The sequence below is a fragment of the Camarhynchus parvulus genome, chromosome Z, assembly GCF_901933205.1.
Source record: "Camarhynchus parvulus chromosome Z, STF_HiC, whole genome shotgun sequence".
In the NCBI taxonomy this organism is placed as follows: Eukaryota; Metazoa; Chordata; class Aves; order Passeriformes; family Thraupidae; genus Camarhynchus; species Camarhynchus parvulus.
Genome location: NC_044601.1, coordinates 54,069,591 through 54,213,769, shown reverse-complemented (window position 1 = coordinate 54,213,769; position 144,179 = coordinate 54,069,591). Strand labels below are relative to the sequence as shown.

The window sequence follows — 144,179 nt, the reverse complement described above, 5'->3', positions numbered from 1 at the left end:
TGAGTTATTTTCTCTGAGTTTAAGCATCTATATTAGATTTTACCTTTCCAAAATGTGTCAACACAGGCAACTGTATGTTTTCCGTAGTATAGTTAGGACTTTTCAACGCTTGTGTTAGTAAATTTTACTTCTGCTGAAAACTAAAACAATTTAATTTTGCAGTTGGCATTTACATTGTCTAAATTATATTTATGACACATTTGCAGTTGGTGCTTCACTGCAGTCTAAAAAGAAAAAATATTCCCAGCGTTTGCAGGGTTTTTACATTTACCTATATTTAAAAAATTGCCACAATGCATAATTTTGTGCTGCTTTGAATAATCAAGAATAATCGAATATCCCTAATAGTGCATTTTTCACTTTTTTTCTACTCCTTTATATATTGTTACTAGGTCAAAATAAAGTGCCATTTTGTAGTTATTGATATAAAGAGCAAACACAAATTGTGTTTCAAAGCACCGTGTTCCAATACTTCTTTTAAAATTAAACTGTAACATGCATGCAAATATCATATAAAACACACTGGATGAACACTGGCTGTGGTAAGGGCGAGCCACATGAGAATAGTGATTCTCTTTTTCATAGAATAGTGATTCTCTTTTTCATAGATAGGCTGCTAAAAAGCACCAGTGTCTGATCACAGATCTATGCACCACTAAAACCTGGTATAAAATCTCACTTTGTCTCCACTGTCAATACATTTGTCGCTTATAATTTCATAAATATAAAGCAAATATTAAATTATAAGATAATTGGAATATTTCATTCTTCAAATTAAGACAATAAGAAATAATGGATGGCTTACAGTGCCTGAACACTCTGCATCATATTGCTTATAAATATGGTCTGTGAGATTTGGAAAACTCTAATCTAAAAATAAAAGTAGGTTTGTTTTTTTTTAATTAAGGAAATCTTTATAAAATGCTTATAAACAGAGGAATGCAAGTAAATGACATGGGACAATAATTCTCTTTTTTCCAAATTATATTTTAGAATATACAAGTTTGTTTCTTATTTAGTTATGTCCATGCATAAAAATAAACCTATCAAGGCTGGAAAAAGGGATCAGTCTGCAGAAGTCTCTGTTTATGGCATGGTTGTTTTTTTTTTATCTTCTCATGTTAACGAGAGTACCTAATATCTTGATCCTAATTAGCTCTCAGAAAACTGTAACCGCTTCATGAAGACTTTCTTTATTTTCTCAAAATTGCTTGTATTGTATAGGTGTCCTTTGGGGATTTAATGATCATTATGAAGAGTCAGGACATATGGCACTTAATTTTTTCTGTGAGTACTGACCTAATTTCCTCTTATTAGGAACTCCTTATCAGATTGAGATGGAGTCTAACCCCACCACTGAAAAACACCTGTAAGATGATTTGGAGTCATATTACTAATAAAACAGCAGACAAAGATTTCCTCCCTAGAAAATTAGCATTTCCATCCGTCTCTGAATGAAATGACAGGAGGTAACTCCTCTGCATATCAGATATGTCAAATAGAAAAATCCTATTGCAGTAAAACTAGGGAGTCACCACTGGGCTAATTGAATCAGGACTGATATGATTGTAAGAGATAAAAACACATTAAACAAATTAGGATATTTTTACAATACAGTATATGATTTAAAATTCACATTTTCCCAACAGAAGGTGATCCATGATGCCTAAACATGGATGTTATGTTACTAACAAAGTTTTAGATTTCAAAGTGCAATTAAACTAAGAGGAAACTGCTTTTGAACAAGTTATGAAAAAAATAGCTTTGAAATTTTATGCATCTTTCATGTTCCTTTTCTTTCCACTCTTTAAAATTTTTATTATTAAATCAATCTTAAGGATGAAAAAAACTTTGGCCTACACTCCTGGAAAATTACAATTTTTCTGATCATTGAAGGCTGAAATTTCCATCCCATTTTCCCTTATTCTTGCACTAACCAGTTTCAATTTTTTCTTTTTTTTTTGGTCACATTTGCATCAGAATGTATCTTTATCACTCTTCTTTTTCTTTCATTGCTATCAAACATTTTATTGTTTGGCTTTTAGTGTTGTGGTCCATACTGGCCTTTGATAAAACTCATATCATGCTGTTTAAGGTCCCCAGCCATCTGCTGCACTGAATGTTCTGAGTAAACTCATGACACAAGGAAAATGCAAGCACACAGAAGATGGCTCTTTCTGGTAATAGAGAGAGACATCTGAGAAAATGAAAAAATGAAGATTCCTTTCCCATCAATCAAGAAGCCCAATGCTCCTCTGGATCATCATAGTTTTGACTGTTTCATTTCAAAGTGAGAATCATCACTGGAAGACAGACAATGTGTCAGCAGGAGCCTAATTATAGGGAATTGTAGGAAATATCTTCAAACATCTACAATATTCACACAGGCTGTCCTCAGTTTCATTGTCTCAGCACACTGGTATTTCCTTTTGGTAGCTAGCCCTGCACAGATTATAAGCATGAGGGCAAAATGGGAAATTATTTGGCTATAGTCGTGTTTCTCTGAAAGCATCAGACTAGAGATATCTGGTTCCTTTATAGAGGTTAAGTTTTAGGTGCTCCTTCTCTGCTTGGAGAGGGTTTGGCTGTGTGTGGTAGGATGAGGAACTTTTTTTTCTTCTAAGCAAATATATTTTCTATTATATATACACTTATTGCTGAAGAGTTAGGATGCAAAAACTACTGAGAATTAAACTTATAGTTCCAGGTGGTTGATGCATCCTAGTTTTATATGCTTTCATGTTAAATTCAGGAAGAGGCTACAGATTCACAAATATTTTCACATTTCATTCTGTGCTTAAGAGTCAGCAAAGACTGAGGCAGAATTCTGACTTCCTTATTTCTTATGTTGTAAGTTGCTTATACATGTTAGCTGGCTGTGGCAGCTACAGAACAAATATAATTTCTATATGTTCCTAAAAGTTGAACTCAAGGACAAAAATATATGGTAAAATAACAATAAAATGTCATTTTTCTTGGCCTAAAAAGCATAATAGAATTTATTTTCAGAGATAAGAACAGCAGCTGAGGAAATAATAAAAAAACTGTCACCAAAGCGAAAGATTGCCTTCCCTTGTGGCTACTTCAATCGGGAATAGTAAAATTAGAACAATCAGGAAAAAATAGGAATAATATTTTGATTATAAAGTACCATAATGTTAGGTGGCAAGAGTAATTCCAGTTAGCATTTGTTTTCTGCTTATCTTTATGTGAATGAAGAATAATGAAAAAATACAAAAATAATAAAAGAACCATTCTGAAATGGGTGGTTACATGATAATGGGCATCAATGGAAAATACTCATCCTTCTGAGTCTTATTCCCAAGTTCTATTCTTATGATATTACAATTTCCAGTTCTGTGCCGGCAATTTTAGTCTAGTGAGTAGAAGAATTCAGTTCATTCAGTGATGTATGGCACAATTCATATGCATTTTATTTGCTCTGTATTTGTTCAAAAATGTAAAGGATTTAACATTAAATCATTGTGTAATGATCCAGGAAAGAAAGTAACCAAGAGAAGGCTAATATCACTGATATCTCCAGTATGGCCTAGATCAGAGCTCAAAACTTCTCAGGAAACAAATTTTTGGAAGTTAATGATCACAAGTTCTCTTGGCAAGCTGCCTGAAGCACTCAACTTGGAATCTGAGAAGCCCCATTTCAAAGAGCAATCCATTTCCTAAAAACTGTAAATTTATAGAACCTAAAGCTTTGCATAATCTCCAAAGGTGATGACTCTCAATTGTCATATCTGCAGACACACACAAACAGTGGCATTTATCCACACTTACAAATTTTTATGCTAGAGAAGTATAGATGTCAAGACTGTGTCAGGACCATGTGTCTAGTTTTGCTCATGTTTGAATAAAGCTCAGACTGTCCTGGTGCATGTGACAAATAGGTATGTATCAGCAGAGGAAAAGGAAGGATGTTCAGAACTAATGATGCAGCAGATTAAATACTACTATTTTCCTCAAGTTAGATGGTGTAGTTTCTTTAGTGTCCATCCAAGAAGCTATAAAAAAAATGTAACCCATATATATTTCCTTTTACTCTTTTGCACTTTGTTCTTGCATTAGCATCTCGGGTCATATAGTCGGAACATTTTTGAGATCTCTACGTGAGTAGATTGGGCAGAAAGTATTTTACTGCAACTTTGCATGCATTTTGAAAAAAATGGTACATTGTGAACACACTGCAATATTTTCCATACACTTCAAATAAAAAGCAGTACGAGCAAAAAAAGGCATACATTCCCTGATGCAGAAGTCCAAAAACACACACAGAGAGCACAAGCATCTGAGAAATAGGAAGGAAACTGAAAGTGAAAGGGAAAACAATCAACTGAGGTTTCCTTTCCAGGAAAAACAACGAAAAAAACTGCAGCTAAGACAGATGACAAGCAAAACAGACTTTCCCACATCCTCTCCTGCCCCAACTCTTTCTAAGAGCCTTATGTACACAAGTGTAAACAGAAGCAATCACGTGCAAATTGGCTGAATATCACTGATCTGATCCACCTGAGCCCAAGAACATGGTCTTTTTACTCTTCATTCATATTCCAGCATCGCAATGAAGACTAAACTACATTATAACAAAAAATGGGCTGACATAGATTTAGAAACATAGAAAAGAAAATAATTTTAGAGCCCACTGCCTCCTCCATCACTAAATAAACCAGCTGTGCCCTAGCTGCCTCAATGGTCCTAAAGGTGATGCAGAAAAAACATTTTTAGAAATAGTAATGAGTCATTTCCAGTTAGTCTAAGCTATAATATTCCATTATTTTCTTCACCAATTTAAAATAAACTACTATGTTTAAACTTTGGATTATAATGGTATACAAATTTCTGGATAAAAGTATAGACCTGTGCTCTTAAAACCTTTACTGACTGCCCTTTCTCATGTACTCAGGTGAAATTATCATTCTTTCCAGGAGGATAAGGAAAGGACTAAAACATTCTTCTCTCTTAGTGACTTCCACTTTCTTTTTGTGTCAAAGTAAGGCTTCATGACTGGCCTACCAATGCACAGGAATGTATTAGGAGCTCAGCACAAGAATTACTGTGTGAAATTATAAGGCTTATGTTATACAAGAGGTCAGACTAAATTATCATAATGGTCCCTTCTGGGTCTTAAAACCTATGGATAATCGGTGTCTGCATCCTAACGTAGACTGCTACTTCATCTAATCTAGTCATCATCATATTTCCTACAGAGGCTAGCACCTGATATTTCAGTGGAAATCAAATCCCCTTTCACCCTTTTAATGTAACTAGATAATTACATAAGGGAAGAAAAATTTCTTCCCAACTCTAGTAGGCTATCATACTATAAATGAAAGTAAGGTACTTGTTTCCTTTCTGCTATAAGAATATTTTATCCCATTAAAAATGTAACATTCTTGAACTTCATATATAGTTAACACATTCAGCTGCATCTAGCAACCATTTAGTTGATACTATGGGGCATTTATGAACCAAAACTTAATTTGGAGTTTGGGATGAAGGAAAATTTGCAGCATCAAAGTAGCCAAGAGAAGTTCAGCCATAGTTCATGCAGTCTTTTCAAAAATTTATATTAGAGTACAGCTGCAAAGAAATGGCAGCCTGAAAATGAAGGAGGGATTCTTCCCTAGTGCGTCACAGGGTCAAGAAATCCTGTACCGAATAAGAATGCAGAGCTTTGTTGTAAATATTTGTGGTTTTCCTTTTCATATTGTCTTTTTACCCAGGGCTGGAATGCTGCCATATCACACCCTCAAGATGAAGTATACAAAAGACATGTATTGAAGTGAATTTTAGCATTTACAAAAATGTGTAAATGAGAGAGGATACTATGAGACCCATGCCCATACAAGAAGCTAGGAAGAGGTATAAGAGGCTAGGAAGAGTTATAAGATGAATTACCATATTAGTCAATTAAATATTCAGCCAAATGAAGCAAAATCCTCAATACATGCTTCCACCTTTTTCTCAAGACAAATTCAGGATGGGTGATTAGCTCTGCAAAGTCCTTAGTTCATTCTCTCAAGTCTTAATCCTAGGGATTAAAAAATGTAATGAAACTAGCAAGATTGTTCAAAGTGCACAACCCCAAACATCAGAGCTGTAGTGCAGCATTATAATTTTTTCCAGGAGCCTTCTTATAGCACACTGATCTGTTCAAACTGCTGCTGCTGCGTGACAGAGGGTCCGCTCTCTATGGTACAGAAATAACAAATGCCACATGTTCACTATTAGAAACTCTGTTTTCATTATTCTCTGCTTTCCTACTTCTCATAACACAGTACTATTCAAAGCAGCAGTATTTTCCTTACATCTAGAATGCAGACTTTTGGTATAAATGAAGTTGCTACTGACACTTCCCTACCATTTTCGCTGTATCCACTGAAAAATCTGTGATTGGGAAACCACAGATAAACACAGCTATCAGGTGTCAGGAAATGTAATTGGCCTGACACCTGCACACAAAAGGGACTGGAAGGTAGGGATGAGATGGGAGGAGCCATCTGGACAGGGAGAGCCATTTCAATCTTTGTATGAAAGCCTGTGACAGTAAGTCATAATAAAAATTCTTCAATTCACGATATCTGGTGGCTTGTCCTTCCTAAAACACATGTTTATAATTACCACAAAGAAAGTATTTCACTTCTATAGAATCTGCAGAACTGTACCAGGAAACAGCTCTGAGAATTCACATGGTGACAGGTTCCTGTAACACATTCCTATTGCTCTCTGAGCACCTCCAAATGCAGAGTAAACACTTGTTTCTTTTGTAGGAACATAGTGATTATGAAAAAAAAAATACAGAGACTATCACAGGAAAACATAAATCTAAAACTACTTTCATTAACCTTCAAAATATAAACATTTTTCTAATTCAAACATGGCCTTATATTGTCCAACTATTTTGTTTCCAAAATGTTTCTGAAGTTAAACACTTATATTTGTAAAATGTTTCATTTTCTTCAAAAATCTACTTAGATGTGTAGAATTGCTGCAATGTAAACAGACTGATTTAACACCTCTGGTTTTTTCCCTTACAATACAAATAAAATTTGGATTACTCGTTTTAAAAAATGCATTTTATATATGTGTGTGTGTATTATTTGTCTATCTGATACATATTCTAATAACAATTTAAGCTCTTTCTTGGAATTTATACTGCAACCAATGACTGTGAGCTATTGTCATTATGTATCTTGAAAGAAATATAAGTTCAAGCAGAAGTATTTTCTCTGTATGTATATATATGGAAATATATAGATTCACACACATATACAGTCACAGAGATGAAATCAATATTTCCATGACCTCCTTAACAGAAACCTGAAGGAAGCAAACATATTTAAAGATGTTTAATGGGGATTAATACAGTTTGGATATTGATAAATTAGTGTATTTTAGCATGAAAAGCTACCTACCAATATTCAAGGAGGCATAAGATAAAAGCAACTATTCTTTCCAATATCAAGACTAGCAATTCTGTATTTCAATACACCCAAACTGAGCCAGACCACTTCACTGTAGAACACCTTCAAAATGATCCCATTTAACAAGTGTGTACAATGAGTCATTGATCTGATCATCTCAGAAAACCATATGCGCTAATGGAGAAAAAAAAGACTGGGATTTAACTGGGGAAGTGAGAGAGATGGCTAAGAAAGCACAGCTGCATGAAATATGTAATGAGGAGCCTTGGTCCCTTCTAGAAACCACAGAATCAGTGTGGTTTCTTTCTGCCTTCAGCCCAGAGTTCTGGGAGAGCTGCCAAAAGCAAAAAGAACTGTAGGATGCTAGTGAGGCTGACTGGAAAGAAGGAAGATATTTTATTAAAATAAAATGTTTAGGTTTTTCACTCTGAGAGGGGAAACTGCAGAATACAACCTGCTGGTAGGGTCATCAAATGGCGAAGGAAATTTCTTAGGACTAAAGTACCCCTCCTACCAGGTGGAAACAGGGAAAAAGATCCCATTTCCTCCCACGTAAACAATGGTCAGAACTGTTGATTTTCTGTGCTCTGTCCCGGAACCAGGATTTGGCAAAAAACAGCTTCGGACAGGAAAAGCTTTGGATAAGGGTCTGGAACAAAGATAGTCAGTTAGTGGAAGGAATACTTTCAGAAAATGAACAGGAACAAGCTGAATTTGGACTGAACAGCTACATCAAAACTGGCTGTGAGGACTGGGATGTGGGTGTGACCTCTTGAGTGCTGAGTGAGGGGTGCACTGCTCAGAATATACCACCCATGTTGGAGGCAGAAAACGCCTGCAAGCAATAAGATTTATGAGCAATGGATTTGATGATTAAAAGCTCAGGGAGGCTCCAAAAACAAGCAGAACAAAATCTGCATAACTAAATTAATCACCAGAAGACAGGTGATTATTTCAAGTGGAGTAAAGCAAGCCATGGTTTCATTCAGTAGGAGGAAGGGCAGAGTGCTTGAAACAAATAGAGCAAGATGAAGACCATAAGACTACTGCAGCTCCTACTTCACTTGTCTTCCCAAATAGCAAACTACGGGAATAAACCACACTTCCACTCTCAGCAGTGATATTTGTGCACTCCTGGAATGAGATTTGGCAAAAAGTATGACACTAAAGCAACAATGGAAAATAAAAGCTATTCAGCAGTCATGCTGTTATGTCTATTAAAGATGTTATTAGATTCTAGAAGATGATTTAGAGAACACGCTAAATGTTAATTTACTTTATATGGTTTGTGTATGGGGGGGAGAAGGATCTCCTTTTTTTATTTTTTATTTTGTTCCTTACTCTTAAGCCAGTGGCTGAATCACATCTCTGTAAGAAATTGTGCAGCACTGTAAGATTGAATCTGCAAACTCCATTCCAGAAGCACTTAGTAAGTGTATAAACCAATTTTTTCTCTTAAAAGTAACCGTCCATGCTGCACCTGCAGGAATTACATTTAAATAAATTCTTCAAGGAAGAATTTGAAGAACAATTCATCTGCTAATAAACACAAGAAGTATTTTTAAATAAACAGTAATGAAAAGTATACTCTATTGATTAATACTGTATAAACCATAGGTACTCTTCAAAAAAATTGATTTTTAAATAATAATTTTTGAATAAATATACATAAAATAAGTGCCAGAATGTAGATTTTTAAAGTGTGGATACTGCATGTGTGTAGTAGGCAAAAAACATCTCTTAAATGTAAAGATATATCTTAGATTTAAAATAATAGAAAAGCAGTAGCTGTACAATTATACTTGATATCAAAAATTCCCCTAAGAAGTTTTCTTTATTCACAGTTTCTAGGAGTTGTATCACAATGCAAGCGCCACTTTGAGCAGAAGTGAAGGCAGGGGGCAGAAGGGGGAAGATGGAACTGCGGGTGACCTTGGAGGTGGAGGCTTTTGTCAACCATGCACTGCCACAATCCATTTTCAATATGAAACACTTCTAAAAGCAGTGTTCATTTTTGCTATGTGTTTGTCAGAGGAAATTCTGAACATACATTTTTTAGTAGTTAGATTGGCTAAATTAATAATTCTAAGGTATTCCTTAAAAAAATTAAAAACTTTCTTAGCCTCAACAATCCAGTACTCCACTATTTTCTGCCACTAATCTCAATTATTCATTTCCAACTGTATAACAAGTGGCAGTGCTCTTATCTTTACTTAATTATCTTCAATTTCTAATGTTAAATTGCAGTTTAAGATTAAAAAAGCATGGCTAGCTACATACTATCTGTAAATAAGATGAGTCTGTTGTGAAAAGTTCATATGCAAATGCCTATTGTTGATGACTACAACAACCATGAGTAATCAAGGCTGTAAATCTGTCTTTGTGACATACAAGAAATGCTTAGGTCCACATTTAGTGCAAGGGCAAATATGAAAGTGGAAAACTTGTAGATCAGTATTGTGAAGAAAATAATCAAATAATTCCAAACACTCTTTAGGGAGCTCTGTTTAGTTTAGAGATATTGAACCCTGTATCTTAAAATTACCAACATCAATCCACAGAAGAGGCAAAAAAATTCTGTGATAAATTATTTTTCTATTGAGAATCACTGTCAAAATTGATACTGCTAGATAATTATATCTTCAGAAAAAACAAGGATTTCAGTTGCACAGATTGGACAGATACTGAAAGTGATTTTGTATCTGAAAATTTTTGCAAATGAAAGGAATAAATTTGATATGATGACATTCCTAAAACCTTTTTATTTATGATATATGCACAGCTGGCCTGGGATAATTTTGCTGTGTGGTCCACTTTTGTGTTTGAGATAACTGCTATCTACTTCTGCCATTCTTACTGGACACTTTTGACTTTTATTAGAGTTTTTGCAATGTAGATAGATCTGAGTAGGGGTAACGGGAAAAACCAGCTCAGGCCTTGTACATGTCACAAAGCTGCATCTACACACTTACATAAAGGCATTTTCAGTGGCTGGATGAACTACACAGTGTATCCTCTGCTAAAGGAAGTAGAGAAAGTTGAGATTTCTGCAGATTGAAAATCTGCTGCTCTCTGCCATGTTTTACTACACACCTTCAACAAAAAAAGGTTGTCATTTTGCTTATCATGATAGCAGTAAAAAATCCTAGCAGTAATAGCTGCTGAATCAGAGAGGTAAAGCTGAAGGTTTATGACACCTAAAGAATTACCTATAGTAAGATAAATCACCAAGAAAGGCAGGATTACTGAGCTCTCATAAAATTCTTTAATGTCCACGTACCTCTGTTCACCATGCACTTTGAGGATATTCTTCAGTCTTCCTTTACTTCCAAGCATCTTTCAGTTTCTTTCCAAGTTCACATGGGACTTTTTGCTGCCCATCCAGAGGCAATACAAAAATGTCATATAGAGGTAATACAAATATCTACAGAATAACAAATGAGCAAAAGTATTTATTAAAATAATCCATTCTCCTATTTGTTGCACATGGCCTACACACATACGAGAAGAAACAACTACACAGTAAATACTGAAATTTACATGATGAAGACTGTCTCATACCTCAAATAATTATACTGATCACAATTGTAACCAAAGGTCCCAGTCTCAAACCAGTTTTTGCTACTGCTATCCCACAGTCAGTTTTACCAAAATTGATTAATAGAATGCTCATATTATTCTTTGTTCCAAATGATTGAATCTCTTCATAATTCTGCAAGCAAAATTTATGAAGCATCTATTGGGCATTTTGCATTTGTAGTTTTGTTGAGGTAAGGGAGAAGTGACCATCAAGCATTAACAAGCATTCCAGCTTTTGATTTATATGAGAAGAGAAATGGATATATCTGATCTTTCAATTAAACTACAACCTGGTTTGAATACCACAGGTCGCTTACATTACTGTCTAAAATTTCAGGATTGGTATTCACATTGAGAAGAGTACAGAGAAAGACTTGACATTAAAATACAGTGAATAAATATTTCTGCAGTGACCCAGTTCTGACTGTCTCTGATGATTCAGTACATTCATGGATATGTAGAGAAAAATAAATAGGTCAAAGTCAGAGGAGGTTTGTTCCCAGGAAAGACTCCTGCATGGACAAGAGAGCATGAATTTCTTCAGACCAGGCAGGCATATGAGATTTCCACCATCCTGACCACTCAAACTAATCAAAAGATAATTTTTCTGCCTATTTCTTAAAGCAGCAGCATTGTAGGCTGATCTCCTAGGAAAATCATACCAAATTATCTCCAATCTAACAGTTCAAGAATCACGTCCTCCTGCCTCTGCACATCTGTCTGAGAAAGGTACTTCATTCTCACCAAATGTTATCTTAGCCTGTCCTGAGACTTTGAGTGTACTTAAGTGATACCAGTGTTTACAGTGTACTTGCATCCCTTAGACAGCTGCAAAAGAGTGATAGGACAGATCAAAGCTCTTTGGAAGTTTCCAGGTAATCCTAATCACAGCCTATTATAAGAAACACAATCCTGCCTGACACATGGAGCAAATGACCTGTAAATGAAGCTGCCTCACAAACTATAAAGACACTTCTCTGTTTTCCACACAACTTTTGCTTCAGAAAATTTAGGTCAAATAGCATTTCCATTTTTTTTTTCCTAGCAGATTAAATTGGGTCATGTTCCTAGAGAAGTGGGTCATTTTTCCTTGTAAATAAACAGTTTCATGCCTGCATATCCTTAGTTCAAAGGCTCTATTGTTTGTACTCAAAATTGCACAATTCTTTTGCTTAGCCAAGAGGCAGTGATTTTTTTTTTTTACATTTTTTTCCAAAGGGCAGTCTTTAGCCTAACCCAGTAAGACACATGATTTTTCTCAGTACATGACAGTGAAGAGTCTCTTTTCTGCCTTCCCATCAAAACACTGACTGGGGACAAAATTCTTAGCCAGTATTGATTGATTTGCTCCACTGACTTTAGCAGAGCTGTTCTGGTTTATATCATGTGGGAATCCATGCTAAAAAAGATCAGTGTCCAGTGCAAAAATATAGAAAAGTTATTGCCAATTTTCTAACACACCTCAAAAGATTATTTTCACATCTGTTCAGGTGAGAATAAGGACCTTTATGAAGAGAAAATGGTGCAATTCCCTAGCTTGAACCTGTAAAGTTCAAGCCTGATGGTCCAGTAGCTTATTTACATGGGATGGTTCAGTTAAATGTTATAGCAAGAGGGAAAAAAGTCAGCTATGATATAATCTTCCCTCCCTTCTTTTTTTTTTTAATTTAGGCTTATCAATATTGTTATCATTTATGTCATTATGAATGAAAACATGGAGAACTGTCATACTGCCTAAATGAGTTTTCAAAGGATTACATACTGATCTAATTTCCATAAATACAGACATACATTTCAAGTTCACATAAATGAATATGATGTAAGGTCATTCTTATGCTAGCCACTCCCCACTCCTTTGTGTTCTGTTTCACAATTTTTTTTCTAACGTTTAATGTCTACAGCAATTTTTTTTCTCACTGTTGTTAATCTTTCATTGCATGTCTTATGGAAACTAAAGGATTTAAACATTTTTTTCCTTTTTAAAGTCCCAACTAACTTATTCTCAAGTTGACATTGCATACATATGTCTAACAAATCCTAGAATACCTACTATCTTTATAAGCTTAATTCCTCTTCACTATTACTTCTTCACTATCAAAAAAGGAATGGCTATACTTCTGTATCAAATTTCAGCAAGCATAGGTATAATAAGAATTTTAAAAGAGCATAAATTATTGAAAAAGTAAAGGGTTTTTTTTATTTTTGGAGTGATATTTACTAATTTTTCTGGGAAATATAGTCCCTCTTTATTGATATTGTTTATTTTTTTATGTTCTGTATATTACTCTATGTACTACAGGAAAGACTATATTTAAAGCCTATCAGCAGCAGACATAAAAGTTATTCTTACTCTTTAGTCACAAATTTAGTTCTAGTTATAGTATGTGATATAATTTCTGTATATGTAACACAGAGCTCCAGTCTGATTTCCTATGGTTTTTGGAATCAAACATTTCAATAGAGACACACTAACACTTGCTTTGAAAAATCCTCCCAATATGACCTAGATTTCCCCAACTTCAGAAGTACTCCAGAGATAACCCATCATATTTTCAAGAGATTTGAAAGGTACACAGAGATTTGACAGCATTTCTTGACATGATACGATTTTGCCATATTAATCTTGATATCAGCAGTTGTATGAATAATGAAGAAAATGCTATTGGCAGCAATATTTTCTAAATTAATTTGGAAAAAACTCCCAACAGATGCACTGTGTCTTTCCATCAATTTCAAATGTCTTAAGACATTTGTCCAGTTATATAATGAAGACAATATCTAACACCAGTGAACATTGCTTTATTCATATCAGTGAGTGAGCTTCTGAAATGCTTCTGAAAAAAAATCTAAAATCATTGTCAAAAGAAGATTGTAGAAGAATAGCAAAGTACCAAGTCTAACATTAAAAGAGTAAATTAATTCTTTTCGTGTTGGTTTTATGATACTGATAATTTTATTCTAGTGATTTTACTTGATTTACTTATATATATGAACAGAAAAGGTGACAACATAAACCTTGTGCAGATTAGATTGAAGGGGAATTGCTGTTCAAGACAAGCACAACATAGCCCATGGAGATCTGTATCATGCCTCAGATGATCATCCACAAATAGACACCAGGGCAGCCGGACTCTCAGGTGAGGTCCTTGAAAAGTGTTTTTCATGACACACATTTGTTTATTTTGAAAAACGATTCCAAAGTCTAAAACAGATTTTGCAGTTTTTTCATAATAAGATTGGACTTTCTCATATCATGACTAGGTTGTGATGTGTACATCTGGTGTGTGAGAAATAAAGAAGAAAAAAAAACAGAGATCCCATTCCAAAAGGATACAAACCAGTATTTTTATCTGAAAAATGTCAACCAGCACCCATATGAGAGAAATAAAGAAATCAAATTCTGTACATTAAAAAGACAGAGAGGGAAGCTGAACAGCCCTAATGGATAGCACTGGATTGTTTTCCAAACTTTGGGGTTATTTGCATATATTAACTTAAATAATAACTAGTGGAAAGGCATTCTATGAACATACTAGCTCTTCAACTAGATGCAGGGAAAGAGAGTGCAAATAAATTAGAGGAGGGATATGCAAAAGTAAAATCAAAACGAGAACCAAAAAAAACTGGTCAAAATTTTCTGCTGTGTTTAATTTTTTTTTGTTGTTTTTTTGGGGTTTTTCTGGGGGGGGGGAAGGGGAATGTTTGTTTCTTTGTTTCTTTGTGGGGGATGGTGGTTTTTCAAGAAGAGAATTGTAAATTCTGACACTCTCTTCAGAATGCAAATAGCTAGAAATGGAAATAAAAGCATAGTCATAGAAAAAATGTTAAAATTACTTAACTAGAGTTACCGAAAAACATTTAAAAATAAGCTCTTGAAATTATTTTTAAATTTTGGATAATATGTAATAGGAAATAATAGATATGGGATTACACATGCAAAAAGACAAATTGTTACTTTGTTCTCCCTTGGGCTTTTGAAACTGGAACAAGCAAGACCAAAATCAAAGTTATTTCAGAATATGAGAAAAGCAAAAGGAAGTAAAAGTAGAATTGTATAAAAAAACCCAAACAAACTTATCAACAAAGCAGGAGAAGTTACTGAAAAAGCAGACTAGGATGAAGCCATAGGCATGGCACAGAAATTTCAAGTGTTTGCTAGTGTAAGAGACAAGAATACTGCTGGAAACATAAGAAAATAAAGGGCTGGTGTGGGAGAGACTGGTAACTATGTAACTAATTTTCCAATTCTGAAAACACAGTGTCAATATGGTAATATTTGTGAGGTTTATATGCCTATCGACACAATACTGCCCAGTGTTGACCATGACCACTATTAACCAAAATCAAGTTATTTAAATAATACTAGATCTCTATTTAACAGCCTGTCATGAAATTTATTTTAATAGTACTTTTAGTCAACAGTCTTATCATGCTTTTACCAACAGTGTGATCAATATAAGCATTATATCTAGCCTACAATTTCACCCACCACTTCAAAAGCTTCATAAATCATCAACTTTTATAACTTCTTGATTACCTCCTAACGTTCATACAAAACAAGGATAAAAACAAAAATCACCCTCTGATGAAAGCATGCTGAGCACTTGAAAAACTTTTATTAAATGATATCCAGTTAGCAACACCCTGTTGGGCCATCACTGTGTAGTGATGATTATGGAGTGCTCTTTCGCATAAACTGAATAAATCTCATAAATTGTTGATGGAGGTGCTTTAAAATATCATCTATTGACCAACTTTACCCCAGCAACAGAATAGAATTGATTTACTTTGCCTCTCTTCTTAGAAATTTTATCCATAGCCTGGGGCTTGGGGATTGTACAGCAAACAGATCAATCCCATGTACTTTCAAGGGCTGGAGAAAGCTGTTCGTGTCTGGGTTTCCTGAAAGGTCTGCATCTTGCTAACCAATTTAGTGAGGCTTGCTCACAGTATGACAAGAAAGGTGGATGAGGGTAGACCATCTTTAACATCAAAGAGAGTTCACATAGGCACAATTAAAGGTAAAATTGTCAGGCCAATTTTTACAGTGAGCTTACGTCCACAGGAGGCATGTAATTGAATTTCAGTTCCACTGGAGCCCCAACCTGCCTTGTTCTGCCTTGTCCTGCCTTGTCCCTTCCTTGTTCTGCCTTGGCTATTCCAAGGAGTGTGGAAAGACAACAGGCCATGCTGCACATGGCCCGCATGATCTCTATTCATCAGACAGGCTCCTTGAGAGGTACAGCTACATCAGATTGCAACCCAATGACAGAAAAAAAAAAAATAGAGAGATCAGAAATGCTTTATGTTGCTGTTCCACCTCTACAAGTTTTGTATTATAGATTTCTTCCACAACACTTTCTGAACTTGTACAAAGTATGGGAAATATTTTTGTTTGTCTACAGCCTTCAGTGAATTCAAAATGCCTTCAGCATTTTAATACACTTGCCTTTAGACCTTTAGAGAAAAGTCTTTTTTACTACATTTTAGTGACTACTGGTGATGAAAAACTGAATTACTCTAAAGTTTTTCACAGTGTTATGCCTCTCTCTTTCATTCTTCTGTGATGCTGCTTTGCTATCATATTCTCCACCATACTGAAAAAAAACATGACCAAACACTATTCAAAGTTCATTATGGTAAGATAACTAAACAAAACCAGATAAATCCAACTAAGTAAGGAGTCATACATCTCATCAATAATGTCCTTACAATGGCATGATATCTTACTTTTGGATGACATCTCAAAATATACAGAATACCCTTTTAGACTCAATATCTAACAAAGACCATTGGTTTCTTTAGGACTGTCAGTGCATTTGAAATTACTGAATTAGCAAATGAGGTATAAGATGGAAGTCATTTAATACCTTACTGAATTGTGTCATCAGTTCTGAGGCAGGCATGGAATTGTTTTGCTTATAATAAAATCCACAAAAGACCGGTAGAAAATCCCCTATGTGAGGCAGTTAGAAACACCTTATCAAATTCCCCCAAAACTGAAGTGCACATTAAAGCCTCTCATGGCTGTTAACTGCCCCACACATGACATTGCCTATCAACTTGCATCTCCTGTCTCACCAAATTGTGATTCTCCTTTGGACCCGATCTTATCACAGAATGTGGAAACAGACTTGAATTCAGCCTTCCAGGCCTAGGGACACATGAGTTTCATGATTGCCTTCACTTTTACTGTATGAATAAACCATTGACCCCACTTGAAGCTGCTACAGAGATAACACAGCCTGGTACTATAAGGGGTTCCTGTAATCAGGTAACATTTTTAAATAAAATCTCATCTCCAGTGTTGTTTTCTGAGTCACTCTTTCTACATAGACATCCAAAGTGTTCTCATTTAAGCAAAAGTATTCATATATATGAATATTCCTACCAAGGAGTTTAACAGCCAGGATCTTAAAATCTTAATTAAAATGTACTCATAAAGAAAGAAAAAAACAGCTCTATTTTTTCCAGAGACATTCCCAAAATATAATGAAACTAACACTGAGTTTTAAATTTTCTGTACTCTTTGAGCTACAACTGTTTCTCACCTGGGAATTAATCCCTGTCCTCCATAAATATGCACCAGATGGCTGAGGAGGGCCTTGGGAACGCCGGAAAGGGCACTCTACAGAAGAGCTGTAGTGTCACACTCAGGAGGCACTGAAGTAGTCTTTTGTGAAACCTACTGTCAGCCATTTATCATAGTACTACACATCCAGGGAAAAAACAGGCAAGGAGTGAAGGAGAGCAGAAAGCACACTGTTCCAAGGTCACTTCTGCCAAACAGACATCATGCTATTTACCATGAAAATGCTGCATGTCCTTTCCCCCTCTCTTAGTGAGATTTTTTTTTTTAATTCCTTAAATGTGGGCCTAAGTCTGAGGTATATTTCTTCAGCTATTTTTGTAGCATGTGTACGGCCAGTTTCTTTTATCCTTGTAGAGGCCAAAATATCAAGTTTCTAGAAGGATCACAGTGAGGGAAGGCAAGCTTTCAGATTTAGCAGGAGGCATGTGGGGAGAGCACGAATATATCTGCTGCAATTTTGTCACTGCTTGCCACAAGTCAGCTGTTTTCATTATTGTGTTCACAGAAGGACCATTAGGACTAAAGTTCTCAGTATGTCCACAGTATAGGAGCAAGAAGATTCAAGTTTTCACCTTGTTAAAATGCAGACCAAAGCTTGCTAATTATTTGTGGGTAGGTACAGATGTCAAACCCTGAAAAGATGTTATTTACCGAGGAAAAACATAATGCCTAAACTGTTTTTTACTCACATCATCTGTACAAAGAAAAATACCCAAGAAGCAAACTAACAAAGTGTCTTCTTTCCTAATATTAATGAACTAGTTTAAACCCAGCATAAATTCAAAGAGGTTTTAATGGAAAAAAAAAAAAACAGAAAGAAACTTCAGCAAATTACTTTAAAAAACTCAAACAAATAAACAAACAAAACACCAAATCCTACAGCCAGATTCAAAATTTTGCAATGGCTTCTGAAAAAAAACTGATTTTTTAAAAATTATTTCAATAGGAGTCAAGATTTTTGGAAAATACATTAGAATATTTCTTGTTTATAGCACGCATCTAATTAACAAAACCGGAAATCATGTTTTGTCTGATTACATTTGTTTTAATACCCACACACAGCATGTAATAGTTAAGTCATTTTCTCTCTTCTTTGTACTAGGTGGATCAACCATAAGGATATTTTTTCAAGGCTGTTCAAAGATTTCTGAATGCATGTAAAAACTCCTCTAACAGGTAACAAGGTATCCAAGTACCTCCTACACACTCCTTTATAAAATACTTCACTCTAACTGAAAGAGAAGGGGAGGACTGATCTGACAATGAAAATTTGAGAAACCAATAAAAGATATCTTGGATGATTCTGTGTTTCAGATTTAAGAGGGATATGGGTCACGTTATGTGCAGATAAAATTTTGAATGCTTTAAGCACAGGCCAAGAACACTCATATCTGAATGTTCCTCAATGCTCAGAAACTTTTGAATTGGTCCATTATCTTTTAGTGCCTTCACAGGTGCTATATAGGGCCACAATAGGACAAATAGGAGGACATCTCCTCATGCTCAAACCTTTCAGAAGTAAGCTTAAAGGCAGAACAAATAGTTGTCTATTTATCCACATATTAACATTTAACTGGGATTTTCTTGACCTTAATGTTTTCTTAACATAAGCTCTCTTTCCCAAAATTACTCAGTCACTAATTTTATCACATAAGCTGTGTTCTTTACAACTTGCAGATGGTGACCTGTAAATGCAGCAAGTGTTTTGATCTGATGCTCCACTTATTCTTACAGCCTTGTGAGAGTATAAAGGGAACACATCATCTGCAAAGGTGGCAGATCAGTGCAGAACTGACAAAGAACCACTCTGAAATTTGTAACAGAGAAAGGTGATGTTTAGTTGCAAGAAATCCTTTTAACGTAAATGTGATCTTTACCTCCTGGATTAATATTGGGAATAGGGCTGACCAAAATTCCCTAAACATCCCAGAAATTCTCTCCAGTTTAGGTCATTGCAGAGAACTTATCCAGGAAGGAACAAAACATATTCTCCAAGTCTCTGCCTGGCACAGCACAAAAGTAAAGAAAAACCAGCGAGACCTTTGAGGGTCAACACTCCCATCTCGTGGCAGCTGAAGAAAATGCATATGTCTAAGTAAAAATGGAAAAACAGTTCCATGGATAGTTTATAGATATTAATTTACTTGAAAATACATTTTCTTGTGTGTTGTAATCAAATTTCTATCTTAGAATTACCAGCATTATCTTCAGAGAAGGAAGGATGTGGAAATTTTTCATTCAGCCACAACAAATTAATAACTGTAGAAAATTCCTAATTGCAGGAGGTCAGAAGCATGAAATCCACTTTTGTGATATCCGGATTCAAAATATCCTGAATGAAGACAGAGATGTGGTTGAATCCTATAGGCTAGTGGGCCGTAGGTGGTGCTAGAATTTAAGGATACATGATGGAGGAGTAACAAACAATTAATTCACAACATCTGGATGCAATAGATACAACTCTTCTCTCTGTAACTCTGTGAACCTCAGAAGAAGGGGCAAGTCTCACTTTTCCTGGGTCTTCCAAAAGATTTTTCTTCTTGATTTATTAGTCACCTACACAAAGCTGAAATGAAGATCATGTGACTGATACACCTCATTAGAGGTCCTGTAGAGTTCTTGTGTTAGGTACCTTCTTCCTTACACAAATCATTGCTGAATAAACTTGTTTCCTCTATCATTTCCCTGCATCCATACAAATTCTAAGATAGTATGCATCCTGATCCTTGATTAGAATCTCAGAGTAAACTTAATTTATGATGTGTGCTAATGCCAAAAATAACATAAGGGTACTTCTGTGCTGTTTGGAAGACACTGACATTGAGCCATTTTCTTTAATATTTGGCCATAAGCAATTCCTGAAAAACACCAATCATCTAGTTTCAGAAAATAAAGTTCTCAGTGGAAACTCATCTGGAAACGGGGTTGTAAAGCTGAAAAAGATGACAGTTAAAGAGATTATGAATTAGATATTATCACCTTAATAAGAATCAAAAATGCAAGAATAAGCTTTCCCAAGAAGTTGGAACACCTTTTAAATATTCTGATTCACATAAAAACCTAAATATATAGACTGAGACGATTTAAGGGATGTTAAGGCTCAAGCTCATAAAAACTGTGTGTTTCTCTCACCTTTTAGATCCATGTCACTGAAATGAGACCAAGGCCCAGCCTACTGAACTAGAAATGGGACTTCTAGGAATTACTTTATCCATGCACATAGTAAGGGGCTATGTCTTACCAAAGTAGAGAGGAAAAAACATAGTGAACCCTCCTGCAGGTCCCCAATGTTTTACAGAAGGTGAAATTGGCCTTGAGAGCAAGCTGATTGATTAACAGACATAACATTTCAAAGCAGAAGATGCACAAAGTGCATTTCAAAGACAGCCAGTCAGAAGGACTCTGCTCACTAAGAAGCCTGCTGGTAAAATATCTCAACAGAAGTTCTCACCTGAGGTTCCTAACACGGGAATTGCTACCCCTCAGGCGAATGCAGTTCTCTGCAAGTTTGCTCATAGACCAGACCTCCAAAGCAGGGTTAAACTATGAGGGAGCACAAGACTGAAGTCAGAGCCTGTCAGCCTCAGGTGAATAAATGCTGTGACTATGGTATACAGACTAAAAATGGAGACAAGACACAAGAAGAGCAGCAACATCTTCCACTCTATACTACCCTGTAATTACACAGGTCAAAATACCTGGAAGTTATTAGCAGCTTAAGTTAGTGCTTCAATTTGGTTTTTTTGCTTTAGTTTGAGGAGAAAACACAAAGAGGATTCCGCCTTTGAGGAAGAAGCTGTTCAGTGCTTACAAAATGTACCTCATAACAATTAGATTGTGAATGGGGGATGCTCATCATAGTCAAAAGTGAGTGAGGAGTGTACCTTTACAATATGAAAATGAAACATATTTTGGACTGTGTTAACAGCATTGTGACCAATAAACTGATGCAAATGATGACACTGTAATACTAGAAACCTGTAATGCTGCATGTGGAATAGTGGGTTTAGTTTTATACAGCTAACCTTTAATGGCTTCAGACTGAGTTGTTTTACATAAGATATTAGGGGAAAAAAAAGTTTCCTGTGAGGGTGGTGATGCACTGGAACAGAGAAGTTGTGTCTGCCCCATCCCTGGAAGGGTTTAAGGCCAGATAGGATGGGGCTCTGAGCAACCAATGCCCCAGACAAGCAACAGGGAGGCTGCAACTAGGCGCTCTTTGAGGACCCTTCCAACCCAAACCATTCTATGACTGATTTTAAGAAAGTGATAGAATCTAGAAGAGGACAAGCCACTAAGGCAATCAAGGACTGGAGAAACTGCTGTTAAGAGTATCTGAGGAGACTCTGTGCATGTATGCCTGAAGAAGAGGGGACCTGATTGCAGATTCCCCTACTAAGAAGGTGCATTCTAGCTTTCTTATCAGACAGATGCATAAGGGGAAAAGATAAGGGTCAGAAGGTTCAATAAAGCAAATTGTAATTAAATATTTTTTAAAATGGTTTTCCGTGATAGTGCTGAAGGACTGGAAGAGATTGCTTGCAGACAGTGTGGAATTTCCTTTCTCAGGGATTGTGAAATTCAGTTGGATATTGAATCATACACTGAGGTTTGATGTGAGTTGTGCCCTAAGAGGCTGCAGTAGAAGACCCATAGAGGTCCCTTTCACCTAAATTTTCCTACAACTGTGTATTTTAAGAGCTGAGGCACAGTGTGGTGAGAAATGTTGGAAACAGGATAGAGTTTACGTCATACCAGGGAAATTTGGCTACAGTATAGGTACAGCATCCTCAAATGCAATTTGCACAGCTGCCAGTCTGCTCTAGTCATATGCAAGATGAGCAGAAATAATACCAACTGTATCACAACCCAACATAATAACATTAGTCCAATGTGATAGATGTCAAAGATAAACTGTAGCTAATCATTTACTCACTGACTATAGGTTAAGAATGAAACCTTAACAATTAAAGTGGTTTTATGGTAACCAGAGTCAGCGAAGCTTTGCTTCAGAAAAATTTGTATTACTTTTTTCACTTGTATAATTCAAAATACATCCTTCCTATCCTCACCAGGAAAAGAATCAGCAGTGTTGTGGCTGCCTGCAGGACTGACTAGCAGCCATCTGCTGCCAGATAAAATGTATAGAAATTGAGTTCTGCTTCCACTTTTTCTGGGGACAAAATACTCAGGTTCCACTCCCTCACTCAGCTGCTGCATGTATAAAATCCATAGAAATATTCTTCTTGTTAAGACCTTCTTCAGCTTCTAAATGTGATTGAAATTGGGTAGTAATTTCAAACCCTAAGGTGCATGGCCTATAGAGTAAGAAGTCTGAAACGAATGCACCCTTTGCATCAAACTATAATCAGACCAAAACACCTCCATGTGGAAAACTTCTGATCTAAATTGACTTTAGCTTACACTGATGAATATTAAAAAAAAAAAAAAAACAAAGAGAATTCTCTACTCACAAGTCAGTCACAAAGATGTTATAATAAATAAGCACAGTTTTCATGGAAGACTGCATGAGTAATTAAAATAATGGGACATAAAAAGAAAATAGCTTTCACTTAGCCATGTAAAGATGATTCTGTGCATGAAGAAACAGCTGAATGCAATTGCTGTTCATCCGCTTGAAACATGATATATGGGAAAGTATGGATGAGAATATTCTCTAGTTCTTTCTTTCATGACGGCAAAATTTTATTCTATTATTTGAGATATCCATCCAACAAAAAGCCATTTAGTTTGCTCTTTTAGAATACATACATTTCATATCTAATTTGCACACTTAATCATATTTCTTATCCAATGATATCCACACAAAAGTAATATTCTGTCTTCCTGCTAAGGAACTCTTGCTCTAGACTGGACAAAGAAAAGTTAAAATGCTATCAAAAATCAATGAGACTCATAAATATCTGTACTAACATATCAATCTGAATGGGATTAACATACATTAACATATATATAACACTTTTAAATCAAAGCCACACAGCAAGCATGTTTTAAGAAAAACATTTGTTTTAAAAGTTTGGAAAAAGCAGTTTGGGATTCATGGATTTGCTTTGGTATCATTCCAGATTATTTCTGTTACCATGACATTATGGATACAGTCATAATAAATAATGTACATGTCCCTCACTTCTAAGATTTCTTTTCTGCATTACAGAACTATCTTGCCACCAAAAGTAAGCAGTGAGACATATTGTGAATGAGGTTCCACAGTAAGGTAAAATCTATACTGTGAGTTTCCTACAATAAGATGAAACTATAATTTGTATGCCAGTCCTATGTATATCTCCATATCTCCTATGTATTATGATATTAAAAAATGTTTACAAATATATTCTTGTACAAATATGGTTCTTAGTATCTCCCCACACAAATCTACAATTGTGTGTCTTCTGTTTTACATGGTAGTGTCATTCTATACCAAAATCTGTAACATGAATGGAACTTTCTTCCTCTTTTATCAGAAGCTTCCACAGATGAAAATGCTTTCTGAAACAATTTCTGCTCCACAATGTTTCTTTATTTTCTCAGTGTATGACACTGATCTACACTTACATCCCTTAGATGTTCCTTTGCTATGGAGAATGAGACTTTACCCTTCAGTTTCAAAAGCAAAAACTTTTTTAAATGTTTAAAATACAAAATAGTACTAAAATTAGTATTTAGGGCCTCTAATGGAATTTTGAATCAATAACTCAAAATCGAGGCTTCTTTCTTCTCTTATGTTAAACAGCTCTCTCCATAATGGACTCTATCCAGCAGGACACTAGATATCTCTAAATATAATTAAAAACTCTTGCAGGAGAACAATATTGAGAAGTTTTGCTAATGGATTTCTACATAAAATACAAGATGAATCTGATTCAATGCAATGTAATTTGAAGATTATGATGGAAAGACTGTTTTTCACATATGTAATATCATAAGCATCAATGATTGATTCCAGCCATTTATTATCATCACCAATATTACCACAAATAAATTCTTACTGTAGAATGTGGCTTGAAAGATTATGCAATTAGGATGCTATTCAGTCACTACTTTACACTATTTTACAAACTAATGAAGTTGCTAAAACTGTTCCTGCTATGAATAGCTACAAATACCAGCACAGATCTAAAACTGGTTTCAATGAGAGTAGATGTTTGGAGGCCATCTGAAGATAGAGTGACACATAGAGCTATATAAAGTATTTTTCAAAATACCTAGAACAGAATGGGACCCTGGATGTTGGAATAATCTTACTGTTATTATTATGGTTATGAGGCTCATCTCACTCTTTCTGCACTATATAAGCATTAGGCCAGCAGTGCTTCAATGTTAGCACAGCTACAGTCAGACACCACAAATGGGGTATCCTGAATGTCTAAGAATTTAAATAAAATTTGCATAATCTGTTGAGAATTAGGTAAATAGAAATGTCTAGAGATTAAAAATCTTGACATTGCAATTTTTATGATAAGCAATTTAAACTTAATTTAATTAAATCAGAATAGGAAAATGTTCAGTTAAAATGAGTTATACATCCACTATTTACTACCAGAAAAATATTTATCTGGGCATAGGATGGACGTCACACTAAAAAGCCCTCAGGAAAAGGGAGAACAGACCAATGGATGAGTTCAGCTTTCCAAAAATCACATTTTCCTCTTGTCTAAAGCAGCACATAAAGAACTTTCCAGAAGTGCCTTGAAGAGCCCTATGAATCAATCATTCACATAGACTGGAAAAATGCTTTATATTGTGTATTGTCCTCTACTGATGAAGAAATATGACACACACGGTCACTGCAAGTGCCTAGTAGAATATTCCTCTGAAATATTTTTTTTTTTTTTTTTATTTCAAGAAGAATAAAAAATATTCAAAAGTAGGATAAGTGTGAAGAGTTTGAAAAGGTTATCTAAGGTGGGATCTCTGCAACACTCAGGTGCATAAAGTTCTGATCCTGAAATACTAGAGTTCTTTCTTATTTAAATATTACAGCTGTCACAAATCTAAGTTCTCCAGGATTATGTATGACATATTCCATCGACCTTGGACTGCTCTTACCAATTTTGAAATATGTGCAGCCAAAAGACCTGCTGCAGTGCAAATTTCCCCTCCATGCTCTGTTTCTATGCTATATGAGATTGAAGAAGGATAAGGAAAAGGAAGAATTTACCATGTCTGACACTCAGTTTTTAGCAGAAGAGACATATCCCCTGTTCTAGGGAGAGGTCTAAAATCAAGTACAGTATTCCAGATGCAGTTTAGCAAATGATATCATTTTCATGGAGAATTTTATAAATCAAACCACTGAACACACATGACATTTCAAGCTACAGCCACAAGGTAGCAGAATAACTTTAATTTGAGCCACTTTTATGATGTAATCGTTGTCCAAACAGATAAGAAAAGCATATATTAAAGAAAAAGAAACCACCACACATGGCCCTGTCCTCCCACTGTTAAAAAACAGCCCCCAGACATTCCTTAATGATAACATTCAGCTGTGCCTTGAAGTTCAGTGAAAGGAAAACTGGGGTAATGTGTAACACAATCTCATTAAAGATAAAGACTTAAAATTTATTTCACAACCCAGGAACTACAGTTCTTCTCACTTTAAACTCTTCTGAGAAAAACAAAGATTTTGGAATTGAATATCACTATCCAGTAATTTTGTTGCAGAGTTCTAAGGGATGACAGCTACGTTACTCTCTGTGCTTGTGCAATATATTGCAGAGTGAAAAAATACTTCCATTCAAATGATTTTTTCTCCATTTTAGTTTATGGTTTACCTTATGTTGCCACTGCACTTGAAGACTAAGCTACCTCAAGGGTTTAATCTCTGAGGCAATTCAGATCTTTAGTATTTAGAGACAGATTGCAGCCCCCATAGAGAACATTCTAAAATCCTTCACTTTCATGGACAGAAGACAGTTCTTCAACTTATTAAAATCATGACATTTGATACAGGATTCCAAATTCTTAACTTATAAACTTGTTAAACATTTTTTCCATATTTTACTAATTTCTTGGCATCTTCCCCAGTTCCCACGACCTGGAGTGAACAGGCCATTAGTTTTATTGTGTTATCAATCTCCACAGAGTCTCATGAACCCCTCACCTACAGGAAGGAAAAATTGCTGAGATTTTTTTTACTGATTATTTCTCATGTGCAGTCTTTGGGCACAGCCAAATGGTCCAATCCAACCTGATCCTTGTGGTGATGATGTTTTATATGTATTAAATATAGGATAAAAATCCTCCCGTATTATTTGGGCATGAAGGCAAGCAGAGAGCATGGGGGGCAAATGGGCAACAGGGTATAGTTAAAGAACTCATGTAAGATTAACTCTGAGGAAAGCAATAAGGAATTAAATTTTAATTATTTATTAATTGTCAAATTAATCTGGACATAATTTAAAAAGGTATGTTGCTGTTTCTTCATGTGATTTCCCATGGATATATGTATCAGTTTTGATCCACTGCTTACAAGGACAATGAGATTAAGCACTTTTGTCTCAGGTAGGGAGGGGGACATTCAGGGCTGGGAATCCCTTAAGACAAATTCAAAAATCTTGATACATGGTAATGTCATTAATATGCCAATAACCATGAAAACACGGCTCTTTTTGAATTATAATTAGAATAAACTTAAATAAATACCTGAACTTAAATTTAGGTATTTTTAAAATGTTTTCAGCCTACTCTGTGTTGCTGAGTCACTACTGTGCCATGCTTCACAAAACTTACAGAAAGTGTTGAAAAGTTTTGTTTAGTCATGTACTTTACTTAAGTTATCACTTCTTTACAGAAAATCAGACACTTCCATTTTATTAAGGAGGAGAAAGTTAGAAAACCTCTTTTTATTGATTGGTTGGCAGAGAAGAGAGATAAAGTGGTGAAGGATTATACTAACCAGTCTAGGAAATAGGGAAATAACTGCTGATTAAATGCAGATGATGAACAAAAAGTCACAGCTAATCATACCCGCTGAATACTGCTTTAAAAAAGAAAAGACTAAAGACCTGACCTCCACTCACTCATCATTTACTTTACTGCCACATGATTCCTCACACATAAATACTACAGTGAAATTACTTCAGTGTTCCACAAATGTTTCTACACATAAACAGGGTATTACAAGGACAAAATAGAGTTGCCTATCTATAAGAAGATAATAAATCACAAATAGAGGAATTAAGGTCATGAAACAGCAGAACTCTGATAGACATTAGACATTAATAATTGAAAAGAGAATAAAAGAAATCAATTTAAACATGCAGAATGCAGAATAAGCATTAAAATAAAATTTATACTAAAAGAGATCAACTTAATACTAAAGCATAGAGTAAAACTTTATATAAATATAAAGTTTTGCGGTATCATGGCCTGATTAGAACAGAGTCTATATTTACATTATGATTACTAAAAGGCTGATCCAAGACAAACCAAGATCAAATCAGAGTTCTCATTGATTTCAAGATGTTTGGACCAGGTTTCAGAAAACAATTAAAGTCAACATAAATTTTCTTGTAAGCTTCAAATATTAAAACACAATTTTTCAAACTTTCAGGGAAAAAAAAAGTGTAAAAGACACAGGAGCTTTTCTAGAATTTGTTCTTGCATATACCAGATGAACCAAATTAATTGGCCCTTTGAAATGCTCATAAATCAAAGAGTTCTCACTCCATAATGCATGGCACTGTTTTTCATACCAAGACAGAAAAGTTGCTAAAGGGTTTATGGGATGCTATCAGAAAGGCATCCAAAATAATATATCACTGGCCACATGTTTTCTGTTTGGAAAACCTTCAGTGTGTTGTTCATGGAGCTGGCAGGGAATATTTGGACTACATTTAGAGAGACAGAAGATAGATATATGGATGGATGGATGGATGGATGGATAGATGCATAGATGGATAGATAGATAGATAGATAGATAGACAGATAGATAGATAGATAGATAGATGGATGATAGATAGATTATAGATATCTTACTGCCAAATATATTTGGACTGCAGCCCCACAATTTAATCTGTATGGTTGTATCCTTCTGTCTGCACTGATTTTCACTGTAAAGGAACTTATCCATGTGTATTTCTGTTTTGGCTGGAAAAATGTTTTTCTTTAAAATAAGCATTTGTAATGCCACCAAAAATTTCTAATGCTTCTATTTTAAATGTCCCAGTGAAGATATCTGGTATTCAGAGAAGTCTGATTGCTCACTCTGGACAAGTGAAGCCACTACAAAGCATAGAGATTCCTATATGAAAATCTTCCTAGCACCTTCAGCTTAAACTTTCCTAGTCCTAGTTCAATTATTGTTCATGCGGAGACACACAGTGATATGACATCAATATTTTTAAATGGAATATTGAGTTTTAAAAAATGGGGAACTATACATATTTGTGGTGTATATTTATTTTTCAGCTATGGAGTATTATATATACATACATATGGTACATGAAAATTATTTATTGTATTAGTAGATATTAAAATTCAGTTCTAAAATATAGGAACATTATCTGCTGTATAACAGCATAATTCTGTCGAGCCCACAGTCTGGTCTCCAGTAGGGCTGGCTGACAGGCAAATACCTGAGTACAGGTAAGAGCATGACAAGCAGGAGCATGTTCCTCCTTAAAACATAAGAGTCTTTTCAGCTCTTCATGAGATAGAAGTGTTTTCTATACAGTTTGTAATCTTCAATGAATTTCCATTCCATCAAGTTTTCCATTTTCCTCTTGAATCCATGTAGATTTTTTATTATTCACAATATCCTTTGGCAGGGAGTTGCTCTCATCAGATATTACATGAAGAATTCTCTCTTTAACTTGTTTGAAACTATGTCCAATTGGTTTCCATTTATTTTCTCTCTCTCCTTCCACTGGCAACCCTATATCCTACAGTTTTATCTACTTCATCATCATCATCTACAGTCTACAGCATTATCAAAACTGAATTAACAATACATAAGATCTGTGCAGCAAAACATCTTGTTTTACATCAGTTCTAAAGGACTGAATGATCTCATCTTTTGGAGGTAGAAATCAAGATAACCTAATACTTTGCCAGTGTACAATCTGAACATTCTAACTACCCCTAAAACTAGCTGCCTCATAATCTATTATTATATACCATTTTGTAATATCTGTAAAAATTAAATGGAATATCCCCTTTGTCAGGAAAACTTCTGACTCCTTTTCACTTATTTCAATAGAAATATAAATGAAAGTACTATATGAGAATATAGTAATCTCATTTCTCATATAGATATGAGAATTCATTCTGCAAAAGTGTAGCAATTCAGTGAATGATGACCTTACTCCTCTACCTTAATAATTTATAGGAATAGCAAAGTATTAAACAGAAGCTTGAGAGAAATTAATTTGTATGATGAAGTGGGAAAATCACCAAAACCAAAATTACAGAGCCTCACAAACACTAAAGAAGTTGGATCTTGCCAACAGTAAGACACTAAGCTAGATGCTTTATTCTTCGAGCTGATACTTCAGCCAAAAATCTATGATAATTTGGTTTGTTTCCCCCAAACTTAATGTTTGTATTTGCGTCAAGATTTTTACATCATTGTTGCATAGGAAATAAATGTTCTGAGGACATTTCAGATCTAAAATATCTTTATTTATCATATAATTTTTCTAATGTCTGCAATTTCTCTAATATTTTTCAGGCCAACAAAACAGGTAGACATTTTCTATTCCAGAAAAAAACATTTACAGTGGAAGTGGGGAAAGGATAGCATTATACACAAGGAGTGAAGGAAGTGGAGATGAAGAAAGCACAGAAGGAAATAGCTTGCCACGCTGTGAGAGTAAAATGCTCTTTTCTGTCTGACCATATTAAAATTGCTTACCTATGCAAACAGAAATTTACTTTGACTAGTACCTGGCTAAGCGGTACTTTCAATAACACCAAGACATGATTTGAGGCTAATTTTATTTTTGGCTTATTTTACATTGTATGGTTTTGTTTCCATTTTACAAAATCCATAGATTTTGCCTTGACTATCTAAACCAAATTGCCTTCTTCTAGCACATCTAGCTAAAAAAATTCTTGGTCTGATAGCATGGTAAGCAACTGAAAGTGCTTGATCTGGCAGTGATGGAAAATTAATTTGAAAAGCAGAAAAGATGAATTAGTCTGCTAGAGAGATCAGCAGCTACCTTCTCACACATAGCTTCTTCCAGCTTCTGTTTGGAGCCAATGGGAAACTCAAATTGCGTCAGCTGCAGAGAGATAAATTTTTCTGTCAAGTAAATCATTGGCTTTTGAATTTGTGCCTAAATATGGACTTCATGATGAGAAGAATGTGTCTGATGCTGAAATCTGACCAAATTCTCCCCACAGACAGAAGCAGAAAATTCTCAACAGTTTTGGAAATATCTAAATTCTAAGACAGGATTACTGTCATTAAAAATCTTTTGTATTTCTATCAATTGTTTATGCTATTTTTGATTTGTTCATAGCTGCCTTCACATGGAGATTTCTGTCTTGATCTATCCCAAACCCACTAAAGCCAATTAAACAAACAGCTGAATTATCTCTAAATTTTCCATCTCACTTTTTAATATCATTTCTATTACAAAATATTACTCTATTCTTAATTATTCAGATGCATAGATAATATTCTCTGATGTCTTGGAGAAGAATTTCAGTTTGTTTATTACATTATTATACTGTGCAATTTTTAAACCTATTCCTGTAAAAATAATTAACGTGAAGCCACTGAACCATCAGCACGCATGCATTTTCACAATGCTCCTATTTATTTTATAAATAGAAGTAAACCCTCCATTTGTTAGCAGAAATTATGAGTTCTATCCAGAAACCCTGAATTCCAATATGAATTCTAAGTGTTCTCTGTCACACCACTGATCCTTAAATCTACCAAAGCAATTTTTTATAAACCATCTTGCAATTTATAGTCACTATTTTATGTGTTTATAACCAGCATGCTATTTTTTGCGTCATTCTTTTTCTTTCTTATTGACTGTAGTAGTTCCAGTTTGCTGTTCAGAAAACTAATCATAAGCTACCATGTGTCACCTCAGTATTACTTACTAATTGCAAAATCTTTGTCTTTACTATCTGTCCTTAAATACTTCATTCAGTATTTTCTGTTTTCTTCAATCTTTCATCATGCTCAGAGTCTCTAGTTTTATTAGCCTGAAATATAAAAAACATAATTAGATTATTAACCTCTGCTTTAAGACAAGTTTACTGCTATCACTCAAAATATGGGTTATTAAAAAAAATACAAGGGGTCACCTCAGACTAAGGCCTTGGGCAATGTTATTTCAGAGAATGAAGTTCTGTCTCCGCTCTGAGAGCAGAATATGGCCCTTTGCAAACGTACAAATTTCTCTGAGACGTATGTACATGTGAGGTTTACACATGCAAACCTCTGGAAGCTCAACAATGTGAAGTGAAAGATCCTGCACCTGGGTCAGGGCAATCCCAATCACAAATAGAGGCTGGGTGGAGAATGGATTGAGAGCAGTCCTGAGAGGAACTTGGGGGTGTTGGTGAGCAAGAAGCTGAACACGACCCAGGAATGTGTACTCACAGCCCAGAAAGGCAAACACATCCTGGGCTGCAGTCAAAGCAGCGTGGCCAGCAGGGTGAGGGAGCCAATTCTGCCCCTCTGCTCTGCCCTGGTGAGATCCCACCTGGAGTGCTGCATCCTGCTCTGGGACTGGATGCAAGAAAAAAGCAGACCTATTAGTACAAGTCCAGAGGAGGCCATGAATATGATCACAGGGCTGGAGCAAGTGCCCTGTGAAGGGAGGCCGAGAGAATGGGGGCTGTTCAGCCCGTAGGAGGCTCTGGAGAGACTTTCAGCACCTGAAGGGGGCCTACAAGAGAGCTGGAGAGTGATTTTACAAGGGCCTGTAGTGATAGGGGGGGAATGGCTTCAAACAAAGAGAGGGAAGGTTTAGGTGATGTTTCAGTTGACCTTTATAGTTGCAAAACTAAAGGTAAGGGGAAAAAAGTTTTGAAATATCAACCCCAAATTCTTTTTTCACCAAGAAAGCAAGGATAGGTACTAAATGGTAGACCAAGGGACAGTTCACAAACTATATATTCCTTGCCATAGTCTCACTATGGTCATTATTAAGATCCGATTAGGGAGAGCTGCCTCTGCCTGAATTAAGGTGTAAAGGAGACCATATGCCAAATTCAATAGTACAGATTTTGTTTAACAATAAAATGAGAGGCAGAGAAATAGAGAGAAATAAAGAGACAGGGAGAGAGAGAGTGAGAGACACAGATCATATGACTGTGGATTCAGTAGTGTCCTATTGATCCTTCTTTACTCAGGCCGTATTAGTGGTGGGGAACCTGAGACTGTCCAAAACTTTTCACAATATGTTTTAGCAAACAAATGAATTAATGATCATTGGCTATAGAGTTCTCTCATTCTACCAGTTAAATTATTTCCTCTCCCCTAATCCTAATTAGTCCACATGCTTAGTCTTTCACTTCTTTGGGTCTGTGGGTTGTGAGTTGGTAGCCCATAAATTCTGTGTTCTTTGTGCCCATTACCAGTGATATATTCTTCTCCTCCAGCTTTGCTAGCCTCTCCATAGGTCTGAGATAGCAGGCAGACAATAGTACCTCCTTTATGTTATCTCAAGTTCCCACTGTAGGGGCTTATCCTACAGTCAGGTTCCAGGTACACATGGAGGCTTATCTGGGGAGGCTTCAGTGGTCATTGGTGGTCACACAAAACTTCTGTCCTATAATGCTGGGCCATCTTCTGACCAGTGAGATGCATACAAGCAATTGCTTCCTTACACAATTTGCCAACTTGGAGTCAGTTTTTACTGGTCTGAAAAAAATTACTAGTCTGAGTTTTTTGAAAAAAAGCCTATTCCATGACTGGCTGACACATAAAGTGCTTTCGAAAAAATAAACAAAAAAATCGTCATAAAATAAAAACAAATAAATACAAAGTTAGAAAATAACTTTAATGTAAAGGTATCCTAATGAATAAATTAATACTGTAATGATATACAGAAGTGCTTCCTTTAGTTCTAATACTCTTGACATATATGTCTTAGATAGACCATGTGCCTGATGCAGATTATCTCTCTGTTATTGCTGTCCTCTTACATACTAAGATCCCTCACAGAAATTCTGAAACAAGTACTGAAAAAATGTATCCAAAGCAGTATGTGGGAATATCTGCATGTTAACATACCTATCCATCCAAATCAGGCAAAACCAGTCATCTGTGTAACAAAGTTAATACTTGAGTAGTGCGTTTCAGCTCTCACCAATAGTTTATCATCTTTTCACCTTTTATTTTTAGATGTGGAACATGGTTTTCTAGACTACAATGATGTAAAACATGACTCATTTTTTCCTTTATCTTTAATATCAAACTACACTAATAATGATCTAAAATTTTGGTTCTTTTCATTTTTTCTTTGCAGACTCCTTTGTTTTATTTATAAAAAACAAACAATCCTTTATTAATTTGTTTATTTTGCCTTTTAACTGACTGTTGAAGTAGTCCATACTTGATTTATTTAATTTCCCACATTTTCTTCAGAAAGACAGGCATCTTAAATGTTTTCAAATACTTATGGTCTTAACTGCCCCATACCCATTTCCACTTTGTGATTCTACTTCCCTCAAAACTCTTCTTTCTATTTTTTATTGTGTCTTAGATCTGTTTCACTACTTAATATAATTTTCTGACAACCATCTGTTTACTTTAGACAATGCTTCTTTCCTGTGTTCTCTCACTGTGTATATCAGCCCCTTGTATCTTCACTTCCTTTCCCATTCATTAAAGACTTCCTGCACAGATTACAGCTACCATTTAATTTCTCTCAAATCCCCATGATTTTCATTTATCTATTTCCCTCAAAATAATTCAAGCAACTTCTAAACCACATGTTAGCCACAAATCCCTTCAGTCCAGCATTTTTAACTTACTCATGCTGATTTCATTCACTTAATTATAAAAAAAATAAGGCAGAAAAAAAAAATTAGGAAAAATATTTACTATCTTCTCTGTTAAAGATAGACTCACCAACAAAACTATTTCTGGTGCATGCATTATTTCATTGTTGCTTGGTGCTGTTGCTGTTTACCAGCTCTTAAGAGCCCGGTTGGAATCCCAGATCTATGTTGTTTACAAACACAGAAGAAAATTAAAATCCTTTCTGAAAATGTCTTGCAGTCTACAGGAACCAACAGATGGAAAAAGCCAGATGAAGCAGTGCAGGCAACAAATATATTGACTTATCATCTTGATACTCTGCACATCAGTAACATAACTAGTGCAGAAGATTTTTGGAAGAACTACTGATGAAAAAAATAAATTTATTTAGCTGGAGAGAGAAACGTTGCAACCTTGGGGATCTACTTCCATATGCAAGAAACAGGATGGAAAAAGATCTAACAATGTTTGAAAAGCCAGCAATGGGACAATGGCAGCCAATGGAGCATGTAAAGGTGAGGAGAAATGCCTCCACTCTAGAGGAGATAACAGATAAGCTGATGTATGGGGGTGCAGGTTTACTAGTGTGCCATTCTAGCAACTGAAACTCAACTTCCTGATGAAAAACTTATATCATTCTGCTTTTCTTCTAGAGGTTGTAAGTGCTAGTTTTATAAGCAAGGTGATAATTAGACATACTATTGACACTTGACATGCAGTTGTGGCTTATCAGTTCTTGAAGAATTCAATTGTACATAAATTTAATATATACCTAATAAAGGCAGAAATAACACTAACAATTAACACTGGGTTCATCACATCCCAGTGCTGTATGTCAGGAAAAGACAAGTCTTCACACTGCAGCCAGTGTTTACTTTCAGAATGGATTTGCTCTCATGTGTTTCACACAATATTTACATGTTTCTCTTGTCCACTCTTTTCCAGTAAGCATTTTTTTGTTTCCTCTTTCTTCATTAATTGCCTATCACGCTGTAGCATTTTTTTATTTCAATTTAAACAAAGACATACAATTTCACCCTGCTTAAAACACCCTGTGGTGGGTTGACATTGCCTGGATACCAGGTGCCCTCTACAGCCACTGTATTGCTTCACTCCTCAGCAAGATAGAGAGGAGAAAATATAACTGAAGTCCATGGGTCAAGATAAGGACAGGGAGAGACTCAACAATTACCAAAAGAGAGAAAACAGATTCCACTTGGGGAAAATTAATTTAATTCACTACCAATAAACTCCGAGCAGGATAATAAGAAAACTAAATCTTAAAACACATTCCCTTCCCTCTTCCAGGGTTCAGCTTTGCTCTGATTTTCTAACTACTCCCTCCACAGCAATGCAGGGCTATGGGGAAGGGGGGCTGCAGTCAGTTGCAGTCAAACATACCATCTCTGCTGCTCCTTCCTCCTCAGAAGGAGCACTCACACTCACTCTGCTCCAGCTTGGGGGTCCTCCCACAGGAGCTCTCTATTAACTCCTCTAATGTGAATCCTTCCCATGGTCTGCAATCCTTCATGAGCTACCCCAGCATGGGTCCCTTCAACAGACTGCAGTCCATCAGGAACAGGCATGAGTCCCCTTTGGGGTAATAGCTAATGCTAAAAAACCTGCTTCACAAAATTACCCTCTCCAAGGGTGCGCAGGTTCTCCCAGGAGCCTGCCCTAGCATGGCCTTCCCACAGGGTCTTTGTGGGCGGCAGGTGATCTGTGCTCCATTATGAACTTCCTTGGGCTGCCTCACCATGGCCTTCACCACGGGCTGCAGGGGAATCTCCGCTCCTGCGCCTACAGCACTTCCTCTCCCTCCCTCTGCACTGACCTTATCTGCAGAGTTGCTCCACTTATTCCCATTCATCACTTCTGACTGCTCCTGCTGGTATTGGACCGGGGTCCTTCTCCCTTCTTAAGTATCCCGGAGGTGCTACAACCACCGCTGATGGCTGAACCTTGACCCGCGGCCTGGTCTTGGAGCCAGCTGGCATTGGCTTTATGAGACATAGGGGAGGCTTCTAGCAGCTTCTCACAGAAGCCACACCTGTAGCCTTCCTGCTATCAAATCCTGGCCACAAAAATCCAATATGCACACCAAACCGTGACTGCTTAGGATTATCATCACTATTCTTCTTGCTGAGCAAACTGTGAAGCACTCTCCGTACTGAGACTTTATATGTACCTGAAACACTAAGAAATTTTAGGAATACATACCTCTCCTGGTTTGTCATTCAGAAAAGAAAATTTCTTTTTGTGAATCACATTTTCATGTAATTTAAGTTCATTTGCTGAACTTTCCGCTTGCAATGCTATGGTCGCTCTATCATAGCAATTTTTTTCTTCCCCTACTCATGACCCTTGTATTAGCAACTAGATGGCAGCTGCTTGTGTCACAGGTCATTGTCCAATAAATTGTATCATATGGTTTCTCAGACAAATCTCCTTTAGAGTGTTTGAACTGGCAACACTTTTCTGATATTCTAATAATCAGAAAAAATTTCCCTGATGACCTGCTTTGTTTTTATTTTGGGTGGGCCTTGATGTTATTTAACCTTAAAAATCTGCAAGGAACTTCTTTCATAACAGGAATGTGTGTGATTACTCCTGAGGCTTCTCCCTAGGGATAATTTTTTGTGCAAGTTTGTTAGATATCTCCATGTCTGAATGGTTTGCTCCGCAGCTGGTTGCCTGGGATCACTTTGACACCAGTCTGTAGCTGATACGCACAGGAATTTGTTGTGTCTCTGTACAGAAAAGGGAATATTGCCTCCTCTTCTCCCTATCTGGAATTGGTGAGAAGGACTCTCTAATAGACTTTGCAGAGATTTCCTTACTCATTATGCTGCCCTGCAGGTTTTCCTGTAGGAGGGGTCCTCAGACTCACTTCTTTCTGGTTTTAGTTGAGCCATCTGTAACAATAGCAAAAAGCTGATGAAATAGCTGAGTGGGGAATGACTGCTGTTTGTTTAGTTTTCCGGCCTGTTACAGTATTTCCTGCACAACATTAATCTTATGTTTCCAAGATACGTAACACAGAGCAGCATGGTCATGTAAGCACAAAGATTTTTCCCACAAGATGTTCAGCTGGTATTGGTGTCTTCAAAAGGCTCAGTCTGCATGCTTTCAACTTCTGCTGTGTTTGGTTGGAGATGAAAGAATTCTTCACCCTTTAACTCTTCTCACTAAAATCAATACTGCAGTAGAAGAGGTCTTGAACAAAAATAATTTTGAATCACACACCCTTGGCTGTCAGAACTTGGAAATGGATACAAAGTGGCCGTATAGCTGCTGCAAAATAGAACATATTCATCTGACCAGTAACTGTAAAAAGAAGATATTCCACACACCATCCTCAGGAGATTCCAGTTCATTTAACTCCCAGCACTTTTCTCTAAAGTTCACCCATACCATCCCAGGCAAATGGATCTTCCAGGCCTCTCTTAACTTCTTGTGGACTGGGATCTAAAATATAGCCTACCGCTATGCGAATACTTGGAATATCTTTTCCACTACTTTCTACACTTTGCAATCCATATACTAATTTAGGTGCTTTACATGGCCATGGAACATTGTTTTCTTGTTGCTACCTAAAAAAGTAAGTCTTCAGTATCATTCAAAGAGGAATTATAAATAATATTTCTTTCCTCAATATTTGCCTTCATTTTTCCTTGATGTATTTATATGGCCCAATAGGTAGAACATTTTGGAGTATGAAGCAATTTAATTTTATTTTGAAACTGATTTAGTCTTTATCATGCTTTTTCCCTTCTTCTGTCTATGATACAGCCTTATTAAACTTGATCCCAGCCCTTAAAATAGTGGCTGATGCACTGTTATGGAAAAAAGTGTTTTTAGGCAGACATACTCTCATGATAAAAATCAATCTTAGCTTATAAGCCACATTCCTTGTCATATTTCTGAAGCTGAATGAAAATAGCTAGACCAGATCCAGTTAAAATCTTGGTCATAAAGTGTATAGCAGAGACCAGGAGGAACAGTCTTTCTTCTGCTTTCATATTTTGAAGTAATCATTTTATAGTGTTTACAGAGTTATCCGAAGAACTGTCTTAAGGCATCATTTCTTGATGCACTACTGCAATAAAGCATATGTTTGGTTTATGAAGTAATACAATTTTTTAGGTTTAGCAGTGTCACACAATTTGAACACAATGAACTCACCAGGTGCAGTTTGGAGGGAATCTTCTCATGAAAATGGAAGATGCTTCCTGATTACTAAGAAGAGCCTAAAGCTTCCTTCAGTAACGTGGAGTATGTGCAGCATACTGACATCTCTACTGAGAAAATATCTGAGCCAGCTGGAGGCATGTCCTCACTCACAAAGGTCAGCCAATGTGAAGTGTAACAGCTATTATTTTGGGCTTTCAAAGACTGGGAAGTCTGTACTCTGTTTTTTCCCTTCTCTCCCTAGAGAAAGAATAAATACCAAATGGGCCCAGCTGAGATCTGTAAACTTAACAGCTAGAGATGGGGAATAAACCATCTCAGATCAGTAGTCACCACAGATTTTTGCTTTAAGATTAATATAGGGGAACCTCTTCATGTCAGCCTATTTTTCTTTCTCTTTTTCCCCTCAGGAATATTCAGCTATGGGATTGTATGTGGCCTCTTGCCCTGAATTTAATATCATCTTTCTGCCTTTTTTTTTTTTAATCAGAAAAACAACTTTAAATTCCTTTGATAGCTCCATTTCAGCCCTGTTTGTAGAAGCTTTGTGGCCACGACACAGATGAACACATCTCATACCACAGTCAAGCCCAGAATCTGCCCTCAGTCTGGGTCTGTGGTTGCTGTTGAATGCTCTCAGGATCCTATTCACATCAGAACACAAGACGTGTCTTCTTACATTTCTATTGTATTTAATTCTATAATTTCTTGAGCCTTTCAGTGCTCCTGGCATTAGGCATGCCTTGAGGGGTGGGTGAGTTTCATTACCCTTTTACTATTCAAGAAAAATGCTGCAGTAGGTGGTCCTGAGTCATCATTTTGGCATGCCTTGAGGCTGATATTCTCATAAACCTTGCAGTAGTAATTTGTTATGGAGACACTATTTTAGCTGTAAACTATATACTATTTTGATGTCAACCCAGGTACATGCATCTAATACAAAACCACGTTTGCAAGAAAGGGTTTTTGTGCTTTCCCAAATGGATACAAATCCACACACAGTACTTTAATTTCTGTGTCATTATTTAGACACAGCTTCCAACAAAATGAATCAGAAATTAAGATTTAGCTGTGTAAACTACACCTCCAAGACCCAATAAAGTGCCCCAAAGCAAAAATCAATCTATTATACAAGGTAAGCAATGCATATTCAGTTGGAAAGAATAAATACATCCATTATTTTAGGCTGCATTCAGTAATCCCGTTTAGCTGTGTCCACAGTACTCCAAATTTGAGACTGACTTGCATCACAGCTTTGTTTTATTCTATATATTTGCAAGTATTGAAATAAAGGATCTTCTTAATGTCTGATGTTCAAACTCATCCCTTTGCCATTGGTGAGATGAAGCTGAAGAAAACTTGTTTCAAGGTATTTACTGAAGAGAAAGAAAATTTATGATTCAGACTACAATGGAAATGTTGTTCCTGATTTAGTGGCTTAAAAATGTTTTCCAATAAATTTTCCAAGATTCTGCCTGTATAACATTGTCTACTTGAGATTTTTAACCTTAAAATTCTTGTATGATGTCACGACTATTGTTGTCTTAGTAAAATTATACCTCATGTTATACCTATGTATCAATTGTTGTGTTGGGTAGGGACCCACCTAAGTACCCTAGCACTTGAAGATAAGCTTTCAAACAGAGTTCCACAAGCATAGAGGTAAGCAACTGCTATTTGCCTGTGACATGGGATTCTACCCTATGGCACCAAGATGGCATTTTATTCCATTCCTTAAGGCTTTGCCTCACAGATCACTCAGTGATTTTGATGTGGAAGCCATTGCATAAAAGACATTTCTTCTGGGATTGTTATCATGTGAAGAAGCTGAGCTTATTGCTGTTAGCAGAGATAGCTTCCAGTGGAGTAGGCAAGAAAGACGCCTATGGATTTCCAAATCTCTCACAACCATCCCTGAAAGTGTGTGACATGAGGGAAAAGGCATGTGCTTTTCAAAGGCACAAAGACTCTCATCCTGCAACCGTGAAAAATTTCTGTCTACTTAGTGCACAGGTAGTTATTATGAAGCTAAATACTCATAATAGTTTCATAAAACAATTACACTGTGTTATTGCTACCAAGTGGCTTCAAGGTTTTCAAAGAAGAAGAATGAAAAAAACTTACTCAAATGCAAGCTCAATCACTTTTTATAACAAAAAGCACTATGCAATTTATATTCATATGTATTTTTTACCTGTCATTCCTTCAGCTTGATGGCTGTCAGAATACTACATTTTTAGTAGGCTTGCAATTGCTGGAGAACTTAAATACACCCTATGATTATATGCTGCAGGGCCGACAGCTGAAATGTCAAATGGTCAGTGCAGCGCTCCTAGCAACACTCTTCTCCCTTTGTGGCAGAAATTCAGGTGCTTTTCTTTAGCTGCAATTAGCATTTGATGTTTGAAACAGGCTTTGGATTCTCTTTCCCTCCCTCTCCTCTTTTTTTTCCTCTCTTTTCAGGCCTACTGAGACAGTCAGAAGACTGCATAAATTATCTTTTCAGCCAGGTCAGAAGGCAGGTTACCTGCTATATCATATAAGGAAATTGTTATCCTTTTTCTATTGAGAGAGAGTATAGCAAACTTTTCAAACTCACAATCTTATAAAGACATCTAGCAAGTACAGTCAGCGTATAAATATGAAAGGCTGACGTTAATATTTGATCACTTATCAGTGCACCATAATAGTTACCAATAATGGCATGACTAAAAATAAAATGTTGCAGAATCTTATTACCCTGGATTAAACATAATTTATAGCTATAAATTAGAGATATAATGAAAATGACAACTGTTTTTCTACTTACAACTTCTGCAAGTTACTACACAGAATATCTACAGAGAAAAAAATATTGTTCTTTATAAGTAAAAGGAGGACCAGTCGATGGCAAAATAGGCATCTGTGGTATCAGTATCTTTGTATGTAAAGATATTACATGGACCCTTGTATCTGAAGATATAAGCAATCTTCATTTGGCTTTCCTCTTAATTCCTCGTAGGTGGATGAATTGCCTTCTGGTGCAGCAGGAGCTGGCATGGCACTTCAGGGTGATAAGAAATGCCATTTGCAGTTCTCCTGGACAAGCTGTTTTGTACTGCAGTGGTGAATAAAACCAGGCACACCATGCACAGAGATATTAGAGCTGTTCCACTGCCATTTGGACAGGCTCTAATGAACTCTAGAAGTCCCACTCACAATCTTGTGCACATTTTTGGAATTTCTGTGTGCCATATCAACTGACTAAAACCTGAATGATAGCAATTACATATCTAGCTCTGTACGAGTCTAATCAGATTAGACAAACATGTCTAATCAGAAACTCAGCAGTGTTTTACTGTTTGCTGGTCTGACTGCAGGTCTAGAATATTTTAGTGCTCTGAGAGCACCTGAATGTGGTAACTAATCATTTCCTAAGCCTAGGAAAAACACAATAAGCTTAATACCATTTTGATTCTTTGCCACATCTATTCTCACACTAATTTTAATGGAAAAGCTAAAAAAAGAAAACAATGCCACATAGAGAGTGTTTAAATTACAGCTGTCAGCTGTAAAGCAGAGACTAACATTAACTATGATTTTAAGATGTGATCAGAGACAAATAGTCAAGAAGATGTGGACATTAAACACAATCTTCTGTAGTTTTATGTGTCCCAGTTTCAACCAGTTGGTTTTGATTAGAGATTGGACAGTGACATGGACTCAGTGGAGCACTGGTCTGATTTAGTGTGATGGTTCCCACATTCATTTTTCTGGTTTACTGAAAGACTGAGAATAAAAATTGTAATAGTTCCAGTGGATCTGTAAAAAACCAAACAAAATTATGCATGACATGAAAAATCAGGGTCCCTTCTAACACTTCAAAAATAATTACTTTAGAGTAATTTTTTTTCTTACAAAATAGGGTTCCTGTGCAGAGTAAAAGAGATAAGCTAACTCTAAAAAAGAACAAAAAAACCCAAAAACCCAAAACTAAAACAAAGGGAAAAAAATACAAAAATCAATAGAGTAATAGCAATGGTCTAACATGGGCACTGGATTGGCAAGAGTCATTTTTTGTTAAAGATCCCCGCTGAAATTGATGTCAGTTTGAGTACTGTAGAGCCAGTAATAATACTTCCATTACATTAAGTCTTTTAGATATACCACGCACTCAGTATGAAACCTAGACATATCGCATGGTTACTCAAAGCCATTCCAGGTGTTCTTTATTCTAGTCCATATTCAAAGCTGCAAGTAACTAGTCAATCAAGCAAAGTTGATTCAACGACCAATAGATATTTGTGTCCTACCTTTCATCTCCTGTGTTGAAAATTTCATGGAATGATTAATAGAACTCCGGAACATATTCTTTCTGTGAACAAAGCACAAATTAAGATCAAATAAAATCTTACCAATGGTTAAAAACAGTATCTAAAAATCTTACAACAGTTTGACTCCTGGACCTTTCCACAAAACAGTCTGCTGCTGCCCATGGTTTGCATCAGCAGATTGGTGTATAACAATAGGTTTAGGAGGGAGATATCTGAGCTATATTTTTTTCAAAAGCCAAGACTGTCCCCTCACAGACACTGAGGAAATCCTTATCAATATAAAGATATTAAAAGGCAAAAGATGAATACATCATACTATTCCTTTGAGTAGTTTCATACTGGTGGTTTCTCTGCATTCCCCAGAAATGAAAGTCAAATTCATATCCAAGTACTTTCCTGCATGATGTGGCTACACCTGGTGTACTGCAGGGTTTCAAAAATAAGGGCAGACTATTGAGTGAAAAACTGACATACTTTCTGAAGCACACTCAACTGCAGTTTTAGGTAGACACATCAGTGTCTTCACTGTCATTCCAGGGTAATATAATGTTATTGAAGTGCCATTCTGCCTCTTTATCTGGTTTGGGTTTAAAGTCTACAACCTGGAAATTTTCTTGCAACAGGTATAGAACAAGGAACAAATATTGTAACTACAGCTTCTCTTATGTAAAGCATGGAAGAAAGCCACTTTAAAAGTAGGCATTCTTCTGAACTCTCTTTTCTGATATAATTTGCAGAAGAATTCAAATGAAAAGTAATAATGGGGCTTTGCTGTTTAGAATATAGGTCTCCATTTTTATGTTACAATTTAACTCGTTCCTGAATGGGACAAATTTTCATGTGGGTGCACTGAGAAAAATGTCTAAAAATCCCACAAATTACCAATTATTTTAATACAGGTTTAAAAACAGTTACCAAGAACATGGAAGTGTGGACAGACCGTTGCGTAAAGCAAATGTACAATATACCAGATAAATACTTTATATGTTTCTCTTGCTTAGCATTGTGAGGCCTCAGCACAGTGAAAATAATCGGTCTTATCACATCACAAGACCAGTTGAAAATTATCTGGTATTGACTTCTGTTCCTTGGAGTGATTCTGGCTACAAGTCTTTAAGTAAAGGAGTCTCTTCTGATGCAGACAAATATATATATATATGTATATATATATATTCTATTGGACACTGAAACAAATTCTATTTTCTAGTTTTTTGGTATAGCAATGGCTATTGTAACTCCAAGTTGAATTCCCTTGTCTTATGCTTTCCAATTAATAAAAGCCTGGAAGCACTTGTAAAAAAATTAGCATTTCCTCCCATCTTCAAACTGTTATTTGATCCAAGTTTATACATTCCAGTAAATTAAATTACTCTTTAAAGTCTGATACCTGAACAGAACTACTGTCCTGCTCAGCAGCACAGTATTTTTGTAAAAGTATCTGAGAGGTGTCCAGGAAGTCCTGGAGGTGGGTGGGAGTCTGGGAAATGTCAGTGAGAGTTTTAGCAGGTTGGAATAGCCCAGTGGAAGTCAGGGTAGAGAAAAGAGCTGGGAAAGCTTGAGGAAGCCTCTGAGGGCTCAAGATGGGGATAAGAAACAGCACAGTATCAGAATGTCTCCCTAGGAGATGGGGAAGAGCAGAAATTATTGCATTAGAATTTCAGAAAGAAGTGAGCCTTGTTAGGGGTGTCAGAGAACACTACACATATCACTCAGTGTTCAGCATCACTGTCCTGTGCCTAAGCCTGTCTCTAGGTATTCCTTGAGTTAAAGAAATTAGGTAATACATAAACATGAGCAATAAGTCAGAAAACTAATGTTGGTGTTTAAGACATTTCCACATTTGTTTTCCTAATGTATTTGTTGTTCATAACGGAAGTGAACATCATCTGGCAAGTGAGCATAGAAGCTCCTAGATTTTATAACTGAGGCTGAAGGAAAAAGAATCCGTGTGCAAAAATGAAGACAATGAAGTAATGAAAAATATCTTTGTTTATAAAAGCCGACCCTCCCGCTAGCAACCAAAACAAGAGTTAGTACAACTCAGCAGGCATTCACAGTTACATTATATTCCTCTAAGTTACAAGCTTGATCCAATAGACAGGTTTTGCCAATGGGAAAAGAATGGAACAGATTCCCTAGATGCTAACAATATTGGTTTCAGGACTACTATATTGTGTTATTTTTCTCGGAATTCACTGTCAGCAGAGAATGAGAAGAAATAATGAAAAAAAGTTTTGTTACTCTGTTGATTTAACTGGAGATGTATTCAGATTTTCATAGCAGAACTGGAAAGAAACAAATCCATGGAATTCATCAATCAATACAGTTCCCACCAACATCACTGATTATTAAAGTTTTCTAAGAAACTGGCCTGAGACCACCCAGAAGTGACAAAAAAATTCAACTTATTAAAGACACTGCTTGCATTCTAACACCAATGATAATAGCAATTTTCTTCAATTTATTTAGTGGATTGCTGTTCCCTACTTCTCAGCTTCATTGGCATCTATATTTTAAATCCGATTACATGTTATTGCATCTCAAGTACTATATCTATTTTTTGAAACAGCTAAAAATAAATTCTACTACCATTTAAAAAAGTAAAACCAAAAAACAGCTGACCAGCATTCACTACTAAGTCTTGCAATCCAGCCCGCATGACCTGTCATTACTTTTATTGGCAAAAATGTTCCTGCTCAGGTTAAAAGATGTTGTCCTTCTGACAGATGAAAGCACTCATGCTGCATCCTGGGCACTCCTTCTCCTGGGCATTTTCTGATTGGTTGGCCTTGTTTATTTGGTTGGGGTTTTTGTGGTTTACAGCATATGGGCTGTGAAGATTCTTTGGGCCCAGAAAGAAAGTATTGCTGTTTCTCCCAGCAGACTTGCACATCTGCCTTCACAGAATAGGGACATGGGGACTCCACCCCATCAGTGACTGCCTCCTCCCTGGAAAATGCCCTTTTTCATACAGTCCACAATGTCAGCAGTTTGCACTTAGCATTTAATAAAGAGGGCCATAAAGTAGCTATATAGCACACTACATTTAGGCTTCTAAAACAAATTTAATTTCCCATTAATTTACATTTACATTTTAAAAAACGCTCATGGTAATCTATTTCTCTGCTTTCTTTCTCTACCATACTAAAAAGAAATACTGGTGGGAGTGTGTGGGAAGGGGAGGGAAGCATAAAAAATCCCAGAGGAGTGAATTGTGGTGGCCAGGAGGGCATGGGAAATGCCCATGGCATCTCCCCAAAATGCTATGTCTCTCCTCTCTCTCCCTGTCTTTCTCTCTGCCTCTCTCCTGACTCCTCACACACCCCACACACTCCCCAGTCTGTTATTCCTTAAGTCTTCATCTGTCAGAGAAGCAACTTCTGCATTGTTACATCACATAACATTCCCATCTTTTTCTGATTATATGGCTTTATGATTCATATTTGTAGGCACAAATAACAGTCTTGTCAATTCACAGAAGGTCTGGACATTGAAGCACCTTGTAATATTTTTGTCATAATATCAATTAGAAACTCCTGACAGAGTTCTTGACCTATAACAAGTTACTTTAAGTTAAAGGAAAAGGATGGAACCACTATTCATCTCTGAGCTAAGGGAGAGACAAAGAGAGGGCACAAAACACCCATACCCAGAAATGCAGCAAAAATTTTGCAACAGACTCAATCCATAGGAATGGAACTGGGCACAAACATTATTGGCACAATGTCTGTCCTCAGGCTTGGTACCTGCACACTTTCTCACAGGAGTTAAAACACTGTCTCCTTTATTCAAAAATCTCCTTTATTCAAAATTCTCCTTTATTCAGAATGGTATTTTCATGACAAAGATGTCTGGCAAAGGACAGAGTGCTTTGTGTTTTTATTTTCTTTTAAATCTAGCTAAACTAGAAACAGCCTGGCTGGCCTCTAGCTTCTGATCTTTTTTCTTGGTAGCTAAATCCTAGATTTATGATTTCTTCTCATTAAAATTGCCCTCTGGTTTTTATCAGCAATATGTAGAGCTATGTATCAAGGACTGAAAAGTTTTACAATGTTATGAGAAGGGGGTTGCGAAAACAGAGATTGCTTCCTTATTTCAAGTTACTCCACAAACTGCAGAGGCAAATATAAATAGTACATGGCCTATTCCTTCATTTAATACTTGTATTCTTACACAAATATGATGCTTCCAGCCCTTACAGGAAATTCCAAAAGCACATTTAATTACACCTTCCATCATTCCAACTGACGCTGTGTTATTTCTGTCAGTATCCTGTCAGAAATAAATTGAGTGTGAAAACAGCAACACAAATTAAAAAAAAAACCTAGCAAGTACATTACTCTCAGAAATAACAAAGAGGAATCAGAATCCTGCACTACAAGATTATTGCATACAGAGAACTCCAGCAAGCTTACTTTCTCTGTTCTTCTTCCAACAACCAATTTTTAAATGCAAATGGGAAATTTGTGCTACATTTCTCCCAGTCAGCTCATAGTGAGTATTGGTTCAGGAAACACTCAGGGAATTGTTGTATCAGTTCTGTCCCTTGCTAGATTACATATCAATACAAATTTAGTCAGAATTTAACAGATAGCAAAAGCAATCAGTTCTGATCCTTGGAGGAGTTGCAATTTCTCCTAGTACTCAGGCTGCTTCTTATTGCCAGTGCCTACAGCAAGAAGTGAAGCTGGAACTTCAGGATTGAAGACATCCCAAGTGAAAATTCCACTTCCATTATCTTTTTCTTCACTCTCTACCTTCTCAGTGCACCTGCATCAGGAGTAGTATTGCCTTGCTTAAGTATCGTACCTGGCAGGGCCTTAGTGGATTTGGAGCAGTCTGTTCCTGTGGAAGGCCCAGTCTCCCTCCATGTCCACAAGCTCCCCCTCCTCTCCATGTGTCTAACAAAGGGTTCTCCACATGACAGGCTCTGGAACTCCTTGGTTCTTTCAGGTTCTAGGTTGGCAGGAGAAGAAATCTCATTTTTGGAGTATCTGTATATAAAGTCTCTGTAAAGAAAGTAATTAGTCTTGACAGCTCTCAAGATCTCAAAATAGATCTCAAGAATATTTTAGTGTGCTATTTTTCTGCCATTAGCTATCAACTCGAATCTTAAGACCAAAGCTGAGTGAAGCAATCAGAAGAGCAAAGGCTACAAAACTGCTGAGTCCACCAGAGTAGGAAAAACTGAGGTAGAGGAGATATGTTCCTAAACACTCTCTACTTGGAGCGGCACAAAACCAAGATATCAATGGGCATTGAAAAGCTGATTTATCACTCAGGATCTGGCAACCCATATTCATCCCAAGCTTCATTACAAGCTAATTTGGGGGTCAAGTCATTGACAGTGAGATTCACAGTTAAAAAATAACCTCTGCTATTTGGATAGTTTTTAATTCAAGGCAACTACAGCTGGTGGTGCTTCCATGACAGAGAAATTCTGTCTTTTAAAATCCAAAATCACTTCTGGTTCCACTTGCTCCTTTCAGCTTGCTATTCCGTGACTTTGACATTATAGCAGAGATGGCTAGGGGGTTCCAGGAAGCATAATGCAAACAATGGCTGACAAAGTTCAGCTTCTAAGATTTTCCAAGGCTAAAAGTACACACACAATTTTAAAAATAAAAATAAATAAAAATAAAAATAAAAACAAACCAACAAAAAACCTACCATGAAGACAAATCTACCCATAAAGACAAAAAAAAGAAAAAGAAAGGAGAATATGCTGTTAGAGCACGTGTTCTAGACATCTGATATCTGTTTTGAGTCCTGGCTCCCAGAAATTCATCTCATGCCTCTTCCCTGGATTTTATTCCTTTTGACTCATCTACTAGAGATATTTCTTATTCTAGTTTTCCTCAGTACTTCCCGAAGAGGAACACTGATCTCATAGATCATCCAACAATCTCCCTCACACAAGCACTGGTGTACTCCACTCACAGATGCAGCTGCCTGTTATTGCAGATGGGCTCTCTTTTGGCTTCTGACTGTTTATTGTGGCCCTCAATTTTCCTCTCAGCATAAGGCCTGAAATGAATCAGATAAAATAATAACTCCAAAAGACACCTTTTTGCTCAGACCACAAAATGTCACATGTTCCTAAAAATAACTTTCCATCCAGATATTTATGTCCATACTGAAATATATCTATAGTCCCCAGCTGGGATGGGAAATGCAACTTATGATTTTGCAGTCTTAGACTTCAAACCCTTGGGAAATGCAGCTTATTATTTTGCAGTGTCAGACTTCATCTCCAAATAAGCAGCAATCATTTTTGCCAGCGTCATAGAATCCAAGCATTCCAGTGTGAGAGACTGGAAGAATTGCTGGCTTGGGATATTTCAGGTGTGCAGGCAGGGGCAGGTGAGGCCTTGTTCTGGTAAGGCAGTGAACCGCTCCAAACACCACACCCCAGCCCGGGAGTGTATCCCAGCCCCACCAGCCACTGGCACACTTGAAGACAATACTCCATATCCCACCTCTGAAACCTCTCATCCAGCTCCTATGTGGCCACCAGACCAGAAATCCCACCTCGGGAAAGGACCCAGGAAAGCCAAAGGGTATTTAACATGAAACACAAGGCAAGCATGTGTCTTGACCCTACTTCTTCTTGGAATTTCTGTCAGCTGAACACTGCTGGAACCAGGAATGGTAGTTGTGTTTTTTTCTTTTCTATATCTCATCTGTCTTTCTCTTTGCTCTAAATCTTTTGCAAAGTTCTTTGATTTTCTAAAGTTGCCAGTATAATTTTGTTGTTGTTGTTTTGACCTCTTCAGGATATCTTGCTGGTGTTTCTCCCATGTGTCTGACTCAGAGTACATGAAAAACCATGAGCCCTTTTAAGCATGGTTTTTGGGGCCTTACATGCTAGTGGGACAGAGAACAGTCAGAATTAAATGAATGAAAGGCTATTCCACATGCATGCCCTAGTGAAGATGTAGGGAAAAGTACTTGGAATAGAAGAAGTGCTTTGTGGTAGCAGATCACAAAAATTGTCATGAAACAAGGAAAATTCATATATACTCAAACCATGAAACAAGAAATTAATCTAAGCCATCTATGAAAGTGTGACACCCTAAAAAGAGATTTATTAGAGTACTTGCCTACAGCTTTGCTCTGTCATCTTTCATAAGCTCCAAAATGGAATTCAGAGACAACAAAATTAATTTTGTGCTTATGCCTAGCCATCACATAAATTTAATTTTCACTGATCACAAGAGAATTTCATAATTTTTAAAGCCACCTAGAAAAAAGATTTAAGATGTATCCCATCATCTATAATTTTGCTCTCTGCCTTAAGTAGGGATATTATCTTGTTGGATTGAAATTAATAGGAAGCAAGTCACAATGTAAATTTTTTTGTTTCTCTTGAATGAAAACAACAACATATAAAATTCTTTGTAGCAAACACAAAAATCAGTGCAGAAATCTGAGAAAATCTGGTTTAAAATCTGGAAATTTTAAAATGTTGGGTTGTTTCAATTATCATAAAGTAATAATTTATTTATATCATATATAGATCCAAACTAAGAAAACATTAGATATTTGGAGTTCAGTCATGCAGTATTTGATTACTAAAATAGTATTTATTCAAGTGAATAAATTCAACTGGTCTGAGAAGACTGCTTGCATAAGCAAGAAGTAATTCTTCCAAATATAAATGCTGTGAAAACAAATATTTATTAATTACACAACAGAAAAGACAAGGAAGTATATTTCTGTTGCAAGATTGAAGGTCAAATGGCTTTTCCACAGTAATGTTGCAAAATTAGTTTCATCTCTAATGAACTTTATTGTAAAAGGAAACTAGAGGTCATTACTTGACTCAGCAATTCCCATGCTGCAGTCAGCAATCAGCTAAAATTGTCTTGTTGCTTTTGAAGTTCATAAGCTATTTCAAACTATATTGTTTTTTTAAGAACGTCAGTATTTTCAACTATGTAAAAAGATAATATTGAATTACCATTACAATTCTCTAGAACAAAAGTCCATTTAGGGCTGAAACAAAATCTCTTCTTATTAGCATACCCATGTTTCTAGGGATGTGACTTAACAGGAGGAGTGAAGGCTGGTGGTTCCATGGTTAAATGTTTGAAGTTCTAGAAACTGACAAAAATAACAGGACTAATTCTTGACGGGTTTGGAGAGTTGTATGGGTTTAGGATTTTTTTTTTCAGTCAAAAATTAAAAAATGCACACAAAAAAAGGGAATTGAAAAGGTAGAAAAATCCCTATAATTTTGCATTTTAGTTGTCCTAAAAACCACTAGAATTTTCTATCAAGCGCTAGAAGAAATTGTCAGGTTTATTTAGGAATTATCAGCCAAGCTGTAACAGATACAGTTGATTTTTAAAGAAGTCTAAAACTGTAGCAGCCAATGCAAGTTATGGCAATAAAACCTAAAGCACGAATTTGCAGCAGTATTACAACAGAAACTGGCACAGCTTCTGAAGCTGGGTGCAAACCACACTTGGTTTTCACAATGGAAGCAAATAATGATTTCCTGAAAGAAATACTGTCTGTGATGCCAGTTGTGAATCCCTACTCATATTAAGAAGGAGACAGAGGTTTCCCTGAAACTGGTCTTCAGAGAGAATAATTTTCTGCCCTATTGGGTGAGAGTCCTCACAGATGGGTGTTTCATCTATGAAATGTGCATTTTTTTCTGAATATTCACAAAAATTACTAGCAATTTTTCAGAGACTCTAACAATGCATGACCTGCCAATGATCACTGTACTCCAGCCAGAGTGATGTAATACCCGCATGAACGGCAGATTTTTACCATTAAGTTCTCTATGAAACTATTAACATATAAACCAATCTAAAAATAATATTGTACCAGAGTTATTGACAGTTTTCAAGGAACAGAAAGGACATGGCTGTCTCCAATAAGAGTCCAGCAGCTCTGAGTACAATTCCTCTAAAGGGACTAAATTAGTCTGGAGACAATATTAACATGTGAAACAGACTTGTTTCTGAAGGCAAGAGGAAGATTCTCTCTGTGAAGTTATTAGCATCTATTAGAACTTTCAGGTACAAGTAATCTTACCAAGTGCAGCCATCTAAATGCCAGGTGACTTCTAAAATCCACTATTTTAGCTCCTTGTGTATTCATTTCCAAGAGAAAACTACTTGACAATGTAGGTTCTCCTAACTACTGCTGTAAGGTGGGAAGAATCAGCTCCTAAAGAAACTAACTCTCTTTTTCAGCAATAAAGAAAGCTTTAAAAACATCTTTCACCACATTCTCAGATGTCAAAAACTGGTTACAGTCAAGTCCATGTTTGGCAGATATATATAGAATCATAGAATCACAGAACCATTTCAGTTGAAAAACACTTCTAAGGTCGTTGAGTGTAACCATGAACCTAGCACTGTCAAGCGCACCACTTAAACCATGTCCCTGATATAACATAGAACATTGACCCAGTTTGAGGACAAACAAACCTGAGGATTAAAGAATGTAGTGTTTTATCAAATCAATGTCAGAAAATATTATTCAGATCTATGCAAGCATTGAAACAGAAAAGCCAGTATTGCAAATTCTTCATCTTAAATCAAGAAATTCCTGTAATTTTAGTTCAGATTTCCTGCTTAGCTTGGAAACCTCTCAAGCTGTCCTACAGCACATCATCCTAGGACAGTCCAGATTCTAACTACCGACAGATTAAATTATAGTTCCGGGCAAAAAGTAGATAAACTTTTAATCTCATTTCATCTTCCATACATTTGCCCAGCTAGAAACATAGAATCAGGTGAGACCTGTTTTTATTTAATAAATCATCACCAGTCTTCTACTGGAGGACAAGCACTGAAATGTGTTTTGCTGTCCCTGAGAGACGAAGCACCTGGGGAAAGGTGCAAATTATTTTTATCCTGAGTGTTCAAATATGGAGTTAATCATACAGACCTTTTTTAATGGTTAACAGAATATGTTGTAGCATTTCAAGAACTTGCCACATTGTTTATTTTGGATCGGAATTTCACTCACATTGTGTTAAAATCATGTTGGTTTATTCAAGGTCTGGTATTGTTTAGCTACTTTCACTTCCAAGTTAATTAACTTGAACAAAAAGAAACACACCCAAACCATTGAAAAATTTCCAATAAAGCTTTGGTAAATTTTGATACTAAAAAAGATTTGATGAGGGAAAAAAGGTGCTCAAAATCTATGGAACTAGAGATGGAGGAAACAAGCAGTAAAGAAAAATGCCCATCCATATCAAATTATGATCTAGCTGATACTAAATGATATCTTCCTAACAATAACAATGGTAATACTTCCACATAGTTCATAAACATAGAAAGATAACAGAAGGTAAACTTCCCTGCCCCTACTTTTAACCATTTAAATGTTGTACTCATAGCTTAAGTCAGCAGTTAGGCTTCCTCTAGAGTTTGTGGAAAAAAAAAAAGAAGGTGCAAGAGAGCTACTGTAGGTGATCTAAGAAAAATAGATTGTATATAGCTATGGGGGAGCTTCATTTCACTGACTGTCCAATGAGGCTTGACAAATGGCTTAGATTAGACAGACACATTTAAATACAGAAGACATATTTTAGCAAAAAATGCAATTTCATGACTTATTAAGGAATCCTCCTCAAATTCACCCCCTGAATTTGGGGGTCTGGACTGTATAGAAATGTGAAAGAAATTAAGATTAAAAATTCTGTGTCTACTATGGGATGCATATCAGAAACCTGTTGTCAGATAATTTTATGATGCCAGTTAAAAATTAAACTTAATGGGATTTTATAGCAATCAAATAATGCACATTTTAGACATATTGTTTCTCAAAGGTAAAGAACTACCTAAACTATTTAATAGATCAAGGGCTTTAAAAAGCTTAATATGTTTTGTTGTATGGGGAAACAAGAAAAAACTATCTATCTCAATATAAAAACAAAGCCAGGGAAATTTCATTGAACTGATTTTATCTGTTATGGGAGGTATTCTATTAACTTAACTCAGAAAAATCATTTTTATATTCCAAGAAGTTAAAAAAAACTTGCACAGTTCAGTATATAAGGAGCATGAGATGCAAACGTGAGTGCTCAGTGGTCTGTTTGAGAAAGCAAATTCCATCACACTTCAAGGCACGCTCTAAGCCAATTCCTACGCTTTGAGCTGACTTCTACATATTGTTTTAAATCCAACCATCTTTTAAGTAATACTCCTCAGTCACTTCTATTTAAACAAAAAAGACTAAACCTTGACCCTCCATTTGTCTAAGATAACTATAATCCTTGTAAGTGTTAGACCTGGGATAAAGAACTGTGGTTTCAGAGATATCATACAATGCATTGTCAGGAAAAGGCGTGGATAGCTTGCATACGAAATTTCCTGAAAACTATGTTTACAAGGAATTTGCTTTGTTATAAAGTGTTTAAAGCCTTTCCACCTCATACTAAGCACTGCTCTGTTGAGAATATACATCTCACAATATTTTTAATTCCTACAGCAAAATATGGTATATGGTTTTCCTCAAGTATTTCTGTTCTAGATAGAAGTTAAGCTGGTATGAAAATTTCCGTGGCTTTTCATAGGTGGGAAAATACAATCCATTAATTATTATAGCATCTGCTTTTACACTGACCTCTGTAACAGGAAACAGAGCACAAATGACCCAATAAACTGGTGATAAAAAGTATAAATAACATCTTGCCCTCTTGCTATTGTGCTGGCTATTCTGCATTTCTGGACGTCTTGTATCACAATATAACTCACAGCATCATGCTGCGTTAAGACATTGGAGAAAAACTGTGTGGTTTTAGGCAAGTTGCTGGAAAAGGAAGCCGCTAAGCTGCATATAAAAACTATCTTTAAAAACTACTTCACTAGCTTGTTCTTATAAGCAAATAGTACACAATACTACATATTGTTTAGAAATAAAATGCAATTACTCTCAGCATATGTAACTATGTATTTGAGTAATTGAAAATACATATTAGGCTTATAACCCTAAGTGTTGTATTTCAATAGTAAAAGTATGTGAATTTAAATTGTTCATGTACTTTAAAAAAAATCATACTATAATCATACTGTTCAAGTTATCATAGATACTGTCTTGTGTTACTTGAGTCACAGCATTTCACTCCCTATCTCAAGGTGAAAAAAAATCAACAGAAACAAAATCAAGTATTATTCATCAATTAATTACTGTAATTTTAAAATTATATTTTAAAAATCTTTTTTGATATAATCAAGTATTCAAAGTTTCTGATTTTTTTTCAAAATGGTATGTCTAAATGGACATTTATCTCTTTGAAAATTGTAGGATTTATCATTGTTTTCCACAACAGTGGCTAGAAAGTTACAATACTATTTTTTCATTAGTCTACCAAATTGTTTGGTAACCTTAAACTGATGTGTTCATCCAGTTGGCAAAGAATTTCATTACATTTACCACAAGTTTCTGTCTTTTAACTGGGCTTCTTATTAAGAGAACAAATTTTTCTGCTTTCAATGTCTAACTCAAAGCTAATTTTAGACCAAAAAAATTTTTATTACATTTTAATTAGAAGTGAGAGGAATTATTTGTAATCTGGAAAAATGAAACAAAAAAGGAGAAAAGGAAAGGAAAGGAAAGGAAAGGAAAGGAAAGGAAAGGAAAGGAAAGGAAAGGAAAGGAAAGGAAAGGAAAGGAAAGGAAAGGAAAGGAAAGGAAAGGAAAGGAAAGGAAAGGAAAGGAAAGGAAAGGAAAGGAAAGGAAAGGAAAGGAAAGGAAAAGAAAAGAAAAGAAAAGAAAAGAAAAGAAAAAGAAAAGAAAAGGAAAAGAAAAGAAAAGAAAAGAAAAGAAAGGAAAAGAAAAAAAAAGAAAAGAAAAAAAAAGAAAAGAAAAGAAAAGAAAAGAAAAGAAAAGAAAAGAAAAGAAAAGAAAAGAAAAGAAAAGAAAAGAAAAGAAAAGAAAAGAAAAGAAAAGAAAAGAAAAGAGAAAAATTGCTATTTTTCTGAGAGCAAAGACAGCTCCTCACCTCCTATGACTTTTTTCCTCCCTTCACCCACATCTCTTATCAAATACCTTCCCCCATGCCATGACAACAATGCTGTTGCTATGCTGAACTTCTAAGCATAATTATCTGTCTTGTATTATATATCCTGCTTCATTGAGACTCTAACATCATCCCACAAGGGAACTGGTGGAAAAGATGAGTATCTAATTTAACACAATTTGACCACTCTTCCCAAGACTTGTGAGACCATACCCAGCCCTCTGCTTCTCCCTCAAATGGAATAATCTGAAACTGACTGCTAGGTTCAAAGACTACTTGGGAAAATGGCACATATGCGATAGAACTGATAAGCTGACAGCATAACTGCATAATCTTCAACTCCAGAAGAGTGATTAAAATCAGCAAATTAGAAGCTGAATAGGGAATATGTTTGTTATCTTTTGAAAACACTATTTCCTTGGCCAAACGGGGTCACCACAGTTACTCAAAATTTTTCTCTTGCATTTTAGCAGGGTCCTTATAAAGACAAAAGAAGAAAATGGAAAAAATACTTCCTTTAAGGAATATAACAAAAGACTCGGCACTGTGACTGTGAATTCTCCATGCGCCATGTGTTCCAGTCTATCAATATAGAAAAATAAGCATGTAAGAAAATTTGAAAGGAAAATCTATTTAGTTTATTTCCAGTGCCTTTTCTATATCATGACATCCTTTATTCTTCTTCATTATTCATTCTTTTCCTTCTCCTCTTTCTGTGACAGGAGATCTCACTTAAAAATAATATTTGAGCAATACCCACGTAATTCAAACAATGAACTCTGATACTATCAGTCATGACAAAGGTATGTGAAAATAGTGGGGTTTTTAGTTTGCCTAAGAGAAAGTGAAGGCTTTTCTCCCTTGCTAATTATGCCAATAAGTCTTCCTTTGTCAATAGATGCAGAAGAGATTGGTGACTACTATAGACATACATTAAGCACAATTATCTCCCCGAAAATGCCCAGTGACAGTCTTTGAATGTATCAAGTCAGAGGCAGTTTTCTCTCTTCATGATTCTCTGAACAAGAGAATCTCCACTTTTTATTTTTCTATGGGCCACAATGCAATATAAGATGTCCTCCCTACCAATGTATCTGTAATTAGCAGTTACATCAATCATATGGATGGAAAATTGGAAAAGCAGTATTTGCAATCCTAGCTACCTCCTATACAATGTGTACATTCCCTCCAGAACATGTGTCGATATTCTGTCCCTAATGAAGCTATGAAAAGATGAGTCATGGCCTTTTCCCAATTAAGGATTTCATTTCCAGTATGGAATAAACTCTTACGTTTATACATCTACAGTTTAGACTTCTACCTCTCAGCTATCCGCCAGAATGCCTTATAGACAATAGAGAAGAAAGGACTGCTTCAGGTCATGAGTTATATAAACTTTTCCAGACCTCTTAGATATGATATCTTTAAGACACTGGAAAAGCCTGATCCTCTTCCCTGGTTAGAAGAGAAAAGCCTAAACTAACCAGCTCAGGTAAAGATATCACCAATTACTTCAATAAATTTTATTACCAGAACTTAGTACATCTGAAGGTAAAGGCAGCCAGTACTGAGTTCCTTGTGAATTACAAGTAGCATCTTTCACTGTTAAGTGTATATTATGGCTTTCCCTTATTCAGAAGAAATGGTCAGTTTTCTGCTTGAAATTTTGACTGTCATTCCCAAGAAAAATTCATCATTCAAACAAACCAATAAACAAATAGAATTCTAATTCACAGGTATTGAGAAGAATCCTTTCTGTTGGCTGCTATGACTATGTAAAGGCTCAGATTCCAATTTTTAGGAACCCATTGTGTGTGGTCATGACAGGAAAAAATGTCAAAACTATATACTGTCCTATGTATGTCTGCTATGCTACAGACTCCACTGCTTTAATAGGACTCATTTACATGTGGAAGTCTGGAAAACAGTAACAGAGCTTAAGTTAATGATTATAGATATAGTAGGTGGTTTTGGTTTCTTTTGTTTTTGTTTTTTTTTAATATACTGGAGAGTGGAAAACAGTTTGTTAACAGGAAACTAGCTTGAGTTCATAATAGACAGACATAGCTTAATAGACAGACTTATAGCTTAATACTTTACCTCCTGCTATGCAAGGTTACACTCCTTTCTCCTTTTATTCACAATATTCCTCATCTTTGGAAGATATTGTAAAACTTATCTTCTAAACCCCTTTCACTTTCCCCCTTGAAATTCCCAAGATCTACTCAAATCAAATCAATTTTCTCTTTTAAACCAAAATATAGCGTCGGCATTCTATTTGTGCTAATATAAATATAAATATAAATATAAATATAAATATAAATATAAATATAAATATAAATATAAATATAAATATAAATATAAATATAAATATAAATATAAATATAAATATAAATATAAATATATATAAAATCTGGTTGTGCATCACATCTCCTAAACTTAGTCAAAATACATCCATGACTGAACCCAGTTCTTAATAGCATGAATCATGCTGAATAGTTTAAGGGCTGGTTGCAATATTTTCATGTAAGAATCTGCATTTCATTAATGACAGACTATGGCTTTTTATACTTTTAAGCACATATTCTCTCTCATAAAGTAGCTGATGCTTGTCTAATGAAATCCTTTAAAAAATTGAAAAACAGACCTAAGTTAAGCTTAGCTGTCTGCTTACACAAAAGTTATTACCACTGTTCAAAGTAAGGAAAATCTTTGATTTACCATAAAAGGGTATCAGTTCTAACACCATTCCTTTTCTTTGTTTTTTTTTTTAACTTCTCCCTCAGCCTTATGGACTTGAAGACCCATCTGAAGATTCTAAATACTGTTAAAAAAAACCAATAATTGATAGCTTAGATAGATTAACAGAATTAAAATTTGTTTCTAAAGCTGGTGGAATGGTATATTTTGAATATTATATAAATGTATATGTTTTTATCTGGCCTAAAGAGAACTTTGAGAAGTTAAATGAGAACTTTGCGTGCTACAGTATGTTGGACTAAACAAACATAATAACCATAATAATTCCCTTGACCTTAATGTCTGTTCATTCTAAAACAAATTTATGGCCATAGCACGGGAAATTCATTCACTATGACAGGCCATCCTCTATATTTTGCAGGCCTAAAGATTTGGAGAAAGTCAGTAGAATATATCTTGAAACACATGCAGAAACTTACCTTTTTTAATATAAAATGTCAGGGCCAAGGACAACATTATATGCAAAGTATTTAATCAAACTGATTGATTTAACAGCTTGGGCTATTTTAAAATTATATTATTTTTTGTTGTGAATTGATTAAAGAAAATACAAAGCTGAGTAATTATCTGAATTTACAAGTTTCTTTGTCCCTCCAAAATAGTCCAAATGACACTAAAACAATGTAAAACAATTATTCTAATAGAATTTATCAAGAAGAGTTAAATTAAATGATAAGATGTCAGTTCTGTAAGATTTTCATCACAATGCTTGTATCATTATATTTCTTACATCAACATTCTAATTACTCTAATTTTATTTACTAGCAATCTCATTCACAAAACAATCCCTTGTAAATCTGTCAATCAAGCCGTCTATGCAGACAAATTTTGGAAAAGACAATAACTAAAAAAAGATCAAGTTCAGAGTATTCTTGACATATATTCATAGATTTCTTTGTTTACAAAATATCACATACTGATGCCATGTGCAAAATCTCAAATAGTAAATTGGGTTCCACTGTCTTGAATGCTCATGCTTTGTAGAAAATCATACTGTGTACCTACACTGCTACATAATTTCCTGCATAAATTCCTTTTGCATTCTACACATGACTAAAAACAGTAAAAAATTGGATCTCACAGTTTCTTTCTCTGTTAGCCTGAGTGACTGTTTTGAAAAGTAGAAATCCTGGGACTTTTCAAAGCTCACTTCTCCCCATTCTTGCTATTTCCCATGTGAAATACTCAATTCTGATTCAGCATTGCAATCACTACTGGAAATCTTGCTGTCAGAGCTGTAGCCAAGATTGCTGCTTATCTTAAATTAGATATTATGACTATAAGACACTTATGAGTGTGGTTTAAACTTCCCTATTTCTGTACTCCTTTCTTTATCTTGCTAGTTAGAAAGGTCTTCATGCTGCTCTGTATACCGCCAGCTGGCTACATGACCGAAACACACAATTAGAACTAGTATAAATGTAAGTATAAAACTAGCTATAAAATAATTCAAAATGTTTTTACATGAGTTATTGGAATAGCTATTTATCTAACATATATGATTGATACATGTTCCTTTTCTGGATTAAGTACAGATGGCCCATCCACCCTGGTTACAACCAACAGAATTGTTTCTCAGATTGATGGTATGTGACACGTCATGATATGAGTCCATTGCTGTCCCCACATATTATCCAGGCCTGGTGTGAGCTGGATTTTGGCTGCCCTGCACTCACAGCATTCACTGGCAATTTTTTTGAATTAAGGCGATACAACAGTACATTCTTTACTTGAAAACATACGTAAAACATCTACAGAAGCAAGGAGCTTTCTGGACACCCAGGCTGTCTTCCCGTGCCTTGATCTGCAGAGACTCAAGGTCCTCAAACGTTCATAATTCCTATAGTAACTCTTTCCCCATGTTTCAAGGGGAAAGTTCACAAAAACAAGGCCTACCACATTTGTTAGTTCCTGAATGAGTTTGTGAAGATGTCAGTATTTTTTTTACTTTTTCCATCACAATCTCTTCTAAAGATGTGTCAGGATACTCATGTCACACAGTCACAGCCACAATGAATGCCTGGTTCTCCTTCGCAAAACTTACATCCAGTTTCTATAACTCATTGCTGCCATCTCTCATATTTGGTTCCTGAAGCATTGTCCAGTCTTTCTTTTTAGATTCTTTGATAACATTTCACAGATGTAATTGTGCCTTCATCCTGTATGATTGGGCATTTTCCAATGATATGGAAGCATGTTTCATTCTCAGCCTGGCAGTGCCTGAAGGATTTGATATACATTTCTTGTCTATTCCTTGCCAGGAGCTCTCTTGTGTGGTAAATGTTAACAGCGTAATCTTCTCAGATGGATGTGAAGTATAATTTCTTCCTGTTCCAGTTCACCACCCAATTCTTAGTGTCTCCAAAGCAAGAGGAATACTTCAGGGAGACGAGCTCCTATCATCGCAGCACTACAGGCCTTGTTTTCCTAATTGTTACAGTGTACCTAGCAGCCTCCCTACATCCACATACACCAGCATTCATGTCATCCAAGTAATTTTAAATATGGAAACTGGGATTGAAATAATTAGCTCCCTGCCAGACTCTTAATTCAGGGGCCTGGGAAACACCTTCAATAAGGTGCTGCTAATCTACAAAATACTGTTCCTGGAGGTTTGTGATTACTGTCCCCAAGTCAGCTTATAGTATGGGCAACAAATGTCAAATGGACCAGCTGGTGAGATACCAACTTCAGATGATTCCTGAACAAAAGTTATCTCAAGAATACTTCCAAATCTCAGGAAAAACCCTCCAAAAATACTTTTGAGGAAAATACTCTATATTTTTTAGCAGCTTTAAAGCAGTGATAATGACTTAGCTGAGTACTGAAGAAAGAGATTACTAGAAGACATTACTACATTTTGATATCTGAGATATATATTCCTCCTTGTCTGAGTAAGATACTTTTAGAAAAGCTCATAAGAAAAGACTTTTCAGAAAAGACTCTAAAATCAGATGAAATAGGTCTGAGAACAAACACAGTCAGTGATATGACCATTCATTTTATTTTAATAAGAGCACTCAAAGAGCACTCAAAGGGCACTCTTGAAAGCAAAAAATCTGGTTCTTTAAGCAGTCAAAACTCAGTTCTGTTTTGGTGACACAAGACCTTCCATTAGAGCCTGGAAAACTCTTAAAGAGGTTCAAGATGTTGGGCAGCTAAACGTGTGTTATGTGCACAGGTATTTGATAGGTATTTTGACAGGTATTTGATAGGTATTTGAAAATGGTGCCAGACTGACTTAATTGAGAAGGTGCAACCTATGGGTTCTGGAAAAGGTCAAAAAGGCTAGTTTGGCTGCAGAATCTGGGAAAATATTGTCCTGAATTGCTCCACAGGAAGTTATTTGGATTTCGGAGCTAACTTTAAAGTCTCTGCAAAGTGTGCTGACCTGAACCAAGGTCTTGCCTCTGAGCCAGGTCCTATTGTAGAAATAAGATTTCCATAGACAGTGAATACAAATTAATCCAGGCATAACAGTCACATCCACTGCTTCATCAATAAGAAGACTATCAATACAATTAACTCTGCCTCTGGTTTATATGTTGTTTATTTTAATAACCCCAATGTGGTCACTGGATCCCTGGACACTGATACACTGTAATAAAACAACTCTGATGAAGGAAACACAATTTCTTTAGAGAGAAAACATAAAAGTTATATAGACCAGAGAAACACATTAAATTGTTCATGCTTATTACACTGAAAAATATCTTGAGATGAAGAAAATTTCTTTCTTTAGATGCTATGAAATAAGACGTTTATGAATTTTTTTTTCCTCTATCTGGGTACAAATCCACCCTCAGGTCACTCTGAATCTTCCACTATTAATGAATCACTAGCATCTGAATAAACGCTATGCCACAATAGAACCCATAGTAAAACGCTGCACATCCATCTTTGGGATTCTTGGTTTATGCAGTGTTAAACATGAATTCTGAAAATTTCTCTGTAACAAACAACTTGCCCCTTAAATTTTGAGTTCATTTTGGTCTCTAAAATTTCAGAATATCTTATGAGCTGGAGGAAACATGTTCATCTTTATTTTTTCAGATTATACTTTTACAACATATAGAAATCTTTAGATATGCAAATATTTAGGCATATTTAGACAGGCAAAATGGCATAACAATGACAGATCTTCAGTATCATTTCTATTGATTTTTAACTCAGTAGCTGAGCAGCTGAAAAGGAGAATAATACAGTATGAGCAACAGTTTTGTTTTTCACAGAGAATGAATTTTCAAACTAACAAAAAGCTACTAATCATAAACATCTTATATGACAACAAAACTGCTTCTTTCATTATGACTACACAATTTATGCAATTTGAATTGCTAAAGTAATATTTGTTACACTGAAGGATCATTCTGCAGAAATGGAAAATGAGGTTTTCCTTCTTGGGGTTTTTAATCAGCAAATATTACCACCATTTGATTAAAATACTCTAAGAAATCTCTCTTTTTAAATTAAAAAATAAACCCAAAGCTATGATTGCCCCATGATCTAGATCTACTGGTACTGTAAAGCAATTAGTAACTTAAATTGCATATTTAGATTCAAAAATTTGATCTAAAAATTCTGCTTTCACCTCTCCTCCAAACTTAGAGTTAATTACTCTGTTTGGATGTTGGTCTATCCATGGGGTTCTCTGGATAGCATTTTGGTTTTTGCATGGCTAGAACTCTGCTTCCAAAGCACTTTGGTGTCTGGATCAAACCTCCAGATCAGAAGCTCTTCTTTTCAGTTTCACTAAAGAACCTGATCCTGTAGATGCACTCAGAGTATGCTCAGCACAAATTGATTCACAGTGATTTGCACTGCAAGGGAAATGGTCTTTTGAGTCCTTTGACAAGCAGACTAATTATCATTCTGGTGATGCGTCCTGGTCTCTGGTTCCTTCCTCCAGGACAACATGTATTCCATATGCTGCTCAGAGCGTTTCCATTAAAGTGAATTAACCTAAAATGACTGGGTATATCCAGTGACAATTCAGTCAATTTAAAGGTTCTTCTGGCTACCTGAAGGCTTACGGTGATGGTGTAGGCAGAGTGGTCCTGGTACGGATTTTCTTGGGAGCCTTGCCTTCTGCCACCCCTTTCCATGATCTCCTGGTGGTGCCTCTTTCATACACAATCATACTCATGCCTATCGTATTAAAAAGGGTTGATATGGAAAAGCAAGATGTCCTAATATATCTGCATAGTACTCATCTGACAGGGCTTATACATGTGTATTCAGTCATGCGACACGCGTGTTAATCTACTGGTCACTTGAGGAGAGCACATCTCATGACATCAAGAACTACACAACTCAGCCTGCATGTGGAAAAAAGTTCATTGCAGCAGTTCCCACAGTTACAGTTCAGCAGATTGCTTCTGGCCTGAAGAAACCTTAGCTCTCCAATACAGATTACTAGTTTCAACAGAACACTGCAACTAGTTAGGCAAAAGTCTGCTGGTTTTGATATGACTCTGGGAAAATGAAGATGCTTTTCAAAAAGTTTTTCAATGTGAAGAAGAGCAATTTATAATCCTGACTTTGGAGCTAAGAGCTTTTTTAATCTTCTAACAAAATTATGCATATTACCTTCTCTGTCAGCTGTCCACTATTTCAATATGATCCACATTCAGAAAGATCCAGACTTCCAGGCCACAAAACAAATTACTTATATAGATTGGTAGATGGAGCAGTGGGATGTGAATTATGGGTCTCTGCAGGTAAAAATTATTGTAGCACCTCTGAAACAGAGTTACTGCAATCTACAGGAATTCAAACCCAGGCTGGAGCCTGGTTTGCAGCTTCACTAAAAAAAGGCAGCAATGTGTTTCTCGTTGTAGAAAGATTGTTGCAAACTTCTAATTTCTCATAAATCACATCATTAAAAAATAAAGAGGTAATCCTTGCAAAAATCTGAAGTTTCTGCACTACAGGGATCTTTGTTGTGTGTGTGCTTTTTTTCTGGGGTGAATTGTTAGTTTTATTTTAGCATGAGTTTTGTGTGTTTGTTCTGAGTTTTCCTATGAGTTTTTTGCGGGTTTGTTTTGTTTGTTGGTTTTTGGGGCATTTTGGTTGGTTGGTAGATTTTTGTTGTTTTATTTTGCTATTTTAATGCAGGCCATAAAACATAGGCTGTCATCATGACCACGTTTGTGTTCCTTAAAAAAAAGCAAGATTTTTTTCTTCATGATTAAGAAGATTAAAGGAAAGCTTGGACAGTGATCTAAATTTAAATATTGCTTTTGCATTAAAAGCAATGCAATAGGACATGGAAGAAGAATGTGTGCATGAAGGAAAAAGGAGAGAGACAATGTTTCTATCTATTAGGAAAGAAAAATGTTAATATAATTAGTTTTCACAGTGTTATTATAATCAAAGCTACCTTTTTTTCTGTAACCAAACAGTAATAAGTAATTAGATTATGCAGACCAGCTGTGAAGGTAATGAATACAGTGCAATGCAATACAATGTAAGATTCTGCAGACTATGTAATTATTTTGAGAAATTAGTGACATCAATTAGTCTCCCTTCACAGCATGCTCTCAGTAAGTTATTCTTTTATACAGCTTCATAAATGAAATCTATCTGAACAATAAACAATATTGGTTATACAACATACCACAAGCAGCATGTTAAAAACAAAACAAAACAAACCACTTAATTGTTAAGAAGAAGTAATAAAGAAAAAAAGAAATTTGTGCGCAGAACTGCAGAAAGCCCAAGGCATTAATGAAAATAATTAACCCTCTACACCTAAATTCTGGCCTCATTGTAAATCTTCTTTGTATATTACAGTAGAATTAGTGCACTGATGTTAATAACTGAGTTATTATACCTACCTTTAGCCAAAAATCCTATAAACAAATTGCAATTTCTAGGTTCTTGATTTTGTATAACACAATATTAATTTCTGTTTTTCAACCCCCCCACACTTGAAAATACCAGTTCCATTCCCCTCAGACTCAATGCCATAGCTGCAGTGACTTCAGTGCTGCACAAACAGTGCTCCAACACAAAAAAAAAAAAGACAGGCCAGAGAAGTTAGTACCTCATTCACAGGAAATAGACTGTGTTCTGTAGTGTATAGTTTGAAGAGCTATATATTCAAGTTAAAGTTTGTTAGTGTACTATAGAGCTCAAAGCACAGTTACACTATGATATTTGATACATAATCCAAAAAAGAACAAGAAGAAATAAAAGATATTGTAGGGAATAGATTTAACACAGAACACAAAGGCATTTTCCATAACATTTCCTACCAACATTATTTAAACTAACACAATCTGCAAAACAAAAATTTTATAAAGATCCTATTGTATAGCAAAAAGGATTTTTGGCACATGTGTACCACTGGTTAATACAGATGGAGCTGAAGCATGGGCATTCTCCAAGAATATCAAGTATCAGTTAAAAGCTGAGCTGTAAAACATGAAAAGATTTATGCTTAGAGTACTTCATGCCAAATCCTGCAAGGTCTTAGTTCTGGTACTTGAAGAAGAAGCCCTCAAGTATTTCAGACATAATAAAAAATCAGACTACAGACCCACAAGTTATGCGTGGTGAATTCTAGTACAGTCCTAGAATCAGATAGGAAAAATGGAGATTATGAAAATAATGAAGTCATCAAGGTGAAAGACATGTTGGACACTGAAGATAAGCAAGTGTAAGAAAAAAACATAAAAGCAAATTACCGCTAATCCACAGTGCAATGTAAACCATCCAAGATTATAATATGTGATGTCAATGATAAATATTCACTTAGAAGCTATATGAACACATTCCGTAGTATTTTCCATGCAGTGCATAGCAAAGTGTAATAACAACAGTGAACACTGCAGAAGCATGTAACATCTCTCTGACAATATCAATGCTGTCATACTATTCCTTTAATAGAAGAAAATTAGACACGCTTCTGCTATTTGAAGTCAGTCTTGCATTATGCATTCCTCTCTTGTGTTACAGATTAGAGATCCTTCTCACCCAACAAGTAAAATGAATTAAAATTGCTCATACCTTCTTTAAGGGAGGAAGAAAAAAATTCATTAAAAATGAGTTCTACATAAATTACAGTCACACTATGTAAGACTGCTTGTCTTTGAAACTATTTGAAAAACTTTGGTTCCTCTTTCTTCAGCCCTGACCTTTGGGACAAAAAGCATTTCCACTGGTTGGGGTTTTTTTGCAGGAATAACACCTCCTAGAGGGGAGAAGAATTGTGTCTTTCTGATACTTTTAATTTTTGCTGCCTTTTCTAAGTCTAGTTTGTCAAAGTCTTTAATCTTTAATCACAAATACTTCATCAGCTTCTATAGAACTACTGGTGTACTTATGCTATATCTCTTATTCTAAAAACAACAATTGCTGAAACTGAGTTAGGAGGCACAGCTCAAAGTTACCAATTATGTTTAATTTATAGCACTACGGAAAAAATCCTCCTCAGCATTTGGTGACATCTAAGAAAGACATAAATTATGCAAGCCAACTATATTTTTTTAACTAAATTAACCTTTTTCTTTTATCCATAACTCCGGGTAATGATTTTGTATACTATTACAATCCACTGAAACTAATAATACTTGTTTTTCTCACATTAAAATAACCTAGTATCTTACTACTTCTGGGCCTCAATGAGCTTCATCTAGAGATTCCTGCTTAAAATAGATTTGCTCCTTACTACTAATGTATGAAACTTTGAACTCTGAGAATTTAGCAACATGTTACTAACATAGCTTGAACTCCTGTACATACAGCAACATGAACAGCGAAACGGAGAGTTTGAGGTTTTTTCTGGTTTGACACTCCAAAACAGATAGTTGTCTGTAAGTCTGTAGTGTATTTTACTTACTTGAATATGTTCAAATAAATAAGAAATGCTAGCTCAGTCCAGCAATTAATCTTTTCTAATGTTTTCCTTTTGACATTGCCTATGCAAGACATACATGACATCACCACAAAAACAAATTAATGAATCATAATATTAAGAATAATTTGGTAAATATTAGGAATAATTCTTCATAATTTTTATTCTCAAGAAGTGCTATTCTCCAACATGATATACAGTCTCCACATATTCACCAAATGTTAATAAATTTCATACAGGCTTGAATTTCTTTTAGTCCAAGAGAAGGTCCTTAGCTTCCCTGCTTCTTCCTCTGATGTAATACATTTAATCAGAATAAATAAATAAAAATAAATAAATAAATAAATAAATAAATAAATAAATAATCCTTCACTATGATTTGAAGGCAAGCTCATTTCCTCCATTTAGCTGAAGTACAGTGACGCAGGGAATACAAAGGTTTGGTTGTTTGGTCTGGTTGTTTGGTTTAGATTTTTTTTTAAGAAAATACAGCAGTCCATCTGTATTTGGTAGGTGGAATATATACTAAAAAGGGTATTTGGTAGGTGGAATATATACTAAAAAGGGTATAAAAAAACTCCCAGCTTTATAACCCAGAGGGTGCTGACTTCTGTGGATTACCACCCAGCACCCAGACTTGTAATTCTGTAATAAACCGCAGCATCAACTCTGTGTGCTGTTGGCTCCAGCACACTGGGTTACAAACTCTGTTTTGGAATAACAGTAGTAGTAACACAACTGCCTGGCAAAAATGAAATGACAGTTTTTCCATAAACTCAGTCTTCTTTTAGTTTGGATGCCATTTTCATTTCCTTTAATTTTATGTATAAAATCTTTGACTGGAAAAAATGTGTCTTGTCTTTTAAACTGGCACCAACCAAGCTAAAATTTTCATTCAGCAGAAGTTACACACGTACTTAATTTCATCAACTTTGAGTAGTCCCACTGAGTATCTTTGCTCTTAAACCAGCTTTAAAATTGTGCAGTTTTCTAAAATTTCCACAGATCTACAAGGTGCACACTAAGTGTTCTCATGAAATTGAGACAGAAGCTGGAAGATGGAATAAGCTATTATAGTGCTTATTAAAAGCTGCAATTTATTAGTCTCAAAGGAACTTGCCAAAATTCCACTAACTTCGACTTACTCACCAAATCCTTTGCTCCAAGTCAAGAAAAAGTTAAAGGATTTTTCTAGAAGCACCAACATTTCCAAATCATTATATTTTGGTTTTTCTTTTTCTTTCTTGAGGGACTATGGATTCCCTTGTTTTATAAACAATAAAATGATTTTTCACCAGGTCCAGTGTGGGATCTCATACACTGCTGAAGGGGCGCCACTCCACTTGAGCATCAGTCTGGTAAACTCAAAAAGTCCTGGAAAACTACTTCTCTCCTGAGTGTGCAACAAACCCTGAAAATCTCCGCTCAAGGGCCTGAATCTGGCTGATTATTACCTTTGCTATTTATTCAGTTATTTACTAGTGAGGTTGTTTTGGGGGCAGGGAGAGTGGGAAGGCATGCCATGCAAACGTTCGATAGAGGAGGGCAAAGGCAGCTGTCTGGTATTTATGCAGCGAAGCACAGGAGGACGCAGAGACTCGAGAGAATCGCCCACTGTCTGAAGAGTTACTGTGTCTCCAGAGCCGCCGAGAATGGGGAGGGGGTGGCTGGCTTCCTCTTGCGGGCAAATGACCGGCCGTAAGAGTGCGTTTTTAAGGGGTGATGTCAGAGAAATTAAACTCGAGCAGTCAAACACACCCCCCTACCTCAACGACGTGTTTCTTCTGTTCTTAAGGCGAGAGAGGTGGCTGTGTAGCACACCCAGCTCACTCCTGCCCTACTGGGACAGGGGCTGGCCGGCGGCAGACACTTATTAATTATGAACAGGGAGATGTCCCTTTAAGGTCTGCTGCGCTCTGCGAGAGTGTTTAGTGGGGGAGATTTGGCTTTATTTGTACATCCTAACGCTGGGCTAATTCAACGGGGAGGTTTCCAAAACTCAGAGACCTTTAGGGGGGGTGGGGGGGAAACTGTGTGCAGTGGGAGGAAGCTAAACTCTTCTTAAACGCGAAGAAGCAACGTAAAGACTGGATAACAAACAGGAAATGCCTAACTCGGCTGCGAGGCGGACGGGCGGTGCAGAGCGCTGAGCTCCACCGGCAGCGCAGCTCAGCCGGGCGCGCCGGCGGCAGGACCGCTCCCGCCACCGCTGCCCTCCGCCCGGGCTCCCGGCCCCCGGCTCGCAGGAGCCCAGGCATGGCTACCTCCTACTGGATGCTGACAGGTGAGTAAAGCCTTGTTTCTGCCTTGCTTTGAAGACTCGGGTCCCTAAAGCAGCCCTGCTCCCGGTGGGAAGAGGGTGAAGCTGGCAGGGTCTGGCACCCAAGGGACGGCGCCCTCCCGTCCAGATCTCTGCCCCGGGAGTGCCCTTCCCGGAGCTGCCCTCCAGCCGCAGGCGGTGAGGAACCTCCTCGGTTTGCTTGTCTCTGGGAACTTTAATTCCTAAACCAATTTTAGAATCTGCGGGCAAGGAAGGGGTGGTTGCTAGATGAGGATGAATGGCTGAGAAGGCATACTGTAATTGAATCTGGCTTGGAAGAAACAAATTTATTTGATTTTGTTGGTTTGGTTTTTGGTTGGTTTTGGAGGCTTTTTTTAATTAGGGTAGATTTTTTGCTTTCCTCTGTTTGGCTTTCAGAATTCTGATTGGTAAAAGGGAAGTGAGGAAGCACTCACTCACTTCATAAAGATGAGTTCATCCGGAGATGGAATATGTAATATTTCCTTTTAGGGGTTCATTGATTGTTAGTGACTTACTTGCTTTCCTAGAAAATAGAATGCAGCAAGTAACAATGTCCCTAGCTAGTCAATCTGTAGTCTCATCTTGGATCTGAAATCAGGGGATTCCTAGAAGTGGGAAAGAACCTAAGGCAATGCTGGGATTCATAAGCTTGGAAACTTGGACATTGAACTGCACAGCAGCTCTTGCACAGGCAAATAGCACACAGTGAACCTGAAGCAGTTCCCCCCTGAAACAGGGGAAGAAACCAATTTCATAAGAATTGTCCAAATGCAGGCAGCAGCAAGTGGGGAAAAGGTAAAACTAGAGTTTTCCCCTCTTCCCTCTGTGCTTATTGTGCAAGACAGAACAGATACTGGAAACTGTGAAAATCTGAATATAGTATTTTGGCATGCCATGTTTAGGGTTTTTTGTTCTTAACTGTCTTCATTATTATTAGTGGCATACTCCAAAACATGCCTTTGTTTGTGTTCCTTCAAAGAGGGACACTTTGTAAAACAGCAAAAGTTTAGTGTGCCACAACTTCCCTTCAGAGTTGCAGAGTTACCACTGGTAATGCTGACAGATAAAGAACTTATTAGTAATGAAAAAAAAAAGATTTACTGTCAGATAGGAAAACATTTCAAGTCTCATCTGGATTTTCCAGGTGATTACTTTTTTGGTGGTGATGTCATGGGGGTTTCTTTTTTAAAAGATTGCTGGGAGAAAGAATAGAAATCTTGGAAATAAGAGAAGGCATTACCAGGTAAAGGATTCAAGTTGTCTCTGGTAAATAAGGGAAGTTTTGTCTTGTTTCGATGAGACCTCTGAGAATCTTGACCACAGAAAGTCTGACATGCAAACAGACTGAAGTGCATAGAGAATTGAGAAGCCTGATAAGGGTCTGAGTAAAATGATCTATGGCAAAACACTGAATTAGTTAGGCTTGTCTATCTAGTAGAAAAAAAACTAAGGGCAAAATGTTGAACATTTCAAATATATCTCTTCATCCAAATATTATTGCTGAGGATATTATTCCAGATTTCAATGTTTCTTTGTTTTGTGAGAGCACTCAGTCATGACTTTCCAGATCACATACGTTGGTTTCCAAAGATATTGATGAATACTTGATTCTCCAAATCCAACAAAGGACAAAAGAAAATCAATGTAACTGACTATGCATAAATCTTAGGGAATATTCAGAAGAATATTCTTACTCTTCAGGTAAAGAATTGCTAGGCTACCAAAAAAAGCCCACCCCTTTCTCTTTCACCAAGACTTTTGATGAAGTTGGATGAACAGCTATAAGGGATGTTTGAGTTTACTTCAGCTGGCCTCTGTGTAAGTGGTTTGACTAGGGATCTGCTGAAGTTTTCTCCAGCCCTACATTTCAACAGGAAGGAATGAAGGAGTCAGTTTAAAGGCTTCCATTACCTTTAAAAGCTTCTTCATGTAACACTTTTATGCAAAGCCTGTTCTCTCCTGGACTTGGGTCTTTATTGATGACAGTCTTGCTGTACTCATCTTTATAACAGAAAAGATAAAGGTAAATAGATAAAGACAGAACTGTATGCAGAAAATGAAATGGTCTTTGTTCAGAGTCTGTAGAGGCAGGACAGCCAGAACAAAGGCAAAGCATGAAAAGAGATGTTTTCCCAAGTTTCCCTCTCCATCTGTCTCTTTTATCTTCCTCTGCTCTTGCAACAATAACACCCAACATTTCTTAGCAGACTTTCCCCCCTGCATCAGAGATTCTTTCCCATTAGTTTTTCTTATCCACAATGCAAACATGTTTGCATGAATTCTAGCTGAAGTGGCTATAATATGGAGGGGATGGGATTTCCTATGAAAACGATTTCTTCTTGTCTACAATCTGTACATAACCCACCTTCATAAAGTAGTTGACCAAGAATTGAATATATAGGGAAGTGTGTCTCAAACATTTTCAGAATAATAACCTTAGATAACCAGCACAGCTCTAAAATCCCTAAGAATATATGCTATCACCATTTTCCTTTTATCTTGCATTGTACTTAAAAACGTTCAAAAATGGATGTCAAATTGCTGCAATTATTAATACCAATAAAATTGTATTTACAGAGCGATTTATTGCAAGAACTCTCAGGTCTTACACATAGTCTCAGTCTTTTACCAAGGCAGGAACAGGCATGCAATTTTGAACTCTTATGTTAAAACTGTATGAAGAGTTAAAAGTACACACTTGTTTTGGCTCTACCATGATCAAAGTCATCTCTCTCCCTGTCATTAGCAAAGTTAGAATGAACTTAGAAACTTCTATGATTCCTAATTTTTTTGAGATGTTTTTCTTCTACTGCTCATACTTTGACATACTCAAACAAATAATAATATCTTATATTTACTTTTTTACCAGAGTTGGCAAAACAGTATCTCTAGTAAGTATTTTCCTTTGTAAGTTGACAATGGTCCTGGCGACAGTGGGTAAATCCATTGAAGTTTACATTTGCCACTAAGTATTTGTGGATCACTGTTCACAACTCTATATATCTTACACCTTGCTGTTTGAGAAAAAGCCCATATCAAAATGTCTCTTTCTACAACAGTCACTTGAATATTCTGAGTGGCAACTTTGTTTCAAAGTTGCCTTTCTTCTTTGGTTGTGGGTTTGTTTGTTTGCTGGGAGTTTTGCTTTTGGGGCGTGTTAGGTGGGGTGTGTGTATGCACACATTTGCATTATTGTGGGGTTTTTTTAATGCAGTAAGTTATTTTCCTGAATTGAATGTTTCTTTTCTACTGGATGATACTGGATGCCAACTTGTAACCTTTATCTAGAATACCAGAGATGTGAGGCTGCTTGTAAAAATTTAACTGGAATGAATAAGCACAGAAAAGTTTGTAAATACACCACTGTAAAAGAAAAAAAAAGTAAAATACATTTGAATGTGGAAGTAAAATATGCATCACAGCTATTTTTTTCTTGAAAGAATAGCATGAGGTCAAGCTTGGGAATTTTATAGTTGCAAAGAATGAAAAGAAGAAAATTTGCCATAAATTCACCATTCAGCATTTATATAGGTGAGTGAAAGGAACTCTGAAAGTAAAGTTGAATGCACACTCTCTCCTAAAGAAAACCTGAATGCAGAAGTTCTTTGCCTCTGCTTTTGCATTAAAATGGTAATGCAAAATTATTAGTATGTACAAGTTAAACAAATAGTTACTTACATATGTGCTTATGTTATATTCCCTTGGGTGGTCCTGCTTGATCCTGTGAAACTATTCATGCTAACAGAGTCAAGCATGTGTACTCACAGGAAGAGAGTCTGAGGTCTGAAAAATAAATCCTATTATGTAATATCTGATAAAGTTGTTTTTACACCAGTATCAAGCTTAGGGAAAAGGAACGCACATTACTGGCCAGATCTGAGTTCACTGTCCTGTCACTGACTACAGCTAGATACTTCAGAGAAATTTATAGGTACACCATAATGGGAGATATGGAATTATTTTTGTTCACAGCAGCCTTGTATCTCATCAAATTCTTGACTCCAAAGCCTTTCAAGTCAGCAGATTCCGTAATCACTGTGAGTTGTTTTTTTATTTAAAAAAATGGCAAACAGAGACCAGAAATTTTCTTGTGACCACCTTCTCATCTGTAAGAAGATGCCTTCACGCTTTTCTGTTACTAGATCGTGTGTAATCATTCCAAACTTATCTGGTTTTTTTTTTGCCCTGACACACTTAGCATGGCACATTAGTGTGCCTACCTTCTCAACCTATTTTTATTTAATCATTTCTCATGCAAGCATTTTTTTCTACTCTTCATTCTTTCCCTTGTTCTAAATTCGCAACATTCATTCTTAAATGGAGCTTCTAGTGTTGTATGCTGTTTCAAAAATAAGCTACAGAACTCAGAATCATATAATTATAGATTTTTAAGTGGTTGGAATGGATATTAAAGATCATCTAGTCCCAACCCACCTTGCCATGGGCAGGGACAATTCCCACTAGACATCTTCCAGCTTTCTCAAGGCCTTGTCCAATGAGTACCAGTGTTGGGAAACCACAACCTCACTGGGCAAACAGGGGTTAGGTGCTATTCTAGTGTGTAACCACCCTCAAAGAAAAATTTCTTCCTGTTATGTAACTTAAATTTCCCCTCTTTCAGTTTGTACCCATTACTTATTGTCCTGTCACTACAGTTCCTGATGAAGAATCCCTCTCCCACTTTCCCTCTTCCCTGTCAGATACTGGAAGGCTGCTATGATAAGGTCTCACATAACCTTCTCTTCCTCTCCAATATTCCTCCCTTCTTGTATAGTGATACAAATTTTCATTATTTCTGGCTTGCTAAATTCGTTTGGGCTGCAAATTCAGCTGTGTAGTGATGATTCAGGTCCATTTTCTTTGCAATATCATGTGTTTTAGCAAGGCATCTTATTTCTCCATGTGAACATCCAGCTTCGTTTGAAACGTACTCATCTGCCTCCCCAGCAGGTCAGAACTGGAAGGAAGCCAGTCAAGGTTCAGTACTGGCTGAAGTGTAACTTGCAAATTTAACCAAAACCTTTTAAACCGGAATTCAGTTTAAGAGCAGCGCGCAAGCAACAGGTCAGGTTTCCATTTCCATGGGTGAGGGTCCCCGCGCCCCGCCTCAGGCAGGCGGCGGCTGCTGGGGGCGGCACCGCGGTCCCCTGGCTCCTTGGCGCTCGCTGAACCACGGCACTGCGCCTCTCGCCTCTTTTGCCATCTGTGCCTGTAAATTTCCACAACTGCTTGGCTTTGGCCGCTCGGTTTTGGTTTGGTTTTTCCCTCTCGTGTTTTGAAACGTGCGGCACGGTGTAAGGAGACTTCAGGAGTTTGGACCGCCGCTGCGAAGCGCTGGAGGGGAATGACGAACGCAGGCACGCCCCCCTCCCGGCGAGGCAGTAGCCGAGTTCCAGCGCTCGCAGCAGCGCGGCTGCTCCCCACACCCCCGCCCTCACACCGCCCCGGCACTTTTCCTTCCGCAGGATGAGCGAACCTCGGGACGCGCCGCCAGGTTACCCGCGCACGGCGCCCCGCGCATGCGCCGTGACTGTGGTGACCGACAGGGGCGGGGCGGGGCGAGGCGCGCCCCGGCGGCGCCTCGGGAGGGAGAGGGCTCTGTGCGCGTGCGCCGTGGGCGCGGCTGGGGACGTTGCGCGTGCGCGTTGGGGCCGGCGGCGGGCGCGCGGAGGAGCGCGGGTACGGGGGGCTCCAGGAAGGCCGCCCGTGTGTCCGTCTGTCCGTCCGGGAGTGCGCAGTCCCGCCGGCTCCGGCCCTCAGCCTTCCCTGCTGGGGCACGCCTGCCGCCCGCTGCTGCCGCGGCACAGGGGGAGGGACGCGAGGAGCCGCCAGGATGAAGCTGGTGAGGAAGGACCTGGAGAAGGATAATGCGGGGCAGGTGACGCTGATCCCCGAGGAGCCTGAGGACATGTGGCACACCTACAACCTGCTGCAGGTGGGTGACAGCCTGCGCGCCTCCACCATCCGCAAGGTTCAGACCGAGTCGTCCACGGGCAGCGTGGGCAGCAACCGCATCCGCACCACGCTCACCCTCTGCGTGGAGACCATCGACTTTGACTCACAGGCCTGCCAGCTGCGGGTCAAGGGCACGAACATCCAGGAGAATGAGTACGTGAAGATGGGCGCCTACCACACCATCGAGCTGGAGCCCAACCGCCAGTTCACCCTGGCCAAGAAGCAGTGGGACAGCGTGGTGCTGGAGCGCATCGAGCAGGCCTGCGACCCGGCCTGGAGCGCCGATGTGGCGGCCGTGGTCATGCAGGAGGGCTTGGCCCACGTCTGCCTGGTCACCCCGAGCATGACGCTAACTCGTGCCAAGGTGGAGGTGAACATCCCCCGCAAGCGGAAAGGGAACTGTAGTCAGCACGACCGGGCGCTAGAGAGGTTTTACGAGCAGGTGATGCAAGCCATCCAGAGGCATATCAACTTCGAGGTGGTGAAGTGTGTACTGGTGGCTAGCCCAGGCTTCGTGCGGGAGCAGTTTTGTGACTACATGTTCCAGCAGGCAGTCAAGACTGACAACAAACTTCTGCTGGAGAACAGGTCCAAATTCCTACAGGTAAGGATCTAAGCAGTTTCCAGAGAGGGTAAAAAGAGGCTTGAGAGTTGTGTGATAATAAAAGGTAGTTACTTGGGAAATAAGTCATTAAAAAATAAATTTCTGACTGAGCATCATGAGGAAATTATTCTCGTGCCTCCCAAAGCATAAAGTGGTTACACATAGTACAGGGATGGTTCCCACCTAGCATACCTTAATGTGGAGTAGAGAAATTTCAAACTCCCTGTAAAGGCATGTTTACTCTTCAATTAAGTGTGAGGTGCAAGTTGGAAAATACTTTGCACTGTTACTTTGTCACACTGTATAGCATGCATGTTTTCTAAAGATGTTTTTTTAAAGTACCTGGATGCGGTATGTGTTAGTTATTACCAAAATTCACTAGAATTTTATTGTTAGTTTTGTACTACATAGTTAAAGGCTGTGTTTTTTTGCTTGTTTCTTAGTGATCTCTGGTTGAGTGAGTGGGGCTTTAGCCTTATACTGAAATAGTCATATTCAAAGCCTAAAATACGTTTTCATAAGGATGCTTATGTTATTTTTGGGTTGGAGTAGGCCTGGGGTGATCTGGGGGCAGGGATAGTGACATGAGTCCCAGTGCTTAATGGTCCCAGTACTTAGGAGACCCAGTGCACCAAGAACCCTCCTTTTCCATGTGTAGCAAGGTGATAACAGAGAGAAGTTTTAATGTAATTCACAGCTTTGCAACCATAATAATTGCACAGATTTGATGCTTTTACACCATATGCCTGCAGTGTTGAGGGGCCTTCCTTTTCTTGAATTCTTTAAAAAAGGGGCTTAGGCTCAGATTTTAGTTTCTTGTTAGTTTCAAGTAGTCTTATCTTAGGAGCTCATATATTTAATCCAGCCTTTGAATAAGAGAGGCTGTTTTCTTGTGCTGCTTGAAAGGCAGTTTAAAGAATTTGGTATAGGCTTTGGGTTGCAGGAGAGAGTCAGAAAAAAATCATATGTTTTTCAAGAAGGACTTAAGTTCCGCAAATAAGCATCAAGATTAATACTACATATCATAGAGGATGTTTGTGATTGGTTAATCAAGAAGATGGTCCTTTTTCTTAAAAAACACCAAACCTTTGACTTTGTTTTCACTCTAGGTCCACTCTTCCTCAGGACATAAGTACGCACTGAAGGAAGCACTCTGCGACCCTGCTGTAGCTAGCCGTCTTTCTGACACTAAGGCAGCTGGTGAGGTCAAAGCCTTAGATGACTTCTATAAAATGCTGCAGCATGAGCCTGACCGGGCTTTTTATGGCCTGAAGCATGTGGAGAAGGCCAACGAAGCCATGGCCATTGACACCCTGCTGATCAGTGATGAGCTTTTTCGGCACCAGGATGTGGCTACCCGTGCCCGATATGTTAAGTTGGTAGATAGCGTACGGGAGAACATGGGCACAGTACGCATTTTCTCCAGCCTCCATGTGTCTGGAGAGCAGCTGGGCCAGCTGACAGGGGTGGCAGCTATCCTGCGCTTTCCTGTGGCAGAGCTCTCTGACCAGGAAGATGAATCTAGCTCTGAAGAGGATTGATAACAGTGACTTCATTCCACAGTTTCTTTTTTGCGTCACGTTGAAATGACATTAAAGGTCCTCCTGACCTGAACATTGCGTGCAGATGTACAATGACATGTAATTAAAAAGTTTTAATAGTAAACATATACACACATATATGTATAGCTTTACTCAGCACACTACTGATGCACACTACCATACATATCTGATGTATGGTAATAATTATCGGTATGTTGTGCTGAGCTGACTGTTTTTGCAGTTCCGGACCACCAGCAGTACAAGAAACTAATTTGGCTCCCCAGCACTGCTTAGTCTGCATGTTAAGGCAGACTGCCAACTTAGTGAAATATGTAAGAAAAAATAGTAAACTAACAGGGAAACATTCACATTTGACTATTTCTGTTCAAATGCTTGAAAAGAGTATTATGAAACAAATGTAAACTTTTTGGAAAAGCTGTCAAAACTGTGCTTGATCTTCACAGGAGCTCCCTGTTCTTCCTAAGGTGTGTCAAAGGAATTGGGTCAATATCAGCTCTTAGGGCTTTATGTGGTGATGAAGTCTAACCACTTAAATATTTCTGTGAAACACTTGAAGCAGTCTTTCAGCAACGAGACCCTTTAAGTTAACCATTTCTTTGCTAACACAGTAGTACATGCAGGACAAATGGTGACTCTCTGCACCCATTTAGTTACCTTTTTGAATCCTGTTATCTTGGGAAATTGTCCTGAAGACTAATAAGTTGTCATTGACTGTATTCTGCTAAATTGGCATTATTTAGCACCCAGTTCTGGGAAAGTAAAGGAAAAAACTTAGAAAATCAGGACTTCAGTTTCCACAAGGAATCTTTTGATAGCATATAGTTTAGGTAACTTCATAATCTGGTATTCTGTTTTGCATTTCTCTTTAAAAACATACATAAACGGTGATACAGAAATAAAGATGACAAAAGTATCAAACTTCAGCTTAAGATAGTGGAAACTGTAAAAGTGAAAATTACCTTTTCAATTATTTGACCAGCTCAAAATACTGAGAGCCAGAAAGAGTTTTCTTTCTTCACTGAGCCATAAATCTTAGGTTGAGGAAGCAAAAATTGCTTTCAGATTCAGACATAACCTGTGGTTGTATTGTTTCAAATCCAGGTTTGATGATGTGGCTTGTGTGTGTAAATAGACATTCCTTATTTAAATGTGATTGAAGGTGAGAACAGGAACCACAGAAGAATTCTGTGATATGGAAAGTGTTGTAAGAGTGGAACAATAAAAAATAAAATCACCAAAACTCCTAGTCTGGGTAGAATAGTTTTAGGAAAATAATTTTTAAGGATGGTCCCCTATGTTCAAGGTGCCAATCCTCTGAACTTAATACTATCTATTGGTAGCTGAAGCACCAATCTGAACTTCTTGATAGAGAAGTACTTTTGAGTCAGAGCCATCTCCCCTCTTCTACATCATCCACACAGTCTAAGAAATTCTTGAAAAGAACTTGTGTAAGAGCTCTAACACCTCAATTCTTCTTTTGTTGAAAACAAACAAGCCCATTGAGACACTTATTTAAAGTTAGCTTGTACATGAATTATGTTATTTGAGCTTTACATTTTTGTCTTGAATGGTGTTGGGTGACACAAGTCATAGGATGCTCAGGTAGACTCTGTTTGGCAGTTGTGACTGTTTAAATTTATTTTTTTTAATTTGCCTAAGTTTATTGTACACTTTTTAGCAAGAAAGCACCTTGATTCCTGTTATATCTAGTTTGATGTTAAAAACAGGAAGCAGAAGAAATTGACCAGGAAATATTAATTATAGGCAGCAAATTCAGGCCTTAAATAAACTCGTGTCAAAACAAGTCATTCATTTCTCCAAGCTTTTATAGCCTAGGATGGTATAGTAGTATATTTCCTTTTTCTAAGTAATGTCAGTTTGTTGCAGCTGTACACAAATGACATTCTAATTTGTAGTGCATCAGAAATTCTTAGTTTTTCTCAACAAACTCTCTGAAGGACAAATCACTGTTCTTTGGTTGTGGGATGGATTGCTGCTTTATCAGACCAGACTGGTTCCAATTATTCCATTATAAACGAGAAGTTGTGAAGAGTTTGTGCTGAGTACTGCATGATTACAATGGGGGTTTTGTGTTTTGTGCCTGTAGTTACCATCAAGGAAAAGAAGTGGCGATTTTGTTGCATTTTTCTTTCATCTGGTAAGCAAATGTGACGATAGTGATTATTTGAATTATTTACACTCAGAATTAAAATTCTGCCTTCACTATATTTTGTGTAATTTTCTTTTTATTTAGCTATTGCTATCACGTTGTTATGTCTCTGAAAGAAATACTCATGGCATTGCCCAAAGAAGTATGGAAGGGTGGGATTTTTTTTTTCCTTTGGTAAGCATTTTTGTAGTAAAATAAATATACGATCACTATGTGTACAAATGCATCCTGTTTCAGGAAACAGCTTAAGGGCTTGGTATTGAACAGGGGCTGTGTTCAGTGCTTGACCTGGCCAATTTCCTGGGTTGCTAGTATCTTCCATGTTTCAAGGAATTTTGAATAGTTGAAAAGTCCATACTGACAAAGTTGCTTGCTCAACGCAGACCTTAGTTTGTGGGTATAGATAAGACTTGCAGAAGAGGCATGCTGTCAGCATATCAAATGAGTGAGTGCTAGAGCCATCGGAAAATATTTTTTGTGTCTATTGTTTGGAACTAAACTAAAAACTGCATTTTGAAATGTCTCCGTTTTGAAGTGTCTCCAGTTTAGGATTATATTCTGGCATAATTCTGTGAATTAATAGTGTAGTTTAGCTTCCAGTTTTTCTGTGTTCAAAATGAATGAAGACATCGTAGGACTTCCTGAAGTTTGTTACATTTGGTAGGAAGAAAGTTCTAAAAAGTATGAAATTAGATTGATCGTGAACCCTGCTGTGCTAGACAGTGATTCAAATAAATTTATTCAGTTATTCTTTTGCCTCTCTTGCAAATTTGTATTTTGGAACAGGCCCCAGTCTGTTAGTTTTGTGACCTTTGGCATTTAAATCCACTTATCATTTATGCTTTTTGTGGTTGTTAATCAGCTAAAGCTCGGTGCAAAATGCAAGGTCACCACCAGCTAGAGACCAAAATAATCCTACTAATTACAAGTCAAAATAAAAGATAAATCCTTCAGTAAAATTGTAAAGCATTTAACAATATTTGACTAGGAAGTTCCTCATCTCCCTCCTCCTGTCTTTACCCTTGTATAAGTAAAGTGCTAGTAATAAATGATCTTTGGACCACCAATGTAACAAGAGCCCATAGCTCTTCAGTTTAATTTGTGATGGGACTAGACATGATGTTTTTAAAGCTGTGTAAATGTCTAAATTTTCATTTGCAGCTGTTCTCTCACAGGTTAAGTAGCGCTGAATTTTAGAACTAACTTACCCTCTGAAAATTTCTTACAACTTCTGAGCTGCTGACCTTGGTTTGCCTTGTTCAGTGAAGGTATATTATAGCTCAGTTCTCATTGAACTGATAGATCACTTGAGCCTCTCAAACTTCTTTCTGGAAGCTGGATTATAGGTGTAGAAAACTGTACTAATAGCTTGCATATTTTTGATCACCCCTTCCATTCATTTTTCTCTGAGACTTTCATAGCTCTTTTTAAAGAAAAGAAGCCAGTTTCCTAAAGGAATATACACTGAGTTTTGCAGGAAAAACCCCCATATTGTCAGAATGTGTTACTTGAAGCCATATTTCTAGAGTGTGTAGTCTATTGATTCTACAAAAGACCTAAGAAAGCAATTTTTAAAATATGAAGCAGCAACTAGAAGGTCCACAATTAGGAATCCTTGTTTATAACCTAAAATCAGAATCCCTACGGGAGACATAATAAAAAAAAAAAAAAAAAGAAGGAATGACTTCAGAAAAGTACTTATTTACTTTTTAATATAGACAGAATTTAAGACTCAATTTTTTTCCTTGCATTGGTTGCTTTAATCTGAAGAAATCTCACTTCTGACTTGATTCAGCAGATAGTGGGGAGAGAGTGGTGGTAGATAGTTTTCCAGTATCCGTCTTTCTCCTGTAATGGCCGCAAATTGCTTTTAGGGTTCATTCACGTTTTGTGTGGGAAGGAAGTATTTTGATGTTTCATTATTCTGCAGATTCGGGGTTAAGAAAATGCCTAACCATTTGGTCTTGTGATAATTATGATTCTTAATTCAGGCTCCGACAGGGATTGAGCCTGGGCTTTTTCAGCAGTGGAAAGAGTAAACACAGGCTGTGAAGCCTCTTGTGTGACAGTTGCCCGAAGACTTGCTGAATAAGTGTCATGTTTAGTCCTGCCACATATTTCATGCTTGACTCAAATAGGGCATTGACTTGTATTTGAGGGAACTGCTTGCATGATACAGAATCTAAAGGAAAGATTCTGTCTTCAGTCTAACAACCAAACTGCATATCCCCTATCAACTTGTGAATTTGACTGTTTTAGATATGCTCTGTAGCTTTCCCGTGGAAAAAAAAATTACTCCTAAGGTGTCTTAACCTACAATAAAGCATGAGGAAAAGGTTTCTGAAATCATGGTTGTTTTTTCTGTTGTCTGAAAATAATTCTTCCTTTTGTCCCACTTGAGAGCTGTATAAGAAACAGAGAGGGGAGTGGTATCAGAGCAGCCATTCTTTCCAAGTCAGTGTCTTCTGGGAAATGCAACATGAAGCAGCAACTTTCAAGCCCTGCCCGGTCTTGTCAGTTTTTTGCTGTATCAGTCTTTAATTTATCGCCCTCTTTTTGGGAAATGCCACATTTACAGCTAGTGTAATTGCTGTCATGCTACTCTAATAATTACTTAGAAGTCAAATCAGAGCTGATCATGAATCCTCTGGCAAAGCAGCTATTCCATTAAAGAATGTTAATTAGTTGAAACCAGTCCTCCTTTTTAGGAATGTACATACCAGACATGATGGGAAGTGTTTTCTCTGGTCCAAAATGGAATTTCTAGTCAAAGCCAAGCCTGGAATAGCAAAGAGAGAGTGTAAGGGGTTTAAGAAGTCAGATGGAACAGAAGATACAAAGCTTAAAGCCCTTTTCTCTTTCATAGTAAACACAAGGCTAAGGTGCTAGCTAACACTAGCTAAAGGTGGTCCCTTTGCTGTCTCTGTCATTAATAAGTACAACTTCCACATTGAGCAAATAGATATATCTTGTCTGAGATATCTAAATCACAGCTGGCTCAGGCATGATGTCTGAAGGAATGAGGCAGGCAATTTTCAGATTTCTGGTCTGAATGTGAAAGGAAAATAATTGAAAACTAGAACTGTTCCTACCAAAAACATTTCTATCTGTAGTTTTTCAGAAAAAAAGCCCTGAATAGTGTTCCATGTTTCAAGAAGATTTTGGACCTGATGTCTACCAGCAAATATGCTTTTGAAGATAGGCAGATCCTTTCCCATGCAGTACTTTTTGTTTGATTAGAACAAATACTTTTAGCACACATTTTACTGAAAGGGTTTGTATGTGAAGATGTGTGTATGTGTTCAGTAAGAGCAAAAGCTAATTTGAATCTCAGCTTGTTGCTTTGATAGCTGCAGGATTGGCTCAAGATGCAGGGTTGATAATTATCTTCAAGATGGGAAGATTTGTTTACTGTAGTAGGAACTTGGTAGCAAGTGATAAATTCAGGAAGTCTGAGAGTTTTTAAATGCTCATGGACATTTCTTTTCATGGTTTCTGAAGCTCTGAAAGCTACAGCAGGTTTTGCTGAAGAAAATTGCCTTTTCTTTGACCTGCATTGTTCAAGTGTTTTAGATAAATAATTTAGTTAAGGTGTGAGAGAAGTTAATTAATTGCATTTGTTTATCTGCCCAAACAGGTACCATAAAACCACTTCCATTTGGTAAAGAGAACTGGTGTATCCCATATAATTTATTCCTCTCCTGTGTGGAAATTTCTGTTCTGAAATAGGTTGTCTGAGAGAAGCTGAAATGGCCTTTGCAGAAACAGCGCTGGGTGAACACTGGCGCTTTGCCAGGACAGTCAAGTCTCCTGAGACACTGGCTGCCCTTGCTGCAAAGCTGTATGTAGGGGCTACTGGGACAGCAGTGATGAGAGGCAGAAAAAGAGCAGCTGTCTCCTGAGAGAGCTGTTCCAAGTTCCAGAGCTGTGAGGAAAGATGAAAAGCTGTGGTTTAATGGAAAACATGAGATGCTGTTTTGGGTATGTGACTTCTTCCCCAAAGGGAGACGCAGTGAATGTTTGAAATGTCTGAACTCAGTTCTAACAACTCATGCTAGGCTGAGGGTAAGATGCCAGCTGATGTGATTAAGCTCTCTGTGTGTGTGTCTGAGGGAGAGGAGCTTTGAGCCTGAGACAGACCCTAGAGATACTGAGACCTTGCTAATCTTCTCACTATGGAGTAATTTCCGGCCACCCTTCTGCTGTATCTGAGGCTTGTGAAAGACTGTCTTTGTTTTCCTTTCATACCTGTCTGAAAACCACCTTCTTTTTCAAAAATACTGCTTTGTGAAACAAACACCTCACTGTGTTGTGTTGGCAGTCTGTGTGATAAGCAAAGGAAAAATTTCCAGCCAGACATTAAAAAAACCTCAAACCAAGAGAAGCTGATTGAAATAAACCTTACAGGCTTTCTGAGAGGGTACCTTGTGAGAAGAAAAAGAGAAAGACAGATGAAACCATACGTAGCAAGGTTTGTTGGTGGTTTTTAACAGTTTTCAGGTCACTTCAGCTGAGATGAAAAACTGGTAAGTCAAATCAGTCAACTGAAAGGCTTTTAAACCTTTTCTCAAGAAAACCCCAGAAATCAGTTGTTAAAACTCTGTTAGTACACAGTCAAGCATTGTGTTCTTGATAAATTATGACTGCCTAAACTGTTTCAAGCTGTCTGCATTTGTTTTATCCAAGTGTAGATTTGCATGGTCCTGTTTATTGCTCTTATGAGATAAAGTATTTTGTTATGAACAAAGATGAGTGTTTAGAAAAAACAAAATTAATGCTGACAACTGTGAGTCAAGTCCAAATTTCATAATTTTGAAGACTTGTCTTTCTTTTCTAAATAGGTAATAGAATTTTATGGGTGATGTGGGTTTTTGGAAAGAGTGTGGAAATTGTCACTGAAAAAAATGCTTAGGGCTTTAGGCAGTTGTAATTTGAATTTGAGCTTTTTTGCTTATTTCTAGAACATTTTTAAAACTATTTTGTTTCCCTACTTTAAGCACTTTTATTTTGACATAAGGACTGGCAAGAAATAAATGTATGTTAGAGAGCAGAACGTTCCTACTACTGAAAAAATGAGAAGCTGGAACAGCCTTCCTGTCAGAAAAAAATCAGAGCAAAAGGTCACTTTTTTATGGAATTTGTTTACCCTGAGAAATGTGATATAGTTAACAGTAACAGATAGGAATCAGTTCATCAGTCCTGTACCCATGTTTGGAACAGAAGCAGAGCACTTGCTGGTTTTATTTCATCGGAGCGTTGTGTTGCCCTGTTTATATCTGTTCGATTCTTAGCACATATGTTCACACTGCATCTCGGCAATTGCACCAGATTTCACCACAACACTGACCTCCTGTGAGACAGGCATAAGCTGTTTGAGCTAATGATGCAAAAATGCTTAGATTATGTACCTGATGAGGGCTTAATGAGTACTTTCCTTTCCATCTCTGCCAGTTAGATGTCTGCCAGGAGCTGTAAATGCTATTAAAAAATAATTTTGGGGTGCTTTATTTGTAAATAGGCATTAGACTGAAGTCAGTGATCATTAAGTGTGTTTCCTTTAGAAAACATGTTTTCTCCAGTAATTCTTAAGTGAGCAGCTATGAGCTGGTCCTCTGTATCTATCAGCACAGCTTGCTAAAGTCTGTTTCTTACAAAGGCAACTGTGGTATCCCATAAAAAAGCAACTGTGGTATCCAAAGGGCTGTAGACCAAAAAGAACAAAAAGACCTCAGCATCAGAACTGCTGTGCTGCCTCATAGCTGGCCAGGAAGGAAAAGCTGGAAGTGATCTGCCTGACTGCTGCTGAAACTATAGTTGAGGTGCTACTTGCATAAGACTGATGTTAAATCTGTGGTAAGGTAGCACATACATGCAACAGTAGTAGTGTGGGATTTAAGTTGGTGGCACAAGGTTCATTTGTACCTTTTTAGGAGGTCCTTTTTTTAGGACTTGCAGATCCCATTCACTTTAGAAGACTGAGTCACTTTTAAATGACCGAGAACTGATCTTAGTTGTGCAAACTTCAATTCAGCTTGGACGGTTTCCTCACTATTAAACTTGCATGGTAGTTCTCTGAGGGTGATGCAGATGTTTGAAAGAAAGAGTAGCAGGTTCTTTATGGAACTCCTGGTATCACGAGGATACTTTCAGAATAGGCCTGGTTCAGATAGATATCTTTAAAATCATGGGTGTACTTCAGTCCTGTGGGTGGGAAATGAAAGTTATTAGTGCCAGTAATTCATGTAGAAAACTCTATCTTAAACTGCATCTAAAAAACAGGATGTTTTTCTACCTCTAGAATCCAGCTCTAATTTTTGGGGGGGAAACAAACCTTCCTTTTATAATCTCTTCATGGCTGGTTCCAAATTTCCCTGAATTGTTTATTGGCAAATAAAAATTAACATTTGCAGTAAAAAGACCTAAGATTAATTTTGCAGTCCTTTCAACTAGCTTATCCCTACAGTAGTGATACAACAAAAGTTCATGCTGTTACTGATACTTGAGTGCCAGAGTCTTTAAAAATTAGTAGATATTGTTGGTGATACATATTATGCTAAAGTTTTCAGTATGTTGCCAGTTGGTATCGATAATATATGATGAAATGACTTTTGGAGAATTCATTAGCTTTTCACTTAAAGAAAAATTATCTTGACCGTAAAAATATACCACATAAAAGAAGAAAATTAAAAGCCAATAAAATTTTGCTGCAGTTTTTAAAATTGGTTTGTTTTCCAACTGCACTGTGAAATGACAATGAAATAGTCACCAATCTTGACCATATTCTATTCCACACATATCCCTCATAATTATTACAGGGAATAAGTTTCTTGTTAGAGGTGCGTCTTCTGTTCTTATTTCAAGAGTGATACTGATGGAAAGTTGCCATTTTGGTTTTGTCTTTTTTTCTCATGGTCATAGATGAACACTGTATGCCAATTCTGGCTTACTGTTATAGGAATCCGTTTACAGAAAGTTCCATTTTATCTGTTGCCTGTAAATTATGCTCACCTCACAGGTAAACTGAAGATGAACTGCTATCATATGACACATCAAGATGTGGAAGTCCTTGTGATTATCTTGGACCATAAGATGAGCTAAGCTGCAAAATACCTTCTGCAGCAACCTTACAAAATCACTAATGCAATACCAGGTGTTCTTTTGGTCTTCTTTGACCAAATGAGTAAACTTTTTTTCCTTAGGGTGCTGTGTTTTTCATGGTATGTGTGTGGTTTTTGTAACCTTTACTAGATTAGGCAGCTATTTTTATGGTTAAGTCCATGGAAAATTTGATTTAATGATCACTGTGGTAATTTGCTGTTCCACATTCTTATCTGCTTGGATTTCTCGATTCCAAGTAAACTTCATGTTATCACAGAGCAATGTTCTTTAAATTGTCCAGTACAATAAAAGATTTCTCATCACAGTTAATTCATAGGTAGGGACGACTAAGGAAACAAACTGGCTGAGGATTATCTTCTCTTTTAGCAGTGAAAAGTCATAGACTTCAAATAAGGAGTGCTCTGTATGTCGTAGTAGAAAGTCGCTACAGTGATCACTCGTGCTGGCACATGCTTGGCACGGGCTCAGGATTTCGCAATGACCAGGTCAGACCTGATCTGTGCAAACACACAGTGCCTGCTCCCTCATGCTTATGCAGGACAGGCTGGTTCTCCCTGCAGGCTTTTCAGTGTTGTGCAGTTGGGGATGAAGAGGCATTTCCATCTGACCTTGTGTGAGAGCACTAGCATCTGGGGACCATTCATAGAGAAATTCCAACATTTCAACAAATATGTGACTTATTTTCCATTATTGCCTATAGCAATCTCTTATCAACTATATTCTCGCTGTAGCAATTTTTTGGTTACCAACAGGAGAAAAAGTTTTTTAAAAAATAAATCTTGAACAATATTATTGACAGTGCATTTGATGCATCACAAAGAATTAACATAGGCAATAGAAAAAAGGAATTATTCAGATGATAGTTCATATTTTCAGTCCAAGCTCCATGTCAAGCATTTTTAAACTTCAAAATTTTCCTTCAGCAGCAGTAGGTTTATCCCTTACTTTCCAGTTCTTCTCTCAAAAAGCTGTGCATACAATTGTTTAATTATTTTTTTGTTTCTTTCAACTTTACTACGGTATTTAACATAAGTAAAGGAATTTTCTGTGTTAGACTGTTCTGGTGTTTCCCTGTATCTTTGAGATGGAATTCAGTTTAGTGAATATCATTTTGATTTATGGTTTTTCTGGAACTTGTTAGCCTTACGTAACAAATTTGTCTGAAGAATAAAGTAAGTCTTAGTGCTAAGAAGCACTTTAAAGTTTAAGAGTTTTCAGGTCTCTGCTGTATTATGGGAATACATACAAAAAGGGAAACAGAACTCTACTTTATCTAGCCATGACATAAGAAGCTGCAGAAACATTGTGCTTTCCTCTTACAGTACTAAAACGTGGTTCAGCTAGAAATGAACTGATGTGTTGCAATGAAAATTATGATAGCTGTTTTATTATGGGAAATAATAGGTAAATTGTCTCTATACATCTTGGCTATACTTTGCAAGTTGATTTTTTCTTTTAATGTATGTGTCTGAGATCTAATTCTAAAGTGTGTCTCTGCCTCATTTGTCTCTGTCATTTTTGTTTGGTCAAGCTTTCTTCTTGCATTTGGGTTTTTTCCCCCTCCAACTATGCAGTGAGGGGTTTTTCCCCCTCACTGCATAGAAAAATTGTTTAAGAGCAAAGGAAAAACTTATAAGCTTCCATCTTTTCCCTTCCATTGTACTCCAAAAGAAATTGGATCACTGCCAAATTGATGTTGATGCATTTTCTAGAGACAATCTATGTTTTTGTTGTACTATGTAAAAACTGGCTTAGATTTTATGGTCTATGAATGTGAAAAGGTCATATCAGGGTATTTGCACTTCCTTTTGGAGGATTTCTTCTCCTCCTGAAGCTTTGAGTAATTTGATTGGGAGCAAGCCAATGATTATGCTGAGCCTAAGGCAATGAAAGACGGGAGTTAGTAGTCATTGTGAAGTAAAGGAACGGAAAAAAGTTTTACTAGCTTAAGACTTTGAGAAAAATTACCTGAAAATCTCTAAAATAATTGGAGGAGGAAATGAAAGGGTGAAGGAATCAAGTCTGGTAAAAAATTAATTTTCCTTCATCCATGTCACAAATGGAGTGATATACTTCACTCATAGGAGTGAAACTCCAAGATATGTTATTGATATAAAACAGTGAGTTGACAAAATTCAGTGTTAAATGTGATGGTGATTTAACAAGTTTTGATGGCAAAGTATACTTGACTAACAGTGTAGAGGACAGAGACACATAAATCTATCAGGGAGACTTTGCTGTTCTGCCATGAGGTTCAGAAAGGACTCCCTTGCTTTCTAAACTCCTCTCAGAGAGGAATCAATCCAGGTCCAGCTAGATCCTCTCCTGGTTCTAGACTTGGTCAATGCTTATGTCCAGAGGATGGTACGTGCACAATCAATCCTCTGTAGCACTTATCTAAGAGTTTAGCATGCTGTTAATCACTTACTGAGAATGTGCTGCTGCAAGGAGTCTTTCAATTACTCAAGGGGTAATCTTGAGAGGTCCCTTCTCAGGGAGAGAAAGGCGCAGTCCTGGCAGGGAGATAGTTGCATGGGTTTTCAGTTAGGCATTATTTTTTGCATCAGTTCTCAGATTATCATATTTTCCACAAAGTTTGAAAGGAATTTCTGTCCTGGGGCATTTTATAGATAGCTGGCTTTAAATTTGATGGAGTAGACTGGTGAAGCATAGGCTTATCAGATAGAGTAACTTGTTTGGGAGCCCTTTCTGGTGCAATGGTTCACATTCTCTTAAAGTCTATTTAGATTTTTTTTTTATACGTAAGTAACAGCATGGTGGCAATTTATCTACCTTCAGAAGTGCATTGATTTGCCTGCAGTGTTTAGCAATTTTTCTCAGTTTTGGCAGTTTTTTTTTTCAAAGATAACTTGCAAGTTGCTAAGGAAAAAAAACAAGTACAAGGCATGGATTCAAAAGAAACTTAAAAATATGTAGACAATGTCATTTTCAATTCACATTTGAACACTGACAAGTAGTGATTTCCTCAAATCAAAGGATTCACCAGTGTCATGAGTATTCAGGACTTTCTTTTTCCTTAGTTCCTATATTAGCATACTAAAATTGTGAAAGATGTAGGCCATGTTGCATGATGGTGAAAGACACCAGTCTCCATCTTCTCAAAATAAACCTCAGTTGAATCACAAATGACTTGTACTGTTGAACATGTATTTCACTTTCTGCCTTGAAATTCCTTGAAATAATTCTATAGCCTTGCATGTGGTTTTTTTCAACTCTGAGGTAAATTCAGTTTTGAAAACTCTGTATTAAAAAAATGCACCTGTGATTCAAAGATACATTTACAACAATTATAACCAATTGCTAACATAATAAAGTGGCACTATGTAAGAATGGTCATACCATTTTTTTTGACCAGACAGTGTTGACCTTCTCAATCTTTTTTGCTACCTATTGCACAAGCCAGTATAACTTTGGATTGAATCATAGACAGAAAGTTAGATGAACTATGGTTCAAAGTGACATTATATACATGATTTGGTAAGATAGAAAAGGTATGGCAGCTATTTTCTTAAGAATGAAAAAAAAATTCGTTTTGCTTCCTCCCATTAACCAAGTGTCACAGAATTTCATTTTGTAGGAAACATGAAATGAAAACTTAGAAATTTTCATTAACTATTTCACATTATATGAAAAATAGCACTCTTGCTATAGCACTCTTGATATTCAATTACCATCATACTGTTTTAAAAGAAACAGTAAGGTTCATATTGGATCTACTTAGGTGGGTTTTTTTGGCTAAGAGCAACAAAATTTACCTGTAATACATAAAGTATGCTTGTGTGGAAAAAAGCCCAACTAGCAGTGTGAAGTCAAATGAAAAATGACTGTGGAAGAAGTGGCTTTGTGACTTGGTATCTTGTGTGTCCTTCAGCACAAGGTGTACTTGACCTACCATGCTGGTTTCAAGAAGGCTGCATGATGGAAAGCTTACAGAACATCAGCCAGAAAAGCTGGGATTCATCATAACTGAACTAGTGGTTGTAGAAAACCAAATTAAATGTCCTATTTGACTCTTACTGATGAGTTTTATTTCAGAAAACAACATACATGTTCATTTTAGCTACGGTTTCTGCCTGGAATATGAGGCTTGCACATAAAGCTATATGGTAGGAATTGAAAGTTCCAGTGGGGGGGCTTATGAGGAATGGTCTTTGATAGCAAAGGAGGATGGACATCGTGGAAATACAAAAATTGTAGGAACTTGTATGGAGTTAAGTGTTGATGGAAGAACTACATCCCAAAGATGGACTGGAAATGGTTGGAAACAAGATAAATCATTTTGTAGGAGTTGTTTCACTTCCATCAAGCTGCTAAATTTGCGAAGACTGTACATCTCCACAAATTGAGAAGCAGACCTCATAAAGTTCTTTGTATGTGACTGCATATTTCTAAGGCTTTTTTCTTTCTTTTGTGAGAAACTGAAAAGTGCTAAGCATTGTGAAGATGAGAGGGCCACTTCCCAAATTTTGTACAAAACAGTTTTATTGTGATTAGTGCTAATTGAGTAGGGGACATATTCTTGGTCTCTGCCATTATATTTCCAAAAGTTTTGCCTGTTACATTGTGTTATTCATTTGGTACTGCATTACAAAGCATTAATTCAGTATATTTTCAGACTTGATACTGCATTATAAAGCTATTTTCCAACACAAAATACTTAGTACAAAACCAGTAAAGAGAGCTTTATTTAATGGGTTGTACAAAGCATTTAATTGGTTTTGAAAAGTGTTTGGCTACTGCATCTGGAATTACTTTCAAATATATATTTCTTGGTCTTCTGTGGTATTTATCTACTTTTAATAAGAAGTGTTTTGTTAATTATTCAGTCTCTTTCCAGAAAGTCAGTCTTTTGCTCTTCAAAGGTTAAAGATTAAAGAAAAAATGCCAGAGGCAAAATCATACAAAAGTTCTTTTGTAGCCCTGAAAAATAAAAGGCTCAATTTAAGCACTACTGAAAAAGTGTCTGAAGTTGATTCTTTTTTTATATATATACAGCTTTATTTGAAATATGTTGATATTTAGCCAGGCAGAACTGAATGCAACAAGAGCTCCTGCCTCAGCCTTCTTGGCCTTTTGCAGTAAGACCAGACCACTGTGGCCCCTGAACTCACAGACAGCAATTGTACAACACTGTCGTATTTTCTTCCACTTGGCATGTCAGTGGCTAAATCTCTTTTTCATAGGAAAAGGCTGTGTAATTCTGCATTGACATTATCACAAGTGAAGCAAAAAATGAAGTGTGTAGATTTCCTGGTCCAGCAAATAATCCACTTTCACATGTTTGAGCCGTGATTTTAAAAACAGCATTTCTGTAGTTATCACTTTTCAAGTAGAAGTGTGCTTGCTACCAGCCAGGTGCAGCCCAGCCCTGACCCAAGTGCACGGTGTTGTGTTGGTGCAGCTAAGGGATCCAGCTTTGAGGAGGTTTTATTTCCTGAGGCTCAGTGCTGTGTGTACTGGAGGACACAGTTTGTTCTCTGCAGCTGGCTTGATTGCAGCTAGCTGAGAGCTGCAGCTCAGGCTTGCAGGTGCCAATATACAGTGGTATCAATTTCCTCAAATGTAAGAGTTTTCAAATTGCAGAGCATGATACTGTCTGTCACCATTTTGAAAATAAGCTTTTGTGGGAGGCCACAATAATGCTTCCCTCAATGAGTCACATTTACCAGCATCCTGCCTGCATCCTTTTGTGTTGATTTGTTTCATAGGTTTTCTAAGACAATGAGGCAGGTAGTCTTTGCAACATCAATGTAAAACACTGTTGAAGGCAGTCAGTTACTGTCTTACAATTAGGACACCTTTTCTAATAACACCTAGCTTTCAGTACACTGTGATCACATGCACAGTTCCCTGTTGCTATATTGTGCACCTGTTCTGTTTGCAAGTTCTTAAAATATCTTTACAATACCATAGATTGTAGTACATGCCGTACAAGCATTAAGGCAATTTTTCTTTTTATTTATTTTCCAAGATATCTAAAGATATGAGAACTCCATAAAACACTTTAATCTTATTTTAGTCTTCAGTTTAAATTTCTGCATTCTCTCTTATATTCCAAGATGGAGACAGTCTTATTTTTATAACTTTTTTTTTTAAATTTCCCAATGTTTTCCAATTGTGCATGCTTATGAATAACATTTCTACTTGTTTTGGTGTGCTCCTTGCTGCACCTAGAACTGCTTTGTTTCAGTCTCCTGCAAAATGCAGATGAATTGATAAAAACAAGTGCTATAGCAGTAAGTGTGAAGTGAAGCAAAAAATAACTTTTTAACCACATGCTGGTAGGGAGAAGTACTGCATAGCCAATGTGTTAGCCTTGTCCAATGCTAAGTGTAAATTCATCCTTTCCTGTTTTTGAAAGAAAACCTTTGTACTTCTTGGTATAATCTCTACAGAGGTTGTTATTTGCTACAGACCACGCACCGTTAAAATATCATAACTCAATTTATTCTTCTCTTGTCTAAGTTGGTCTTCATAGTGCCATTTATTGGGGGTGATTTGTGGTGATCTATTTTTCATCAGTAAAGAACCAGGTGTTAGACTTTTTTTCTACAGTTTGGCTTATGTTTATATCCACCTTTTTAGGAAAATAAGGGTGCCAATTCTGTGTTTGTAAGGTTAGAGTGGCCAGCCAGGCAATATGCTTGTGAACAAGCCCCAGAAAAATCTGGTTTTGCATGGTTTGGAGGCAGAGTAACTATCTAGACAGCACAGACGTTTAGTTAAAAGAACTCATTAAATAAAACAGAAAAGAATTTATTAGTGCTACTGGACAAGTATGAGCTACTACTCCAGGTTTGTAACAGAAATAATATTTGTGTTGTCGTCTTGGTAACTGAATGTTAACTTTTCATGTATAGGTACAAGCTGTGCTAAGCAAAGAATGGCACACGTATCAGCTCGTGTTCTGCTCAGTGTAAATCAGTAGTGAGAGGGACATTCTCCCAGGTTTTTCTGCAGTGCCTCATTTCTTGTAGAACATGAGGATGAAACTGGAACTTCAGTTTTAACCTTTGAGAAACTTTTATACTTTGCATTTCTGAACTGTGTCAGTCAATTTTGGTCTGTTCACAGTCATTCTGTTGACACAACATGAAATAGTTCAAAATCCTAATTTACCTACATTATTTGTGATTAAGTCAAATACTATGTACCTTATGAATTTTTTTTCACCTTAATTCCCACAGTTCTGAAGAGAATCCTCTCCAACTTCCCTGTAGTTCTCCTTTTTCCAGTGCTTCTGCCAACACTCTTCTTAATTCATACACAATTTAGCTAGAAACAGTAGAGAATGCATACCATCTTAGACAGAAACTGGAAGTTTGAAAGAGTTCAAGCTAGATATTATTAATAATATCATTTTCACAGTCACAATCAGTAATGTTTTTATATGTTCTGAATCATTAGCTCCTGTGTACAGCGTTTTCTCTACTAAACAATGAAGTAAAGCATGAAAGCCAAGCTGCCATAAATCAGTAGATTATTGTTAGCTAGATGTATAATGTAACTCACTGTAAACTCCACTTCTCCATTTATCATCTGCAGATTTGAACATCTCTTTGGCTTGTAAGATTTCTTTTACAGGATCTGTGGAAAATGCATCAAGCTACCTTTAAATACATTAATTATCTGTAAGTTAATTTTACACTGTTTATCTTGACCCTTTAATGCAAAAACATTATGCTTGTAATGTTTCAAAGCCCATAGAGCACAAAGAAGGCTATGCAGTACATTTGCGTATTAAAATATGCCGAACAATTTGTGAGTGAAGTCAAACGTCAAAGCATCTGGTGTCTGGCTAAGATAGAAGGGGAAGATGAGAGAGTAAGAGCACAGCCATCAAGATCATATTTTGTCCAGTATCATGTCTGCAGGAGTACACATAAGCAGATAGCTACAGACAAAATGTAACCACGCAGAGGAACGTATGTTATGTTCCTCTTCCAGTTTCCAAGTATCTCCAGCTAAAGGGATTTCCTGAACCAGATGTGCATTCTGTGTGGGTTGTAAACTGCAGTGGTTTTGTCTTCCATTGAGTTATTCAGATCCCCATTAAGCTCATTACATTTAGCCTCCAAGGCTAAACAAGGCTGCCAACAAGTTCTACCGGTTTGTTCTGTGTGTGGAGTCACCACCTCAGTTTTATTTCTGACCAGTCTGGCCCATCTAGCTTCTTTTGGTTCATCTAGCTTTATTTTTTTAAAAGAAGGCATTATTGTTGTTGATTCTAATTTGACCTTACTCATAAGCATGAGGATTTGGGTTGTTGGTAGTAAATAGCTGGCATTTTTTACTCGTCTACTTACTAGCATTTCGTATTTTCAGCTGTTATGAGGATTAGAAACACATGCATTAAAATTAAGATATTTGTGAATGTTACATAACCAATTCAGGGAACTTCAAGAACAATTCCTGTAATGACTACAGAGTAAAAATCCATAGTTGTCAATACTACATCACTGTGATGAAGCTCCTCATCTATCAGCAGATGATAAAATAATGGTGGAGGGTATCATGGTGAAGTGAACAGAGTACAGGGTGCCCATGTAACTTTTGGCTGCTTCAGGAGAAATCAAATTCCAAAGGGCTGGAATTTGTGGCCTTTGTTATTTCATATCATGATATGTGCTGAACATCATCATAAGGTGAGAAAGGAGAAGAGTGTGCCTCTAAGGACCTCTAGAAGGATGTTCTGTCCTTCTCAAAGTGAACGGACCTCTGGAGATCATTAAGAGAGGAGTTGACGTGGGTATATTTTGTTTCTACATTTCTTCTTGAACTAAATAATGGACGTAGTTACTTTAGCAGGTGACTCATTAGTACAGTTTCATTGTCTAGGAGGTAGATTGTGAGTGTAAAGACACAGTTGCAATTCCTTATATGGCTTGAAAAGTAACAATAGCAATTGGTATTACTCTTTTAGTAGTAAATTTCAGTTTTTACTGAAACTTAACAAAAGAAGACTTGAACTAATGATAACTTGATTGAATTCCTAAAAATTGGGTTTGTTCATTTTAATTGTACTGGAATGACTGAGAACAGGGGAGGAAAATGCCTATTGCATATGGACAGGCATAGCAGAATTTCTTTAAGCATGAATGTTTAAGGGAGACAAAATTCTTTTCCACCTAATTATTTCCCATCAGACTGTCAATGATTAATTTTTTCTTATCATTTGCAGTGAATATTTTCTGAAGAACTAATCTCTGTTTTAGTTTGTTTTCACTTCTTTACATTTCCTGACTCTGACTGGAGGAAGAAAAACTAAAATAACACAAATTAAACTTTTCCTTTTTTTGCTGTCCAGTGAAACTGGAAATACTTACTAAATGACAAATGGTCTTCTGTGATAATTTTACTGCATTAAGCAGGAAATAAGATGCTGAGAGAGACAGATTAGCATTGACCACTTGGGAGCTTAATTATAGTAACAAGCCTTCCATGAGAATTTTGTCAACTCAATAGTGAGTAACACAGATGTGGTTTAGCAACTGGAAATTATTTAGATATTTTGACTTGCAGCAAGTATTGGATATTTGGGTATTTTTATGTAACTGTTAAGTGTCAGCAAATGCTCATGAAATGCTTCTTGAAAATTAAATGAAATTTGTGTATATTTGTGGTTTTAAGAAGTCTTAATGTTCTACAAATTCACCTAATTTTTGACTCTTGTGAATTAAAGCTGTATAATTAAATATACAGCTCTGCAGCAGCAGAGTCAGTGGTTAATTTTGAAACTGATCTATAGGACAAAGATGGAAGAGAGCACTACAAGAAATAGTAAATGCGGAAGAGATAAATAACCTTATTTTTATATACAAATAGTGGGTTTTGCTTCTTAATGGGCCTTGCAGTTATAGGTATCACTTCAAGCTGGATTTTTACCCTATATCTCAAATTTTTCTGAAACTTGCTGTACAGTCAAACTTTTGCAGTATATTCCTTGGTGATGATCACTGAACCTTAGGGTATGGGAAATCAGTCAGAAGAAGCATTCACTCTTTTGATTGATGTCTTCATAGTCCAAGATCGCCATCGTATAGCAACTTTTCCTAAATGCACAATTAATCACATATAGATATATGGAGATCAGCAAAAGATTGCATAGAAAATTAATTTTATTCTTTTCCAATTATAAATGGTTTACAGGAATTAAGAGAAAACCATATACTTCTTTTTCTGTAATATAGATTAAAATTAAATACATCTGAAAGCTTTTCCTCATTCTTTTCCTATGTGTTTTTTCTTGAAAAATTTTCTGTTAAAAATTAGTTATTTCTCAATTTAAGTAACCTTTAGACCTAATTACTTGAATGAGGGAACATTTTGTGTTAAATTCTTGCATTAGAAATGAATGGAGCTAAAAGAATAACTAAACTGAACTAAATCAATAACTAAAAAGTTATTTATTCTTAAAGGTGATAATGTTTTACTTCCTGTAGTTGGAATTGATTTTAAAATGAGTGATGAGAGTTTGAAAGATATGTTTGGAGTACAGAAGTCCAGTTGCTAACAACTCTGAATTTAGTTATGTATCTATGTATAGGAAATATGTTTTAAATCTCTTACAAGCTGAGATACGTGTGCCCCAAATGCCACTTTCAACCTCTTGTACCTTTCATTAAGTCATAATTGAATGTTGGTTTCTTAGAAGTATTTGGGTTTATTTGTACTGCTACATACTAATTTTTTTAAATACTTTTTTTTTAAAGCTTTCTTTCACCTTGTTTGCACTTCAAATGTTGATGTGAAAAATGCACTGACCTTCAGTGGGCCTCTGGAAGACATGTTTGGGTACACAGTCCAACAGTATGAAAATGAGGAAGGGAAATGGTGAGCTCTTTTTCCTTTTTTTTTTTAACTGAACACTCCAAATTATCAGATATTCAGTGACTCAGGTGCTGTACTTTTATTTTCAAGTTAGGGTCAGATTCTGTCAGGCATATTTCTTAAACTTACGCACAGGCCTTAGGAAATCTGGAAAGATTGGGAGAGAAAAAGATCCACATGTATACCTCCAATTATCTCCTCAAAGACACAAATTACTTCACAAAATGAGTAGATTCCCTCATTGATGGAACTGAGAAAGTACTGTGTTTTGCCTGAGCTCTGTTTTTTCCATTCATCAAACAAAATCTCTACATTTTCCTTCTGTTAATGTATTTAAAATGAAATTACTTCTGCATTAATTTCTTTTTTGTGAATTTTTCTGCCAGGGGCTGTCTAAACTGAATTTTTTAACTCTGTTGGTTGGAAGATTTACCTGTCAAAATATTAATTAGTACAGTACTCCCTCTGCCTTCCCTTTTGGGGGGCTAAGTATATCTTGCAACTGGTAATACATTTGCACTGGGGACCTGGAGCCTTTATCTTAACCTCTCTTTTCCTTCCTGTTGTTCTAAGTAGAGGCTGTATTTTGGCATGCTCACTCATATCATTGCTTCTTGGTCATTTGATAAACACCTGCCTATGCTTTTCCCTCGTTAAACTGACTGGGCAGGAGGACTGAAATAACAATTACATGGTAAAAGGTTTGGGGAAGAGATCTCTATCATTCTTTGCAGCTGGCTCTGGTTTTCCCAGAGCTTTTTTGACAATTCTGGGTAAAATTCAGGGACTCCTGCAGGCATGCAGGAATGACAGGCAGCATGAAGTTGTGTGACAGATGGTCCAGACTGTTCAAGTGCTGGGTCTGCCAGACTCTGAAGGTCTGATCACCACTGCAACACAGTGCTCAGAGAAATAAAACCACAGAGCCTGGTTTTGAATGTGCTAGTTTTTGACTGCTGCAATTGTAGGATGTTTAAATACACATTTGTATGAGGGTCATGAGAGAATAAGAATAATGACCTTCTGGGAGCTAATTTAGACCTTCAGGAAATGGAATCCATTTGAGGAGCTGGGATTTTGCAAAGTGAGCTGTATTGTTGTAAGAAGTCCTGAAACCTTTCAAAAGCAAACAATAATATGAGCTGGAAATACTGGATCTACCAGTAGCCAGACAGCGATATAAAGTAGTGTGCTAGATCTGGACATCTCTGAAACTGAACTTCGGAGCTCCTGTAAATGGTCAAGCTTTCAGCACATCAGTATTTAAACCAGAAAATGTGTAAGCTAATAGTTAAAAATATACAAAACAGCCTTGAGGATTTTTCTGCTGCAACGTGTAGGGCACCGATAGAGCTTTCCAGCAACAAATGGTCTCTGAACTTGACTGAAGCTTTTTCTCAATGACTTGTGGATTCCCTCATGCAAACAGACAAAATGAAACAGCCTGTCAGACCACGTAACACTCTTCATGGGGGTCTTTCTTTCTGAGAAAGGAACAGCACACGGGCATGAACTTGATGACCATTAATCATCTTCCAGGGGATGTCAGGCACACTCAGCTTCTCTGCATTTTACAATTTTGAAATTTCTTTTAATAACGCTTTGCTTTATTAATGATAGGGAAGAATATCAATTTTACAGTGCTGCGCCACATTATTTAAGACTAAATTCTTCCTCTGAGTGCCTGTGAGACTCTCCTTTGACATTTGGTCTCTGAGCGTGGACAATAGGTTTTCATCTAAGATCTTGTAAAGATCTAGGATATATTAAATAAAGCATATCTTTCCTTTTGTATTACTTCTAAGGCTAGTTGTCTACCCACCTATATTGCTTTTGTTTTCCTCTGGAATTTTTAAAAGTGTTATTCTATGCTGTAATTTGGTTTATAGACACATTTCCTTTTCGTGTCCTTTTTATTTCTCTTGCATCTGGACTGGTATAATGGATACTTTTCTTTTTCTCCGTCCTACACTGCTAGTATAGAACTTGCTGCAGCTGTTCTCTCTCTGTAAGTTTTATTTGCTCACTTTTGTGCCTTGTTAGAAAGAAGATATTTCAGGTAACTTATTTAATTTGCAGGGTACTTATTGGTTCACCACTAGTTGGCCAACCTGAGAAAAGAACAGGCGATGTGTACAAATGCCCTGTAGGAAGGGACAGCCCATCACCCTGCACAAAACTGAACTTACCAGGTATGAAAGGAAATAAAGCTGTGTCAGAGCATTCCTAGTGAAAATTCGCTTGGGGCTCCAGAGCTAAATGTGAAGGAAGTTGTGTTTGTAGCATTAAAAATAATTCTAGTTTAAGGCTTCTCAGTATCCTGTGGAAAACATGCTCATACTTTTAGAATGGCTATGTGGTTGTGTTATCAAATCTTTATTATGACTGACATTAATTGACTGTGGTTAGCAGGCCTGGCCATTGAGCCAGGAAGGTCTTGGATGATAATTTCATGGATTACCCTTTCCAAATCTCTCTGAAACCAAGAGCCTTCATAATGCTATCAGTAAGCTTGTAACTAGACTGATGCATCTTAATATGCCAAAGGTAAATATTAATAATTTTCGTAGTCAAGTCAAGAGATACCTGATGTAGACTGGAAGAAAATTCCTGTTTAAAATGAACTTCACTAAATATACCTGTTGTGATACTTTTTATATCCTTGTGTTCCTTGAAAACCTAAATATCAGTAATGCAACATAATAATAACAAATAGTTACATAATAGTAACAAATAAAATAGCTATTAACTCAGTCATAGCAAGACAAGGTAAAAAAATTTTTTTTTTCCTATTTAACAAAACTGTGCGTAGTAGTATCTTGTTTTCATTGTACTGTTATTTTTACTTTTTTTCCTTTTCTTGCGGTTCAAGAAAACTATTTGAGACAGCAACCCAGACAAATTTTCTGGGATAAAAGCCAGTCTCAGAAATTTTTCTTCATTGTTGCAGTTGAAGAAGGAGGGGGAAGGGTGCTAAAATATTTGATTAAACCAGTGTCAGTCTGGGTTTTATTTTAGAAGCTGGAAGCTCCATACTAGGGGATATATAATTTAGCATTTTGTTTTCATGTTCCCAAATACTTAACATTTTAATCTATTTATAGCTTCTACTTCAGTTCCTAATGTCGTGGAAGTAAAAGAAAACATGACTCTTGGAACAACCTTAGTGACTAACCCAAAAGGAGGTTTTCTGGTAAGAAAGGACTTTTTGCTAATTTTAAAAGTCTGTTTTTTTCTCGGATATCATAACAAAAACATTTCACCCTTTTTCATTTTTTAAAGGCATGTGGACCACTTTATGCTTATAAATGTGGACGTTTGCATTACACAACTGGAGTTTGTTCTAATGTCAGCTCCACTTTTGAAACCGTTGGGGCCATTGCTCCGTCTGTGCAAGGTATGCATGCTGCAGGAATTTTCCCGTGTGTCCAAAAATAAAGAGTGCCAAACAAGACAAATGTATACACATAGGCATACTGAAAAAAATGAGCTGCTTAACATAGCTACCAGCATTACCAAGTTAAGTAAATGTTTTCATTGTCTGTATATAACCTAAATTCTTCCCACTTTTGGAATTTGTCTCAGTATAAACAATCATTACAGTGCTATGTAACATCCAAACACAATTGCTAAAAATAGTTGCTTATGTTTTTAACTTATGGCCAAAAGACTCCTTTTAAATAATGACGGCATACTGAGACCTAATACAAACCCAATTTAGTAATATACATAAAAATCTTAAAGACCTGGTCCTTTGAAAAAATTGTAGAGGAATAGATTGACATTGACTAAAGTAGGGTGTCACTGGTAAATGCTCCAGTTATGTGATCTTCTTTCTTTCTTAAATTTCTGCTTACAAGAAAACTCTTTCCTGACAAAGGGAACACAAGCCATGTGAAATACAATGCAGAAGCTGCAGAATGATAGTTGTCATCAAGCATGTCAGTTCAGCCACACTGCAGAATGATATACATTTGTTACTAATGACAGAAGTCACAGTTGGAGCTGTGAGATAAGTCTGATCCTTGTTACTGTCAATTCTTATGTGGCAATTTGTATTGCAGAGTGTAAAACCCAGTTGGACATTGTCATAGTCCTTGATGGGTCCAACAGCATTTATCCATGGGAGAGCGTCACAGGCTTTCTGAATAGCCTCCTGAGAAACATGGATATAGGTCCACAGCAAACACAGGTAACGTGTAGATATTTTATGGTTAATTTGAGAAGAAAAAACAATTTACATGAAATGGTGTAATAGTGTCATCTATGGACCTCTTCAATTCCAAGAACTTAGAGCAGCAGGATACTAAAGCAAAATAGCTGAAACCACAACTAAGTCAGCACTCAGCCATCAAGCAGCAATGACAGGAAGACTATCCCTCCCCCCAGTGCTCAGGCAGTCTGAAGAAACCAACTTTCTAACCTAGAGACAAAAGTTAAGTGCATTAAGTGAGGCTGCTTGAACACTGTCCTTTCCCACTTCCTTCCTCTCCACAGCCCCTTCTTGTCTTGCTTTGTACTTCATTGCACAAAGGTCATTTCTGCTCTTCTGAAGCACACATGCGTGGTTTGGACAGCTTTTGATTGTAAGCTTTTTGGAGCAGTGTTCTTAGCACTGTGGAACATTGGGCATGCAGCTTTTAAACCTTGAGATCCTAATTAACGAGTGGCTGTTTAGCTGCATGTTATTAATGGCAGAAGCTGCATTTATATAATAAGGGGAGAGAGCCAAATTCCCAGCTGCTATAAATCAATGCAGTTCCATCAGAATTAATGGAGCTATGACCAATTACCCCCTGAGGATCTGGCATATGTCCCACACGCTGCTTAACAGATTATGTAAATATCAGTTTTAAAAGAACTCTGGGAAGGGGAAAACAGTTGAGTCTGGGATACATATTAACACAAAAAGCTTTATTGACAGCAACAGAAGAAACTGTTTCTTCCTTTCCTTTCTCTATTTTCTGCCTCCCAAAATCAAGGGTTTTCCAGGGCCTCCTGGAATAAATTATATGCTACAGGCAGTTTTGCAACTTCGGGTTAGCTCCTAATATTCAGGTCCTGCCTTCACAAAGGAGACTGTGAGAAGATGTAAAGGATATCTCTGTCTGCAGAGAGTTATGCACAATTTTCCATGTTAATTGAGGTTTTCAAGTTACCACCCAAGTCCTCTGTTGTCTATACTGAACACTGGCTGATAAAATAACTTTTAAACTCTCAACATTGCAATCATATCCTGTTATTTTAAACATACTCTTCTTCAGATACTGTGAGGAAGAAGGAAAAACACTTTGTCAAATTCAGCAGAAAGGAAAAAATTCTTTCTGTTCCCTTAAACAGATGATTACTCAAACATGTATCATTTTGAAATACTTAAATCTGAACTTCCCTGTATGGGGCATTGGCTGCATGGAAATCATCACTGTCTCCTGCCCAAAGGTCTTCATGGGAGTGGTGAGCAGGGCAATCAACTCCACTGCACCCTCACTCCTCTTCCTTACCCAGCAACTCCTAAATTTTTACAATACCACACCTCTGTTATGTTCAGTTTTGGAATACTGCCTCATCTGTGTGGCTCAGCTGGTGCACAATAGGTCCCTCTCTGGCCTACACTCCAGCAGCCTCCCATCTCCACCTACAAAATCCCTTGTGCCCACAGCTTGGCATAGCTACCCCTCTTCTCACATGTACACATATTCACTTGAGGACGTCAGCTTTGGCATCTGGTTGCTACAGAGCAGAAACATTTGAGAGGGAGATAAGAATGGGATAAGGAGGAGAGAGGTGAAAAACTGGAAATGGACGACAAAAGATCAGTGGAATTTTCTCAGTCCCTCTTACCTTCCTCCTTCCCCAGAACACATCTCATCTCTCTCCTCTCCTCTGAGCCCCCTGCTTGGGGACCGTGCTGCATCTGAAGTTAGTAATGAGTTTATACTCTGTCCCCCACCCACTCTGTCTACTTTCTCAGAAAAAATGTTTAAATGACTATACAGTAGGGAACAGGAGAAACAACAGAGGAGACTTATTTATTCCCTCTCCTCTGGGAGCCCAGAAGACAAGCATAGGAACAATAATTTGCTTTTTGTCTGTTTAAATTAATTTTTCCAATTTAATTTTTTTATTACTTTGTATGTAGAAATCAGTGGACTTTCACTGACTTAAGATTGTTTTGCACAGGAAAGGAATGAGGTGATTACAGAATACCTCCTTAGCAGATTGGGTGTGACTTGTTCAAAACTGTGTTTTGATTAGAGGCTTTTGAGATTTTTTTCCCCACGTACCTCCTTAATGAACAATGGTCATTAGACTTGTAGAAAGTTGAGAGAAATTGCTCAGTGTCCCATGTTTGGCAGATTTAAAAATGAAAGTCTGAATTTTCAGATGCAGAAAGTCAAAGTTTATGGTATTTTTTTTTCCTTCCCTTCCTCTTTCTGTTCTCCAGATAATCTACAACTCCATACTGATGATTAAAATGCATATCTTGAGTTTTGAGATAAAAAAAAGTAAATGGAAAGTGATGATAAAATGATGATAAAAAAGTGGGAAAAGAAGGAGGAATTATGTAGAAATAGTAGAAGTAGGAACAAAATTAAGATATTTCTCTCTTGGCCTTTTTTTGCCTCATTTTTAACTGTTTTGGAGATAATTATCTTTTTACTATGGAGGGGTAGGTTTTTAACCATTTGCATATGAGTAATTTTCTGTGGATTTCTCTCAAAAAAAAAGCAGAATACTTGAATAAGTTCAATTCTAGCTTTAAAGCTATTCTGGAAAGACCTTCAGAAATCTTTAGACCGTTTCTATTTTTACATTATTATATGGCATGGGCAGTTATATATCTTTGGGCTGCACCTTACTGTGTCTCAAAAGGGACTATATCAGTACACTTATAAGTCATATCTTACTATTAGTTTTGTCTTCAGAAAAACAGAAGTGTATTTAAGAGATACTACAAAGCTTAAGGATGAAGAAAGGTCTTACGAGAGTTTATAAGTAACTTGTGTCTTGAAGTAAACAAAATGTGGGAGAATTAATTTATTTTTGTTGTTCGGATGCCTTTAAAAAGATCTCCTTATGAAAAAAGATATTATCCATTAATGCTTCCGAAGGCATTTCTGCTTTTCTCTTACCTTAAGTATCAGTACATCCAAAACCATTCCTAATTTCTCTCCACATCCCAATGCTGAAAACTCTAACTTATGATTTCATGTACCAAATGGTTTTCCTTTCATTTTGTTATTTTAGTTGTTGGTTTTTGCCAAATTGATTAGCTTATTAATTTATTGGGAAAGCCAGAATGTGCTTTCCAAATAAGGGTCTGTATTCATTTATAGGACAACAGTAAATCATAGCCCTGAGAACTGCTTTGTTCCAAAGTAGAACAGTCCATCACTTGCCTGTTCTCTTGTACAGCACTTTTCACAGGAACTGGGGACAATTAAAGAATTATTCCCCTGTGTAATGTAAAAGCCATGGAATGCTAGGGAAGGGAACATAAACTTAAGAATTACAGGAATGTTCAATAGATTATGGTCAGTAATGCTGGGAAAAATAATAGGTTCTCTGGAGTAGAGCAGAATTATGTCCCTCTGTGTAGCGCTATTGCATTTTCCAGACGTAAATTAAACAAGCAAATCAAAACATACGATGCCTGTAAGCATCATTCTTAGGGGCTTGCTGAAGTCCCATAAAGGCACATATGCATCATGTAGATGTGTCAATTTTAGTTTTTCATAAGAGGAAAAGGCTACGTAAGTTCAAACCTTCATTGACGTCTAATAGAATATAACTCTAATTTTGCAAGGTGATCATCCTATGATCCTGTAGGAGACTGGAACATGAAGCCTAGTACCATTTTCTCAGAGGCTTTTTGTTACCTTTTATTGAGGAATGGTTTATCTTTGATACCATGGAATACGTAGAAAATAATGATCAGTGTTTTCAAAGCTAGTGCTAAGGAAGGGTCGCACATAACAGTTGTATCCCATAAGATAACCACATGCCCCCCTTCCTTCCTGATTTACAAGCTACGCTGCACAGTGCAGTTTTCAGACTCAGATGTTCTTCCCATTCACTTCCTGAGAAGGAAATGCTCAAAATGTGTACTTGCTGTGATCATGGACATTTCCTTTCAAACAGGAAATGATACAACTTAATGTCAGCCTGTAATCTTATTTTAGGAAAATGACAACACCAACACAGGTCTCTAGAATCATGAAGGACTGGCAGATGCTTTTCACACTGTCAGTAGTCAGTAGATTATTTCACTATTGGTACCTCAAAAGCTGCAGAGAACGAGCCATGAATCCACACCAAACAGCTTCCTACCATACTATGGCCTCTGGCTATGATTGGTGCATGACACTGGAATTTTTAAACCATTCCTCCTCCTCCAGAAAATCAAGCATGATGCAAATCTCTTGTTCATCACCAGTTCACAGCTGTCTTTTTAAAAGCCTAACAATATCCTATTCAGATAACGTGGTGTGTCACTTTAGATGCATGCCACAAAATAGTTGGAGGGAACGGGTTAAAAATTTGATCTTCAGGTTGTAGTTTATTCAGTGCCACATGAGTGTTCTGAGTGATGAGACAGAGTGTGCCCTGGCTGGTTCTGTAAACACTGGGCAGGGTTAATAGCCCTCTGCTCACAGGAACATTGCAGCCTCTGCATTCTCTCTGCTGCAGATGGAAAAGGGCATACCTCCAAGAGACAAATATCTCAAAGGCAGCAGCTTGTAATAAGTTTGAGCCTACATTAGTTCTTACAGATTTGACTATGTTTTCAAAAAGATACAGAAATTCAGTGGAATAGATTTTGCTATCACATGCCAATATAATTATAGTCCCATAATCATTTGTAACTGGCATTTCATAATGATCATGTTACCGTTGTTTACTGTGAAATATTTATCCAATTCTAGCCCTTCTGCTACAAGGAAGCAAATGCTCTGCAGAATCTGAGAGGCTATGAAAACACCTTAAAAATCCCTCTGTAAAGCAATTGTAAAATACATACTAAGCCTCTTCTAAAGCAGTGATGACAGAAACATCCCAGAGGTCTTATTGATCTTCAATAACTTAATGCTAGAGTGCTTTTAATAATAGATGAGTGAGATATAAATGCCACGCAATACTGCATTATCCTAAATAACACCTATAAATTGCCATGTGTAACGTAAAATTGAAATATGCTAATGGAACATTGTGTGGCTTCTTCCCAGTAAAAGCTGTCAGGAACCTGCCAAAATATTAAAACTGACATAGATGAATGGGAGAAATTAATTAATATTTAAGAATATTGCTCATCTTTTTATTCCACTCTTGGTTTTGCAGCAGGTTTCCTCAAGCATTTTGTGGTTATTGCACAATCCCATGTGTTAATCTTCCAGACAAAGACTTGTTCTGCTGAGGTCATCTACAGGCTTTACATTGCCCTCCCCCATCCCAAAGCCACCATTTCCTTCATGTTTTACCCTCTGGTCCTTGTCAGGTGATACTTTGACTTACCTCCTGCTGGGAGAACATGCATGTCATGGATGTCCCTGCTGTCTTCATCAAGATAAGAATAATTGGCTCTTCCTGTTTCTAGGCTAAATTTAGAGTAAATAAACTATTGGATATAGAAACATTATATTTGAGTGGAATGGAGAGAGTTGTGAGTGAGCCATGACTTTGTACGCTATAAGGAAAACATTTTTGAGGAGTTGTGACTGATGGCTGGAGCATTGGTCTGCTTGGCCTAGAGGGGAGCAGAGCTCCCGTCCAGATTGCCTCAAGCCAGGAAAACCAAGGACTTGAGACAGCTTTTGACTTTATTCCAGTTTTAAATAAAAGCAATTTAGAAACTTCAAAATGTTTCATGAGACTGTTATCTAGCTAGTCTTGCTCAGACTCATATAGGTGTTTCATCCTGAGGGAAACACAAAGAGTTCAATTCTTCTCCTGGCTGTAATACAAAGAGACATTTACCCTACTGCAAGAAGCAGGGATATTTTCTGTAAGGGCTGTTGATTTTAAACATGAACTCTGTGTTTCAGGTTGGAATTGTTCAGTATGGACAGACAGTAGTCCATGAATTTTACCTGAATACATACTCAACAACAGAAGATGTGATGGCTGCAGCCTTGAGAATCCGCCAGCGGGGCGGCACGCAAACCATGACAGCCTTGGGAATAGACACGGCCAGGTATGCACACAGAATGCTGTCCTGCATGTGGGAGAAACAAACAGGGCAGGGTGGTGGTTCTGATTTTATGTGTTAAAAACATGATATGGCTAATGTCCAGCTTCATTTTAGCTAAGCAAGCATCATTTGTGAGAAAGGTGGATAAGCAGACTCTATCCAGCACCTAAAGCAATTGAGTGTGAAAGGCAGCTGTCTCCTGAGTGGGGCAATTAGGAAAATATAATAGATATGGAGCAAGATTGGAGCAAGGCCCAAGCAAAGGGCTGACAATATCTGATATCCACATAGAGCAGATAGGAACTGTGTATGTAGAGGGATGAAGAAAATCAAATTTTACAGAGGAAAAAAAAATAGAATTTTTAATGTTAATTTGTTTTCATTCTGAAGTTGAATGTTACAATGTTTGGGCCCACTCTTGTCAGAAGGCCTAAAAATATTCTATCCTAAGTCTTTAAAGTTTCTCAGTCATTGGGAGATTACAGACCTGTTGTAGCAATAGCAATATTTAGAAATGCTTGCTTTATGAGAAAAATGAAATCTGACTTTCATAAATCAGACAGTACATATAAATCTCTCAGAAAATTCCAAACTGTACAACGTTGTCCTGGTATCTTTTTTCATTTCTAGGTTTGTTTCTTCCATCACAAAAGCCTGCTTTTATTCTACAAAAGATTGCATTCACTTTTTACAAACAACCATTTAATGAAATATGCAGCATCCTTCTGATGAACAATTGGATTATCTGACCAAAGTTTTGTTGATGTGGTGTACAGTTGAATTTTTATATGTTAAGGCTTTCCTGAGATATGACTAGAAGCTTGAGGAGTCCAACCAAGTTCATGAAAGCAGAGCCAGTTGAGAATTGCCAAATTTTCAGAAACCACATCTAGTTCAGAAAGCCCCTGTGTACCACAAACTACAGCAGGCTTGTATATACAGAAACTGTCATCAAAAGCTTCCTCTGTTCTCACAGTCATCCCCCCTTGGCCATTTTCAGTGGTAAATTTCAGCTTTCACTCATGTGGCCAGTCCTAGAATTCTGTGGTATTTTCTGAAAAGAGGAAGCTCTGCTTCCTTCCTTCTCCTCCAGAGCCCTAATCCAGCCTTGCCTTGTTAGGTCCAGAGCCTGGGCAAACAGCTGCCCAAAACTTCAGAGCCTGTTTGCCCATCTGCAACCAGGCTGGGCCCCAGTCTGCCTCTATTTACCTGTAACCTATTTCTGCCACGTCCCCAACACACAGTGTTAATTAACATAGTTGTGCAGAGGTGTGCTGGCAGCTGAGTAAATAGTTTGACCACTTGAAGCGCTGCTGTAGGGTGGAAGTAGTTCTGCATGGGTTTTTGGAAAGGTAGGGTGTTGGCTGAGTCTTTTTTTAAGATGCCAAAAGCTGTTTTGAAGTGCCAGAAGTTTATGTGTAGAGGTGAAGAATTTTTCACTATCCAATTTGTATTTTCTGCTGTTGCTCTCAAGTGAGTGCATGATGAATGAACACTTGTGAAACTTTGGCTGAGAACTGTCATGTAAGTTCCAATTGCAGTTGTTTGTATTTGTTCATGGTTAACATTAATCTCCATTTCCTGCTTCCTAGTTAATATAAAATCCTGTAGTTTATGGTTGGCTATGCAAATATGATGCATGTGCTAAATGCTGACATTGCCTTTCTCCAAAACACTTTATGGTCCCTTTAGGGAAGAAGCTTTTACTGAGGCTCATGGTGCACGAAGAGGAGTACAGAAAGTAATGGTTATTGTGACTGATGGGGAATCACATGACAACTACAGATTACAAAAAGTGATTGATGATTGTGAAGATGAAAACATTCAGAGATTTGCTATTGCTGTAAGTGAAATTTAATGGGAAAATTCAGAATGCTAAAAGCATGTTTCATCTTCTAAATGTAATTTCAGTTTTTGAAGTTCATTTCACAGAATCTTTATGGAAATATAATTATTTCAGAGAGGAAAAAGCTGAAAAAAACATTAGAAATTTGCTTTCTGATTTTATAGCATATAAGAAAAGCAGTTTGGCTGCCTTCCTTGTGATGATGTGTGTGTCTGTGTGAGGAGAAAGGAGGAAGAGTTTGAGGGACAGTTTTAAATCAAATCCTTTTTGTTAAAAGCAACACTGAAGAAAGGGACTGATACAATTCTAAGCAACTTCTGTGGAAACATTACCTATTTTTAAAAAAAGCAAATGTAAGCCATCAAAAAATACTTGTTCATTATGTCTGTGTTGTATGCTTGCACTCTAAAGCTGTCATTTTCATGCCAAGCATGCTAAACAGTAGCTGAATGAGAATAGAAGTTAACCCATACCAAGAAATATGAAAGCATTGGTTATGGATTTGGTATTAATACTGCACTGTATTTGTGTATTTTATACACAAATCTTCTATTTTCTGCTGTTAAACAAGGGACATTGGGTTGTTGCCTCTCCATTGCTATCTTTCTTTGTTTTGCTACCTTATTTTTTGGTAAAATAAGGTGGTATGAGACCATGAAACTTAAAGAAAGATATTATACTTAATGTAAAGAAAGATATAAAACAAAGTTGAGTCCAGTAGCACACAGATTTTCAGTGGTTTTCGCCATAAAATTTGAGATTACTAAAGAAAAAGTTGTCCTTGACACTGCAACAATTTTAGCAATAAAATCGCTGTCTAGAACCAAATATGAATTTCTCCACTGGGCTGAGATGCTAGAGCATAGGAATTTGGTTTATGTCTCCCTCTCAAATCAAGTTTAGTTTATAGAGCCTTTTTTCATATGAAAAATGTCTCTTTGTCTGGGAATTAAAAGAAGTGAGGTGTTTTTTTCTGAGGTATCCTGAATTGTTACAGCAGTGTTGTTAAAACTGCAAACCAAATCTAAAGTCTTGTATTGTGTTGAAGTTGTTTACACTGAATAGAAGTGCTGTTCTTATATGTATTTGTAGGGCAGCAAATCTTCACAGAATAAAGAGCTATTCTATGCCTAATCCACTTTTCATAAAATGTGTGTATAGCATGTTATGATAGCTGGTGGTTATGCAGAAACCAGTGTAATTGTACTCTGGGCTGGGAAGTGTTTTGTTGGCTTTTCCCTAAATTATGGTCTACTTCAACAAATCAGAGAATGAATTATTACAATTTTGCAAAGAAGGGGTGAAAAGAACAGTTGAGGATAGCAGACATCACAACATACTGTTGTTTTGTTAAATGATATTTTCAAAAAACCAACTGAGTCATCATAAAGTTCTGTTCTTCTTGAGCAAGAATGGCTTCAAATCAATTTGAGAGAGGTTTTAACAAAACAAATTAAGGTTATATATGATTTTCCACCATTCACTGACAACTTACCTCAATGATATCTTTTTAAACAGGTTATAAAATGTATGTTTGACTTTTTTTGTTTCTTTGGGTTTTTTTATTTTCTTTAGATTCTTGGCAGCTACAGCAGAGGAAATTTAAGTACTGAGAAATTTGTAGAGGAAATAAAATCAATTGCCAGTAAGCCTACTGAAAAGCATTTTTTCAATGTCTCAGATGAATTAGCTCTTTTAACTATTGTTGAAGCACTTGGAGAGAGAATATTTGCCCTGGAAGGTATGACATTATTTAAAATTTTACTTTATGCCTGCATTACAACTGAAACAAATAGAAGAACACCTGTTTTTACCTTCCTTTGAAATACATTCCGCTGTGTGAAATTTATTATGCAATTATTTCTTCCGTGCTGGTTATAAAAATATTTTATAATAGGCATCAAAATAGTAGGTACAGATGTGACTAGATGCATAGGAGTTAGAGCCTGTGGAGACAATAGCCTAAAAGGGTAAGTAACCAGAACTGGTTTAATGCAATAATTAGAAAGTTGCCCTCTTTTAGATAAAAAACATTGCCAGATCACACCCCAATTACCCCATGATCATCTGGTTTTCTGCCTGAATGTTTAGGGTCTCTTTTTGGTTAATTATTAATTATAGTATATTATTTTCCTATACAAATTAGCATGGACTTACTGCATAGAGTTAACAAGATATGGTTTTCCTTTGGGAAGGTTCACAGTATTCAGATTGCAGCACAGAAAAGTCATTCTCTCATAATGTCTGCTTATATTCTCCATCCAAACGAGACAACACTGCCCAAACCACTGTTTGTTTCAAGTACTACTGGTAAAAGGAGACAGAGTTTATTAGTTATAAATTATACCGGCCAACTCTGAAGGGATTAATGTAGTACAAAGAAAACATCCATCTATTTGGACTGTTTTTTTCAACACTTCAACTTTCCAAGTAACTAGAATAGTGTAGTTTATAGCTGGAACAAAAGAAAATATTGACTTGAATGCACAAAATTGAGAGAGTATTTTCAATTTTTTTACATTGGAGTTGTATTTCTCAGACATATTTAGATTTTTCTAGTGTATTATTTGGTTTGGTCAAATATTAATGATTTCAGTTATTACTAAATGTTTTCAACAATAAAATGTTTATTAAAATATAATTCATATGTTCTTTATTACCTTCTGGACAGTTTGGTTTCCTCAGCTTTGCAACAAATTAATTTGAGGAGAATCTAATTCCCTAAAGTTCAAGGTTTAGCCTACTTAGGGCCAATGAGTACTACAAAGTTAATTGAATAGGGTGCTCTTTTCGTAAGTCACTGTGTACTAAGAATTATACGCTCCAAGTGATAATATAGTTGTTCAAACAGAAATTGAAAACTTGGTCTTCAAGTTGTCCTTTGTACTTTTAAAACAGTGAGAAATTTGTGTTTCATTGTCAGAATAAAATGTTATTCACATCTATTAGCTATAATGAATATAGAATAAGAAGTTAAATAATGTTGCAACAGATAAAGGATGTAAGACCTAGCATGGCTGAGTTTTTGAAAATCTAATTAATTTCATTGCTGCGAAAAGGCATCTTGGTTTGCAGATTTTCTCTAGGAACTCAGAGATGTAGTAAGATTTCTGCACAAGACACCTGCAATGTGAGACATGAAATGTCTCCTCCTCAACCTAAGTCCGAGAGGTCATGTAATCTGTTTGGAAGAGAATCAGAATAGAAATGAAAATGAGATTTTAGCTTTTTGTCAAAGCATAGCAAGGTCAAGCTGCTCCAGCAGTTAATTAATACTAAGTTAGATAATACTGACTAAATCAATTTATGCTGATTCTTAAGGCATAGTTTCCTGTCCTATCCCAAAACCTTTCAGTTGTATTCTGGATTCACAACCATGTCCCTGCACGCATTTTTTCTGGTGGTGGAAGCAAGCAGGTCTGTGCCCTGCAGCTTTTGACAAGCCAGTTTATTTCATGTGTTTAATTGGAGATTAATCAGCTCAGTACATAGCAGCTTCTGTGCATCACAAGAACCTTGGTTGTTGAAATTTGATATCTGAATCTGTTTAAATTCTCAATCTAAATTGCTTCTTGCTAGTGTAGTAGTACATTTGATTTTTTTTTCTTGGATTTCTTAACTTCATTTTGTTTCTTTAAAAAATCCAAAGAAAAATTGAGAGAGATTTGAAAAATTAAATCCAACAAAAACTCCTGCTTGACAGCCAGTGAATTTTTACACATAATCTTTTTCATATCCCTCTGTGTCTCATGGCATGGACATTGCTTTTAACAGCAATTTTATGTTTTATCCAACCCATAGGCAGGCACAAATGTTTTTTCACAAAATATCCTTTGTAAGATGCTTGGCAGTTTAAAACTGAATGGAAAGTTAGGCTAAGAGCCATTATCTAAGTAGTATTTTGAGCTGCACACTCCAACACTACCAGCTTTGTCCTCTGCCTCAGGCTATGAGAACCCTGTCTTTCTCAGCTCATTAAGGAGCATCCTTTACTGCATGAAAATATTTTTTATCAGCAGATGTGCAGCTTAAGAGTTTTTTGCCTAAAAATGACTTGTTCAGACTTAGCAAAGCATCTACATCTTGTGAAACATGATAGTCTTCTTTTGTATGTCAAACACTTTGCACTTGAGATCATGTCTCCTTCCTACGACTGGCTGTAAATTGCAACAATTAGGAAAGCCATCACGTCCCTGGGAGCAACTGCTGGGCTTTAGTTGCTAAGTATGAAAAGTTCAGTATTATTTAATAGTCCAGATGCCTGAAATTCATGCAACCATGGCTTGCTATGGCTGAGTTTCATTCCCACAGTTGAAGGTTTGCTGCAGCACTCAGCTGGTAGCAAACTGCGAACTCTTCTTGGACCAGTATCAGAGCAGATTTCATAGCTTGCCTCTACTGCTTGTTAGCATGTCTTGCTCTCAAGGAAGAATCAACATACACAATATAGTTCCCTTACTTGGACACTTAGAGTGGCAAAATAGTCCTTGACTATTAAGGGCTGCTTGTCTTTCTTTTAAATAGAGGAAAAGGCAGAACATTTTCTTCTCTGATGATATTTCAAGTTTACCTGGAAGAAAAACATCCCATCAAAGCTTAATAACTAGCATATGACTACTTGTCAAGATACTGAATCTAGTACAAAATCACCTGATAACTTTTTTATTCAAAGTCATTTAAGAGAATCAGGTCTTCATGTAATTGTCTGGGCAGGATTATCATTCCCGAGCACTTCACTAAGGCTTATGAATCTTGGACAGCAGAGATTTTCCTATGTTGTTTTTGCAAAAGTTCATACAAACATCAAGTGTTTTTCATTTAAAGTTCCTCCAGCTGCCTACAAAACTTGAGTTGCTTGAATACAAGGCCAGGGTTACATGGCTGGTGTTTTATTGTTCGCGTAGCTCAAGTGGAAAATGGCTTAACCATATTAATCAAACATTCCGAACATACTTGCCATCAGTCTGAGTTCAAATCTGGTCAGTTTTAGCCCAGAAACTTTGTTGGACAAGTTCTGAGACATGATCTTAAAATGGAAATTCCCGTACTTAATAGTAGCATTCAACATGGGTTTTTATTTCTCTGTTTATTATAAACTATAGTCACTGAATAGATTTGTTAATTGTGCTATCCTTTACAATCATATGATCATTTTCACAAAACTCTTCAGTTACTTTTTCAGATTGGAACATATTTGTTTTTTAAACTTCTTTTTTTCTGTTTAATAGCAACAACAGACCAGCAGGCCTCCTCTTTTGAAATGGAGATGTCTCAAGCTGGTTTCAGTGCTCATTATTCTCAGGTAAACAGATTGTTCGAAAATAGAAGTTATTTTACAAAGTAGATTTTTGCTGGTCATTCTATGAATTTGGAATAAGTGTTTCGGATTTCTTTGTATAGTCCTGTTTGCTTTTGGAAGTTTTGGAGTGTCCTGTAATCCAGTTACCTTTTTTGTAAAATGTACCCAAAGAATATTTATGAACAGCAAAAGCATAAGACAGTACATATGCACTTCACATGAACTCTAAACTTAGTGTTCCCATAGCACTTTCTATCAGGAAAATAGCTGAAAAATATGTTAAGAAAGATTGAGTAAAAACTTTCTACTAGAGCCCTTAGTGACAGAACAAGGGGCAATGTTTTAACTTGAAAGACAGTTCCAGAGCAGGGCCACAAAGATGACCAGAGGGCTGATGCACCTGTCCTGTGAAGACAGGCTGAGAGAGATAGGGTTATTTAGCTTGGAGAAGGGAAGGCTCCAGGGACACCTTAAAGCAGCATTCTGGTATTTAAAAGGGGCTCATAAAAAGGAGGGAGAATGACTTTTTACATGGGTAGCTGGCAATGGGCCAAGGGGGAACAGTTTTAAACTAAAGGAGAAGAGGTTTAGATTAGATGTTAGAAAGGAATTCTTTACTTGGAGCAAAGTCACTGGAACAGATTGTGCAGAGCAGCTGTGGATGCCCCACCCCAGAGGTGTTCAAAGACAGGTTGAATGGGGCTCTGAACAAACTGGTCTAGTTAGTGGCATCCCTGCCATGGCAATGGATGAATGGAACTGGATGATCTTTCAGGACATTTCTAGCCAAGCCTTTCTATGACCCTATAATTGTAGGATCCATACCATAATAGGAAAAGCAAGGCTAACTTTGTAAGTACACAGGAAGCATTACCCAAATGTGAGCATCCTGAACCATGAACATCTAATGATTCACAGAGAGAAAAGATGATTCACATAGAGAACAGGCTTTTTGTTTTACTCTCCTTAAGGATTGGGTCATGCTTGGGGCAGTCGGAGCATATGACTGGAACGGCACGGTGCTGATGGTGAAAGACACTGGTATTTCCATGCCAACTAATGACACCTTCCGTGACAGGCGTTCCGAGAGAAACGAACCTCTCGCAGCCTACCTAGGTAAGAGAAATAGCCCACCTTGCAACACTTTACTACAAATGCTACAAGATGTCTCTCAAAGCTCATTCAAAAGGAGTACGCCAGGAGCCTGGGAGCACAACTACTCTCTGATTTTCATGTTCTTTAAAAAAATAAATAACAACTCCTACAACTAGAAAACAAGTCCAAACATAGACCTAAGTATATCTAGACTTTCCCAACAGAGATGTTTAATCTGCTCAAAGATTTCACAGATTCCTCTAGTATTGTTATCAAGTTTTTCTATGCCTTGATAGTTGAAAAGTCTTATACAATATTAAATCTAAATGTTTCCTTAAAATTAGGCTGTTTTCTGTCACTCAATGGACAAAACCAGCAAGACCAACATAGATTTTTTATAATAATATTTTGCATATTGGCAAGTTGTTTTTCTACCAAAAAGCTTCAGTGCTCTCTCCTCTAGGTCTTGTTTTCTATACCTCTATATCTCATGCTTCTGTTTGCTCTGTTGTCTCATTTAAGTCATACTTCCATTGACAAAGAATCAATGCTAGAATATTTTAATGTTTTTCCATAAGTACACTTTCTTAATTGCCAAATGTCTTTAGCTGTTGCATTTTATTACAACTCCAATGTGGTAATGTAATTTTCAAATTAAGATTGTAAGCTCCCATAATACTTGCAACTCTTTCACAGTTTTAATTTCACTGCAAAATGTTCAAGTCTTCCTTCACCAAAGTTGTTAAACTGTTGTTAAGATTAAATAGAGCACAGGTAAGTTCAAAATAACCCCAGAATCACTTTTTGAAGACTCCATGAGTTTGACAGTGGGCCAGTGACAACTGTTCTTTGAAAGTAGCTTTTTAACCAGCTATCCATGACTTATTTCTTAAACTGTGTGAGAATGGCAAAGTGAACATGGCTCACCAGCCTGGGAACAGGTTTAATAACCCAGAGGTGCTCCTCACTCTGAGACTGTAAACGAAAAAAAAGGCCTTTTCATTAACTGCTATTGCTCTCTACCATGAATAGAGCTAAATATCTAGTTGTGGAATAAACCTTACAAAGGCTTGAATCACACCAAGTATTTCTGATGCATTCTGTGTGGATTGTATCTTAATTTCTTCCTGCTCCCTAGGATATACTGTGAATTCAGCAGTGACGCCTGGAGGTGTGCTGTACATAGCAGGACAGCCACGATACAATCACACTGGCCAAGTTATCATCTATAAGATGGAAGGAAAAGAGGTGCAAGTGATTCAGAGATTAAATGGGGAGCAAGTAAGTATTCATTCACAATTAACAAATAAAAGGAATATAACAGAAGAAATAATAAGTATTTCAAATGAGAACTCATTAGAAGAGCGCATGAAACTGGGAGTTGTAAGCAAGATCAGAAGGAAAATTTAGGCAGATCCTCTGGCATAATTAGCAATGCAAATTGGATTGTACAGTAGACTCTTGGGAATTTTGTCTTTGAGGGTTAAATCTTCACTAGTGTCAAAGTGGTTGTTGCCATCTCTGTACGTGCAATTTTTTCTGTCTGCTGAGTGGAAGAGCATGTCACTGGAAGGAAAGAGTTTTGACAAGCAGGGTTCTGTGCAAGGGTATCTTCTTGGATAGACTGAAGTATTGAATTACAGTTACAATGGGTAGCAGCTCACTGAGAGCTGTTCCTGTAGGAGAAAAAACCCCCACATAATTGCATAATAAAGGATGGTATTATTAAGATAATATTATGCTTATGAGAATTGAGAGACCTGCCTATTCTCATCTCCCCAGGCTGCAGAATCAACTTCTCTCAGGAGCATTCAGGTTACTTAATTTTCATGTGTAGCTGATATCTGCAACTTAGCTAATCAATCAGTCAATCAATCACTCAATCAAACAAACATTTTAGAGTCAGTGAACTAAAGTAGGTATGGGCCTGTTCAGCCTTGAGAAGAGACAAGTGAGAGGGGACCCCATCAGTGTCTGTCAGTGTCTGCAGGGAGGGGTCAGAGCAGGGACCGGGCTCTGCTCGGTGCTGCTGAGGAAAACCACAAGGGGCAGCAGGAGAGTGAGTGATGCACAGGAAATTCCACCTGAACATAAGGAAGAAGTGCTTTACTTTGTGGGTGACCACTGGAATGGATTGTCCAGTGAGATTTTGAGTCTCCCTCACTGGAGATGTTCAAGAACCATCTGGACACAATCCTGTGCTGTGTGCTCTAGGATGACTCTACTTCAGCAGGGAGGTTGGACCAGATGTCTCCCTTCCAGCCTGACCCATTCTGTGATTCTGTGATTTTTAAGGTTTGAGACATCTGGACTACTTGAAGCATCTCTGTGAGAGGAGATGTATCTTGGACTAGGAGAGGTTGTTTCTCCTGTTAAGTGTAAAGGAAGTGCAGGGTATTTTGCTTGTCTGTGAATATAATCAGATAAATCCTATGGCTTGCTCTTGATCTATGAAGGTATCTATCTCTTCATGTAAATTTTTTTCCTCTGAAAATAATAACTTGAGTGACTGTCTACACTGAGCTATCTCAGAACTTTTGTCCAGGCTTTTTTACTTGTTTTTTGAAGAGAAAACTAGCATCCCCAAGATACTCTTATTCCAATGCTGTCTTAAGAGGTCATACTCCCATAACAGGTAGAAAGCACCCTTTTATCCTTTCAAACTCAGAAGAGTTGAAAGTTGAATGGCCTACTTGTTAATAAAAAAAAATCAGACAACAAATGCCAAAACTGAAAACAAGCTTCAAAGACAAACAGACCAAAAAAATCTATCTAATATAGAAAATTTATGCCTAGTGGTTAATATGTTGCAAGCAAGACATAGGTCTCTGAAAAGGAAAAGCAGCATGATGTTGCTGACTTTGTCTCTGATGTATACTTTCTGTTTTCCTACAGATTGGATCATACTTTGGGGGTGTTATTACCACAGTTGACATTGATAGGGACTCATTTACAGACCTTCTTCTTGTTGGAGCTCCTATGTATATGGGAACTGAAAAAGAGGAGCAAGGGAAAGTGTATGTTTACAGTCTGAACAAGGTAAGGTGATGATTTTAATTGAACAGGAATAGAGCATGCTCTTTATTGCTTTCTTATCCTTATTTTAAAGAAACACAGTTATTTGAACTGGAGAAGACGGCCTGTTGAAAATAGAGGAAAATGGTTTTGACAAATGAGATTATAATGCAACTTAATTTTAAACTCCATTCTCAAACTCTTGTTTGAGAATGGAGTATATTATGTAGATAAGTACTATATTTTATAAGCTGAAGTTTGGCAATGATACAAATTTATAGGACTACTTTTCCATCACCTTTTTTTTTACTTTCATGGAATAGGGAAGGCTCATTCATCCTAAAAGTGTGATCTCCAGTATCCTTGTGATTTACTTAACAACTTAGAGCTAAACCCCATACATCCAACAGCTTTTAAATGTCTGACTAGATTGAAGATTATACCACACACTCTGCACTTTATTAATTTGCTAAGTCTTTTCTTCCACTGTCTGTGCATACTCCTCTCCTCTCCTCTCCTCTCCTCTCCTCTCCTCTCCTCTCCTCTCCTCTCCTCTCCTCTCCTCTCCTCTCCTCTCCTCTCCTCTCCTCTCCTCTCCTCTCCTCTCCTCTCCTCTCCTCTCCTCTCCTCTCCTCTCCTCTCCTCTCCTCTCCTCTCCTCTCCTCTCCTCTCCTCTCCTCTCCTCTCCTCTCCTCTCCTCTCCTCTCCTCTCCTCTCCTCTCCTCTCCTCTCCTCTCCTCTCCTCTCCTCTCCTCTCCTCTCCTCTCCTCTCCTCTCCTCTCCTCTCCTCTCCCTGTACCATCATGTACTGTTTTAACAATTATAAAAATATGTCTTAGCAATGAGGATTTCCTAAAATCCTGTTTCAAGAAAAGGACCTCGAGAGACTGGATATTTTTGACAAGGAATTCTTAGTCTCTACATGCATGTTGCCAACAACAAATTGCTGGTGAATAGGATTGGTGAGAAAACAATAATTCCATGTCCTCCAATAGTGTGGGGTTTGAAATTTGTTTTTCCTGTGTTCACTGTTACCCAGCTCCAAATAAAGGAGATGCAGTAACTGCTTGCTACTGCTTATGTCTGACACAGAATTCATGGGAAAGATTGGTTACATGCCCTAGTGTCTGTGTGGTTTTGGTCCAGTATACACACTGGATCAGAATATATGTGTTAGGCCATAGTGTATGTATCTACTGGGGGCAAAACTCAGTCTGTGTAAAAGAAATGCTATCTTTTGTTCTGCAATAACAGTATTGCCATCTGTATTTCATTAGAAACTTGGCTAACTTCTCAGATTAAGAGAATGCTTTTAGAAAAACTCTTTACACTCCCTAAAGAATGAAGTGGTTTACTTACAATAGCATTCAAATTTTGTTATGATACTGTGCTTTCCTATGAACCTCTAATTTCAAGAAATATGCAGAAACATCTAGAGGCAGAAAGAGAGGGAGCAAGAATGTTATTGCCACATTCTGCTCAGAAAGAACACTTGAATTATAGTTGTAGAAGCACAGTTTCTACAGTCCACGTAATGACTAGGAATAGTTTGTAATTGTTCTGTTTAATTCATCCATTTGTCTTCTGGACAGGAGCTCTTAAAAGTCTGCATGTCTGAGATGTTGGCACAAATTCACAAACTCTAAATCTGTTCTTCCACAGACAAAGTTTGAATATCAGATGAGTCTTGAACCCGTAAAGCAAACGTGCTGCTCACCATTAAAGCAGGATACCTGCAAGGTTCTTAAGAACGAGCCCTGTGGGGCACGCTTCGGGACTGCGATTGCTGCAGTGAAGGACCTCAACCTGGACGGGTACAATGACATTGTGATAGGCTCTCCCTTGGAAGATGACCATCGGGGAGCTGTGTATATTTACCATGGCCGTGGCAAAGCAATCAGTAAAAAATATTCACAGGTATGAAGTAGAACTCCGCAGGCTGACAGCTGCTCTAATGTATATAATGTTTATAATCCTGTCTTCCCAACACAGAATGAGGCTGTGATTTGGCCAGCTGTAACAGCTTTTTTAAATTGCTCTATGCTTTTATACTCATACTGATTTAACTGAATCTGTCTTAATATTGTTAAAGAATATACTCACATGGTTTTATTAGAAACCTTCTGACATGCTCTGGACAGCCAGAAAAGCAGATATTTTGCAATCTGAAAATTTATAGTGTGTTCATCACCATGGTAACTATTTTAGGGGTATTGTAATGAAAATTTAACGTAGTTAAAGAGCCTAAACCCCATCTCACTGCCGTCAAATGCATCTTGACTGTTACAAAACCCTTCAAAGTGCACTGCATTAACCTCTTTATGCATTTCACAGCGTATTGCATCAGGTGGAGATGGGGAAAAAGTGAAATTTTTTGGCCAGTCTGTGCACGGAGAAATGGATTTAAACGATGACGGGCTGATTGATGTTACCATCGGAGGCCTTGGTGGGGCTGCCCTCTTCTGGTACGGAGAATCACAGCAACTGTCAGGACAGGGAGAAAAACTTTTGCCTGGATACCAGTGTAACTTGCATGCATGATTGTTTGGACTTTGTAAGGTTACTGGTTTCATCCCATATTTTGGCACTGACTGCAAATATTCATCTTTTTGCATCTCTCTAGAGGAATAAGCATTAAACTTAATGTATACTGCTATAGATACAGGGATGCTATAGACATCTTGCTAGCCTGGAAGGAAGAACTTGTTCTCCTTCAAAACTAGAATAACTAGGAAGAACTAGACCACCTTCAAAATAGAAACTGATTCCACTTGTGGCACTAAGAAAAATAGGAAAAAACCCTGAATTTCTCTTTTTTCACAGTATATTGCATATTATTTTATTAACAATATCAAGAACAGGTTCAAATGTAAAGGAGTCACTAAGAAAACTGATTTTATTTCTTAGTAGGGAAACTGCAGTTTGAGTCCCTACAGAAAATCTGTAAAATTAAACTAAGCCTTCTGCTTAACAGTCAATGCATTACCTTTATATGAGTATGATTCAGATCTAGTAGTGAGCAATATAATTTTTAAGGGAGAAGACAAATAAACAATATGACATTAAATCCCTCATTTCTGAGCCACAACTAAAACTATTTCTGTTTCTGGTAAGGAGATTGCTAACCCAGCTCCTTGATTTCTCTGTCCTGCTGTTTCACCTAACTCACCTGGTAGGTGATCAAGTTTGCCAAGGCTTGCTACCATCCTCAAGATCCCAGCTTCTTCTGAACTTTACCTCGTAGTTTCTTTCTAAATGTTCCATGTGTAAATACAGTGAGATGTCTTTCACTGCATTGTTGAGACCAAAATTCTGAAGAAAATTACTTTGCCAACTAAGTTTTTTAATGGTTTAGTACACTGACATGCTGCATCTCATGGCCAAAAGGAAGCTGAATCGGACCAAGGGATGAGACAGGAATGCATTGCAACAACAAAGGACATTTAAAGTGAAACAAACTGGGGACAAATATTAGCCTGTTTGTCTATCCACAACCTAAGAGATGGTTTGCTGTCCTCCAACTTATGTATAATATTATTTTCATCTGTGATAGTGTCAAGGATAAGTCTTGTTCTTGTACAAGTATCTTATCCTTGACAGTATCTTGTGATACTCTCAAGGATAAGAGTTCAATCTCTCTTAAAATGGATCTGGATCTGTAGAGTTGCTTAAATGCTTCTGGAAATATTTCACCTGGTATCTTTTCTGAAACAAGTACAGCACTGTGGAGATATCCCGTGACTGTCCTCCAATCCTCCATAATTCCTCTTTTACTCGTTTTAGGTATAGGATATATAGTTAATTACTTTTCTAGACCATCGTGTTGTTCTTGTGCCCAATTCTTCAGGGGCTTTCCCTCCTGAGTGGTTGTTGAGCTTTAAAAAATGCTCTAGTGCTTTATAGGTTTTGCCTGCTGAGGACATTTCTTTGCCTCCTCTTTTTGTTGCTCACTTTTTGGTTTTCTGTATGAAAAGGTCTCTCTGTGATGGCAGTTAACAGGCATGCAAAAATCTGCCTAAATGGAGAAAGGCAAACGCAGACTGAAAGTGTGCCAGAGAAGTGAATTGCAACTGCCAGTTGTGTTTATAGCATCACACAGCCAAGACAGAAATCATGAAATAATAGATGGCCTCTTAATTGGCACAACATGGCCAATGCTGTGTCAGCTACTGTACTGCAGCATGGTGCCATCAACATGTGCCACAGGAGTCTCATTTCAGTTGTGGATTTTTGCTTCTGTTATTTTCCAAAGAACATTAAGGATTTTTTTCTTTTTAGCTATAAAATTTTTGACAGTTGGACTCAAATGATCTTAAAGTCTTTTCCAACCTTAATGATTCCTGTGTGATTCTATGTCTGTATCTGAATGCTGAATGCTTCATATTTTGTGAGTTCATTCTTAAGTTTAAAAAAGTTGCTACTCTTATTTTGAAGCACTTTCTTTGTGTTTTTTTCCTAAGGTCTCGTGATGTGGCTGAAGTAAATGTTTCCATGCAATTTATACCTAAAAGCATCAATATTCAGCAGCAAAATTGTCAGATAAATATAAGAAAAACAATATGCATAGACGCCACAATTTGTTTTAAGACCAGACTAAAGTCAAAAGAAGATATATTTGAATCCAGTAAGTAGATAAGCACTAAGCTATGGAAGCTTTAAGCTATAAAACTTCTATTCTTGCATGCATTTATTAATTAAAAAATGGAATTCAGCTCTTCTAAATTCAGTGTTCAAAGCACATCTAAGATATTTTGGGAAAAAAGAATGTGTAGAGGCAAAGTGCTTCATAATATTGATCTCAACCTCCTTTGCAGGTCTGCAGTATTGGATTACCCTTGATGCACAAAGACAGATATCTCGAAGCTTGTTCACAGAAAGCCATGAGAGGAAAATGCAAAAAAATATAACTATCAAAGGGTCAGAATGTACAAAACATAACTTCTACATGTTGGCAAGTAAATCATTTAAAGTATTTTTCTCATGTTGACACCGGTGTAACCCAAGTATGTCTTCCATTAATTGCAAAATGGACAACAAAATCTATGGTCAGAATTTTTCTTAAGAAGTGTACATAAAATTTGTTTAAAACTATTTATTTATACATGTATTAACAATTTACTTTTATATGCAGTCTTTTTAGCTATGTCTCTGTGTCTGTCTTAAGAAACAGCATACCTCACTTGGTGGAACCAAGCAGCTGTCATGGTTAGCAGTTCAGGTACACTCAAAACTCAGCAGGAGCATGTGAGAGAATTTCAGTTTGCATTTTGGTGCAATTCCTCCTAATAAAATACAGTAAATAAGCTTTAAGATTTGAAATAGAGAGTATTTATTCACTGCAAAACAGAAGCATAATTAGCAACTGTGAATGTGAATTTGCTGAAATTGTAGCTAGTGTGTGGAGTGAATGGAGTTACATACTGTAACCACATTTAAAATGTTTTGTGACTTCACAGTTGTATCTTACTGCAAAACTAATGGTAAATGATACCCAGAATTTTCTTTACCAAACAGCAGGCCTAAGTTTGGCTTCACAAAAGGTGATGCTGCTGATGCTTATCTTACTGATCCTTTGAGCACAACTAGAAGAGAAAAGTCTATGAATCAATAGTTGAGATATTCTTTAATGAGAGTCTGTGGGATATACTCAGGCTATTTGAAATTTGTGATAAGATACCCAAAAACTTTAGTAAATATTTATAAGGAATGGCTGGCACATTGAATATTTCATCATTAACTACAAGCATTCAGATGCTTCTCTAGAAGAATGGCAGCAGTGTGACAGGAAAATTTTTTACCTCAGCATTTTTGGGTCTTTTTAACCTCCTTAGATACTAAAGTGAATTTCCATAACAGCAGTTTTGTTTTCCTTATGTTCTAGGATAAGCCTGATTTTCAGGACTCCGTAAAGGTTTTGCTGGAATTCAATTTTTCTGATCCAGAGAGTGGACCTGTTCTTGATAGCAACTTGCCAAATTCAATAGCAGAATATGTAAGTCAGAAAGATTCTGTATCAATAACCAATGCAGTTAAGTTTAAAATCATAGCCCACACAAGAGCTGAAACTATTGCCCACAAATTGGCTAGAGAGGGGGTCATTGAGCTGTCCAGTAGATGTTTCCTCCAAATGAGTATTTTGGAATGAAAGTTTGATTCAATGCACTTGTGAATAGCTGACTGAAGATAGAAGAGAATTTTATTGTCAGGTTTTAGGTAGGTGGAGCAGAGTGTTATCTATTTACTTTGGTGGTGCTTGCCATCATTCATATTTCTATTATTGCCTCTTTTCAGAATCCAGGGGCATCATTTAGAAGGGAGTAATGAGAAAGCTTATATTTCACCCATGCATTTTACAAGATTTTAGCATGTTTAACTGGTTAATATAAGGGAAGACTTCTTTGATCATTTAACAGAAGGTCTTACTTAAAATTAGATAGTGCACTAAAATACAAGTATTTGATAATAGATGTAATAAAATTAAGAATAAACACATTATTTTTGCAGATTCCTTTCACAAAGGATTGTGGAGCCAAAAATAGATGCATTTCAGATCTTGTTCTGATTGTAAAAGCAAGCATAGCTGGAGACAGGTAACTGCACTGGGTTTAATGCGTTTCTTGATATCTGTACAAAGTTTCTATATGAATTACAAATTCTGCCAGGGCCAGGGCTTCCTTTCTAATTAAGAAACAAGATAGTGTGGAAAGAAGTTTCTCTTTATGGTAAAATCAGATTCAATAGTTAAGATGTTCAACATTCTTACTTTATTTTACAGCTCTTCTCCATTCATTGTTAAGTCACGCAATGATAAGTTCACCATCCAGCTCTCTGTGAAGAACAAAAAAGATAGCGCCTATAATACCAGAGTTTTGGTTCAGTACTCTCCAAATATTATTTTTGCTGGCATTGAGGTAGGATTTCTTTTTAGATTATGGCAATTATCATAACATATAATGCTAGAGAGATATGAGGAAGCCTTTTTATTAAACCTTAGTTTGTCTGCTCTGGCATAATTTCAGTTGTTTGAAAGAGATTTCCCAGGGCTGTTGTTCTTGCTTATGCCTCCCAAAGAGTGTATTTATTTTGACATGAGTGGACTCTTGCCTAGCCCTGTTCCTAAAACACAGATGTAAATTTCACAATGGCACTTAAGAAAAGTGCCTGCCTTTAGACAAATATCAGATGTACATCTGTAGACCCAGAAATGCCTTGTTGTTTATCAGTAGAACTCCTGAGCCTCTAAAATTCTCCTTTTGCACATGTGTAGAAAAGCCACTGCCATGGTAGGACAGGATATATCAGTGCCTGTGTCTACCCTACCTCAGACAGCATTTCCAAAAGTAGCTGTTTTCCTTCCTGCCTCAGCAGATATGGTACAAATACACCTCAGTTCAGATGGGAAACATTTAGGGCAGTTTCTTTTCTGTCAGCAGTCCTGATACTACACATTTGGAGAAGTCAGGAATCCATAGCACTGTTGCTGATCCTATGGCAATAATTGGTGGAGTATGAATGTGACTTTTATTGCTGCATTAAGAACATATTTACAAAATTTGAAAACTGTGTAATTACAGATATGTTGATTACTAGATCCCATGACTAATTTGCATGATGTCCACTAGGCATATAATTGTGACTGTTCCAAACACTGCCATTGGAAAGGCATAATGGCAAGTAATTGGTATAAGTGTCCGTAGGTGAAAATTATCTTCCGGAATTTGTGGCTTCATATTTTTGTTCTAGTTCAACTAAGGCTTTGACTCTCACAATATAATGACAGTGAACACTGGCAGTGGTATATACATTCAACAGGTCTGTGATGCTCAGTCAAAATTTTAAAGGAGTTTGTACAAAGCCATGCTTTCACTGTCTTTTTTTCCTTCAGGATATACAGAAAGATAGCTGTGAATCTAATCACAACATCACCTGTAAAGTGGGATATCCATTTCTAAAACCTGAAGAAGAGGTAAAAAGTCCCCTGCATGCAAGTTCTCTTTGCCCCATGTTATTCTAAAGGCAGGGCAGTCCATATCACCTCTGAAGTTCTTTTCTCTTGTGTTCATCCCAGAAACTGTCCATGCATGTTTCCCGAGCTATCCTTGATGTCAGCTGCACAAAGGCAGATGGAAAACCATCAGATTTTCAGTAGCTAGGCAGTCAGATGTGGTTCATGAGGACGTAATGGATGCATGTTGCCATCCTTGACACTGTCAGAATGCAAGTGACAGGCAAGTGGCTCACCTGGCCAGAAGTGTCTCTCTCGAGGCTTTCCACAGCCTGGAGCCTATAAGCTCAGTTATTTTGTATATAAAATGTAGTCTTTTGATTGAAGACAGAATAAGATGCTATCCCAGATCTGCCAAAATCAGGCATCAAGACTTCATCTCTGCTCAGTGGAGAATGAGAGGCCTTTCCAGCAAGTAGTCTGTTTAAAATCAAACTCCATCTTGAACAGTTCCAGTGATGTCTGTATCTCTTGTTGGGATGGAGAGGGAGCTTTAGTTAAACTAAGGCTTCAAAAAGCCATACTTAGGTCTGGATCTTGAATTGGGAAATATCAATTCTCATGCAAATAAGGCAACCTTTCCTGGCAGTTTCTTCTTTGCCCCTCTGTCATGCTCCAGGAGGACCAATGTCTTCTTACACTGCCTCCCACACAAACATTCCAGCTTGGACTTGGACTTTGACCTGTAGGGATAAAGTCAGCTGTTACCTTCTTGAAGCCAAATAAGCGTATTGTCCCATGCCTCTGCCCACAGTGTCCCATTCAAAGCTTTACTGGATTTTTCATATTTTCCTTTCATGTTTTGCTTGTTAGTTTGTCTGTAGCTGTAAAGCCCTAAATTTAGAAATTTCACACTTTTCTTTGCATTCAGAAATCAATTAATCTCTGGTTCACTGATGCATCCCTAATATATTCTTTTCATCCCTTTTTATATTGTTTTCTGAAGCTGCATTTTGTTTTAAATATTATATATAGGACAACTTCCTGTGGATCACTTTCTAAATACAAATAAATATTTGTACACATAAAAGGAAAGATGAAAATCTGAGCTGAAAATTCCATATAGTACAAATAAGAAAACTTTTGCTTCTTATAAAATTACACTTAAAGTGTCAGATATGAGGAAGACTATTTAGGACAGTGTTCCTAAATTTTTTGTAATTCCAAGTGTGATAGATTTGTCCTGATTATAATAACAATGAGATTTTTTTTATACCTAGTGATCTCTCCTTTTTTTACATTGTAAACTTTTATTTTGGCATCCTAGGGGTTCTACTGTATATTAAGTGATAATCCAGCAGCTTTCTACAGGCAGCTCATCTCCACTGCAATAGCCAGGCTTTGAAGCTTTTTTCCCTTCTCATTAGAAGGAAAAAAGAGATTTTGATAAATTGCTTGTAAGACCAATTGCTTTCAGTTAAGAATTATTTAGCCATGTGTTTCTAATATACTACATAATTTTATTCTTGAGGCTTGTGAAAATTTGAGGCTTCTGTTTAATAAGTGAAAACTACTGGACTTCCTTCTTGGTTGGGGCAAATTCCAAATAGTGTATTCATTCAGATTCATAGAAAGCTGCTAAAATATTAATAAGGATTCCTTAGATAAAATCAAAAGTTGATACATTTTTTCATTATATCAATGCCTGTTAGGGTGGGCTTTTTTTTCCTTTCAAAATGTGTAATGTATTTTTCTACACAGATTTCCTTCAAAATATCCTTCCAATTCAACGCATCCTATCTCCTGGAAAATGCTACTATTCATGTATATGCAACAAGGTTAGTTGCAGTCTCTGCCTTCTGGTTTGTTTTTTTTTTGAAAGCTCCACAGTTTTGGGTTCCATAGTAAAACACAAGTGGCTTCTGAACTCACTCACAAACAGTTAAATTTTCTGTAAAGCTACAGTTAAATTTTCTGTAGAGCTGGCACCCTTACGGATGTATTCAGTCCAGAAGTGGATTAAGTGGACTAAATAAATAGTTGGTACTCTCTACAGCCTTAGAGTTACAAGTGAGTCATAATTTCCAGTTATTTCACCTTCAGCAAAGGTTATTCTCCTAGAGAATTACTGCATACTTTAGCATGAATCACAATTAACAAAAAGCTTGGCCTCCTTAGAGTAAGAGCATTGCAGAAGTTGTCCCTGATAGGGTAAAGGAATGCGCTTGCCCTCAGTGTTTGCTGTCCCTACAAAACCCAGGGATGGTGTGGCTTTTAATTGATCTGTTTTCATTCAGTCACCTGCCATCTGTAATTTGAACAAAGATGCATCTGTGAGCTGGGGTGGTGCAGGACTTAGATAATTAGTTCTTGGAAAAGGTATTTTTAATTTATTTTTAGAAGATGGCACTTAACTGGAAATGCGTAGTATGCTTTCATACCCAGAGCTGTAGGTATTTCGTTTTCTAAGATCCCTTTCCACCCAGCAGTCTGATCTGAGTGATGTATTTTGTTTTGTTTCAGTGACAGTGAAGAACCACCTGAGACTCTGAGTGACAACAGAGGACACGTCACAATTCCAGTAAAATATGAAGTAGGATTAATATTTGTAAGGTATTGACACTTCTCTGAACTTTACTTCCTGGCATAGTAAATTGCAGGTATTCAAAGAACATAGTGCTGTTTTGATTTTGATGTGCTCAGTATCTACAGACAACAGCTTCAAAGCTCATAAAGCAGAAGCACGGGCTTCTCTGAAAAGATAAGTCATGAAATAGTGGAGCAGTTACTGTCCCTAACTTGATGAAATTCCATTTTATCCATTTAAATTTGGTCCACAGTTTGCAAGTACAACAGCAGGTTTTGCTTGGTTCCTGTACTTTGCTATATTCATTCAAAGGCATTTCAGGAATGAAGGAAGCATAAGAAAGCATAACATAAGAAAGCAAATACTTCCAGCTTCCTGATGGCCATGGATTTGTATTACTACAGTATTGCATGATGTGGTGTTTGATTTCCATCTTCAAAAATTAGCCTTCATTTTAGGTTCTTGGGTTTTTTAAGTTCAGACATATAGTTTAATGCAGGTCTTGTAGTATATTTTGTTTTCAGAAACAGACAGAATTCAGTTAGATTCCATCCGTGAAAAGCATTCTGTATATTATTGGATAACAACATTTTGTGGTGTGCAGATGTAAATAATTAAGCCAAATTTATTTTGCATGTATTTCCAGACTTTGTTTCTCCTATAGGGAACAAGGCTGAATTTAGAATATGCTGGCTTTGTTCTGGTTTTGCTTGATTCTGTCTTTTACAGGATACTGCCTGTTTCACATGTCAATGCCCAGGGTAAGGGACTGCACACCTAGAATAAGGACAGCAAAATCAGACCCTAATATATTAATTTTGGGAATAGTATTTTCTTTTTTCGTAGTTATATCTGAACAAAGCATTCTAAATGTACATGGCAAAAAGTGGGCCCTATTCAGAGAGCAGAGCAGTTGAATTTCAGTGGATGCAGCAGTGCACTCTAAATTGCAAGATCAGTCCTAAAATTCATGAAATAATAAAAATACCTATATTATTGACCCCTAGGGGTTTTTATGAAGTTTATGTGTTAACTTTTTTGCGTGTTTTTTTAACCCACAGTGTTTTCAAAGAGCACCATGTTATAATTGCAGCAAATGATACTGTTCCCACAGCTATTAACACAACAGAGCAGATTGGGGATGAAGTTACTCTCCATTATAGGGTAAGAAACAATTAAAAATGTATGACATAGGTACTGTTTAAATTTTTTTTTCCATTTGGTTTGAATTACTTAAATAGCAGGTATACAATACGTTAAACCCTCTACATGCATATTTTGTGCTTAAAACCCTTTTTTTCCTTCCTTCTTTTGGAACACAGTGACTTAGAAGGTCTCAGGTGGTCTGCCTCCTGCAGATTAGTTCTGGTGGGTTTTAGAACCTATATCCTCAGCTGGAAAAAGAGAGCATGCCCAGGCAAATGAGAACTTGGAGGCTACCCTGCTGCAGGTTAGAGCAGCCATTTCCAAAATCCTGTCAGGTTTATAATAGGTAAATGCCATGCTCCGAGAATGTGGTCATCCTGGTTGAATGGATACTGAAAGGTAAAATCGCATGGGAAAGATATCCAATGGACTCTGCTCTTGTGAGATCCCTGCTGGACGACTACATCCAGCTCTAGAACTCCCTTGTAAGGACATGGACCTTCTGAAGTGGGTCCAGAGGAGGGCCTTAAAGACGATCACAGGGCTGGAGCACCAGTCCTGTGAGGACAGTCTGGAACAGTCAGGGCTATTCATCTTGTAGAAGAGAAGCCTCTGTGGAGACCTCCCTGGGGCCTTCCAGTACCTAATGGGAGGCTTCAAGAGAGCAGGAGAAGCAGTTTTGACAAGGACAGGTAATTATAGGACAAGAGGGAATGGCTTTTAACTGAAAGGGAGGTATGTTTAGATTGGATATTATGGGGTGAGGCACTGGAGAAGTTGTGGGTGTCCCACCCCTGGAAGTGTTCAAGGCCAGATTTGAGCAACATCTTCTAGTGGAAGGAAGGTGTCCCTACCCATGGCAGGGGCTTGGAACTTTAGATGATCTTTAAGGTCTGTTCCAACCTAGATCAGTCCACAATGCTATAATTCTGTGACAAAAAGTCCAACATAAAGTTGCAGCAAAACCGAATTTTGTTATCTTGAGAGCATCCTGTTTCACAGTGTCAAATCCAAAACTGATCAAGGGTCCCATATAGAAGCATAAAAGTCTCTAAATCAATTTTCATATGTAAAAAATGGGATATGATAAAATTCCTGTTCTCACTAAATAGCAATGACAAAGGGTTTTTCCCTATTCTTTTAAGCCACTATAGCGTTTTTCCCACCTATCTTTTCTCTTTGTCTGCTGTGGATGTCTAAAGCATTATTCATCTAATTTGCCAATCTATGTTTTCTGAGTCAAAAAGCTGCTGGATTGCAGAGCATACCATTTATGATCTTGTAAAATAAAACTCCTCTTTGCAAGCAGCTAATCACAAATAAGTAGCCAGGAGGGAAAAAGTTTAAAAGGTTCTTGAGCATTTATTTAAGTTTGTCCGCTTCAGAGATGATATCACCAATTCCCCTGCCAGCAATTCCACCTAGGTGGTTACCCAGTCCTCAACCACAGCAGGTCTTTCCAGAAAGAGCTGCTGCTTACAGAACCAGCAGGAGCCACCACTAATACAGTGGCTTCTCTCCCATATAAAGCACTTCTTGCATAACCAACTGTGGAAATGTAAAAATGAACAGAAGAAAATAAAAACACAGGAAAGGAAAAGAACTCACAAGCAAATTCCAACAAAATGAGGAAAGTACTATCAAAACATTTTTCTTTTTTTATAGGTTGAAAAAGGTGAACACTTTCCAATGCCAAACCTCACACTGCAGATCTTATATCCCAATGTAACAGCTGCCAAAAACACTCTTCTCTACCTTACTGGATTGTCACATTCCCAGGTAAGATAGGAATTTCTATTTGTATGATCAATTTAAATTTGAAATTTATGTTTAAGGAACTGCAAATTGCAGACATTTGGGATTATGCATTGCTTTTAGTCTAAATAACAAGTTACTGTTGTTTTAAAAGTATGTGCAGAGGTGCATAAGAAGACAGAGGGACAAATTTTCATAAAAGGAAACAAGCAGATTTAAAATGGTGTTGAAGAATAACTGCACTGTCACAAGGCTAGTTTGTTATATTGCAAGTGCTAAGATGTCCAGACTCAAATGTGAGCCTCATATTCTCTTCACTGTCAGAAGTGCTTATTGCAAATGCTCGAATCCTGCTGGGTCCATCTAAAGCCCAACCTTCTGTCACTTCTCTTCTTTTGGGAACTGAAATTAACTTTCATGCATGTCTGCTCTCCAGCACTAGCAGTCCTCTTCTGACTTCTTCCTTCTCTGGGGCACTGAGTCTTCTTGAAGGCGATGGTAGGTCATATGTTTCAAATGCTCTTCACTGCAGCCCTCACTTGAGTTTTTCCATTTCAGTCCTCCAGTACAACTGGCAGAGATCATAATTCCAACAAATTCCATTATCCTAGAGCTGTAGGTACTACAGCTAGAGCTGTATCAATGACTACATGGCTGAAAAACCCAGCTTTCACTAAGTAGTGACCTAAACCTTTTTTTTTCTTTCACTCAGAGACATATACGCATGAACGTCCCTGCTAATAATTTCACTTAGTTTTCCAGTGTTGCCCAACTGAAAAATAAACCAAAATATATGAATGAGATTCACTTTAAAACAAAAATATCAAATGAGCAAAAAACCACCCATATTTGGAATACAAAAGAAGTTGTGTCTGTTTTTGATTCCCTTTCCCCATTATTGTCATTCCTAGTCAATCACCCCATTTGACACATTTGCACATAAATTCAGTAAGTCTTGTTTTTTCTAAGACAAATTTCGTGTCCTGCTAGCTACACCTAGTGATAGTAGAGTGACAAAGTGCATTACAGAGGATTTGTATCCTTTTCATGCTAGCAGTGTGAAAGTCAATGACCTCACTGAAAAAAAGTCCATTCCCCCACACTGAAGACACCAAAGGCTTTCCTAGCTACCTGTGAAGCAGTCCCAGAGATCCCTCAGTGCTCCAGAATCCACTCCTCCTCCCTGGATATTGCCAGTGAGGATTCTGCATCCTGCACTTAACCTGCCTGTCTGCTTGCTAGGCCATTCTCATGCAAAAGCTGTTTAGCTCATTTAATAGCCATCTCTTGCTGGTTCACATAATGGTCATCTTGCAGGAAGCTCTTGTTTGCTTGTACAGATGTTTGAGTAGCTGCATAGAGTTTAGGTTAAATTATCTCATAAATATTTCATGTGCTGTTTGGATAATAATACTTCAATACATAGACATCTGAATTTCCTATTCTGCACTCTTGCAATATGCAATTTTATTTTAGTGGCTAGTAAACATTATAAATGTTATTAAATATTAAATATTATCAATGTTGACTTGTTTCCAGATAATTTTTTGTAATAGGTTGCATATCCAGACAATAGGAATATTATTTGTATTTATGCTTACAGAATGCCATCTGCCAAAGCAGTTACCCTGTAGATCCCTTAAAGATTGGCACTGGGAAACCATTTGTGCTGTCAAAAATAAAAGAACCTACAAGGGATACAATTATGGTAAGCCTATTCATAGTATATATATTCACTGCAGACATTAATCCAGATCTTGGAGCTGAGTACTTCTGAAAAAGAGGTGTAAAAACTGCTCTGAAACGGTATAATTTGGAAACTTACTTTGTTTTAATAACTTAGAAAACCTCTTCTATGTCAACTAGAGCATGTTTTTTATTTGGCTGCAAAACTCAATATGGAACTAAATTTAGATAGTTTGGGGTTTAATTTAAAAAATATGTAAATAGCCGTAGCACATTTGACAGCTGAATAAATCATTACTGTCTATTTTCCCATTTTAACTACTAAATAGTAATATTTTAAATGCTTCTTATGTCCCTTTCAGCTCCATTAGACACCAAGTAGACTGGGTAGGTTTTCCATGCAACTGTAATTGATGATTCCATTTGGAAAGGACTAACCCTTCTCATTTAGAATAAAGAGCTACAAGGGATTTTGATGCTGTAGTTATGTTAGCAGGTCAGGGGGAAGGTGTCCTCAGCGCAGAGGTGCAAGTGGAATTTCTGGTGCAAATGAAACCATGGGAAGAGTATCTTGCCATGCTTATCATTGTCCTTCACAGAGGTGAAAAAGTCTGGGCTAAGTGACAGTTTCCAACTATTTATAATGTAATCCTGCTGTACTTCTGGCTAGGAAGTAAAGCTACTGAAATTTTCACACACACATATTTCCCTGCTTGAGAGATTCAGGTGTCCCAAGATTTGAAAAACACTTCAGAAGAGCCATAGCTGTGTTGGTAGAAAAACACTTGCTTTTACAAACTGTGCCTCCCTTAGGAGTTCAGTGATGACTTTTGCTCCATAGCTGCAGCGACAGAGATTCCTCAGGGTTTGCCAGCCTGCAAAAAATTGAGTCTATTCTAGCACAGCACGAATATCTCAACCCATTTTATATAATGCAGTGTCACTTTTACATAAAAAGTTACAGTAATTAATACTGGTGTCATAGCAAGTGATCTGTATATATAGTTGTTTACATGGCTTCATTTTTATGATGTGAAAAGTCTCTTCCTATTTCCTCATGCTGGTCCCTTTTAAACAGGACTGTGATACATACAGCTGTGCTTCTATTAATTGTGCCCTGGTCCCATCTGACATATATCACGTGAATGTTTCTTTGAGAGTATGGAAACCTACCATCATAAAAGTAAGTAAATCCTGTTTGTATTCAGAAAACTTTTGAGTTTGAGAAACTTAAGCCAATGTTTCTAATGTCTATTAAAATTGTGTCTTTCAATTTCTTAAATGTCTCCTCTAGTATTTGAAGTAGTTTTTTTTGCTATTTTAAAATTTCCTTAAAACTGGGTCACATGCACTTTCTTATCCCTAAAGTAAGTACTTACAACTTAGCAGGAGTTTAAAATCTTGGTGAGAGGGCACCCCTTACTTACTCTGTATTGATGGTCCTTTTCTAATAGCTACTTATGCACCCACAAAGTCTAATCCAGCAGATATGAGAAGGAGCACATATTTTTTAAGTAAGTCTTAATCTGTGAAGATTTCTCAACTCTAGAAAGAATTTTTTTTTATTAAAAAAAACAGAAGAGAGACATTAGTATTCCAGAATTAATTAATATTCTTTTGAAATCTCTGCTATCTACCCTTTCAAAGCAGTATTGCTGTCTTGCAAGCAATAATGTGTGCTGGAGGTGACATACATGAGCATTTTCACTGACTTTCATGTTTTTCAGCATCCCCCAAAGCATTAAGTTTTCCTTCACCCCTCTCATTGCTACAAAGCTTTTTACTAAAAATACCTATCTGTAAACCATAGCAACTACTCTCTTCTTTCAGGCCAGTATTCACAGCTTAACTCTTGTTGTGAAAGCATTACTTAGGAGTGAGAACTCATCACTGATTTTGAGAAATGACCATCAAAAACTGGAGGTAAGAATGTGATCATTGACATATTTGTTCTTCATAGAACTTGTTGTGCTATGGAATCATTCATTTTTATCCATTACTAATGAACTGATTGTTACCTTTAGTAATGAATTATCCTACTCTAAAAAGAAGTGATTTGCATATTACAGTGGAAATGTCAGAATTAGTCAGAAAATAACACCAAAAGCTCAGTACCCTCCAGTGTAGTTAGGTAAGGATAAGTACTATATGAATTTTCTTTGCTTGCTATAATATAAATACTTCCTGCAGCTATATAAATTAAAAATATAATTTAAATTCTTTTAAGGAATCAATACTATTTGAAAATTGTTCTGAATCAATTCAAATTGATCATACTTGGCATTTTCTTTACTATTTCCTTATTTATTCTTTCCTTCTACTTTGTTACCCAAGATATACATTTGAAACAGGATTTTTTATTTTTCAGAAGTTCATTATGATTTTTGTAGATAAGGAAATATATAACATGATAATAGTGGCATCAGATATAAAGAGAAATGTCTACAATTTTGTTACAGGTATTAGTCATCCCTTTACTACTCTCAACTCCAAGCATTTATAGTGTTTAAACATTGGTCTTTTGTGATAACTTGTACATGGAGAAGCTTATTTACTACAGCGTCCATTTTTTTAAGCAGAAATCTTATTATGAGTTTTTATTGTTAATATTCCAAAATTTAGAAAAGTAATATTCAATATGAAATACATCTTGCACAAAATATTTTTGAAAATGCAAAAATCAGTGGTCCATTTTTAGCTGGTTTTGTATCTAGAAATTTCTTTTAAGTGACAGATTAAAATTCAGTTCAGGAGTAAAAACACAGCTGAGAGGCTTGCAGATCATGAGCCAAGGAATTTCAGAATTAACTTTTTAGAGACATAATTTCATGCTGAGTGTTCAGTTCTTCAATGCTCTTTTTAACTATAAAGTTGGTCTCTAATAAATTCTTTAGTCAACTCAAACTCCTGCATGGTCACATTTATTAAAAAGTGAATATTACTTGTTTCTGTTGGGTTTACACCAGATATGCCATGTTTAAAATCAAGTAAGTTTCTACACAGGCTTTTACACTTGTGCTTACCTCCGTCTTTCAGGGGGGCTGGCACTGAGTGAGGAAGAGTGTACTGAAGAAATTCATTAGCTTATTCTTCTACTGCTCATGATTTCCGTCCTGTGTCCTTTAGGACAATGATCACTGACTTGTAGCGGTGCCACTCTCATAAATGAATCCACTTACAAAAGTGCAAAGTATTGTGTAAATAATCTCCAGCCTTTCATGCTTCAGATTATTTTCTTAATTCCCTCCTACTAATTCCTCTTGGTAAAATGAAGTGGTGCCCTGGGAAATAACTGTATACGGATTAATCACTGCTGCTGTTTTGATATTTTGGAAGGACACATTATTTATTGCTTATGTTCTGAACACTTTGCAGACCATGATCAAGATTTCCAAAGAACACCCACCGGGTACAGTCCCCTTATGGGTTATCCTCCTGAGTATCTTCGCCGGACTCTTGATTCTCGCACTGCTTATATTTGCTCTGTGGAAGGTAAGCTGCACGTCCTTGTCTTCAGGAGCCTAAACAAACATGCTCAAATTCTCCCTCATTTCTTTCTCATAACTAGAACCTCACAGACAATAATTGTATCTAGTTGTAGATAAAGTAGTAGTGTGAAATCTTGAAAAAATTACAAAATAACTAATTACACTGCATTTTTTCTGATGTGGAGTGAGTGGTACTTCCTGATTGAAACCTATATTGCCATTATGCTAGGGAAAGAAAAATAGGAATATATTTTAGCATGAGTAAGGGTTTATTAAAGAATTTTTCTATCAGCTTTTGCTGTGACCTTTGTCAACTAGGTTTTTTTCTGTTGTGCAAGAGATGCTAGGCCCTGTGGTGTAAGTCTTGCCACAAGTGGGCACTCTTCTCCAGGCTAAATATTTTGTTCATAAACTATTAAGTTAGAAGGTTACAGCTTAAAAATTTCAACATGCATAATCTCTTGAAAATTTTTAAATTATAAAATAAAATATTATTTATTCAACTGATTAACAAATATTACTATTAAGCACTTTAATCCTTGACAATATATGAGCAAAGCAATGATTCAGCACTCTATATATATTAACTGTACTTAGTTTTCCTATTCCAGGAAAAACAGTGATGTGATAAAATATTCATTAACATTTTTTAGCAGTGCAAGTATTAAAACAGTAGTAAGAACCAACACATGAATGTAACCAGTATGGTTTATATGCTTTGAGCAGTTCTTAGTAACTTTTTTTCCTTTTTGCAGGCTGGATTTTTCAAAAGGCCATTAAAGAAGAAAATGGAGAAATAAAAAAAAAAAAGAAAATTAAAAAAACAGAGAAATTTTTGCTCAGGTCTGCCTCCAAAATGTTACTGTAAAATTATGAACTTATATGCAGTGGTTACAACGCTTTCCAAATGCTGGTGCATGAAAAAAACCAAGAAACAGAAAAACAAGAAGAAAATCAAGCACACATGCAAAGAAATTATGCAAAAAAAGAATTAACAACCTTGCAGCATTTTATGATCTTCAAGAACATACCTTTAAGCATTGCTTATTTTTGGAGAATAACTGAGTTGAAAGATTCTAACATTTTTGAATACAGAAAGTTTGTAATCATATTTTTATATACCTATGTTTGTTGAATCATTTTTCATTCCAAATTACACAGCAGCTCAGCTTGTATGTAGCAATCCCAGTTTTTTTAATCACCTTATGATTTTCAAAAGGAAAATGCATAATTTTCAAAATTCCCTCCTAATGTTGGTTCTGTGGAAGCAGATTCTCAATTCACAAGGCAGAACATGTAAACTTTGAGAATGCACCAAATACTCTGTGATAGCTGATGCAATGGCAACTCAGAAGACAGAAACACCTCCAGAATATTGGGTGAAAATTACTGAAATACCGTGGATTTCTCTTTCTGCTCATTTTAGCAAGTCCAGCTGAACGAAGGATACTCCAAGAAAGAGACTTTTATGGTCAAGGACCATAAAGGGTTGATCCATTAAACCACATAACTGTTTAAACTTGAAATATATTTTTGGCAGGCCTAAAAATGCGCAAATCATTTAAGCCCATCTGATTGCACACTGTACTCAAATAAGCAGGGCATAATTTTATCTGCAAATTGAAATGTCCATATTTATGCAGAAAATGTTTAGAGGCACCGTGAAAGTTTGACTCTTGCTGTATATCTTGGAGTAGCCAGCAGGGTGCTTCATAAACTGTCACTGTAAATTTCTTGTGTAGCTATTTAATCCAATGAATTTAAAGTGTACAAAATGAAAATTATCAAAAGAGCACAGATAGGAAATTCAGCACTGGCAAGCTTCTTCTAGTATTATAAGTCACAGCTCATCTTTATTACTTAGGAATTTAAGAAGTGATGAAGAATTTGCATACTAAATAAGCACTTAAAAATGATGTTTATTTTGTGTCAAAGATTAAAAGTTTATATGAGAATACACTGAAATGTAGATAGCAAAAGGTTTCTTTAAGAAATTTTTTCTTTCTATTTAGATCATTCAGTTTCTTCCTTTCTTTCATGCACTTGTCTTCCTCCCATGAGGATCTCCCCTTGAGGCTCATGGCTGTGCCATGACCTTGAGCACTTCCTGTGTTTCTTGGAGCCACATGAAATTAACAGGAGAAAAAGGATGCATGCTGGCAAAGTGTGATGCTGCCTCAGCATGACTCAGTATTGATTGCCAGTAGATCAGAAAATGCTGAGGAGGTGTTCTAAGTTCTGTAAGACATACTTGCTGGCAGAAAAGATTTGCCTTGCCTAGGAAGCCAGGAAAATTTGTTCCTCCTCTTGGGACAACTAGCACTGAGGAAAAAAAAATTTTAAAAAGCAGTTTTCCAAAAGGTTTTTGCTTATCACTGTCTTTATAGTAATAGCTTTAAAAAGAGTAAAAAAAATTATAAACACTTATTTTTCAAGAAGAGAATATAGATTGGGGTAAACATGCTGACCAGTAAAACTCTCAAAGTGTGCCAGAAGGTGTTTCATTGCTTGAAAGGTGCTGTCCCTCTTCAGTACCTTTTATTTAGTTCCTAAGTTAGAGAAAGTGGCTATTGGGAAAGGCTGGCTTATGTGAATGCAACAAGTAGGACTGAGTTTGAAAGCGTTGGCAGTTTCTCCTGGTGTCTGTGGGAAAGGTGGTTATTTCATAGCAGCAGTCTGCTGAAGGTAGCAGAATGAGTCAGAGAAGAGGGCAGAGCCCTCCGTGGGAACACTGTGGGTGGTTGTGCTTTGCAGAGCCTGGGAGATCTGCTGAGGCAGTGGGATGTGGCTGCTGTGCTCATCTGGACAGCTGGAAGGGCCCCCTGCCTGAAGGGGCTCTGAGCACAGAACACATGAATGGAAGCAAAAATGTGACAGAGAGGAATTGTAGTAGAAACCCTGCTTCATTCATTGTGAAAGAAACCAAAAATCTATTCGTTGAACTGTGAAGATAAATTAATACAGCAGTGATTTCAGTTCCAAGTAAGATGTAGGTTTTACTTTAGGAAAATGTATTATTTTGCCCATTTGTTTGAAAGAATTAAATAGCACTTGTCACCATAGCGTTTGAACATGTTGGAATTGTATTTTTTTTTCTCACAGTATCTCTGGAAAGGCATAGATAGCAGTGTTGTTAAGCTCTAATACGTTTGTAAAGGAACAGAATTTTGAAGGAATTGTGACTCACCTATGCACACGTAGGAAATCTATGGTAGATGAGGAAATACTTGTATTTATTATTATTCATTCAGTTTGTTAACAATGAGGTCATTTTTCCTGGGTTCATAAAATTACTCACAAGTTGTGTAAGACACACGTAATTCTTAGGCAGCATACTTTTAAGTCTTTCACTATTTAGTTATGATAAGCTGTTAACCAGAGTTTTTCATTTTTCCCATGACATTTCATATCTTATTTTAAAGCATGAGCCTAACTGAAAAACATATAAGTCAAAAGAACAGTCTATTTCCCTAGATGAAGACTATGCAAAAATAAATCAATACTATTTATCAATGTAGAGTATGTTTAAGATCAGTGTTTCATTTTAGACTTTCTTTGCACTGTAAAAACAGTAATAAGCTTTGTATAACCACACTGCTTTCCTCTTTCATGATGCATTCTCTTTTTTGCACATTTGTCCTATTATCATGTTTTCAATTATAATATCTATTTAAAAGATAAGTATACATACATACATACAAGTATGTCAAGGGGATAGCACTATAGCACATTATTCTTACACAATTCTTAGCCATTAGTAAACTTGTTAATTTTATCCATACTAGCCTTTCCACACAGCACTGGAAGAGCAGTATTTTACTGCTTTTCATTATATACAACAGAAAAACCTACTGAAAGCAATATTGCAAGCATCAGGAACATCTCACTTAAATTTGGCAGGCACTAAAGGTACCAGAACCTAATTTTACAGCATGTAACCAGTTTTATTCCTAAAAATAGGCACATTAGAGTTGTAATGTGATTCTAATAACTATGAAGATAAATATTTTTTATTGAAGCAAATTTGTGTAAAAATTAATAATAAATTTGATGTGTAATCAGAGATTAGGCAACTAAAGGATTCTGGCCCACCCAGCTCAATTCCGAACTTCAGCACTGAAGTAGGTAACTTACTGGAAATGGACAAGCTACTTTTCTATAGGGCAGGGATTCTGTGCACACTCCTGCCTCAATATCAGGTTGTTCTAGAGGTTGCTGATCCCATACATGATTTTAGAAGTCTTAGGAAACAGCATCTCCATTAGAGCAGTCTTGAGCAGCTGCTTGTGCTCTGTTGGCAGTTCCTTTGCTTGTCTGGTTTCACTCTTAAGTCATTTCTATGAGCCATTACTGCAGACACAACCCACATACCCTGACCCCTTACCTGAGCCCTTTAGTACATATCCTGTGCTGAATCATTTTGAGCATAGTGTTCCTCTTCTTCAGAGCTTGAGTCAGGGGAATCCACCCTAAACTGAAGCCAAGGGTTTTCATCTCACCTGGCACCAAAAGGCTGGAGTTAGGGTCATATTCATCTAATGAATTCTACATAACCTAATTGGTTAATTTCTTCAATTGCCTGTTGTATAGATAATGACCCATTCAAAAATAAAAGCAGATAAGATAATCAGAATCTACTGCTCTTAACTATACCACTTAACAGGAATAAACGGGGATTTACATACTTTTTAAGAAAACCACAACATTCTGCACAGCATTTTCTTTTTCCTGTAAAAGTATTCCATGTGCTTTATTGATTAAAAAAGAAATTAAGAGTCTAACAAGTCTCCTGTGTAGTTTGTTTGCTTGTTATTGATGTAAGAATAATATTACCTCATCTCAGCACCTAAAAACAGATTCATCTGTTCATCTTGCCTGTCAATAGAAAGGCATTGTAGAAACAAGCATTCTCACACAGCATAACATCCAGGAAATCTTGATGTGGTCAAGCTGTCACAAATACATTGTCATTAGGTTCATGGACTTTGTGCTTATATCCATGTTTGAAAGCTTTTTAGAAGATCATATGACTTCCTGGCACAGAGTTGTTTCCATGACACTGAATAAGAGTTGAAAGACACATTCATTTGTTCATCTAACCATTCTTCCTGTCCAGAGATTTCTCTGTACAACTTATTCCTGTAACCCAAATAGTTTATGGTCTTGCATAATTATACATGATTCTCATTAATGTCCTTAGACCTAGTAAATGTTTGTATCAAAACTTCCTAGAAGACAAAGATTATGCCTTTTATATCACTATTAACTTTTAGAAAACATTACAAAATATGCAATAACTGTTCTCTCATCGAAGACTGCTTTGATGCTGAATCACAGTTCTCTAACAGCAACATCCTGTCTAGTCATGGGGGAGTGCTTACCAAATTAACTACTCTGTATGTATCTGATCATTAAGAGTTTGCTGGACCTTGCCCAATGGGAGCATTTCAATGAAAATCAGTGGGGGAAAAGTCCATTTCTAGTTTTGGTTGGTTGGTCTAAATTACTTTTCAGTGAAATTAATGAATAACCAGAATCACTTCTTCAAAGCAAGAACTGTAATGTGATGTGTGATTTTCACAGAATTGGGTTATAATTCATTGTGTTTATCAGAAGCAGGCCTTAGCACTTAACAGTTCAGAGATAATATCATTTCATGCAGTGGGTGTGGTTTGAGCCCTGTAACAACAAAGAGTCATAAAGATTAAAGTGCTGATGAAGTTTTAGTAACAAATGGCTGATACCACAATTTAGACAGCATAGTTGGATTCTGCTTTAAAAAGTGGGAGATAAAATGAACTATCATCAGTGAAATCATGCTTTAGTTAGAAAGACTGACACCTCAGAGATATTGGATTTTGT

The 144,179-nt window shown here is 36.9% G+C and overlaps 2 protein-coding genes across 3 annotated transcripts; both read left to right on the top strand.

Moving 5' to 3' along the window:
* Nucleotides 1-69,391: 69,391 nt before the first annotated feature.
* On the top strand, nt 69,392-143,117 carry ITGA1 (integrin subunit alpha 1). Of its 2 annotated transcripts, XM_030968280.1 has the most exons (31): nt 69,392-69,507; nt 86,496-86,503; nt 98,149-98,269; nt 100,346-100,458; nt 101,371-101,459; nt 101,549-101,663; nt 102,331-102,458; nt 108,310-108,458; nt 110,148-110,298; nt 111,877-112,042; nt 115,530-115,603; nt 116,572-116,716; nt 117,834-117,976; nt 119,591-119,734; nt 121,373-121,627; nt 122,045-122,175; nt 124,171-124,334; nt 124,525-124,661; nt 125,592-125,702; nt 126,215-126,300; nt 126,486-126,621; nt 127,596-127,676; nt 129,417-129,493; nt 130,179-130,268; nt 131,304-131,406; nt 133,054-133,167; nt 134,747-134,851; nt 135,908-136,012; nt 136,660-136,752; nt 138,205-138,321; nt 139,073-143,117. In XM_030968280.1, exons 1-31 carry the CDS (start codon nt 69,392-69,394, stop codon nt 139,115-139,117), a joined length of 3,612 nt encoding a protein of 1,203 aa, XP_030824140.1. In that variant the 3' UTR covers nt 139,118-143,117. The 2 variants fall into 2 exon arrangements, with proteins under 2 accessions (XP_030824140.1, XP_030824139.1); XM_030968279.1 differs by lacking the exons at nt 69,392-69,507; nt 86,496-86,503 and adding an exon at nt 69,751-69,987.
* On the top strand, nt 75,453-81,981 carry PELO (pelota mRNA surveillance and ribosome rescue factor). The gene is made up of 2 exons (XM_030968281.1): nt 75,453-76,564; nt 77,674-81,981. The coding sequence occupies exons 1-2, from the start codon at nt 75,839-75,841 to the stop codon at nt 78,103-78,105; spliced, it is 1,158 nt and encodes a 385-aa protein (XP_030824141.1). The 5' UTR covers nt 75,453-75,838; the 3' UTR covers nt 78,106-81,981.
* Nucleotides 143,118-144,179: the final 1,062 nt, after the last annotated feature.

Coding starts and splice junctions, on each gene's coding strand:
- PELO (XM_030968281.1), top strand. CDS start 75,839: ATGAAGCTGGTGAGGAAGGACCTGGAGAAGGATAATGCGGGGCAGGTG. Junction 76,565..77,673: donor ACAGGTCCAAATTCCTACAG/GTAAGGATCTAA, acceptor TTTTCACTCTAG/GTCCACTCTTCCTCAGGACA.
- ITGA1 (XM_030968280.1), top strand. CDS start 69,392: ATGACCGGCCGTAAGAGTGCGTTTTTAAGGGGTGATGTCAGAGAAATT. Junction 112,043..115,529: donor GAGAATATTTGCCCTGGAAG/GTATGACATTAT, acceptor TCTGTTTAATAG/CAACAACAGACCAGCAGGCC. Junction 129,494..130,178: donor ATTCATGTATATGCAACAAG/GTTAGTTGCAGT, acceptor GTTTTGTTTCAG/TGACAGTGAAGAACCACCTG.